The sequence below is a fragment of the Coregonus clupeaformis genome, chromosome 31, assembly GCF_020615455.1.
Source record: "Coregonus clupeaformis isolate EN_2021a chromosome 31, ASM2061545v1, whole genome shotgun sequence".
Taxonomy (NCBI): domain Eukaryota; kingdom Metazoa; phylum Chordata; class Actinopteri; order Salmoniformes; family Salmonidae; genus Coregonus; species Coregonus clupeaformis.
In genome coordinates, this window is record NC_059222.1 from 28,240,574 (window position 1) to 28,384,752 (window position 144,179).

Below are 144,179 nucleotides of genomic sequence, written 5' to 3' on the forward strand. Positions count from 1 at the left end.
ACCATCAAAAGCCGTGCTATAAATTCTTGGACAACCCAAAGATTCCTAGAGGCCATTCCAGACTCCCTTCACTTACTCAAGGACATCGGAGTACAAAAATCAGTTAACGACCTAACTGAGGATCTAAATGTAACCTTGCGTAATACCCTAGATGCAGTCGCACCCCTAAAAACTAAAAACATTTGTCACAAGAAACTAGCTCCCTGGTATACAGAAAATACCCGAGCCCTGAAGCAAGCCTCCAGAAACTTGGAATGGAAATGGCGCTCCACCAAACTGGAAGTCTTCCTACTAGCTTGGAAAGAAAGTACAGAGCAATATCGAAGAGCCCTCACTGCTGCTCGATCATCCTATCTTTCCAACCTAATTGAGGAGAATAAGAACAATCCAACATTTCTATTTGATACTGTCGCAAAGCTAACTAAAAAGCAGCATTCCCCAAGAGAGGATGCCTTTCACTTCAGCAGTGATGAATTCAGGAACTTCTTCGACGAAAATATAATTATCATTAGAAAGCAAATTATGGACTCCTCTTTGAATCTGCGTATTTCTCCAAAGCTCAGCTGTCCTGAGTCTGCACAAAACTGCCAGGACCTAGGATCAATGGAGACACTCAAGTTATTTAATCCTATATCTCTTGACACATTCATAAAAATAGTCATGGCCTCTAAACCTTCAAGCTGTATACTGGACCCTATTCCAACTAAACTACTGAAAGAGCTACTTCCTGTGCTTGGCAATCCTATGTTGAACATAATAAATGGTTCCCTATCCACTGGATGTGTACCAAACTCTCTAAAAGTGGCAGTAACAAAGCCTCTCTTGAAAAAGCCAAACCTTGACCCAGAAAATGTAAAAAACTATCGGCCTACATCGAATCTCCCATTCCTCTCAAACATTTTAGAAAAAGCAGTTGTGCAGCAACTCACTGTCTTCCTGAAGACAAAACATTTATACGAAATGATTCAGTCTGGTTTTATACCCCATCATAGCACTGAGACCGCACTCGTGAAGGTGGTAAATGACCTTTTAATGGCGTCAGACCAAGGCTCTGCATCTGTCCTCGTGTTCCTAGACCTTAGTGCTGCTTTTGACACCATCGATCACCACATTCTTTTGGAGTGATTGGAAACCTTAATTGGTCTACACGGACAAGTTCTTGCCTGGTTTAGAGCTTATCTGTCAGAAAGATATACATTAGTCTCTGTGGATGGTTTGTCCTCTGACAAATCAATTGTACGTTTCGGCGTTCCTCAAGGTTCTGTTTTAGGACCACTATTGTTTTCACTATATATTTTACCTCTTGGTGATGTAATTCGGAAACACAATGTTAACTTTCATTGCTATGCGGACGACACACAGCTCTACATTTCGATGAAACATGGTGAAGCCCCAAAGTTGCCTACCCTGGAAGCATGTGTTTCAGACATAAGGAAGTGGATGGCGGCAAATGTTTAACTTTTAAACTCGGACAAAACAGAGATGCTAGTTCTAGGTCCCAAGAAACAAAGAGATCTTCTGTTGGATCTGACAATTAATCTTGATGGTTGTACAGTCGTCTCAAAAAAAACTGTGAAGGACCTCGGCGTTACTCTGGACCCTGTTCTCTCTTTTGACGAACATATAAAGAATATTTCAAGGACAGCTTTTTTCCATCTTCATAACATTGCGAAACTTTGTCCAAAAATGATGCAGAAAAGCTAATCCATGCTTTTGTCACTTCTAGGTGAGACTACTGCAATGCTCTACTCTCCGGCTACCCGGATAAAGCACTAAATACACTTCAGTTAGTGCTAAACATGGTGCATCACTTGAGTGGGTTGAGTCACTGACGTGATCTTCCTGTCCGGTTTGTCGCTCCCTCGGGCTCGTGCAGTGGAGGAGATCTTTGTGGGTTATACTCAGCCTTATCTCAAGGTAGTAGGTTGGTGGTCTGTAGAATATCCCTCGTACTCCCGAGTGGCGCAGTGGTCTAAGGCACTGCATCGCAGTGCTAGCTGTGCCACAACATTTACATTTTACATTTTAGTCATTTAGCAGACGCTCTTATCCAGAGCGACTTACATGAGCAATTAGGGTTAAGCAATTCCTTCCAGACTAGAGATCCTGGTTCGAATCCAGGCTCTGTCGTAGCCGGCCGCAACCGGGAGACCCATGGGGCGGCGCACAATTGGCCCAGCGTCGTCCATGGTAGGGGAGGGAATGGCCGGCTGGGATGTAGCTCAGTTGGTAGAGTTGTGGGTTCGCTTCCCACGGGGGACTAGTATGAAAAAAGTAAAAATTAATGTATGCACTCACTAACTGTAAGTCGCTCTGGATAAGAGCGTCTGCTAAATGACTAAAATGTAAATGTAAATATCCCTCTGGTGGTGTGGGGGCTGTGCTTTGGCAAAGTGGGTGGAGTTATATCCTGCCTGGTTGGCCCTGTCTGGGGGTATCATCGGACGGGGCCACAGTGTCTCCCGAACCCCCCTGTCTCAGCCTCCAGTATAGTTTAATAATGTATAAGTATAGTTATATGCCAGGGGGCTAGGGTCAGTCTGGTATATCTGGTGTTATTCTCCTGCCTTATCCGGTGTCCTGTGTGAATTTAAATATGCTCCCTCTAATTCTCTCTCTCTCCCTCCCTTCCCGGAGGACCTGAGCCCTAGGACCATGCCTCAGGACTACCTGGCCTGATGACTCCTTGCTGTCCCCAGTCCACCTGGTCGTGCTGCTGCTCCAGTTTCCACTCTTCTGCCTGTGGCTATGGAACCCTGACCGGTTCACCGGACGTGCTACCTTGTCCCAGACCTGCTGTTTTCAACTCAACGCACCAACTCAACGCACCTGCTATTTCAACCTCTAAATGCCCGGCTATGAAAAGCCAAGTGACGTTTACTCCTGATGTACTGACCTGTTGCAACCTCTACAACCACTGTGATTATTATTTGACCCTGCTGGTCATCTATGAACGTTTGAACATCTTGGAGAAAAATCTGGCCTTAATGGCCATGTACTGTTATAATCTCCACCCGGCACAGCCAGAAGGGGACTGGCCACCCCTCAGAGCCTGGTTCCTCTCTAGGTTTCTTCCTAGGTTTCTGCCTTTCTAGGGAGTTTTTCCTAGCCACCGTGCTTCTACATCTGCATTGCTTGCTGTTTGGGGTTTTAGGCTGGGTTTCTGTATAGCATTTTGTGACATCTGCTGATGTAAAAATAGCTTTATAAATAACATTTGTTTGATTTGATTGATTGTGTGTATCTGTTGTCTGTCTAGAAATCTTTTAACTTGTTTTGGACAGTAGGGACACTCGTGGAGTGTTTGGTAGGCCTACTCAGGTGACCAGGAAGTATTAGCACAGATGAGCAGGTGGAGGGTGACTTGCAGTATTGGGCGAGATGACACGAGGCAGGAAGAAGGGCACGAGGTTCAAACCCAAACTGACATCTGCGAAATACAAGACGAATGCTTTCTCCTTTGAGTCAAGTACAGGAGAGATAATGACATGTTACACTCCTAAATACCCTGAACAGTCGACGGATAGTGAACTCTCAGAAATTGAACCTGGCCCAGTGGGAGTACGATTCATGGATAAAGTGGATCCATGCCTTTTGGCCGATCCATTTGTGGTATCAGGCTGGGTAAAGAAGGAGTTGAGTTTTGTCAATTCGGTCAAAGTATCCAGAAGTGGACGTTTCACGACTCGGGACGAGAGCTGTGTTCTGCTTTGCTCTCTGAAACAGAGAGCCGCTGAAAATAGTAATAACTGGGGTGGCGTTGAGTGTTCAGAGATTCGGATTCAGAGTGTTTAGTAATCACATGTACAGGGTTGCAGGTGTGAAAATCTTAGGCTCAGGACTAAGTGAAATAAAGTAATAAAAAACAACAATAGAAATAGCACTATATATACTGAACAAAAATATAAACACAACATGTAAAGTGTTAGTCCCATGTTTCATGAGCTGAAATAAAAGATCCCAGAAATGTTCCATATGCAAAAAAATCGTATCTTTCTAAAATGTTGTGTACAAATTTGTTTACATCCCTGTTAGTGAGCAGTTCTCCTTTGCCAAGATAATCCATCCACCTGACAGGTGTGGCATATCAAGAAGCTGATTAAACAGCATGAGCTTTATACAAGTGCACCTTGTGCTGGGGACAATATAAGGCCACTCTAAAATGTGCAGTTTTGTCACACAACACAATGCCACAGATGCAATTGGCATGCTGACTGCAGGAATGTCCACCAGAGCTGTTGCCAGAGAATTGAATGTTCATTTCTCTACCATAACCGCCTCCAACTTTGTTTTAGAGAATTTGGCAGTACGTCCAACCGGCCTCACAACCGCAGAACACGTGTAACCACGCCAGTCCAGGACCTCCACTTCCGGCTTCTTCACCTGCGGGATAGTCTGAGACCAGCCACCCGGACAGCTGATGAAACTGAGGAGTATTTCTGTCTGCAATAAAGCCATTTTGTGGGGGGAAACTCATTCTGATTGGCTGGGCCTGACTCCCCAGTGGGTTGGCCTATGCCCGCCCAGGCCCACCCATGGCTGTGCCCCTGCCCAGTCATGTGAAATCCATAGATTATGGCCTAATTAATTTAGTCAAATCGACTGATTTCCTTATATAAACTATAACTCAATAAAATATTTGAAATTGTTGCATGTTGTGTTTATATTTTTGTTCAGTATACATCATAACTAGCAGTGATGAATAAATAAATGTCCATTGGGGTGGAGGCAGAGTAAAGACTGTTTAGGGGGTGTGTGGGAATGACCTTAGGGGGAGCAGCATGACCATTGAGGGGGTGTGGACCAAGTCAAATAAAAACAATAACAATTATATTATTAAAAAATCCATAATATACATATTAACAACTGCAATAGGGATGAATGTCGTTGGGGTGGGGGCAGAGCAAATGTCCATAGGGGGAACAGCATGTAAGGTAAGTGACTGTTGAGGGGTTGTGGGGGGGGATGTACATAGGGGGAGGAGCAGGGGAAGGGGGTAACAGGAAGCTGACTAGTGGTGGTTATTCGGCAGCCTGATGGTCTGAGGGTAGAAACTATTGGCCAGTCTTCCAGTTTTTGCCATGATGCTCCTGTACTGCCTGCGTCTGAATGATTGAAGTCAGAAGAACAGGGCATGGCTTGGGTGGCTGGGGTCCCTGATGATCTTCTTGGGCTTCCTGCAACACCTGGTGCGTTCGGCTGCACGTATCACCCTCTGAAGCCCCTTGCAGTCCGCGGCGGTGGAGTTGCCGTACAAGGCTGTGATGCAGCCTGACAATATGCTCTTGATGGTGTTCCTGTAGACACTGTGAGGGCCCTCGGGGACAGGCCGAATTTCTTCAGCGTCCTGAGGTTGAAGAGTTGCTGTCGTGCCTTCTTCACCACGGTGTCCATGTGGTTAGACCATTTCAGCTTCTCTGATGCTGGAGTTGGAACTGTGTGAGTCCATGCAGTCGTGGGTATACAGGGAATACAGGAGGGGACTGAGGACGCACCCTTGTGGGGCCCCCGTGTTGAGAGTCAGTGTCAAGGACATCTTGAGAGTCAAGTGGACATCTTGAAGCAGGTGGGTATAGTGGCCTGAGCTAGGGAGAGATTGAAAATGTCAAAGAACACAACAGCCAGCTGGTCTGCACATGCTCTGAGGGCACAACTAGGGATGCCGTCTTGGCCGGCAGCCTGGCGAGGGTTAATACGTTTGAATGACTTACATACATCCTCAGTGGAGACTGTGAGTGTGGAGCCCACGTTGTCATTGGGGGCTCTCCTCGGCAGCTCAGGGTCATTGTGCTCGAATCGTGAGAAAAAGGTGTTTACCTCCGGTAGGGTGGCGTTGGTGACTGCGATGTGGCTGACTTTCTTTTTGTAATGCGTGATCGTTAGGAGCCACATACACCTTGTGTCCGACCCGCTGAATTGCTCCTCCACTTTTTCCCTATACTTGTGTTTCGCCATCTTGATCGATCTGCGTAGGTTGTATTTGTACTGTTTAATCAAACTATTGTTCCCGGTCACCTTGCCCTGTTTATAAGCAGCATCTCTCTCTTTCAGTTTTCCTACAAGGCTCCTATCAATCCATGGTTTTTGATTCGGGAACGTTTTGAAAGACACTATCAGTATTACGTCATCTATGCATTTTTTTATGAATCCGGTGACTGAGTCGGCGTATTCATTGATATTATCTCCAGAAGCGACATGGAACGTATTCCAGTCCACGTGATCAAAACAGTCTTGGAGTGTAAATTCTGATTGGTCGGACCAACGCTGTACAGACCTGACCACTGGAACATTCATCTTGAGTTTTTGTTTGTAGGTGGGTAGAGGCAAGATAGAGTCATGGTCGTATTTGCCGAAAGGAGGACAGGAGGGGGCCTTATACCTGTTCCGAAAAGGCGTCTAACAGTGGTCAAGAGTAGAATTTCCGTGAGTTAGACAGTCGATGTGTTAGTAATCATTTGGGAGCACGGTTCTCAAATTACTTTTGATAAAGTCCACCACAACAATGAACACTGCCTCCAGGAATGTGGTCTCCAGTTTGTAGAAGGATTACTTTATACTATTCCAGGTATTCCTTAAAGAGGTAGGGTTTCAAGTGTCTCCGGAAGGTGGTCAGTGACTCCGCTGTCCTGGTGTCGTGGGGGAGCTTGTTCCACCATTGGGGTGCCAGAGCAGCAAATAGCTTTGACTGGGCTGAGCGGGAACTGTGCTTCCGTAGAGGTAGGGGAGCTAGCAGGCCAAAGGTGGATGAACGTAGTGCCCTCGTTTGGGTGTAGGGTCTGATCAGAGCCTGAAGGTAAGGAGGTGCCGTTCCCCTCACAGCTCCGTAGGCAAGCACCATGGTCTTGTAGTAGATGCGAGCAAACTAAAGTATACTGTAGTATGAGGCTAGGTAGTCTACATATTGGCCCACTGAAAACTGTTGAGTGAACATGAGATGATAAAAATGTACTCCTGCAGTGACGGCCCCTTTGTCTCTGAATGGTCGAATGTGTGTGTCCACATTTTATGATTCCACACATGCAGGGGCAAGACATGGTGCTAAATGAGTATGCTGGACAGACATCAGTCCCTACACCCAGGCGAGGGCATTGCGTTCATCCACCTCTGGCCTGCTGGCTCCCCTTCCTCTGCGGAAGCATAGTTCCCGCTCAGCCCAGTCAAAGCTGTTCGCTGCTCTGGCACCCCAATGGTGGAACAAGCTCCCTCACGACGCCAGGACAACGGAGTCACTCACCACCTTCCGGAGACATTTGAAACCCCACCTCTTTAAGGAACACCTGGGATAGGATAAAGTAATCCTTCTACCCCCAAAAAAAAAAAAAAGTTAAATTTGTAAAGTGGTTATCCCACTGGCTATAGGGTGAATGCACCAATTTGTAGTCGCTCTGGATAAGAGCGTCTGCTAAATTACGTAAATGTGCCCTTGAGCAAGGCACTTAACCCTAATTGCTCCTGTAAGTCGCTCTGGATAAGAGCGTCTGCTAAATGACTAAAATGTAAATGTAAATCTGCTGAGGACCAAGAGTGATGAGCTCAGCATCACATTAGTGAAAACCAAGACTGTTCTCCAGTGGTGTAAAGTACTTAAGTAAAACTACTTTAAAGTACTACTTAAGTAGTTTTTTTGGGTATCTGTACTTGACTTTAATATTTATATTTTTGACTACTTTTACTTCACTACATTCCTAAAGACAATTATGTACTTTTTACTCCATACATTTCCTGTGGCACCCAAAAGTACTCATTACATTTTGAATGCTTAGCAGGACAGGAAAATTGTCTAATTCACACATCAAGAGAACATCCCTGGTTATCCCTACTGCCTCTGATCTGGCGGACTCACTAAACACGTGCTTCGTTTGTAAATTATGTCTGAGTGTTGGAGCGTGCCCCTGGCTATCCGTAAATAAAATAAAAACAAGAAAATGGTGCTGTCTGGTTTGCGTAAAATAAGGAATTTGAAATTATTTATACTTTTACTTTTGAAACGTAAGTATATTTGAGCAATTATATTTACTTTTGATACTTAAGTATATTTAAAACCAAATACTTTTAGACTTTTACTCAAGTAGGATTTTACTGGGTGACTTTCACTTTTACTTGAGTCATTTTCTATTAAGGTATCTTTACTTTTACTCAAATATGACAATTGGGGACTTTTTCCACCACTGCTGTTCTCAGGGCAGGCCTGGTTGTAGCTAGATATGTTTGAGTCACTTCAGGGACAATTGTTTTGCATTTTAGCTAGCACTAACCCTTTTCCTATCCTTCACCTAATTCTCCTAATGGGGGTGTGGCTGAGAGACAATCCACTCCTTATCTGACCTGCACTGCCCTCTGTCACATTACTAGTGGAACTGCACAGGACAATAACAATACATTAAACACGCAAGTGCCCTTCTTTGACCACAGAGAAAATTGCTGCTCCCCATCTATAGTTGATTAGTCTTTTACCAGTTTTTTACTGTAGAATCAAACATGTGCTCTTATAGCTTGTTTAGATCAAGAATGAGCCTGATGGAGGAAGAAAAGTGCGAGCGGTTTACTGATTTCAGCGTTGTGAACAAAGTGCCATATGGTGGCGGTGGAGTTATGGTAGGGGCAGGCATACAGACAACGAACACAATTGCATTTTATCGATGGCAGTTTGAATGCACAGAGATACCGTGACGAGATCCTGAGGCCCATTGTCGTGCCCTTCATCTGCCGCCATCACCTCATGTTTCAGCATGATAATGCACGGCCCCATGTTGCGAGGATCTGTACACAATTCCTGGAAGCTGAAAATTTCCCAGTTCTTCCATGGCCTGCATACTCACCAGACATGTCACCCATTGGGCATGTTTGGGATGCTCTGGATCAACGTGTACGACAGCGTGTTCCAGTTCCCGTCAATATCCAGCAACTTCGCACAGCCATTGAAGAGGAGTGGGACAACATTCCACAGGTCACAATCAACAGCCTGATCAACTCTATGCGAAAGAGATGTGTGGCGCTGCATGAGGCAAATGGTGGTCACACCAGATACTGACTGGTTTTCTGATCCATGCCCCTACTTTCTTTTTAAGGTATCTGTGACTGTATTCCCAGTCATGTGAAATCCACAGATTAGGGCCTAATTAATTTATTTCAATTGACTGATTTCCTCATATGAACTGTAACATAGTGAAATCGTAGAAATTGTTGCATGTTGCATTTATATTTTTGTTCAGTATACTTTCAATCCGTTTCTCTGCATATTTCAAGACATGGCATATTGGGGAATATTCTCTTCTCATCTTGATAAAAAAAAAAAGAAGAAACGTGGAAATCAATCAATTCGCCATCACTAACACAATGGAAATATCGAATAATTTCTTATTGAAATAGCATGGGTGACCGAGAAAATGACATGATCACAATAATGCCAGAATAAGACCCTCGATATTTATTGGAAAGGAGCATCAAGCTCATCACCTTTCACTTTCACCACCCTGTGAAGTTCATCATAATGTATTTTTCATCTGTAGCCTAATCAGCATGCTTTCCTGACGAGTCGTAGCGCGAGGACCACACAACATGTCATTGTGTCACTCCAAGTTTACTTCGATATGATTGTTATTATATCAATATATGCTTTTTTGTCGACATTAGGAAAGTTTACCGAACATTTTTCTGTTTCCATCAGGCCTGGCGTGTCATGACATTTTTTTATCGACATGCATTTACTCACATAAAAAGTTTGGATGGAAACCTGGTTAATCACATAGCGTTTTACCGCAGGCTTTTAAATCCGAAAAACGTGTAGCCAGCTGTGGCTACGGGTTGCTGACTTGACGGTAATAAATATGATCAGTAGGCTACTCTATTACCAAAGCTGGTATCGCTTTAGACACAAATCTCTGGTGTTATCATAACAGCAGTGTAATATCTCCCCCTAGCAACACTGACCTGCTATGAAAGGCTGGTGTTAGCTCACTTTGTGAATGTGGAATGTGGATCACAATATGTAGGCCTATGTTCTGCTCTTAAAATACCCCTCACCCCTCACCCCCTCCCTAACCTCTCCTCTCCTTTCTAACTTCACTCTCTTCTCTTCACTCAGGGCAGTTGGAGACAAAGCCTTGGACAGGGCTGGTTTGGGGGTCGGGCCGGTATGTGTGAGAGGGTCATGGGGTTATTTTGGGAGGATCTAGCAGCATCCTGCAGAGTGACATGACACGTGTGGTGGATATAAAACACACACACACACAAACACACAAACCCTCTCACCCCCTGTGGCCCCCTGACAGCCAACACAGCATTCCACTGTTAGCAGACGGAAACTAGTTCCTCTCTCTCTCTCTCTCTCTCTCTCTCTCTCTCTCTCTCTCTATCTCTCAGTCTCTCTCTCTCTCTCTCTCTCTCTCTCTCTCTCTCTATCTCTCTCTCTCTCTCTCTCTCTCTCTCTCTCTCTCTCTCTCTCTCTCTCTCTCTATCTCTCAGTCTCTCTCTCTCTCTCTCTCTCTCTATCTCTCAGTCTCTCGTTCCTTCTCTCTACCCTCTTCCCTCTCAACCCCCCTCTCTCTGGGTTGAGTGGGCTGGGTCACAGAGGAAGTATGTCAGACCAGTGAGACAGCACATACACACAGCAGTCGGAAGAACCAGAGAGACATACACTCTGTGTGCAGTGTGATTTAGTGTGTGTGTGTTACTGAGTAGTGATGGTAGCAGAGGAGGTGGTGGTCATTCTCTCAGGAGGGGCTCCATGGGGCTTCAGACTGCAAGGAGGAGTAGAGCATCAAACACCACTACAGGTGTCCAAGGTACGACTTGTGTGCGTGATAGAGTGGGGTAGGTGGAACAACAGGTTGTGTGTCTGTTACGGTGGGGTGTGGGGACAGGTTGGTATGTGTATGTGTGGAAAAGAGTGGCGTACAGGGGCAGATCATGGAGTAAAAGTTGCAGGAGAGGGCTAGGGAACAGCTGTTGTATATAAATGGTGGTCTCAGGCCGTCAGAGTTATGCCCTCTCCATGTTGTGTGCTGCCTGCCTGGTCATTACTGGTACGATAACTGAACCCTCTGGCACAAAATGACTGCCGTGGCATCAGCCAGGTGGGTGCTACACATTGGTAGAAGCCGGCAAGTTACCCCTTCTCCCCATGTAATGTAAAGCACGTTGAGCAGCTGGACAAGTTCTGTAATGCATTATTATTATCATTACTTAGTTGTGGCTGAGTAACACTTCCTCAAATCCAGAGTTCAGTTTGGTTGTCATGGTGATCGGGTTTTAGGGTCTGTGGGTCATGGGCTGACCCTAATGGACACATGATCTATGACCTTTCTTGGTGTTTAAGTGTGTTTCATCTCTATGTATTCATGTGTGTGTGTGTGTGTTTGAGATGGTGTGTGATAGGAACTATTATGTTGTGTCTGTCAGTGTAGTATGCCAGTAAGACACGATAAGACCACTAAGAGCACAGGAATTGAGGGCATGCTCTCTAAGTGGACACACAGAAACACACACACATGATACGTTGGTGTTGACAGGGCAGAATGCATTTAATCTAATCAGAAATTATATAGTGGAAAGCTGGGCTGTGACCTCACTCTGCAAGGATACTGGGTTCTATTTAATTCTATTCTATTCTATCAACCAGGGGTGGCCAACCCTCCTCATGGAGGGATACAGGGAATGCAGGCTTTTGCTCCATCACAACTTTCAGCTAAACAAGGTCCTGATGAGCAGCTAATCAGTAACTGTTCTATTACCATTGCCAGTCAAGGTCACCTCTAGTTTTATCTGTAGTTGTGTGTGTGTGTATGTGTGTGTGTGTGAGACAGGCCTTTTTTTCCATGGCCTGCTCCAGCTCCTCTTAAATGAGCTATTCTGATCCTGCGGACCTCTCTACTCCCAGCTGGGCTTATCTGAGGCATGTATGCCCTCCACATACTCACACACACACTGTCTGGTGTTGTTGACCAGTAGATGTGAAAGGCGGCGAGTAACGTAAATGCTAATGTTAACCAGACTAATTTGGCATTATGGGTCAATATCAATCACCATATAAAGTGTGTAAAAGGCTACATCCCTGGTTAGCTGCTCTGTGGGTCCGTCTAGGAATGTGGCTGGTTCTACTGCTGGGGTTTATTTTGGGGTGTATGGGGAACACATGGTGAATGTGAGGCATGCCCTCTGACCAGGGCCTGCAATGTGTGGATGGAAGGGGGGAGGGGGGGTGCAGCTGTCTAATACCCCCTCTCTCACTGTGTTTTCCCACAGTGGCTGGGCGTGTGTGTGTGTGTCAATGGGGTAGGGGTGTCTTATTGGATGTTCTGTGTAGTACCAGATTCTGTGTGAAGAAACTGCACTCGACAGGTGATCTACATTTGTAGAACAAGCCGTGCTTGTGTGTGGTTGGTTTGAGAGTCTTATCTTTTAGATGTTCGGTTGTTTAGCATGACATGTCTCTGCTATCTGTCATCTGTCACCTGCTCTTTCTTTCTTTCTCTCCCTCTCTCTTTCTTACCCTCCTTCTCTCTTTCTCTCTCCCCCTGTATCTCTCTTAACCGGCTCTCTCTATCCTCCCCATTTCTCTCCACCTCTCTTCCCCTTTCTCTCCCCCTCTCTTCACCCCTTCTCTTTATCCTCCCCCTCACTCTCTCTCTCTTTCTCTCTCTCTTTCGCTCTCTCTCTATGTCTACAGAGCTCTGCTTCCACCCCCCCCAGCCCCTTTCAGTTATGGATAGGTTTATGACATCATTGCCTAAATTGTACCACCTTTCAGCCCCCCCCCCCATATCCCAAAGCGATGATGACCTCATACCCCATAACCTCATAACTGAGTTGTTCAGCCTCTAGTGGTGGAGGGGCTCTATGACCCCCCCTCCCCCTGTGATTCCATGCTGCTGGATTGAGGCTGTGTATGTTGTGTGTCGCAGGTGCGACGGCGTAGTAAGGCATGCAGGGCTGGCCTGAGGGAGGAGGATGAGTTGGTTGCCATCGGCGACCATGTGTGTGCCGAGCTCAGCCACGCTCAGGCCATGACCCTCATCGACTCCCACTGGCACACACTCAACCTCAGGATCAAGAGGTCAGAGCACACACACGGACGCACGCACACACACACGCATACAAACAAATACACACATACACTAGACCGATACAAGTATAGAATAAGCAAAGCAGATGCATACATACACACACAGCCTGACTATCTCTCCCCCTTTCTTTCTGTCTCCAGGTCTAGGTCTGGGGTCCACTCTGTGGTTCTGTCAGGTCGTTCACCTACACACACAGCCACACACACATACACACCCACACACCCCGTTCTCTCCCCCACTGACGGGCCGGCCTGCCTCACCATCACCTCCCCCCCTGACAGTGAGGCCTACTATGGAGAGACGGACAGTGACGCGGACACACACACACACACACACCGCCGTCAGCGACGCACACCTCCGCATGCACGCTCTCCAGGTCGCCAGCAGGAGGAGGAGGAGACCTCGGAGATGAGCGGGTACGAGACAATAATCATCCCCAACCTTGCTTCCTGGTTTGTACTATGACATCTTGACCTGTCAATCCCTCTCTCTCGCTTCCTCCAGGTATGAGAGCGCTCCAGATGGAGGGGTTTCCCTGCAGGGGCCCTGGGAGCAACTACCCACATTGGGCAGCGGGGTGATCCAACAGTGGGAGCAACCAACAGGATTGGGAACAGGGGGGTTTCAACCTGGAGTACCACGCAGGGAGGTGGTCTTCCAACCCCAACCCCCCCAGGCCCAGCCAGAGTGGACCCACCCAGCCCAGGCCGTCCCACACCCTGAGCAGGGCGAGCCGGTAGGGGGAAGAGAGGCGGAGGGAGAGGGAGACAGTGGGTTCCAGGAGGCAGGGGTGTGTGTGGGCCTGGCCTGCTCACCCCTGGTGTCTCCAGAGCGGGCTAAAGGAGCCATGATGCTGGGCTCCAGCCGACAGATGGTTCCCATGGTGGGCGCCCAGCTGACCCCACTCAGTGATGATCTAGCTACTACGTACAAGGACAAGGCCAGGCAAGCCAGTGAGTACACTATACCAGATACCCTACACACTATACAAACTACAGCCTACACATGAACTCTTCAGCTGCTTTGAACGGTCTCTGCGAAGCCTGTGGATTGTCTGAGTGTGTGGGAGTAAAGCTGTCTGAGCTGTGATAGGACTCCCTCTGGTGTTGTTCTGCTGTAAGTTCAGCATCTCACCTTGTGGTCAGCTAGGAGGGGGGGCATTAGAGAGAAAGAGAGAGAGAGGAAGGGGGGGAGGAAGAGAGGAAGATATATTTCTAGTTGCTGTCTATCCTATGAATCAAAGGCATCATCTCCTATTTCTGCTCCCTCCCCTGCCTCTAGTTTCTCCAGTCAGTATTCTAAGCCCTGGTCTCATCCAGAGTATTTATAGTTGGGCAGCAAGCATTCCCCTCTAGCCTTAATGGACACACGGACACAACTGACCTCACATTTAGTGATCCACACAGCTGAATATGCAATGGGGGAGGGGGCAGCATACATTATCAATTATATATACCCTATTTATTTCAATCTGTAAATAAGGTTTCAAGGACACTTTGTCAAAAACAACATTCTTCCCATGATGCTAGACATACATTACCGGTCAAAAGTTTTAGAACACCTACACATTCAAGGGTTTTTCTTTATTTGTACTATTTTCTACATTGTAGAATAATAGTGAAGACATCAAAACTATGAAATAACACATATGGAATCATGTAGTAACCAAAAAAGTGTTAAACAAATCAAAATGTTTTTTATATTTGAGATTCTTCAAATAGCCACCCTTTGCCTTGGCATTCTCTCAACCAGCTTCACCTGGAATGCTTTTCTAACAGTCTTGAAGGAGTTCCCACATATGCTGAGCACTTGTTGGCTGCTTTTCCTTTACTCTGCGGTCCAACTCATCCCAAACCATCTCAATTGGGTTGAGGTCGGGTGATTGTGGAGGCCAGGACATCTGATGCAGCACTCAAATCACTCTCCTTCTTGGTAAAATAGCCCTGGAGGTGTGTTGGGTCATTGTCCTGTTGAAAAACAAATGATAGTCCCACTAAGCCCAAACCAGATTTGATGGCGTATCGCTGCAGAATGCTGTGGTAGACATTCTGGTTAAGTTTGCCTTGAATTCTAAATAAATCCCAGACAGTGTCACCAGCAAAGCACCCCCACACCATAACACCTCCTCCTCCATGCTTCACGGTGGGAAGTACACATGCAGAGATCATCCGTTCACCCACACCGCATCTCACAAAGCCATGGTGGTTGGAACCAAAAATCTCAAATTTTGACTCCAGACCAAAGGACAAATTTCCACCGGTCTAATGTCCATTGCTCGTGTTTCTTGGCCCAAGCAAGTCTCTTCTTCTTATTGGTGTCCCTTAGTAGTGGTTTCTTTGCAGCAATTCGACAATGAAGGCCTGTTTCACAGAGTCTCCTCTGAACAGTTGATGTTGAGATGTGTCTGTTACTTGAACTCTGTGAAGCATTTATTTGGGCTGCAATTTCTGAGGCTGGTAATTCTAATGAATTTATCCTCTGCAGCAGAGGTAACTCTGGGTCTTCCATTACTGTGGGGGTCCTCATGAGAGCCAGTTTCATTATAGCGCTTGATGGTTTTTGCGACTGCACTTGATGATTCCATATGTGTTATTTCATAGTTTTGATGTCTTCACTATTATTCTACAATGTAGAAAATAGTAAAAATAAAGAAAAACCCTTGAATGAGTAGGTGTTCTAAAACCTCTGACCGGTAGTGTATGTACTGTATATCTGACCTGCTTAGATGACTACATGAATCCCTCACGCCTGTCTACCTCACCCTGAACTAAAGCAGCTGGTTGTGACTCATTGATTTTGATCCTGAGCACAGTTTTAGCCTGCTGAGCTAAAGCCTAGGCATTAGTTTGAGGCACTAATGCAAGTCTTCAGGTTTCAGGCAAGGTTACATCTTGGACAGAGACAATAGTGACAGACTGTTGACTGATGGGACAATAGACCTGTCCTTTCTCATATGACACACACACACACACACATACACACAAACACACACACACACATACACACACTGGTGGGGATTGGAGGAAAGGGTTGTGTGTGTTGGGGGGTTGCATGGCGTGAGGTGTCAACAGTAAAGAATGACAGCTAAGAGTAATGAGCAAGTTGTTCTTGACGACCAAGAACAACACACACACACACACCTTTCACAAGGTTGTTGTGTGGACATTCCTTGGTGTATGTAAGGTGGGTGAAGGAAGCGGGAGACCCTGATAGACTGTGTGTGTGTATGCATGCGCATGTGTGTGCCCAGACAGGTGTGCATAGGATGTCCCCTGTAGCTCAGTTGGTAGCGCATGGTGCTTGCAACGCCAGGGTTGTGGGTTCATTTCCCACAGGGGGCCAGTATGAAAATGTATGCACTCACTAACTGTAAGTCGCTCTGGATAAGAGCGTCTGCTAAATGACTAAAATGTAAATGTAAAATGATGTTCCCCCATGATGAAAGGGGGGCATGACTGAGCAAGTTTGGGAAGCACTGATCTAGCTAATGATTAGCACAGATGGGCAACCCCATGCTTCAGCCTATTTATTTATAGGCTCTATGCTGCATCAGTTGGGCTACATATGATAATGCTTATTGCTAAATAACACAGCAGCCTGATAATATAGACCAATATGTTGTTAGGCTCATTTCTAGACATTCATTTTGGAGTAGAAAAGTTACCAAAACGGACTTTCTCACAGTCGCTTTACAAACAAAATGACATGCCAAGCATGGTGAAGGGTACACAAATAAGCATAATATGGCATTTAAAGGGGGATGGTGGTGACTCTCTGAACTGATTCTTATAGTTTTCCCAATTATTAGCAACAATTCAGAATTGGGCAGACTGTGTAAACACAACCTTAGAGTTAGACCAACAGTTTAAAAGTAATACGGAAATTATTGGTGTTTCAGTTGTGATTTGGATATATTGACCAAATTATCAGTAATATTTTGTATTTTCTCTTCAAAATTCACCAGGAACAACCATTTCACAGCAATGTCCCTGGACCCCCCTAGAAAGGTGTTGACCCCAGAACCCATTAACCCTGACCACCAAATATGTAGCACAAAGTTACGCCCTTGCAGACAGGGATGTGGATACTGACAGACAGTCTAACTGGTCGCTGCTGAACTGGGGAGTGGGGGGAATTTAGTGCTTTGAGCCTCCCAGCACACTCTCCTGTCTGTCAGGGTTGAACCACCCCCCAAACGTGTTGATGGTGTCACCTATCATGGTGTCATCATGGATTTGAGTGACATTCCAGATGCTATGATGTCATTCTGACATAATTCTAACCAGACCTTTCTTATTCATTACAGTTACTTATTTAATCAAGGGCATCATTTCAGCTGAACCTTGGGTATGGCAAAGTGACGGGGGGATTTCTTTAAAAAGTGAAGCTCATGTACTGCATATCTACAAAATGTACAAACTCTAAAATGCAATTTGGAGAACAGCAAAAACAAGCAAAATTTACTCCAACCATTATCACCTTGTTGCTGTTTGTTCATTCACCTGTCAATAGGGGATTTAACATTCGACCCACTAGCTCAGCACCGGGATTAAAACTCTAGTTTAGTTTCATGCTAAGTCAAACAGCAGTTACCTAACCAAAGCCATCTTTACCTCTGCAATGTGTTGAGAAAAAGTCCAGCTGTTCCCTGCAGCTGCGTCGATGCGCTCTCCACAGAGAGGAAGAAGCGAAACAAGAGGTTTCACTCTCGACAAAATCTGTCCAAAATAAACCAAATCTGTCTCTATGGGCTTATTTTGACCTAAGCTTGTCGCCTGCCTTCTCGCCTTTGGGACAATGATCTCCCATTGTTAGGGCGGAGACATGAGCATCTCGTCATTAATTATAGATCTCTGCTCTCCATAAAGCCAGACAGCCATACAAACAAATACCACTAAACTGCATTTGCATTTTAATCGGGATTGGAATGATTTTAGTAGCCTATTTTAAATTATTGGTGTTGAGCTATGGTATGGCGACTGCCATATCCAATTGACACCCCTGTATTTAATCCTCTGTTCTCTCTTACTCTCTCTCCCCCTCCTCCCCCTCCTCCCATCCCTGCCCCTGTCTCCCAGAGCTGCAGAGAGGAGAGAGTGTGGTAGAGAAGCAGGTGAAAGAGGCTCGTACTAAATGTCGTTCCATCGCGTCCCTGCTCACCGACGCTCCGAACTCCAACTCTAAAGGAATTCTCATGTTCAAGAAGAGACGCCAGCGTGCCAAGAAGTACACCCTCACCTGTTTCGGCCGCGTGGAGGGGGAGATGGGTCCTGAGACTGGGGGAGAGACAGAGGGAGAGGAGGAGGGGAATTCCTTCCTCTCGGGTTCAGAGGTGGATGAAGAGGGCTTCGCTGGAACCTTTGACCCCACCTGGGACAGCGGATACCTGGACCTGCTGGATAGGAGGAGCTCCGCCTGCCCATCCACCTATAACTCAAGGCCCCAAACACCAACCAATCAAAGCTCAGGGTTGGATTCCTCAGTTTATCAGAGCCCAGAGATTAATGTGTCAATCAATCAGGGCTCTGGGGTGAATGCCCTGGCCTATCAGAGCCCAGGGCTGGACTCCATAGCCTATCAGGGGAAAGAGACGGAGCAGTATGAGCAGCAAAGGAAAATGGCCACCCATGTCGCCTATAACCCTGCCGCTAACCCCTCTCCGGCTGCAGGTTTGTCCAACCGGGGCTCTGTAGGGGTGAGTCGGGCCAGTGTGGTTCTGACCCCTCACTCTCACACCCCTATCCTCCAGCCTGACCTAAACCCTAACCCTAACCCGCCTGGAGGGATCCATAACCGCACGGCACGCCCTTTCACCTCAGGCCTTGCCCCATCTCGCCCTCCAGCCACCCCTATCATCTTCCGACCTGTCCAGCCCATTCCTGCCGTGACAATGGTTTCCAAACCCATTGCTGCGGTATCCATGGTGACCATTACCCCTCCTCGCCCTTCAGTGGGGCCGCAGGCAAGGAGAGCGGTCTCCAGTACCTCTCTCTACATCCCCCCTAGACCTGCTGCAGCCATCCTCTCTCCTCCTCCCTCTGTCCTCTCTCCTCCTCCTGTTCTACCTCCTCCCACCTCTCTGGCCTCAGCTCCCTTCTCTCCTACCTGCACTCCCTCTCAACCTTTCACTCCTCCCTCTGTCCTCTCTCCTCCTCCTGTTCTACCTCCTCCCTCCTCTCTGGCTTCAGCTCCCTTCTCTCAACCTTTCACTCCTCCCTCTGTCCTCTCTCCTCCTCCTGTTCTACCTCCTCCCTCCTCTCTGGCCTCAGCTCCCTTCTCTCCTACCTGCACTCCCTCTCAACCTTTCACTCCTCCCTCTGTCCATACTGCCTCCTCTCTCTCTTCTGCCCCCTATTATCTTCCTCATCATCCTCCTCAACCCACCCAACACTTCTGCTCCTTGACTGCTCCTCAACCTTTCTCCCCTCCTCCTCACTCCCCAGTCTATCCATCCTCTGCTGTGGCTGCCCAGCCCTTCTCTGCTCCTCCTTCTCATAATCAACCCTTCTCTCCTTCTTATGCCACACCTTACTCTCACCCACCCCCCTGCTCAGACTCAACCCCCTCCTCCCCTGACCTTCAACCCCTATGTTGCTATGACAACCCCTGCCATAGCAACTCCCTCCACTGCCCAGCCCCCATCTTCTGATTCGCTGTCCTCCCGTGAGCAGCGTATCGCCGTCCCCGCCTCCAGAACAGGCATCCTTGCGGAGGCGCGTCATCGCAGCAACAAGAAGCCCATGTTCCGTCCGTCCGTGGAGAAAAAGGACGTGTCTCCCAACCCGGCCCTGCTCGAATTGCTCCAAAACCCGGACGCACCAACCAGGATGGGTCCAGGCCGCGGTCCCGGCCCCAGCCCCATGGGGCCTAGTGGAGGAGTTGGAGGTGGGGAGACTGGAGGTGAGTCTGGCCCTGAAGAGGACTGGTTGAGGCTGGGGGCCGAGGCCTGTAACTTCATGCAGGCCCAGAGAGGCCCCAAACCCCCTCCTGTGGCCCCTAAAACGCAGGGCCCTCCACAGATACCCCAGCTAGCGGGGAAGGGGGGTCAGCTGTTCGCCCGTAGGCAGAGCAGGATGGATCGCTATGTGGTGGAGAGCACCCCCTCCTCACCCCAACCCTCTCCCGGCCAACCCCGCCAGCCCTCTCCCACCCCCTCCCTCCCCTCTCAATTCAAATATTCTTCCAGCTGCAGAGCCCCCCCCCCCATCAGCTACAACCCCCTCCTTTCCCCCTCCTGCCCCTTGCAGGCCCAGCGTCAGAGGGCACGGATAGCAGGGCAGGTTGGGGGACCAGCGGGTCATAAAGCCGCCCCTGGGGGTCAGAAGGCTCTAGGTATCAAGGCTCTGGACTTCATGAGTCGCCAGCCCTACCAGTTAAACTCCTCCCTCTTCAGTTACGGGGGCGGGACTCCCCAGCAAGCACAGGCCTATCAGCAGCAGCCGCGCATGATGGGCGGCTCCCGCGGTCCAATCAAGATGCCACGTGTGTATGAGGTCAAGCGCTTCTCCACACCACCTCCCATAGGCCCCTCCCCTACGATCATCGTCCCACGGTCAGCGACCACGCTGGGAGAACCGCTGTGGAGGTCTGATGTCATTTCCCCTCTGCCAACAGCCAATTCCTGCTACCAATCCCCCTCTAACCCCCCTACCAGCCTCAGCCCCAGTGGGGCTCTCCTCCTCCAGCCCCCACCGCCCCCCTCCCTCAGCTCCCTAGCTTCTCCTCTGCCCATGTCCCTAACCCTCACCCCTACCCCTCCCAGCCCCACGCCCTCCAACAGGGTAACAGGCAGTTTAAGAGTGCCCCTGATCTCAGCCCTCTTGCCCACACCCCACCTCGCCCTGCCTCCACCCAGCCCTCCAGAGTGCCTCGCCCGAGATTCAGCACCTCTAACCTGGGTCTGCAACCCAGTGTCTGGCGCCCCGGATCCACCATGCACTGAGATTACAGACCATGGACTGGCACAAAATGACAGGAATATAAATACCCCCACATTTAGTTGTGAATTGCAAAGTTTTGGTCTTTGTCATGTCAAAGAAGATGTTAGTATTGTCCATTGCAGGGGTTTTCTTGATCACATTCATTCACATGCTTTTATTGAGTTCTTGTTTGGACACAATTGCAACTCTTGGATCACACCACACATTTAATCATTTTTCTTCTTATGGTCATTTGACCACCTCCGTTTCTCCTCATAAAAATATTTTTTGATGTATAGTTGATACACGTAGTTGATATAGTTGATATGTATAAATATATTCATGTAAAATAAGTATTTAATGACAATCAAAACGAAAAGAGTGATCTAAAATGAGAGAGACATGGATAGGGAGAGAACATGGGACATGATGTGAAGTTTAATGGAGCTTCTTTAAAGCGATGGGAACGACAGAATAAAGGTGAAAATAAAGAATGAAGTTTAATGATTAACTGATAAATGGAGGATGTGCTAAAGACAAGCCTGTGGAAGGAGAGAGTGAGGAAAGATAGAGAGGAGAGAAAATAAGAGTCCTCCCTAAGAGACAAACGGTTAGGTAATATGCTGATCTGTAAAAGGCTAGGATGGACTATATACCTGCTGTGTGCTGCCATTGTGACTTTAGCTCAGCGGGCTAACACAGTCTCATGGAGCGAAGACGACCCGGGTTCAAAACCCAGTTGGTCACATAAAGGCCTGAATCTAAAATAGAGATCTGACTGCATTATAACTATATTGTACTTATCTTCTTAGTGCTCATATAATATTATTATTGTCATGATTATTGTGATTATATTCTTATTATGAATATTATAAAATATACCTTTTTTTTGGCTTCATATGATTGTGTCAGAGTATTGCACAGTAGTACATCAGGATGTGTTTGTTAGATTTTTCCCCCACTTCATAAAGTGCACCCTTTATTGTTATAAGGAAGGGACGGGAGGGGTGGAAGGGACGGGAGGTAGGAGGTAGTGGTGATGATTTGTCTGATTGTTGATGTGAGAGCTGTTAAGATGTTATTCTGTAGTTCAGAGAAATAAAACTAGATGTGAAACTCTCCAGCTGTCTGTCTGTCTCTACCTATGTCAGCAACATCATGCCACCTCCAATATGCAGGACTGGGTAAGAGAGACTGGGTAGGAGTTATATTATGAGCATCTGGGACAGTCCCTACCTTCATCCACTTGTGGTGATAACTGGTACTGTGCTGAGTCCTGTGGGGCCTTTGGCTCCCTTGACATTAGGCCCTTTTTTATTTTAACACACACACCACACACACACACATCTTCGTACACTAACTATCACTATCACTAACTATCACTATCACTAACTATCACTATCACTAACTATCACTATCACTAACTATCACTATCACTAACTATCACTATCACTAACTATCACTATCACTATCACTAACTATCACCCATCCTATTTTTAGTCATGTTAATCTCCAGTCATCTGGTTGAGGGCCGAGTGCTGGACTCTAAACACTGACTCATTTTTACAATGTTATTAGAGTAAAGACATCAGAAGAATTACGCTCTCTATGTTCCCGTCTCTCTCCCTCCCTCTCTCACGGTGGTCAGTTGTGTAACAGAGATCTGATTGATATGGGGACACAGACACCTGTTTACTCTAAAGGTGTAAATCCTGTCTGAAGGGTGGACCAGAGGTGGGACAAAGTCATTGTTATGCAAGTCACAAGTAAGTCTCAAGTCTTTGCCCTCGAGTCCCGAGTCAAGTCGAGTCAAAGATGAGGCAAGTCCCAAGTCGAGTCAAAAGTCAAAGCCATCAAGTCTCAAGTCGAGTCCAAAGTCCTACATTTTAGTTTCGAGTCATTTCAAGTCCTCTTAGCAAGCCTTTGCAAGTCATTACAAGTCCTCGTAGCAAGTCTTCTCGAGTCATAAGGCGCAAGTCCAAGTCAAGTCACGAGTCATTGATGTTAAAGTCCAAGTCGAGTTGCAAGTCTTTGTACATTTTGTCGAGTCGAGTCTGAAGTCATCAAATTCATGACTCGAGTCTGACTCGAGTCCAAGTCACATGACTCGAGTCCACACCTCTGGGGTGGACTGGACACTTCACCATGGTGAGAAACAAGGAGCAGAGGGAAGAGGGGGAAGTCATTATCTTTCTCTACCCTCTATTCAATTATTCCTCCCTCCCTACCTTTTCACTCACACCCCTTAAAATCTCTCTCTCTCTCTCTCTCTCTCTCTCTCTCTCTCTCTCTCTCTCTCTCTCTCTCTCTCTCTCTCTCTCTCTCTCTCTGCTCTCTCTCTCTCTCTCTCTCTCTCTCTCTCTCTCTCTCTCTCTCTCTCTCTCTCTCTCTCCCTCTCTCAATTTCAATTCAATTCAATTTGCTTTATTGGCATGATGTAACAATGTACATATTGCCAAAGCTTATTTTAGATATTTACACTATTAACATAATTAAAATAATAATCATCAATATTGTCAACGGGACAACAGTAACAACAATAACCAAGGGTCAAAATAACCATTGAACAATAACAATATAGAGGACATGTGCAGGTTGGTTGGTCTGTCAGACACTGTCCCTCATCTTATGGCAGGCAGCAATGTAGTGCGCTGCCAACCCACAGCTCTCTGCGTCCTCCCCCAACTGGACGGGTAGCCTATTCTCATCAGAGAGGTCTTTGAAACCGTCTTTGGTGAAATGACACTCTCTAATTGTTTCATATTTTTGACATTTTGTAAGGAAATGCAGCTCTGTCTCAGGTTCTGCTGTGTTGCAGTGGTTGCACAGCCTTTCCTCTACAGGGAGCCAGGTTTTCCTGTGTCTACCCTTCTCAATGGCAAGGCTGTGCTCACTGAGCCTGTACTTTGTCAAGGTTTTTCTAAGGTTTTGATCAGTAACCATGGTCAAATAGTTAGCCACGGTGTACTGTCGATTTAGGGCCAGATAGCACTGCATTTTACTTTGTGCTTGTGCTTGTGTTTCCCAATAAGCAATATAGTTTTGTTTTGACTGTGTTGTAATTTGGTTTATTCTGATTAATTGGATGTTCTGGTCCTGAGGCTTCAGTGTGTTAGTAGAACAGGTTTGTGAACTCAGCCCCAGGACCAGCTGGATGAGGGGACTATTTTCTTTGCTCAGCTCTTGGCATTGCAGGGCTTGGTAATGATATGAGAGGGGGTCACTGTATTTTAGATGTTTCCAAAACTTAATTGCTCTTTTTTGAGTTTTTATTATTAGTGGATATTGGCCTAATTCTGCCCTGCATGCAGTGTTTGTAGTTTTCCTCTGGACATGTAGGATAATCTTACAGAACTCTGCATGCAGAGTTTCAATTGGGTGTTTGTCCCATTTGGTGAAATCTTGTTTTCCAAGTGGAACCCACCCCTCGCTGCCATAAAGTGCAATTGGTTCAATGACACATTCAATTAGTTTTAGCCAAATTTGAATAGGTATTTCAATTTGAATTTGTTTTTTGATGGCGTAGAATGCCCTGCGTGCTTTCTCTCTCAGTTAATTCACTGCATCATTAAGGTGTCCAGTTGAGCTTATTTTTAAACCAAAGTAATTGTAGTGTGTGCAGTACTCTATATATGTTGTACCAATTGAGAACTTTGGTCTATTTCCCTGAGATCTGGATCTTCTCTGGAAAATCATTATTTTATTATTTTTGGGGTTTACTGCCAGGGCCCAGGTCTGGCAGTACTGCTCTAGCAGGTCCAGGCTCTGCTGTAGTCCTCTGTAGCTCAGCTGGTAGAGCACGGCGCTTGTAACGCCAAGGTAGTGGGTTCGATCACCGGGACCACCCATACACAAAAAAATAAAATAATGTATGCACGCATGACTGTAAGTCGCTTTGGATAAAAGCGTCTGCTAAATGGCATATTATTATTACTGTAGGCCAGGTGCTGTGTGTGTAAGCAGGCATAGGTCATCTGCGAAGAGCAGGCGTTTAACCTCTGAATTGTGGAGACTAACACCAGGGGCTGGGGATTTTTCTAGAATAGTGGCCAATTCGTTGTTGTAAATATTGAAGAGTGCAGGGTTGAGATTGCAACCCTGGCGAGGGCCCCGCCCCTGGTTAAAGAATTCTGTTATTTTCTTGCCAGTTTCAATGCTGCACACATTGCCAGTATACATTGATTTAATTATGTTTTACCACACATACACCACTTTGTAGAACAGTCCTGTATGCCAAATAGAATCAAATGCTTTTTGGAAGTCGATAAAGCAAGCGTACATTTTGGTATTATTTTGGTGGACATGTTTATCTATCAGGGTGTGTAGGGTGTAAAAATGATCGGTTGTGTGATGTTTTGGTATAAATCCAATTTGGCTTTTACTCAAGACATTGTGCTTATTAAGGAAGTTTAGAACTCTTACATTTATAATACTACAGAGAACCTTCCCCAGGTTACTGTTCACACAAATGCCTCTATAATTGTTAGGGTCAAATATGTCTCCGTTCTTAAAGATTGGGGTTATGAGTCCTTCATTCCAGATGTCAGGGAAATAACCTACACTCAGGATCAAATTAAACAGTTTTAATATAGCCAATTGACATTTTGCACTAGTGAATTTGAGCATCTTATTTAGGATGCCATCAGGTCCGCATGCTTTTTTAAATTTGAGGGCCTGATGTTTCTTATAGAGCTCCTGGTCAGTAATTGGGGAGTCCAATGGATTTTGATTGTCCTTTATCGCTTTTTCTAATCCATTCAACTTCTCATGAATTTGGCATTGTTCTGCGCTTGTGTCAATTTGAACGGTGTTGCAGAGTGTTTTAAAATGGGTTGTCCATATGTCACCATTTTGTATCGCTAATTCCTCTTGTTTTGATTTAGTTTATTTTTTTTTCTCAAATTCTGACAGAAGTTGTTTGTGTTTCTGGAGTCCTCAATTAGTGTCAGCTGCTTGCTGTTGTACTGTGCTTTTTTGGTTCTGAGTGTACGTTTATAGAGTTTAAAAGTAATTCACCATTATTTGGGTCTCTGTGCTTTTGGTTTGATAGTGTTCTAAGTTTTTTCCTTATCATTTTACAATCTGCATCAAACCAGTTGTCATCTGTGGTCTTTTTTTTTATTTTTTTTTAAATCAATTTCAATTGTGCTTCTTTTGCCGTTTGCCTGAATATATAGTTGATATTTTTTTACTGCTAGATTGATGCCTGTCATGGTTTCGGCCGAGGCTGCTCCTCCTCCTTGTTCGGGCAGGCTTCGGCGGTCGTCGTCCCCGGAGTACTAGCTGCCACCGTTCGATGTTTCATGTTTGTTTGGTTTTGTCTGTTTGTACACCTGTCCCTTGTTAGTGTTTGATTTTGTTTCCTATTTAGTTATCGTGTGTTGGGGCAGGTGTTATGTGTGATTGTTATGTCAGCTGTTGCTGTTGATGGTTTTTCTCTCTCGTGTTGTTTGTGTCGAGAGTCCGCACTGCGTGCGCCTTTTCTTGTTTTACGCACTGTTGTGTGTGTGCGTAATTTGTTCATGCCTCCCGGTTGGGTTGGCTATTCACCTGCTTGGAGTTACTATTTTGGATTACTAAAGTCTGTTGACGAACACCCTTGTTCCTGCGCTTGATTCCCTGCACCACATCCACACTCAGCGTTCTGACAGAATCACACATCACACCATGGAATCAGCAGGAGCAACCGCGCCAACAGAGATCATGGAGGACCGTCTTCGTGGGCAGGAGGACAGGATCAACCAGATCGGTCACGCCCTGGATCGGGTGATGAACACTCTCCACCGATGGGAAAGCAGCGGGGTACCCACGCCCCCACCTACCGGACCATCCCCATCGGTCAGTCCTCCTGTCCACCTTCCGGAAACCAGTGGGATTCGGCTCTCGCTCCCGAGGGCATACGACGGCTCCGCTGCCGGGTGTCAAGGGTTCCTGCTGCAAGTGGAGCTCTACCTCGCCACCGTACACCCGGCGCCCTCGGGACACGAGAGCGTCTCCGCCCTCATCTCCTGTCTCACCGGCAAGGCGTTGGAGTGGGCCAACGCCGAATGGAGGAGAATGGACGCCGCTACCATTACCTATGCAGAGTTCTCCCGCCGCTTCCGTGCCGTGTTTGACCATCCACCAGAAGGGAAGGCGGCGGGGGAGCGTCTGTTCTACCTCCGACAGGGGATGAGGAGCGCCCAGGATTTTGCTCTGGAGTTCCGGACTCTAGCGGCAGATGCAGGGTGGAATGAGCGGGCCCTCATAGACCACTTCCGCTGCAGCCTCCGGGAGGACGTCCAGAGAGAGTTGGCGTGCAGGGATACCACGTTGTCGTTTGACCAACTGGTCGACATGGCCTTTCGGCTGGACACCCTGCTCGCCACCCGTGGACGTCCCGGGTGGGGGTCGCCCATTTCACCCTCCAGCACCTCCGAGCCGAGCCCTATGGAGCTCGGGGGTGCTGGCGCTAGAGAACGGAGGAGTAGGAACCCGAGGGGGGCCGTTCCCTGCACTAACTGTGGCCGTGGAGGGCACACCGCGGCTAGGTGTTGGGGAAGGTCCCCGGTGGAGGTGAAGGCAGGCCACGCATTGGGGAGTCCCCCAGGTGAGTAGGCGCCCTACTTACCCAGAGCTTTCTGTCGTTCACATAACCTTGCCTGTTTGTTTTCCACAGGTTGCACCTCGTTCCCAGCATAAGGCGCTAGTAGATTAAGGCGCAGCTGGGAATTTTGTAGATCGCCAGTTCTGTGTAGAGTTAGGGATTCCTCTCCTTCCCGTTGATAAGCCTTTCCCTGTACATGCCCTAGATAGCCGTCCGTTAGGATCTGGGTTGATTAGGGAGGTCACAGCGCCCCTTAAGATGGTGGCGCAGGGGGGTCATGAGGAGACGATTCAGCTCTATCTGATTGACTCTCCTGCGTATCCGGTGGTGCTGGGGCTTCCCTGGTTGATTACCCATGACCCTACTATTTCGTGGCGAGAGAAAGCTCTTAAAGGGTGGTCTGCTCAGTGTGAGGGGCTGTGTCTGGGTGTTTCCATAGGGGCGACCTCGGTGGAAAGTCCGAATCTAATGCCAGCACTGCATATTCCCCCAGTATGAGGATTTGAAACTGGTGTTTAGTAAGACTAGGGCGGCGCAGCTGCCGCCTCATAGACAGGGGGATTGTGCGATAGATCTCCAGTCAGGAGCAGCCCTCCCGCTGAGCCATGTGTATCCCTAGTCTCAAGAGGAGAGGAAGGCAATGGAAACTTACATCGCCGAGTCTCTGAGACAGGGATACATACGGGCCTCCACTTCACCCGCTTCCTCGAGCTTCTTTTTGTGAAGAAAAAGATGGAGGTCTGCGCCCGTGTATTGATTACCGCGGTCTCAATCAGATTACGGTGAAGTACAGCTATCCACTCCCTCTGATTGCGACTATGACGGAGTCATTACACGGTGCTCAGTTCTTCACAAAATTGGATCTCAGGAGCGCATATAACTTGGTGCGCATTAGAGAGGGCGATGAATGGAAGACAGCGTTTAGCACGACCTCCGGACATTACGAGTATCTCGTCATGCCATATGGGTTAATGAATGCTCCCTCAGTCTTCCAATCCTTCGTCGATGAGATTTTCCGGGACATGCAGGGACAGGGAGTAGTCGTGTACATAGACGATATTCTGGTGTACAGTTCTACCCGAGCAGAGCATGTAGCCCTCGTGCGCCCGAGTGTTGAGGAGGCTGTTGGAGCATGACCTATATGTCAAGGCAGAGAAATGTCTGTTCTTTCAGAAGTCGGTCTCCTTTTGGGTTATCAGTTGTCTGCGTCAGGGGTGAAGATGGAGGTTGACCGGGTGTCAGCTGTGCGTAATTGGCAAACCCCAACCACTGTGAAAGAGGTGCAACAGTTCTTGGGTTTTGCGAATTATTACCGGAGGTTTATCCTGGGTTTTGGACAGGTGGCAGCTCCCATAACGTCTCTGTTGAAGGGGGGTCCGGTGCGCTTGCGGTGGTCAGCTGAGGCGGACAGGGCTTTTGGGAAACTGAAGGACCTGTTTACCTCAGCGCCGGTGTTGGCGCATCCGGATCCCGCTTTACCGTTCCAGGTAGAGGTAGACGCGTCCGAGGCCGGTATTGGGGCCGTTCTCTCACAACGGTCTGGCACACCACCTAAACTCCGCCCCTGTGCTTTATATTCTAAGAAGCTCAGTCCGGCGGAGCGGAATTATGACGTAGGGGACAGGGAGCTGTTAGCCGTGGTACAGGCCCTAAAGGTGTGGAGGCATTGGCTTGAGGGGGCTCAACACCCTTTCCTCATTCTAACTGACCACCGTAACCTGGAATACATCCGGGCAGCTAGGAGACTGAATCCTCGCCAGGCCCGCTGGACTATGTTTCTAGCCCGGTTTGTGTTTAAAATCACTTACATCCCTGGGTCACAGAACGGGAAGGCAGATGCCCTGTTTCGGCGGTATGACACGGAGGAGAGGTCCGTTGAGCCCACTCCCATACTACCAAAGTCTTGTCTGGTTGCACCGGTGGTATGGGAGGTCGATGCCGAGATCGAGCGGGCGTTACGCACCGACCCAAGTCCTCCACAGTGTCCAGTGGGTCGGACGTACGTTCCGCTCGAGGTACGCGATCGCCTCATTTATTGGGCTCATACGTCCCCCTCCTCTGGACATCCAGGTATCGGCCGGACAGTTCACTGCCTTAGCACTAAGTACTGGTGGCCAACGTTAGCCAGGGATGTGAGGATTTATGTCTCCTCCTGTTCGGTGTGTGCCCAGTGTAAGGCGCCCAGACATTTGCCCAGGGGTAAGCTACAACCCCTGCCCGTTCCATAACGACCCTGGTCCCACCTCTCGGTGGATTTTGTTACAGACCTTCCCCCTCACAGGGGAATACTACCATCCTGGTCGTTGTGGATCGGTTCTCGAAGGCCTGTCGTCTCCTTCCCATGCCGGGTCTACCTACTGCCCTACAGACCGCTGAGGCTCTGTTTACCCATGTCTTCCGGCATTACGGGGTACCCGAGGATATAGTGTCTGATCGAGGCCCCCAGTTCACCTCCAGAGTGTGGAGAGCGTTTATGGAACGGTTGGGGGTTTCGGTGAGCCTTACCTCGGGTTACCACCCGGAGAGTAATGGGCAGGTTGAACGTGTTAACCAGGATGTGGGTAGGTTTCTGAGGTCTTATTGCCAGGGCCGGCCGGAGGAGTGGGCGAGATACGTTCCTTGGGCCGAGATGGCACAGAACTCTCTCCGCCACTCCTCCACCCAACTAACCCCTTTCCAGTGTGTGTTAGGGTACCAGCCGGTTCTGGCACCTTGGCACGAGAGCCAGATCGAGGCCCCTGCGGGAGTGGCGTCGGAGGAGACATGGAACGCTGCCCACGTTCATCTGCAGCGGGCCATCCGTCGGCATAAGACGAGCGCCGATCTCCACCGCAGTGAGGGGCCTGTGTACGCACCTGGAGATCGAGTCTGGCTCTCGACCAGAAACCTGCCCCTCCGCCTGCCCTGCCGGAAGCTGGGTCGGCGGTTTGTGGGGCCATTCAAAGTCCTGAGGAGGTTGAACGAGGTGTGTTACAGGTTAGAACTGCCTATTGATTACAGGAATATTAACCCCTCGTTCCATCTGTCTCTCCTCAGGCCGGTGGTAGCTGGTCCACTCCAGGACTATGAGATAGAAGAGACTCCTCCGCCCCCGTTGGACATCGAGGGGCTCCGGCGCACACTGTGAGGTCCATCCTTGATTCGAGACGCCGGATGGGGGGGTCTCCAATATCTCGTGGAGTGGGAGGGGTACGGCCCGGAGGAGTGGTGCTGGGTGCCGAGGAGGGACATATTAGACCAGTCCCTGCTGACCGAGTTCCATCGGGGTCATCCTACGCGCCCTGCTCCGCGTCGTCCTGGTCGTCCCCGAGGCCGGGATCGGCGCACGGCTGGAGCCGCGCGTCAAGGGGGGGGTACTGTCACGGTTTCGGCCGAGGCTGCTCCTCCTCCTTGTTCAGGCAGGCTTCGGCGGTCGTCGTCCCCGGAGTACTAGCTGCCACCGTTCGATGTTTCATGTTTGTTTGGTTTTGTCTGTTTGTACACCTGTCCCTTGTTAGTGTTTGATTTTGTTTCCTATTTAGTTATCGTGTGTTGGGGCAGGTGTTATGTGTGATTGTTATGTCAGCTGTTGCTGTTGATGGTTTTTCTCTCTCGTGTTGTTTGTGTCGAGAGTCCGCACTGCGTGCACCTTTTCTTGTTTTACGCACTGTTGTGTGTGTGCGTAATTTGTTCATGCCTCCCGGTTGGGTTGGCTATTCACCTGTTTGGAGTTACTATTTTGGATTACTAAAGTCTGTTGACGAACACCCTTGTTCCTGCGCTTGATTCCCTGCACCACATCCACACTCAGCGTTCTGACAGATGCCTTCTTTACTGTGAGTGAATGTGGTATCCAGAAAGTTATCTAAGAGTGTTTGGATATTTTGGTTACTGGTTGCTTTCTGGTATTTTTCTGTGCTGTTTTGGGCCCATCTGTATGAATTTATCATGTTGTACAGCTTACTGGGCTGTGAATGTGTGGTTGTTTCCATGTCTGTTCTTTTGACGAACAACATCATTTGGCTGTGATCAGACATATGTGTTAGTGGCTTGACAGTGAATGAGCTGAGAGAGAAAGGGTCAATGTCTGTAATCATATAGTCTACTGTGCTGTGGCCAAGAGGTGAGCAATAGGTGAATCTCCCTAAAGTCCCCCCGTAACCTACCATTGACAAAGTACAAATCCAGGCTTCGACAGAGCTGCAACAGATCCCTTCCGTTTTGGTTGATGGTGCTGTCACTGTTGTTTCTATGGGGGAGATTAACACAGTTGGAAACAGTATGGCCTGTAATAAAGCTGTCCCCTCATGTGGTCGTTAGATCAGATAGTGTTCCTGTGCGCGCATTTGTGTCCCCACAGATGAGCACATTTCCTTGGGCCTGGAAATGGCACGTCTCTTCCTCAAGGCTGGGGAATATCTCCTCTGAGTTATATGGGGGATTCTGAGGGGGGGATATATATTGAGCAAAGGAACACATATTCTGCTGTTAGTACAAGTAATTTTTTCCGTTTTAACCAAGTGTGATATTTACCAATTTTGAGGGGATCAATTAGATTTTGTAGATTGGATTTGTACCAAATGATCAATCCTCCAGAGTCTCTGCCTCTATTGACAGAGCGTTTCTCTCTCTCTCTCTCTCTCTCTCTCTCTCTCTCTCTCTCTCTCTCTCTCTCAATTCAATTCAATTCAATTCAATTCAATTCAATTTCAATTTAAGGGCTTTATTGGCATGGGAAACGTGTGTTAACATTGCCAAAGCAAGTGAAGTAGATAGTAAACAAAAGTGAAATAAACAATAAATATTAACAGTAAACATTACACTCAGAAGTTTCAAAAGAATAAAGACATTTCAAATGTCATATTATGTATATATACTCTCTCCTGGTCTATACATAGACCTCAGGAGCATCTGAGAGATAGTATCAGTCTCCTCGTAGACCCTTAAGAAGCTCCTAGCCCCCCCACCCACCCACCCATAGCCCAGCTCCTTACTGGGATAGGGTTTCACTCCCTCTTGGGTGTAGAGGAGGGCAGGCACTTGGACACTCTCTTGAATACTTTCAACTCTTCTCCTTCTTTTCTTCTTCTCTAATTCCTGAGGATTCTACTGAGGTAAGTCTGAGTTTGTGACATCACTGCCCACACAATCCCACACGCACACAGTCTTTCACACACACAAGCAGTACATGTCTGTGGGTTATCTTGTTGTGATAATAGTGAAATGATGCAGGACTGATGTAGGTCTAAATGTCACCAAGGTAGGGACAAGCTACCAGATAGGGAGTGACTTGAGCTATATACCAGTTATAGAGTTGATTCAACATGGGTTTATGCCTTGCAGAGCCTGCACTGTGCTAGGCTGTGCTGTGCCAGGCGGAGAAGTCCCTGTCAGTGTGAATCATGTGTCATCCCCCCTATGACAGCATATCATATGTATCACAGCATGAATAAATGTATCAATGGCATCATATCAACTCACATTGGCTAGTAGCTGTATGGATTATGCAATGCTGGCAGACTGATAAACTCTTCAACACTTACTCAATACACCTTTGACAGCCCGTGTCAAATCATCGGGTACTAATTTGAATTGACTACATGGTCAGCGAATGCAAACTATGTTCTTGGCCTTCTTGTTCTGAAACCATTCCCATAACATGTCCATCAAGCTGGAGTGGGTTAGGAATATAGGTGTTACGGGCAGCAGGTAGCCTTGCGGTTAAGAGCATTGGACCAGTAACCGAAAGGTTGCTGGTTCGAATCCCCAGCTGACTAGGTGAAAAATCTGTCTATGTAACCATAATTGCTCCTGTAAATAGCTCTGAATAAAAGTGTCTATAAAAATAAACATTATCTGGACAGTTCTAGAGGAGGAGCGGAGTGTTTCGAGAATTGGGATGAGTGTGTATGGGAATGTGCTGACTGATTATGTTTGCTGTCCTCCGGGGAGATTTATCTGCAGCTGAAACAGGAATAGTGAGGGGGCAGGAGCCATTCTGCTTGGGGTAACCAGACCTTCAGCCTCATGTTCTCCTGAAGTTGGTGGTCCTTTCCCAACGCTAACCCAGCAGAAGCTCCATAAGCCTGACATTCTCCCACCTTAGTGGGAGCAATATTTAGATATTGATTGTCTTTATTGTGTACAATACAGACAATCAATTATATATATATATATACACATATTTATTTATTTATATTAGAAAATATTACAGAGGTCCAGACCTCGGTGTCCTCATACGTAGTTACGGCCATGCTTTCCCTGTCTCTGCCCAGCGGACCGTGAAGGGATCAGGGTGTGTATGTATGTGGTGTGTATGTGGTGTGTGTGTGTGTCTGTGTATATGCTTATGGGTTTGGCAATTCTACGGTAACAAAGTGTTGCTGAGACTTTTCATTTTAAAATGTATGTCAAACAATAAACAATGATTGCAAAGTTAAACAAACCATACAACTCTATGCGCAAGGACTACTTTTAACAATTTCCACAGAAATTTGTACAAAAACACATTTACTTGTTGGACAGTGCAGATGCAAAATTTGGTAACAGAATGACGGCACCAACAGCACAAACCGTCGTTGTGTTAGCAAACGTTGCATCTGCACTGTTCTTCAAATAAATTAGTTTTTGTCAAATGATTCTGTGGACATTTTTAATAGTGCATAAGGTTGTATGGTTTGTTTAACTTTGCAATCATTGGTTTTAGGTTGACATTTATTTTAAAGTGAAAAATCTTAGTCTCAGCATCACTCTGTCCCAATGGAAATGCCCTGTGTGTGCGTGTGTGTGTGTATGTGTATGTGTGTGTGTATGTGTGTGTATGTGTGTAGGTGTAAGTGTGTGTGTATGTGTGTGTGTATGTGTGTGTGTGTGTGTGTGTGTGTGTGTGTGTGTGTGTGTGTGTGTGTGTGTGTGTGTGTGTGTGTGTGTGTGTGTGTGTGTGTGTGTGTGTGTGTGTGTGTGTGTGTGTGTGTGTGTGTGTGTGTGTGTGTGTGTGTGTGTGAGTGGTGACAGTGACACTCAGCAGAGCTGCTGTGGAACATGTAGTAATAATAGCTGCAGGGTGTTGGATTCCAGCAGGAGCTTCAATTACTGCAGATTAAACCAATTACACCAACTACAGTATGGAATATAGACCCACAGGCCCAGGGGCTCAAAGGCCCAGAGCCTCAGAGTAATGGCTCCCTAGAAACCCCACCTAAAACCTTTCCTTATGGTGTTGTGGTCCAGCAATTAGATGGACAGAAGTGACAAACCATCCAGCCATTAATTGTGACACAGGAGGGGAAATGACCCACCATAAACCAGCTGAGCTGAAGGCTAGGCATTAACACAAGTCTTCAGGTCTCAGGCAAAACATTCAGTGAACACTAGTCACTTATGTAGTGTGTAGCTAGCTTTATGTGTGGCAGAGCTGGTTCGGGTATTGACTAGGCTTTAGATCTGTTGGCTAAAGCGGTCCAGTTAAAGCAACCATGGCTTGATATCGGGTCAGTCATGTATCATCATCATCATCATCATCAGTCTGATTGGGATTGGTGGATGTCACCGATCGCGCTGTGATTGGCTGGTGATTTTAACTGTGTATTTCTGATTGGTGCAGGCTCTAGGTATGCCTCTCTCAACTCCCGCCCCGCCTAACAAGATGAAGAAGGCCAACAAGATCATTACTGATCTGACCAACATCACCCAGGATGGTATGACGCATGCACGGGCACACACACCCACATACACAAACACACAGACCACACACACACAGTCCTGACTTACGAGGTACTACAAGCTACAGCTCTCAGCACAGGATTGCTTTGCCAGCTCCCAGCTTTGTGTGTGTGTGTGTGTGTATGTGTGTGTGACTTTGGGTGACTGTGTGTGTGTGTGTGTGTGTGTGTGTGTGTGTGTGCGTGTGTGTGTGTGTGTGTGTGTGTGTGTGTGTGTGTGTGTGTGTGTGTGTGTGTGTGTGTGTGTGTGTGTGTGTGTGTGTGTGTGTGTGTGTGTGTGTGTGTGTGTGTGTGTGTGTGTGTGTGTGTGTGTGTGTGTGTGTGTGTGTGTGTATTGTGTGGCTGGGCTCCAGGTGTTATGAGTGAAATCAGAGTGTGTGTAGCTGATGATGAGAATGTTTTATGGGGATGAGAGCAGAGCAGCCAGCCATCTGTAAAACACATTTGACACTTTTATCAGAGAGAGAGAAAGAGATAAAGAGAGAGAGGGAGAGAGAGACAGAAAGAGAGAGAGAGAGAGAGAGAGAGAGAGAGAGAGAGAGAGAGAGAGAGAGAGAGAGAGAGAGAGAGAGAGAGAGAGAGAGAGAGAGAGAGAGAGAGAGAGAGAGAGAGAGAGAGAGAGAGAGAGAGAGAGAGAGAGAGAGAGAGAGAGAGAGAGAGAGAGAGAGAGAGAGAGAGAGAGAGAGAGGGAATAGGGAGAGAGATACACTAGAAGGATAATGTAAAATGGTAATATTTCCACCTTGCTCTGAGATAGGTTAGTTGGAATTTTCGCCATGTTCTTCGCAACTATCTGCATTTTCAGATCTACAGTGCCTAGGAGTTGGGAGTTTAGACTAGAGGATGTGGGGTGAAAGGGGTGATATGGGGCTGGGAAGATAATATTGATTGATAATTGATTGGATTAATATAGCCCGTTTCCAGTGCTCAAATCACTTTACATAGGAAAGGGGGAACTGCGATGCTGTGTAAACTTAACATTGGAATCAATGCAATCAGGGATATGTAAATTAGAGTACATGTCATCTCATTCAATGCCTGACATTGTGTTTCCCCCTTCTACAGATGAAGAGTCGGACCCTGAGGCATCAGAGTTTGATCTGGGCACTAAGATCAAGACTCCTAAAGATACCATGCTGGAGGAATTGTCTCTTATGACCAACAAGGGATCCAAGATGTTCAGGATGAGACAACAGAGGGTGGAACGCTTCATCGTCACCAACGAGAATATGGTGGGGGAGTGGGGGTGGGGTGGGGTGGGTGGGTTGGGGGGGGTGTAAGTGTATGTGAGTGTGCTGATCTGGCTGTGTGTGTGTGTGTCCTGCCTCCTCTAGCAGAATCTCCAGAACCTGATTCCGTCCTTGGGGTGTGAAATGACGGCCCCAGCACCCGAGCCTGAACCTGAGCACAGTAGGACTATGCACTTTTAGGACTTCTCCATTAGTTCCATTGTACCAAGCTATACTGAACAAAAATATAAACGCAACATTCAACAATTTCAAAGATTTTACAGTTCATTGAAGGAAATCAGTCAATTGAAATAAATTCATTAGGCCCTAATCTATGGATTTCACATGACTGGGCGACCCTCTGCACACATTGATAACAGTCACCCTCAAAGCACCGTTACCCGTCGCTCCTCAAAAGCCGCGGCAAGGGAAACAACTACTTCAAGGTCTCAGAGCGAGTGACGTCACCGACTGAAACACTACTAGCGCGCACCGCTAACTAGCTAGCCATTTCACACCGGTTACATAAACAAATTTGTGCCCAAAATTGGAGAGAAATAAGCTTTTTGTGCATGTGGAAAATTTTTGGGATCTTTTATTTCAGCTCATGAAAAATGGGACCAACCCTTTACATGTTGCGTTTATATTTTTGTTCAGTATAAATCAAGCACACCTAAAGTATGTAAAACTATTTGACATTCATATGTACTGAACCGTGGTCTGATATCAACACCAGGGAAACATATACACAAACGAAAACAGTAAGATGATGTCATGTTTATCTCCCCCACAGTAGAGGAGGAGGTGTTGGATAAGGAGGCGGAGAAAGAAAAGAGGAGGCAGCAGTATGTGCGTACTTATGTGTCTCCATGGGAACGGGCCATGAGGGGAGACGAGTCTCTGACCGCCACCATGCACCACTGCATGGCTGGACCACACACTCCCCACGACATGCCCAAGTTCAAGAGCTTCAACAGGTAACACACGCATTCACACCAACACACATATGCACACACTCGTGCACGCACGCACGCACACACACAAACACATATACAACTGTCGAAATAAACAAATTCAAGACCTTCAGCAGGTTACTGCTGATGTATTTATTGCTATGTAGACATGTATTTTGTACATTATGATATTAATATTTGATTGACAGGTCGGCCCTGCCCTATGGCGGCTCTGAGAAGGCGGGAGGCCACATGACCTTCGAGCCTCCCGAGATCGTATTCGCCCCAGTGGAGCCGGAGCCTCTTCCCTCCCTGCAGATGGACATTAGGTCCCGCCCCTCGTTCAACCGCACCCCCATCGGTTGGGTGTGCAACCCGGAGGACAACTCACACATCCACATGCAGTTGGACAACATGCTGCCCTTCGACGGAGAGACGGACGATCTATAGACACACACACACACACACTCACACTGAGGTACTGTAGACACACACTGATGTAGACACTAGATACACACACACTGGAGTAGACACACACACATATGTTGATATTGTATTCGCCGCATGTGACAAATACATTTTGATTTGATTTATATGCATGAAACATAAATGGCTGAAGAGAAAAGAGACAGAAGACAATGGTGATGATCAAATCAAATCAATTCAACGTTTATTGGTCGCGTACACAGATTTGCAGGTGTTATGGCCGATGCAGGGAAATCCTTCTGTTGCTAGCTCCAGCAGTAAAGTAGAACGTCTCGCAAATACTGTATAATGCAAATACACAAATAATCCCAAAGATCTAAACAAGAAATCAAGAAATAACAATCCAAGTAGATAAAATGATGTGATGATGAAGATGAAGAAGAAAGTGATGAAGCTGATAAGACAATAACCTGGACAGTTGAACAGGTAGCCTAGATACTGTAGACATTATAGACACACCTGATGTTTCTATTAAATTCTATATTTATCCAATAAACCTTTCCCTGTACAGAAATCCTGTCTGATGAGCTCTGCTTATTTTCAATTGATCATATCCCCTCAACACATTAGAATTAAGGTCCGCTCTGCTACAGTAGGTATTGCCATGACGTAATTGGTACATTATCAACGAGGCAGTTCAGCTCATTGACCAGGAGAGGGCGGGAAGGAGCTGTTCAGTCCCACAGTCTGACGTCACTGACTGTGAGTGGGCTCGGGAAAACGGGCCAGCTATCGCGAGAGCAGCGTACCGCGGCCGCAGCACTTGATGGAAGGTTGGATTGAGCGCCTCTCCTCTCCTCCCTCTCCTCTCCCTCTTCTTTTTACCGGGACAGCACGAGACTGGAACGGGACACTAACGGGACCCGAGGTGAGCACGCACACTTTAAACTCCATCTACGAGAGATAAAGGCAGGGACAACGGGGTACTCATTCACCAGTAAAGAACGCACGCGGAAAAGTCAGTTCGAAAGGATGTGCGTGGTTCCGCGCGGCCAGATGTGACCTAACGGCTTTCATCTACTGTGCGTAGGTTTTGCTCTCTCTCTCTCTCTCTCTCTCTCTCTCTCTCTCTCTCTCTCTCTCTCTCTCTCTCTCTCTCTATCTCTCTCTCTATCTATCTATCTCTCCAGTGTTTATTACGCAGCGCTGCATGGTTCAGATGGTTGTAATGGATGTAATGGATGTCCCTTACGCAGGTAGCTCAGAGGCACACACACACACACTGGCAGCATCAGCATCTCCACGAGTGCCGCTTTGTGCATCATTACCATCATTTTATAACGGAGATTCTGAGGACCAGATTGACACTTTCAGAGTTGGTAGATATTGTATAGATACCTAATGCTTTAAACGGATTATTGGACCTAGCCTATAAACCTTTCCGTTAGGCTATTATATTTTATTACAGCTGGTTTGTGTTAGCCGTTAACGGCCCCGGTGACTTGTTGATAGAAAGCCAACCGCAGCCCGGGTAGCAGGCTTACGCGGCGTCATCAGTCCCAGTATTGATTTACCGCTGCGGTTTGGTCTCTATGATAGATGAGATTGGCTGTTACTGTTCATACCAGCACCGAGGACACCCCTGCTGCGAGCACACACACACACACACACACACACACACACACACACACACACACACACACACACACACACACACACACACACACCACACACACACACACAGCACACACATACAACACACACATACACACACACACACACAGGCACACACACACACAGCACTTTACAATGCACGTTCTGACACATTGCTGCGGTCTGGACCAAGCATGGCTCTCTCTGACATTCTCTCTCTCTCTCTCTCTCTCTCTCTCTCTCTCTCTCTCTCTCTCTCTCTCTCTCTCTCTCTCTCTCTCTCTCTCTCTCTCTCTCTCTCTCTCTCTCTCTCTCTCTCTCTCTCTCCACTCAGCAGAACAGAGTGGTAGCAGTTAGCAGACAGACAGTGGGTTGAAGAGAAAGATGTGGTCAGATAGAGCTGATGGAATTTCACTTTGGTTTGGAGACTGTAGTTAAATAGGCTGGTTTTGGCTTATTGTTGTGACAGTTGTTTATTGCTGGAGGAGAGGAGAGGGGGAGATGGGGAGAGGAGGGGAGAGGACAGGAGAAGAGGTGTCTACTTTTTCATTCACTCTCTTTCCCTTTTTCCCTCCCCCTCTCTCTCTCTCTCTCTCTCTCTCTCTGTCCCTCTTTATCCCTCTCCCTCTCTCCCCCCTAATCTGTGAATAGTAGAACGTGTGAGGGTTAGTGTGCGTTTGAATTACATTATGTAAGACAATATATTAACATATTGTCATATTCATAGCCTTTTTATCATCCTCATAGAAGGTCTGTGTGCATGTGCACGTGCCTGGTAATATTGATAAATTGCATTTACACTGTAAGTGTGTGTGAGTCAGGTGTGATGCGTGTGTGTGTTTTTATATGATAGAGTAATGTACACAGTGGATAAACTGGGGGAATGACCTTGAGGGTGTGTTTTAGTCTTAGATTACTCTTCTACTCACACATGCACATGCATATGTATATACACACACACGAGTCACGACACACATGCACGCACACACCATGTTTGTGACTCCTGCATAGGCTATTTTGACCAATAACAGTTCAATGCATTTCCAGAGTCAATAGAATTACTACTCATAGTGAGAGTATGGGATGTCCTGAGAGGCAGTTTAATGTTGGCCTAACTCTCTTTGTGAGCAAGTCTGAATCCCTAGGAATTGTCCTAATTGTGATTCCACTCTGAAGCTGTGTGTGCGTGGATATGAATTAAAATATAATTATAGAAAATAATGGTATTTAGCCTTACCTGGCTTATAGAGGGGGAATGATATTGATCTATAAATGAAATGTCCTAAAATGTAGTGTTCCATATGTTATGTCTGAATAGAACTTCTGAGAGGGGCTGGCTGCTGACTGGTTCTAGTGAATTACTGAGAGAGAGAAAGAGAGAGAACGTATCCTAGCCAGCAAACCTCAGAGAATTACTGAAGAAAGAGAGAACGAGAGGGTGAGGGAAAAAGAGAGAGAAAGAGCGAGAGAAAGAGCGAGAGAGTGGGGAGAATTAACTCTGGTTTCTCCCCATTGTCAACCAGTGCTATTTGAAGCTATAACCCAGTTACAGCGCATGCGTGTGTGTGTGTCAGTGCGGAGAGACTTGAGATAGGGAGACTTAAGGAAAGGGAGAGAGAGAGACAAAGATGGATGAAGGAATTGATGAGAATGGAGAATAGAGGTCAGAATGTGTGAGAGAAAAAGTATGTGAATGAGAGAGAATAAAGGATTTCAGCGGAGCGGAGTGTAAGAAAGAGACCTAGGAGTCAGGGCACCGGGAATCCAATTTTAGTTATTTTATTTTCTTGTAGGGCTCCAAAGAGCAAAATGCTAAAATCTTGAAAATAAATAAATAAAGTAGTTTCACCAAAAGCAAACACTGGCCTGTGGCCTAGACCAGGGATTGTCAAACGTTTTGGGGTTAGGGACCCCTTTTGTGATAGCAAATTCATCAGGGACCCCCTCATAATTAGAACACAACTCAAGTGCAATAGAAATAGCCTAACATTTGTTTTACTATGACGTCTGCAGTGCATGGCTGGACAAACCATGGTCACGTTCCCCTGTTTAGACGTTACGTGCATAAACCAATGGTTGCGTGCCACATCATCGACTGTGTCATCGACTGACATATTGCTATAACATATGATGTTGTTAGCTGATACTTAAAATACCTTTGTTGTAAGATCTGGCAGGTATCAGCAACGCCTGGGCAGAGGAACATGCCTCAAGTCTCTTGGCATTGGAGAGAAAATGTTGCAGTTTTCAAGCCAATTTCCTGCAATTCTACACATTTTTTCATGGGGCAGAGAGATGTTTTGTTGTTGTTGCAACTTTAAAGATACACTATATATACAAAAGTATGTGGACACCCGTTCAAATTAGTGGATTCGGCTATTTCAGCCACACCCGTTGCTGACAGGTGTATTAAATCGAATACACAGCCATGCAATCTCCATAGACAAACATTGGCAGTAGAATGGCCTGTACTGAAGAGCTCAGTGACTTTCAACGTGGCACCGTCATAGAATGGCACCTTTCCAACAAGTCAGTTCGTCAAATTTCTGCCCTGCTAGAGTTGCCCCGGTCAACTGTAAGTGCTGTTATTGTGAAGTGGAAACATCTACTAGCAACAACGGCTCAGCCGCGAAGTGGTAGGCCACACAAGCTCACAGAACGGGACCGTTGAGTGCTGAAGTACGCGTAAAAATCGCCTGTCCTCGGTTGCAACACTCACTACCGAGTTCCAAACTGCCTCTGGTAGCAACGTCAGCACAATAACTGTTTGTCGAGAGCTTCATGAAATGGGTTTCCATGGCCGAGCAGCCGCACACAAGTCTAAGATCACCATGCACAATGCCAAGCGTCGGAGTGGTGTAAAGCTCGCCGCCATTGGACTCTGGAGCAGTGGAAACGCGTTCTCTGGGGTGATGAATCACGCTTCACCATCTGGCAATCTGACGGATGCATCTGGGTTTGGCAGATGCCAGGAGAACTCTACCTGCCTGTAAAGTTTGGTGGAGGAGGAATAATGGTCTGGGGCTATTTTTCATGGTTCAGGCCCCTTAGTTCCAGTGAAGGGAAATCTTAACGCTACAGCATACAATGACATTCAAGACGATTCTATGCTTCCAACTTTGTGGCAACAGTTTGGGGAAGGCCCTTTGCTTTTTCAGCATGACAATGCCCCCGTGCACAAAGTGAGGTGCATGCAGAAATGGTTTGTCGAGATCGGTGTGGAAGAACTTGACTGGCCTGCACAGAGCCCTGACCTCATCCCCATGGGATGAATTGGAACGCTGACTGCGAGCCAGGCCTAATCGCCCAACATCAATGCCCGACCTCAGTAATGCTCTTGTGGCTGAATAAAAGCAAGTCCCCGCAGTAATTTTCCAACATCTAGTGGAAAGCCTTCCTAGAAGAGTGGAGGCTGTTATAGCAGCAAATGGGGGGACCAACTCCATATTAACTTTTGGCCATGTAGTGTAATATCCTGCAATTCTACACATTTTACCATAAGGCAGAGAGAACACTTTGCAGTTTTAAATACATTTTGGGGAATAGTGTTGAGTTGAAAAATGTATAATTGGTGTAGTACTGTGTATACCAATATCCCTGTAAGCTTCCCAGGCCCATGTTGCCCAGGGTTAAGAATTGTAGATGTTTATATTAAATTGTATTGTATTGTATTACTCACTTTAAACTTATTCCACGGATCCCTTGGCCAAAAGTCGTTTAATCTGTTGTTAGTAATATTAATAATATTATTATTTATGTTTTTAATTTTATATATATATATATATACACTACTGGTCAAAAGTTTTAGAACACCTACTCATTCAAGGGTTTTTCTTTATTTGTACTATTTTGTACATTGTAGAATAATAGTGAAGACATCAAAACTGTGAAATAACACATATGGAATCATGTAGTAACCAAAAAAGTGTTAAACAAATCAACATATATTTTATATTTGAGATTCTTCAAATAGCCACCCTTTGCCTTGATGACAGCTTTGCAAACTCTTGGCATTCTCTCAACCAGCTTCACCTGGAATGCTTTTCCAACAGTCTTGAAGGAGTTCCCACATACAGTGGGGAAAAAAAGTATTTAGTCAGCCACCAATTCTGCAAGTTCTCCCACTTAAAAAGATGAGAGAGGCCTGTAATTTTCATCATAGGTACACGTCAACTATGACAGACAAAATGAGGGAAAAAAATCCAGAAAATCACATTGTAGGATTTTTTATGAATTTATTTGCAAATTATGGTGGAAAATAAGTATTTGGTCAATAACGAAAGTTTCTCAATACTTTGTTATATACCCTTTGTTGGCAATGACACAGGTCAAACGTTTTCTGTAAGTCTTCACAAGGTTTTCACACACTGTTGCTGGTATTATGGCCCATTCCTCCATGCAGATCTCCTCTAGAGCAGTGATGTTTTGGGGCTGTCGCTGGGCAACACGGACTTTCAACTCCCTCCAATGATTTTCTATGGGGTTGAGATCTGGAGACTGGCTAAGCCACTCCAGGACCTTGAAATGCTTCTTACGAAGCCACTCCTTCAGTTGCCCGGGCGGTGTGTTTGGGATCATTGTCATGCTGAAAGACCCAGCCACATTTCATCTTCAATGCCCTTGCTGATGGAAGGAGGTTTTCACTCAAAATCTCACGATACATGGCCCCATTCATTCTTTCCTTTACACGGATCAGTCGTCCTGGTCCCTTTGCAGAAAAACAGTCCCAAAGCATGATGTTTCCACCCCCATGCTTCACAGTAGGTATGGTGTTCTTTGGATGCAACTCAGCATTCTTTGCCCTCCAAACACGACGAGTTGGGTTTTTACCAAAAAGTTATATTTTGGTTTCATCTGACCATATGACATTCTCCCAATCCTCTTTTGGATCATCCAAATGCACTCTAGCAAACTTCAGACGGGCCTGGACATGTACTGGCTTAAGCAGGGGAACACGTCTGGCACTGCATGATTTGAGTCCCTGGCGGCGTAGTGTGTTACTGATGGTAGGCTTTGTTACTTTGGTCCCAGCTCTCTGCAGGTCATTCACTAGGTCCCCCCGTGTGGTTCTGGGATTTTTGCTCACCGTTCTTGTGATCATTTTGACCCCACGGGGTGAGATCTTGCGTGGAGCCCCAGATCGAGGGAGATTGTCAGTGGTCTTGTATGTCTTCCATTTCCTAATAATTGCTCCCACAGTTGATTTATTCAAACCAAGCTGCTTACCTATTGCAGATTCAGTCTTCCCAGCCTGGTGCAGGTCTACAATTTAGTTTCTGGTGTCCTTTGACAGCTCTTTCGTCTTGGCCATAGTGGAGTTTGGAGTGTGACTGTTTGAGGTTGTGGACAGGTGTCTTTTATACTGATAACAAGTTCAAACAAGTGCCATTAATACAGGTAACGATTGGAGGACAGAGAAGCCTCTTAAAAAAGAAGTTACAGGTCTGTGAGAGCCAGAAATCTTGCTTGTTTGTAGGTGACCAAATACTTATTTTCCACCATCATTTGCAAATAAAATCATTAAAAATCCTACAATGTGATTTTCTGGATTTTTTTTCCTCAATTTGTCTGTCATAGTTGACATGTACCTATGATGAAAATTGCAGGCCTCTCTCATCTTTTTAAGTGGGAGAACTTGCACAATTGGTGGCTGACTAAATACTTTTTTTCCCCACTGTATGCTGAGCACTTGTTGGCTGCTTTTCCTTCACTCTGCGGTCCAACTCAACCCAGACCATCTCAATTTGGTTGAGGTCGGGGGATTGTGGAGGCCAGGTCATCTAATGCAGCACTCCATCACTCTCCATCTTGGTAAAATTGCCCTTACACAGCCTGGAGGTGTGTTGGGTCATTGTCCTGTTGAAAAACAAATGACAGTCCCACTAAGCCCAAACCAGATGGGATGGGGTATCGCTGCAGAATGCTGTGGTTGCCATGCTGGTTAAGTGTGCCTTGAATTCTAAATAAATCACAGACAGTGTCACCAGCAAAGCACCCCCACACCCCCACACCATAACACCTCCTCCTCCATGCTTTACGGTGGGAACTACACATGCGGAGATAATCCGTTCACCCACACCGCGTCTCACAAAGACACAGCGGTTGGAACCAAAAATCTCACATTTGGACTCCAGACCAAAGGACACATTTCCACCTGTCTAATGTCCATTGTTCGTGTTTCTTGGCCCAAGCAAGTCTCTTCTTCTTATTGGTGTCCTTTAGTAGTGGTTTCTTTGCAGCAATTCGACCATGAAGGCCTGATTCACACAGTCTCCTCTGAACAGTTGATGTTGAGATGTATCTGTTACTTGAACTCTGTGAAGCATTTATTTGGGCTGCAATTTCTGAGGCTGGTAACTCTAATGAACTTAACCTCTGCAGCAGAGGTAACTCTGGGTCTTCCATTCCTGTGGCGGTCCTCAAGATAGCCAGTTTCATCATGGCGATTGATGGTTTTTGAGACTGCACTTGAAGAAACTTTCAAAGTTCTTGAAATGTTCAGTATTGACTGACCTTCATGTCTTAAAGTAATGATGGACTGTTGTTTCTCTTAGCTTATTTGAGCTGTTCTTGCCATAATATGGGCTTGGTCTTTTACCAAACAGGGCTATATTCTACCTACCTTGTAACAACACAAGTGATTGGCTCAAACGCATTAAGAAGGAAAGAAATTCCACAAATGAACTTTTAAGAAGGCACACCTGTTAATTGAAATGCATTCCAAGTGACTACCTCATGAAGCTGGTTGAGAGAATGCCAAGAGTGTGCAAAGCTGTCATCAAGGCAAAGGGTGGCTATTTGAAGAATGTCAAATTTAAAATATATTTTAATTTGTTTAACACTTTTTGGTTACTACATGATTCCATATGTGTTATTTCATAGTTTTGATGTCTTCACTATTATTCTACAAGGTTGCTAGTTTGAATCCCTGAGCTGGCAAGGAGGAAAAAGCTGCTGTTCTGCTATTGAGCAAGGCAGTTAACCCCCAAAAACTACTCCTGGGCGCTGTGGACCTCGCTTAAGACAGTCCCCCGCATCGCTCTGATTCAGAGGGTTTGGGTTAAATGCATAAGACACATTTTGGTTGAATACATTCTTCCTGAGAGAAACTCAGAAATTAAGGTAATGGTAATGTTAGAAAATGTAAACAAATGTAAATTATTATTTTAAACAGGAAGACATTTAGACTTGGATCAGGCTCCGTGCATTTTGTTTGATATGTTTAGCACTTGACTATGCACCTTTTAAAGCCAATGTTCCGCGTTCGCGGAGACCGCATTCACGCTAAACACTTCATATGTCGGCTCAATCAGAAATTACCTTTAAATGTCAAGGGAGCTGTAACAGGGATCTAGCGCTGATTGGATTGAATCCCGGCCTGAAAGCAGTATGGGAGGAGAGCCAGAGAGAGAGGGAGGGCAGGAAAGGGGGATATAAAAGAGACAGGCTTTAAGACTTTACAATACAATGCGACTCTCAGTAGCTAATTAGTGTTATGTGTTACTCTAGTGATCCGCCTGAGTGACCATCGGTTGTTGTTGTTGTCTTGGTTGTTGTTGTTGTTGGTGGTTGTGTGTGTGTGTGTGTGGTGCAGCCAGCTATAAGGGAGGCCATTGTGTGTGTGGACAGTAGATTGTCTTTCACTGTGCTGGGCTGTGGTGTCACCAGCCTCTATCAACTACTACAGTGAGAGGGAGGGAAAAAGAGGGAGAGGGGGAGAACTGGAACACATCAATGGTGTAGTGACCGATATGGGTGGAGTAGAGTAGGGCATTGCGTGTTGATGGTGTTGGACCACAGGGTCTTAGAGTTTGATTGAATATTAGTACTACTCTAACTCACCCTGGCTGCCAGGAACTCTCAACCGTCAATACACATCACCACCATCACCGCTAGGTTCAGGCTCTGGCCATGTGTGTGTGTGTGTGTGTGTGTGTGTGTGTGTGTGTGTGTGTGTGTGTGTGTGCATTGGACCAGTGCAGACTACAGTGTGCTAAAGCACATGGTTCGGCTTTTCCCCCACGTGCCTGCAGCTTGGCCTATTTCCATGGTAACTAGCCGAGAAAATTACCACACACACACTCACACACACAGACATACGCACACACACAAGATCACATCAGTTCAGTACTGGATGTTGTTGTTCTTTTGAGGAAAATGTCAATGGGGACATGAACGTCACACAAATCCAGTATGAATCCATCTCTAGTTTGTCTCTCTCTCTCTCTCTCTTTTTCTTTCTCTCTCTCGCTCTCTCTGTGTGTGTGTGTGTGTGTGTGTGTGTGTGTGTGTGTGTGTGTGTGTGTTTTAGGCCGCCCAGTGCTGTGGGATCAGGACGTCGTGAGCAGGCTGTTGATTGGAGGGTTGTTTACAGCAGGCCGTGCTTCCCATGGTGACCAGGGGGGAGGGGTTATGTAAGAGAGGATTTCTCTCTCCCCCCTCCCTCTGTTTGTCTCTACATTTCCCTATTTTGACCCCCCCCCCATGTTCCTCTCTCATTCTCACCTAAAATAATACAGTATAATTAGAGTAGCATAGTCATATGCTACTTGCTCCAATCAACATAGACAAACATTGGTTAGGTGTTTATGTCCTGTCGATGATGTAGTGATGTTATTAACCGTATACTAAGTACAGCAAAGTGACTGTCCAGAGGGTACACACTGTGTCTCTTTTAATGCCCATGACTGTGTCCTGCTGTAGCCATCGCTATAGAAACAGCCCACGCCATCTTACACACACACACACACACACACACCACCACCCGTACACCGCAGCATCGCTGTGCCCTCTGGCCCGTCGCCAAGGGGTCGCTATGGCAGCACGGCAACGAGGGGAGGGAGGGCACTGCGGCTCCACTACTGCCCAGTCTGTTACGCAACACACACACACGCGTTTGTTTTACTATCCTTGTGGGGTACAAACAATTGATTTCCTTTCAAAATCCTATTTTTCCTAACCCCTAACCCATAACCCTAAACCTAACCCTATCCTTAACCTTAACCCCAAACCCCTAACCCTAAACCTAACCCTAAACCTAAACCTAACCCTAACCCCTAACCCCTAACCCCTAACTCTGGTTATAACCCTAACCGTAAAACTAACCCCTAAGCCTAAAATAGCATTTTTTCCTTGTGGGGACTGGCAAAATGTCCCCACTTGTCCGAATTTTCCTTGTTTTACTATCCTTGTGAGGACTTCTGGTCCCCACAAGGATAGTAAAACCAAAAACACACACACACACAGTGGCAGCAACAACGCACAGACACAGACAGTGACAGTGACAGTACCCACACAAACGATTCAGGCATGTGCGCTGACATTCACACACACACAGACACTGAGTAATACTGCTCCAAAATAAGGCTCAGATAAAACTGACCTAATATTTACATAACAGACAGCTTATCACTACTCTACTGTCTGACACAAAACTGTCTACAGTACAATACAGTACTATACTCAGTGCTATGCTCGAACTTTCAGGAACATTTTCAGGCTACAATATTGTGAGTATTATGGTATTCCTTGGAGACTTCAGTGCAGTTTTGTGGAGGTAAAATGTTGCGATGATGTAATAGGCCTATACGCTGTGAGTGTGTTTCATTAGAGATCTAGCTACCTCTGTGTTGATTGTGTTGTGTGGTTTGTCTCTTGCAGGCAGAGTGAGAGAAGAGAAGAATCAGGAGACAGAATATCGGCAGAAGTAAAGGACTGCAGACACCTGCCAGTCAAGACTTACCTGAAAGAGACCACAGCACTCTCTCCCTCTTTTTACCTCTTCTCTTTATTTCTCTCTCAATCCCGCTCTCTCTCTAATGGGAGTAACTTAGAACATGTTGTTCCATCTCATGCCCCGCCCCCTCCCTGTGTTTCCGTGGTGATGGAAGCGCCCAGCAGGAAGTGATGTCGTGGAAGAGGAACTACTTTGCGTCGGGCGGTGGCAGCGGAAGTCCCGGTGGAGGTCTACAGGGCCTGATCACGACCCCGCGGACTATGGCCTCCTTTGCCCCGAGTAAAGGACTCAGCAACGAACCTGGACAGAACAGCTGCTTTCTAAACAGTGCCCTGCAGGTACACACACACACACACACACACACACACACACACACACACACACACACACACACACACACACACACACATAGTACCAGTAAAAAGTTTGGACACACCTACTCATTCAAGGGTTTTTCTTAATTTTTTACTATTTTCTACATTGTAGAATAATAGTGAAGACATCAACACTATGAAATAACACATATGGAATCATGTAGTAACCAAAAGAGTGTTAAACTAATCAAAATATATTTTTATATTTGAGATTCTTCAAATAGCCACCCTTTGCCTTGATGACAGCTTTGCACACTCTTGGCATTCTCTCAACCAGCTTCATGAGGTAGTCACCTGGAATGCATTTCAATTAACAGGTGTGCCTTCTTAAAAGTTAATTTGTGGAATTTCTTTCCTTCTTAATGCATTTGAGCCAATCACTTGTATTGTGACAAGGTGGGGGGTATACAGAAGATAGCCCTGTTTGGTAAAATACCAAATCCATATTATGGCAAGAACAGCTCAAATAAGCAAAGAGAAACGACAGTCCATCATTACTTTAAGACATGAAGGTCAGTCAAAACGGAACATTTCAAGAACTTTTAACGTTTCTTCAAGTGCAGTCACAGAAACCATCAAGCGCTATGATGAAACTGGCTCTCATGAGGACCACCACAGGAATGGAAGAACCAGAGTTACCTCTGCTGCAGAGGATAAGTTCATTAGAGTTACCAGCCTCAGAAATTGCAGCCCAAAGAAATGCTTCACAGAGTTCAAGTAACAGACACATCTCAACATCAACTGTTCAGAGGGGACTGTGTGAATCAGGCCTTCATGGTCGAATTGCTGCAAAGAAACCACTACTAAAGGACACCAATAATAAGAAGAGACCTGCTTGGGCCAAGAAACACTGGTGGAAATGTGTCCTTTGGTCTGGAGTCTGAATTGGAGATTTTTGGTTCCAACCGCCGTGTCTTTGTGAGACGCGGTGTGGGTGAACGGATGATATCCGCATGTGTAGTTCCCACCGTAAAGCATGGTGGACGAGGTGTTATGGTGTGGGGGTGCTTTGCTGGTGACACTGTCTGTGATTAATTTAGAATTCTGCATGGCTACAACAGCATTCTGCAGCGATACGCCATCCCATCTGGTTTGGGCTTAGTGGGACTATCATTTGTTTTTCAACAGGACAATGATCCAACACCCCTCCAGGCTGTGTAAGGGCTATTTGACCAAGAAGGAGAGTGATGGAGTGGTGCATCAAATGACCTGGCCTCCACAATCCCCCGACCTCAACCCAATTGAGATGGTTTGGGATGAGTCGGACGGCAGAGTGAAGGAAAAGCAGCCAACAAGTGCTCAACATGTGTGGGAACTCCTTCAAGACTGTTGGAAAAGCATTCCAGGTGAAGCTGGTTGAGAGAATGCCAAAAATAAAGAAAAACCCTTGAATGAGTAGGTGTGTCCAAACTTTTGACTGGTAGTGTACATATGTACAAAACATTAGGAACACCTTCCTAATATTGAGTTGCACCCCCTTTTGTCCTCAGAACAGTGTCAATTCATCGGGGCATGGACTACAAGTTGTCAAAAGCGTTCCACAGGGATGCTGGCCAATGTTGACTCCAATGCTTCCCACAGTTGTGTCAAGTTGGCTGGATGTTGTTTGGGTGGTGGACCATTCTTGATACACACGGGAAACTGTTGAGTGTGAAAAACCCAGCAGCATTGCAGTTCTTGAGACACTCAAACTGGTGCGTCTGGCACCTCCTACCATACCCTGTTCAAAAACACTTAAATATTGTGTCTTGCCCATTCACCCTCTGAATGGCACACATACACAATCCATGTCTCAATTGTCTCAAGGCTTAAAAATCATTGTTAACCTGTCTCCTCCCCTTGATCTACACTGATTGACATCAATAAGGGATCATAGCGTTCACCTGGATTCACCTGGTCAGTGTATAGCTGTGCTAGACTGTCATTCTCAGTGAAATCTCACTCTGTGTCCCTGGGGAGCAATGATTGGGTGATGAGATAGTGAGAGGGAGAGAGAGAGAGATACAGGGACATAAAAAAAGAAAGAAAGGAAGAGAAAGATATAGACAGAAAGAGAGAGAGAGAGACAGAGAGAATTAGACAGTGAGTGAGTGAGGGAGGAGAGAGAGAAGGAGAGGGTAAATAGAGAGAGGGAGGGATGGAGGTAGAGTATGTCCTCTCTCTGTCCGCTGTAGTGATGTTTCACAGCTGGAAGCCGATTAATCATAAATAAATAAACGAAGGAGGGATGGAGGAGGGAAGAGGGAGGAGGAGGGCATACACTAGCGTCAGCATGCACTGTCACCTTCCTCCTTCTTTCCCCTACACTTTTTGAATAAGGTTGAATGTCTTAATTTGAAGACTTTTTATGATTCTCTTTTTGCTGTCACAATACCCGACTCGCATCCCACCAAATGTTTACCAACAGACCTGGGATTCAAACTGTCAACCCTTCGGTTGCTGGTCCGACCTCTTGGTTACATGCCTCCTCTTAAAAATGTAAATATATTCAATATATAAAATGTAAATATATAAAGCATTTGTTTTCTCCTTAGGTTCTGTGGCATCTGGATATCTTCCGTAGAAGTTTCCGGCAGCTGACCACTCACAAGTGTATGGAAGACTCTTGCATCTTCTGTGCCCTCAAGGTAGGTACAGCTCTGTGAAGTAATAATAATAATAATAATAATATGCCATTTAGCAGACGCTTTTATCCAAAGCGACTTACAGTCATGCGTGCATACATTTTTTTGTTTTTTGTGTATGGGTGGTCCCGGGGATCGAACCCACTACCTTGGCGTTACAAGCGCCGTAGAAGTCTCTATGTAGCTAGCAACGCGCCTGCCCCGCCCACCTGAGGATCTGTCTTTTTCAGCCATATATTTCCTGTGTTTTAGGGGTACAAAATCCACTTGTCAGTCATTTAGATCTCGCTGGATTGATTGCTTTCATTTAACTCCTGCGACTCTTTCATACTCTTGCTTTTGCCTGTCATTTTTTCCCGTTAACGTTACAACCACGGAAATGTTTGTAATGACCTGTCAGACACACCCCGGTAATGGCTGAAATGGGCTCAATGGAATACATTGTCTTTCCGTTGCATCTATAAGAACGCTAAATCTTCGTCTGGGATTTAACTCATCATCTCGACACTTACATCACAAGAAAGAGAAGAAAGATAACATTATTTTGATGTGTGTTCATTTTTGGTGGAATTGAAAAAAGTAATAATTTGATACAGTTAAAGTGTTTACAAATTAGACACGCTTAAATGAAAGCAACTTCCAAAAATGAATTATAGTGGACTATAGGGATATTATGTCTGATCTTGCAAACAATGTACAGTATAGTATGCATAGATAGGTGTGATCTAGAGCCAAGCGTATTGATTTTTAGTCCGAGGGTATACTGCTATTGACACACTTGTTGAATTATGCAACAGAACGTGACAACAACAGTAATTAATGAGGCAGTTTAGACAGCTCAGGTGAGTGCCAGTAGGCCTAGACAGAGGACCTTTTTTTTTATTGCAGCCCTATTCCACCCCTTTATGTTAATCAAATACATATATTTTTATTTAAAATAAATAAATTAAAGAAATACCTGATTCCGTTAGAACATTTATATGTGAGTGCATTCTAAGAAAAAAACAGGGACATTTTACAATAAATGTAATACCTGCAATCCCACCAAAATCATTAGATTCCATTCATTATTTGTCCGTGCCAGTAAAATGTTTTATGTGCTATAATTCATTCAATACCTGATGGATAAAAAAAAGTAGTTTCTTAGAATTGTTTTAAAAACGTTTTAACAATTTTGATGACCGTTGCTAATGTAGCTCCTACTGTATGTAGCTCAGAGCATGCGCTGACCAGCTGGCAAGTGTCTTAACTGACATTTTCAACCTCTCCCTGACCCAGTCTGTAATATCTACATGTTTCAAGCAGACCACCATAGTCCCTGTGCCCATAAAAGCCAAGTTTAAATGACTGTCGCCCTGTAGCACTCACATCTGTAGCCATGAAATGCTTTGAAAGGCTGGTCATGGCTCACATCACCACCATCATCCCAGACACACTGGACCCATTCCAACTCGCATACCGCCCCAACAGATCCACAGATGACGTAATCTCTATTGCGCTCCACACTGCACTTTCCCATCTGGACAAAAGGAACACCTACGTGAGAATGCTGTTCATTAACTACAGCTCAGCATTCAACACCATAGTGCCCTCCAAGCTCATCACTAATCCAAGGACCCTGGAATTAAACTAACTCTTTTGACTCATCACATACGCTGCTGTTACTGTTTATTATCTATCATGTTGCCTAGTCACTTTATCCCTACCTATATGTACATATCTACCTCAATTACCTCGTACCTCTGCATATCGACTCGGTATTGGTACCCCGTGTATATAGCCAAGTTATTGTTACTCATCGTGTATTTATTCCTCATGTTATTATTTTCCTCTCTTTTTTTCTCTCTGCGTTGTTGGGAAGGGCCCGTAAGCATTTCACTGTTAGTCTACATCTGTTGTTTACGAAGCATGTGACAAATAACATTTGATTTGATTTGTCGGTTATATCTACTGTGTGTTTAGTCCCTAAGCTCTTATGTAGCATTTAGCGCGTATAAGTGTGTGTGTTCTACAGTATACTGTGGGTGTATTATTGATGCTGGGTATCAGAACACATAACAGTGTGTGTTTCGTATGGTGTGTATAGCAATGCATTCTAATGATGGTGTGTGTAGGGAAATGTATTAGGTTGTGTGTCAGTCTGAGTACATTGTGTAGTGTAGCAGTGTTAGTGTGTGCATAGTATAATGTAGTATTGTCGGTGTGTACTATGTTTGTCTATAAGTGTGTGTCGGGCAGGGTGTGTGTGTGTGTGTGTGTATAGTGGTGTATTTGTTAGTGTCTCCTGAGCCTCTGTAATTAATTGGCTGACTGAAAGAGCTGAGACAGCAGAACACACACACACACACACACACACACACACACACACACACACACACACACACACACACACACACACATACACACACTTGCACGCAGGCACACTGGCTTGTAGGTGAAGAAGTATGGTTGGTGTATATGTGAGGCTATAGAAAAGCTAGAGTTGAACAGATTCTGTCTGCTGATTAGACATCAGGTTTTTTATCATCCCTAACTTGGAACACAATGTTCACCACCCCTTGGCCCTCCGTCCGCACCGGTAGGAGAGTGTGGGAGTGAGAAGGAGAGAGAGAGAAAGGGAGAGGCTGTGTTTACACAGGCAGCCCAACTCTGATCTTTTTTCCACTAACTGGTCTTTTGACCAATCACAACAGACCTTTTTCAGATCTGGTTGGTCAAAATACCAATTAGTGAAAAAAAATCAGAATTGGGTCTAAATTCAGCCATAGAGAGGAAGATAGCGGGGGAGTGACCGCGGGAGGGAGAGATGAATGTGGTAGTGGTGTCGATTGCTCCTGTCCTCTCTTGCTGTAGTAGAGTGATGCTTAGGAATTTTCCCCTCAGCTCAATCACACACACCTCCCTCCTCCCCCTTTCCCCTCAGTTCAATCACACACACCTCCCTCCTCCCCCTCTCTATATCTCCCCTCCTTCCTTTCTCGCTCCTTCCCTCCCTCCCTCTCTGTAGTGTATAGTCCCCCTCTACTCTCCTTGGCGCATTGCTGCAGTCAGCAGAGCCACCGTGACACACACACACACACACACACACACACACACACACACACACACACACACACACACACACACACACACACACACACATACACACACACCTCTCTAGCCTTAAAGGGGCATCCCAGTTTGGCTATAGTGAAACAATGAGCGAACAGGTAATAGTTGTAGTACTGTTGTAATACTCCTGCTCTATCCTCACACCATGGTAGACGTCCAACCAAGATGCAACCACTTGGACGGAGTTGTATTATGGTATGTTTTCCTCTGTTAAAGCTGCAATTTGTTCAGTTTTAGTGTGTGTGTGTGTGTGTGTGTATAGAGTATCTTTGCCCAATTCCAGTTCAGCAGTGAGCGTGTGTTACCGTCGGACGTGTTGCGGAGTGCGCTGGCCAAGACCTTCCAGGACGAACAGCGTTTCCAGCTGGGGATCATGGACGACGCAGCAGAATGCTTCGTAAGTCTAACACACACGCACGCCTGCACACACATACGCACGCCTGCAGACACACACGCCAACCCTCCTCATGGAGAGCTACTGGGTGTGCATGCTTTCACTCCAGCCCTAACACATCTAATTTTACTTGATTAGCTAAATAAGGTGTGTTTGAGCAGGGCTGGAACAAAATCCTGCAGGAGGAGGGTTGTCCATCTAACTCCTGTCTGTTTTGTGTCATTCTGCCTCTATTAAGACTCACAGCCCAGCTCTGCTAGCATTAGCCATTTAGCTAAGCACACTGTCCCTCTCTATAGGATTATACAAGAGTCGTGTGTGTTTATCCTAGTGTGTAAACATTGATACAGATAATTGCTTTTAAGCTAATAAGAGATGGAGAGATCAGTCAACGGACAGAGGAGGGGAGAAGAGGAAGAGAGTGGGAGGAGGAGGGGAGGGGGGGACAGAGACAGAGCTAAAGGGATAGGTGCTATTTTTCAGTGTCCCTCTCCTACACAGCGGAGTTAGATCCTCTCCTCGCCTCCACGCCTTGTGTGTGTCTGTGTGTATGTTTGTGCCTGCATACGTGTGTGTCAGACAGGTACTATTTGATCGATTGGTAGTAAATGTGTTCAGTCAGAACATCCAGCAGGTCTTATAAAATATAGATGCTGCTACCACAATCACATTAACTAGAGCACACACACACACACATACACACACACACACACAAACACACACACATACAATCTGTGTAACTCTGTGTGTGTGTTTTTGTGTTTCAGGAGAACCTGCTGATGCGTATCCATTTCCACATCAGCGCCGAGACCAGAGAGGACATCTGTACAGCTGAACACTGTATACCACACCAGAAGTTCGCCATGACGCTGTTCGAACAGGTGGGACATTCATATATTAAACCACTTCCATAACACATTCATAGGGATATTCTATTTACAAAAGTGACATAAATGGTTCAAAAAGTGTCGGAACAGAAGACCAGCAGACACTCAGGCCCCTGAGAACTGGGGATGCACATCAGTTGTGTTCCTGCACCCATACCGGCCCTTTGTGGATAAGAGGACAGAATGTCTCTGTATGTCTTTATAATATATATATTTGTATTTTTTTCAGTGTGTCTGTAATAGTTGTGGAGCCACGTCGGACCCCCTTCCCTTCATTCAGATGGTTCACTATATCTCTACCACGTCCCTCTGGTAAGACAGACATACAGTGGCTTGCGAAAGTATTCACCCCCCTTGGCATTTTTCCGATTTTGTTGCCTTACAGCCTGGAATTAAAATTGATTTTTGGGGGGTTTGTATAATTTGATTTACACAACATGCCTACCACTTTGAAGATGCAAAATATTTGTTATTGTGAAACAAACAAGAAATAAGACAAAAAAACAGAAAACTTGAGTGTGCATAACTTTTCACCCTGCCCAAAGTTAATACTTTGTAGAGCCACCTTTTGCAGCAATTACAGCTGCAAGTCTCTTGGGGTATGTCTCTATAAGCTTGGCACATCTAGCCACTGGGATTTTTGCCCATTCTTCAAGGCAAAACTGCTAAAGCTCCTTCAAGTTGGATGGGTTCCGCTGGTGTACAGCAATCTTTAAGTCATACCACAGATTCTCAATTGGATTGAGGTCTGGGCTTTGACTAGGCCATTCCAAGACATTTCAATGTTTCCCCTTAAACCACTTCAGTGTTGCTTTAGCAGTATGCTTAGGGTCATTGTCCTGCTGGAAGGTGAACCTCGGTCCCAGTCTCAAATCTCTGTAAGACTGAAACAGGTTTCCCTCAAGAATTTCCCTGTATTTAGCGCCATAGATCATTCCTTCAATTCCGACCAGTTTCCCAGTCCCTGCCGATTAAAACATCCCCACAGCATAACGCTGCCACCACCATGCTTCACTGTGGGGATGGTGTTCTCTGGGTGATGAGAGGTGTTGGGTTTTCGCCAGACATAGCGTTTTCCTTGATGGCCAAAAAGCTCAGTTTTAGTCTCATCTGACCAGAGTACCTTCTTCCATATGTTTGGGGAGTCTCCCACATGCCTTTTGACGAACACCAAACGTGTTTGCTTATTTTTGTCTTTAAGCAATGGTTTCTTTCTGGCCACTCTTCCGTAAAGCCCAGCTCTGTGGAGTGTACGGCTTAAAGTGGTCCTATAGACAGATAGTCCAATCTCCACTGTGGAGCTTTGCAGCTCCTTCAGGGTTATCTTTGGTCTCTTTGTTGCCTCTCTGATTAATGCCCTCCTTGCCTGGTCCGTGAGTTTTGGTAGGCGGCCCTCTCTTGGCAGGTTTGTTGTGGTGCCATATTCTTTCCATTTTTTATTAATGGATTTAATGGTGCTCCGTGGGATGTTCAAAGTTTCGGAAATGTGTTTATAACCCAACCCTGATCTGTACTTCTCCACAACTTTGTCCCTGACCTGTTTGGAGAGCTCCGTGGTCTTCATGGTGCCGCTTGCTTGGTGGTGCCCCTTGCTTAGTTGTGTTGCAGACTCTGGGGCCTTTCAGAACAGGTGTATATATACTGAGATCATGTGACACTTAGATTGCACACAGATGGACTTTATTTAACTAATTATGTGACTTCTGAAGGTAATTGGTTGCACCAGATCTTATTTAGGGGCTTCATAGCAAAGGGGGTGAATACATATGCACGCACCACTTTTCCGGTATTAATTTTTTATAATTTCTTGAAACAAATACTTTTTTTCATTTCACTTCACCAATATGGACTATTTTGTGTATGTACATTACATGAAATCCAAATAAAAATCCATTTAAATTACAGGTTGTAATGCAACAAAATAGAAAAAACGCCAAGGGGGATGAATACTTTTGCAAGGCACTGTATCTGTCTAGTATCAGTGCGAATGTATGTGTGTGTGCGTGTGAATATATATGTGTGTGTGTGTGCGCACGTGCACTTGTGTGTGCTTGTGTGTGTATAGTACAGTGTTTGTATAGTACAGTGTGTGTTCTTGAGGATGTGTGTGTATAGTGCAGTGTGTGTTCTTGAGGATGTGTGTGTATAGTACAGTATGTGTTCTTGAGGATGTGTGTGTATAGTGCAGTGTGTGTTCTTGAGGATGTGTGTGTATAGTGCAGTGTGTGTTCTTGAGGATGTGTGTGTATAGTGCAGTGTGTGTTCTTGAGGATGTGTGTGTATAGTACAGTATGTGTTCTTGAGGATGTGTGTGTATAGTGCAGTGTGTGTTCTTGAGGATGTGTGTGTATAGTGCAGTGTGTGTTCTTGAGGATGTGTGTGTATAGTGCAGTGTGTGTTCTTGAGGATGTGTGTGTATAGTGCAGTGTGTGTTCTTGAGGATGTGTGTGTATAGTGCAGTGTGTGTTCTTGAGGATGTGTGTGTATAGTACAGTGTGTGTTCTTGAGGATGTGTGTGAATAGTGCAGTGTGTGTTCTTGAGGATGTGTGTGTATAGTGCAGTGTGTGTTCTTGAGGATGTGTGTGTATAGTACAGTGTGTGTTCTTGAGGATGTGTGTGAATAGTGCAGTGTGTGTTCTTGAGGATGTGTGTGAATAGTACAGTGTGTGTTCTTGAGGATGTGTGTGTATAGTACACTGTGTGTTCTTGAGGATGTGTGTGAATAGTACACTGTGTGTTCTTGAGGATGTGTGTGAATAGTACACTGTGTTCTGTTCATGATGATATACAGGTAACTGCCAAAATAATGGAAACGCTTGAGTAAATTAGGGATATAAAGTATATTGAAAGCAGGCGCTTCCACACAGGTGTGGTTCCTGAGTTAATTAAGCAATTAACATCCCATCATGCTTAGGGTCATGTATAAAAATGCCCAGTTGCCCATTATTTTGGCTGCCATGGCTCGAAGAAGAGATCTCAGTGACTTTGAAAGAGGGGTCTCAAAGGGGCATAGGGGGTGTCAGTCACCAGATTTCCACCCAGTTGAACAGTTATGGGAGATTCTGGCGCAGCGCCTGAGACAGCGTTTTCCACCACCATCAACAAAACCCCAAATTATGTAATTTCTCGTGAAAGAATAGTGTCGCATCCCTCCAATAGAGTTCCAGACACTTGTAGAATCTACTGTATGCCAAGGTGCATTGAAACTGTTCTAGTGGCTCATGGTGGGCCAACGCCCTATTAAGACACTTTGATGGTGTTTCCTTTATTTTGACAGTTACCTGTATGTGTTTGTATAGTTTATTCCAGTGTGTGTTCTTGAGGACACGTGTGTATGTTTGTGTCCTTGCTGCAGTAACCAGGCTGTGAGGATGTTAGAGTGCAGAGAGAAGCCCACGCCCGACATGTTTGGAGAGCTGCTCCGCAACGCCAGCAACATGGGAGACCTACGCAACTGCCCGGTGAGTGTACACACACACACACACACACACACACACACACACACACACGTGTGCATGCATGCAAACAAAAACACTCACGCATTGATGAACACACATTGACAGCTCTTTGTACTGGCTTGCATGCAGGTGTGTGTGTGTGAGCTTTGTGCTGCTGCCTCATGGTAAAGAGCTGTTGGTGTGAGGCTGTGAATAGATCCAGTGCTGCTCCACACACCCTGCCCCTCTCTGCCAGAGAATCCACACAAAGGGCCTCTTCTCCGGGCAGAGCCTGGCAGCTGGCCCCTTCTACAACCCCCCAGCTCTCCAGTCCCCAGTCTCCCTGCTAGTCACACCACCATTATCTTGTTATTGTGAGGCTGAGAGGATCCCTTCACTGCCTGTGATAGTTTTGGCCCTATGCTATGTCCCTTGGGCTAACTGACCGTTTATCCCATAGCCCCATGCACTTCTCCCGGTCCCATTGTGTGTTGTTCAGATGAGTGGTGTGTGTTGCTATGAGAGTGTGTGTGTCCCTTTCTCAGGACCAGGTCATCCTGGCATAATCCCTTCCTGTCAGTACCGGTGCCAGCCCAGTCCAACCCGTTGCCCATGAAGGGTGTGTGTGTGTGTTTTTCTTTGTGTGTGTGTTCTGGCACTCTCTCTGGTTGCCAGGGTGTTCTCAGGCTGTTTTCGAGCCGGCATTGCCAGCCCTGGTGTGTGTTTGCTTGTGTGTCTGTGCGTTTGTGTGTGTGTATGTGTGTGCGTTTGTGTGTTCGTTTCTGTGTGTGTGTTCTGCCAGCTCTGTGGTGGGTTGTGAGTCAGAGGAAGGGTCTAGAACACACGGTTCTGAACTCAACAGAACAGAAGGCTACTGGACAAACACTACTCAGCAAACTATCCCCCCTCCCTCTCTCTCTCTCTCTCTCTCTGTCTCTGTCTCTCTCTCAACAATATAGAGTCCTCTTCTCTCTCGCTCTCTCTCTCTCTCTTTTTACTCCCAGATTCCAAATAAGATTCCTCAGATTCCTTACAATAATCATTTGAAACCATTCTTCTTCTCTTTGAATAATTTTATTATTTTCTGTTTTCTTCTGCCTCACTTCCAACCCTGTAGAGTAACTGTGGGGAGGTGTTGCGTATCCGCCGTGTGTTGATGAACTCTCCAGAGATAGTGTCCATCGGCCTGGTCTGGGATTCAGACCACTCGGACCTGGCTGAGGACGTCATTCACAGCCTGGGCACCTGTCTACGCCTGGGGGATGTAAGAGACGCACACACGCAAACACACACAAACACTTACACACAATGATTAACCTTAGCAGGATTTTAGCTCAGTGGGCTAATGTGGTCTTGATTTCTTTAGATTGCCCAGACAACATACCTCATACCTATTCTTCTCTATTTTATCCTCTAGTACATCTGATTTCTCACCTCTCTCTTTCTCTCTTTCTTTCTTTCTCTCTCCTCCTCTCCCTCTCCCCTAGTTGTTCTACCGTGTGACAGAGGAGAGGGCTCGTCAGGCTGAGCTGTACCTGGTTGGTATGGTGTGCTACTATGGTAAACACTACTCCACATTCTTCTTCCAGACTAAGATACGCAAGTGGATGTACTTCGACGACGCTCATGTCAAAGAGGTGAGTCAGTGACTGAGTGAATTAGTTAGTTAGATAGTTGATATGTGTGTTATCTAGAATTTACCTGTATAAAGGATATCATTAATGTATAGAGTGAATAGATACTTTATTGTCCACTTGGTTAGAACGGAAATTCATCGTCCCTGGATCTTTGGGGGTTAAGTGCCTTGCTCAAGGGCACAACAGTAGATATGTTAGTTAGTAGTGTGTGTCTGTGTGTGTTATCTCGATAGATCGGTCCTAAGTGGAAGGATGTGGTGGCGCGGTGTATAAAGGGTCACTACCAGCCTCTATTGCTGCTCTATGCTGACCCCCGAGGGACGCCGGTGGTATCGCAAGACAACCCCTCCTCTAACCCCCAGCTGGACCTGCACTGCAGCAAGGCTGGCTATGACAGCGAGGACTCTGGTAACCTTTAACCCCTGACCTCTGACCTCTAAACCCTAACCCTGACCCTCACCCCAAAACTCCTTAAGCTTGACACTTACCCTAAAACTCTCTCTCTTCTCCTTTTCTGTCTGTCTCTCTCCCCCTCTCTCTGCCTTCCTCCCTCTCTCTCTCTCTCTTTCTCTCTCTCTCAGGGCGGGAGCCCTCCATATCCAGTGATACCCGTACAGATTCCTCAGACAGCTCCAGCCACCGAGCATCTCGAAATCGCTCTCTCCACCAGTCAACAGGCAGCCACCTGTCCAATGATTCGCAGACCACCGTGGTCGGTAACCATGACAGCGGCACTCCTGTACACAGTGCAGACGCAACAGGTGAATTACATAATGTTACAATACCACTTCAGTAACATATCTGATTCAGCGAATGATTAGTTGATCAATTGAATCAGGTGTGTTAGTGCTGGGCTAAAACAAAAGCCTGCACACTCTATAGTCCTCCAGGATCAGAGTTGGAGAACCGTAAACACAAAAACAATCTAACCACCCTCTCTATCTATCTATCAGACTCAGTAGCAGAGGCTCCCCCCCGTCCACCCTCCCCGACCCTGCAGCAGGGGGACTATAAAGAGACAGCTGTGTTCCTCCTCTCCTCTCGTCGTCCCATGTCGTCGTGCTCTTCCTCCCATGCCGCCTCCTTTACCTGTTCCTCCTATCCCGTCTCCTCCTCCTCTTCCTCCCGTCCCATGTCCTCTTCCTCTTCCTCGGGTATAGGGGGGTCTGTGCTGGGATCTGAGGCAGGGGCCGTGGGGCCTCACTGGGAGGATGAGAGCACTAGCAGCGAGTCCAAGTCTAGGTGGGTGCTACTGAACATAAACACACATTTATACTGACATATACAGTGCCTTCGGGAAGTATTCAGACCCCTAGACTTTTTCCACATTTTGTTACGTTACAGCTTTATTCTAAAATGGATTAAATAAATACAAATTCTCAGCAACCTACACACAATACTCCATAATGACAAAGCGAAAATAGGTTTTTAGAAATGTTTGCAAATGTATTAAAAATAAAACACTGAAATACCTTATTTACATAAGTATTCAGAACCTTTGCTATGAGACTCGAAATTGAGCTCAGGTACATCCTGTTTCCATTGATCATCCTTGAGATGTTTTTACAACTTGATTGGAGTCCACCTGTTGTAAATTCAATTGATTGTACATGATTTGGAAAGGCACACACCTGTCTATATAAGGTCCCACAGTTGACAGGGCATGTCAGAGCAAAACCCAAGCCATGAGGTTGAAGGAATTGTCCGTAGAGCTCTGAGACAGGATTGTGTCGAGGCACAGATCTGGGGAAGGGTACCAAAACATTTCTGCACCATTGAAGGTCCCCAAGAACACAGTGGCCTCCATCATTCTTAAATGGAAGAATTTTGGAACCACCAAGACCCTTCCTAGATCTGGCCGCCCGGCTAAACTGAGAAATCGGGGGAGAAGGGCCTTGGTCAGGGAGGTGACCAAGAACCCGATGGTCACTCTGACAGAGCTCTAGAGCTCTAGAGCCTGAATGCCAAGCGTCACGTCTGGAGGAAACCTGGCACCATCCCGACGGTGAAGCATGGTGGTGGCAGCATCATGCTGTGGGGATGTTTTTCAGTGGCAGGGACTGGGAGACTAGTCAGGATCGAGGCAAAGATGAACGGAGCAAAGTACAGAGAGATCCTTGATGAAAACCTGCTCCAGAGAGCTCAGGACCTCAGATTGGGGCGAAGGTTCACCTTTCAACAGGACAACGACCCTAAGCACACAGCCTAGACAACGCAGGAGTGGCTTCGCGACAAGTCTCTAAATGTCCTTGAGTGGCTCAGCCAGAGCCCGCACTTGAACCTGATCGAACATCTCTGGAGCGACCTGAAAATAGCTGTGCAGCAACGCTCCCTATCCAACCTGACAGAGCTTGAGAGGATCTGCAGAGAACAATGGGAGTATCTCCCCAAATACAGGTGTGCCAAGCTTGTAGCGTCATACCCAAGAAGACTCAAGGCTGTAATCGCTGCCAAAGGTGCTTCAACAAAGTACTGAGTAAAGGGTCTGAAAACTAATGTAAATGTGATATTTCAGTTTTGTCTAAAACTGTTTTTGCTTTGTCATTATGGGGTATTGTATGTAGATTGATGAGGGAATAAACAGTTTAATCAATTTTAGAATAACGTAACAAAATGTGGAAAAAATCAAGGGGTCTGAATACTTTCCGAAGGCACTGTACTTCCATATAGTCCAAGTCCATGTGAGTGTTACACAGTAGAAGGCTTATATAACAAGTGTTGTGGTAAAGTTTGTTCTCCTTGCTTGTTACAGTAAGTTAACCTTTTACAGTGTTACCTGCTATATGTTTGACTCTCCAGTTCTTCTGGTGGTCGATGTTATCGGCCGGCCTGGAGGCCACGGAGGGAGGCCCTGAACATCGACAGCATCTTTACCCGCCAGAGAGGCTCTCCGCTGGGCTACAGCACCCTGCCCGGGCCCGGTCTACCTCCAAAGCTCCATCAACACTGTCCAACTAACATGCCTGATCTGCAAGGGGCAGGAGAGGTGGCCTGGGGTGTAGGGGGCTTGGGGGGAGACACTGAGGGGGTGGCTGGGGTGGCAGGGAAGCCTGGGTTGCTAGGCAACGGTACGGACTGCCCCCCTCCTCCTCCCCTGTTGAGAGGGGCGGAGCTTCAGCCTTGTCTGATCCAGAGAATGGAGAGTGGCTACGAGAGCAGCGAGAGGAACAGCAGCAGCCCTGACAGGTACACACACACACACACATCATGGCAGCGCAATGTGTTTTGTCCTTGTTGTAGTCTCACAGAGTTTCTCTCTCTCTCTCTCTCTCTCTCTCTCTCTCTCTCTCAGGGAGGTAGGTCAGAAGCGTGTGTTGATGTCTGGTCCATCGTGGCGCTCGGTGCCCAAGTCTAAGAGCACCAGTGCCATCCTGCAGGAGCTGCCAGCACCTAGCTGGGGCAGGAACAACAACCTGGGTGTGTGTATATATGTGTGTGTGATATGTAATGGTGTCAGAGTGGTAGAGTGTATGTGTGTGTGTGTTTGTACAGTAATTATACTCAAAAGTTTGTTTCTCCCACGTTCCTGTGCGTGTGTTTGCATACGGTGTGTGTGTGTGTGTGTGTGTGTGTGTGTGTGTTTGCATACGGTGTGTGTGTGTGTGTGTGTGTGTTTGCATACGGTGTGTGTGTGTGCATGCGTGTGTTTGCATACGGTGTGTGTGTAGGCGCTGGCCGTAGCGAGCTGGATGAGCTTCAGGAGGAGGTGGCGAGGAGAGCGAGGCAGCAGGAGCAGCAGAGGAGGAAAGAGGCAGAGAGAGAAGCTGCCCTGGGCTTCAACCCCAGACCCTCTAAATACATGGACTTAGACCAGCTGCAACACCAGGGTGAGGGCGGGAGGGTGTGTATGTGTGAGAGGGAAAGTGTGTCACCATGACTTGACTGTCTGTTCCTTACACGTCCTCCTTTGGTGGCTGTCTGTCCCGTCCTTTTGTCTTGTCAGGACGCTAGAGAAGATACTTTTGTATTGCCTCATTTTGGGTGTGTTTATGGATACCTACTGTGTGTGTATGTGTGTGATGCTATAACAGTGTATAGACAAGTTTTCTCGACTCCCTGGTCTTGGAGATCTACAGTGTGTGCAGGCTTTTGTTTTGGCCCAGCACTGACACACCATCACTGGGTGGTTAATTTATTAATTTAATCAGTAGGGGCGTGTGTCCCTGTGTGTCTGGTTGTCTGTCGTTCAACTTCTTCAACACACACACACATCCGCACGCACGCATGCACGCACACACACATAACCTGCGGGTAAATCGGTGGCATTATTTATATGCGATTCAATGGTTTTAGCGTTGCATACCAATGTTAATGCTTTAAGCTAATTATAACCACCTCAATCTGCCTAGCCTGGTTCCATGTAACACATCACATCTAACAACAGGAGAGGAACCTCACTGCACTTCTTGCACAGTGCAAGTCAACATTGATACAACTCATTGGGAACCTGCTTGTCGTCTCTGAACGTACCCCAGATTTGATGGTTGCTCTCCTGCTGTGTGTCTCTGCATCTTCTCCTAACCCACTAACACCTCAGACAGCACTAGGGTTAAATGCTGCACAAGCTGATACTAGATCTGTTCTGAAGGTCAGCGTCTTCCCCTGACCTCACGACCCCAGCTCTGCTCTCTTTCTTGAAAACCTCATCTCTCTGTCATTGACTAACCGACGCACGCACACACACACACACACACACACACACACACACACACACACACACACAGACGCACACGCATAAAGGAGCTGTTTGCATGCTGGCCCCCTCATAACCACTCCTCTACTCTGCTTCTCTTTTTTCTGCCTCTCTTTCCTCCATCCCTCTTCCCCCTCTCTTTATATTTTATTCCTCTCTTTATTTATTTCCAACTCTCTTTCTCATTTCCATTTCCAACTTTTGCACTATCATCACGCTGCTGTTCTCTCTCTCTCTCTCTCTCTCTCTCTCTCTCTCTCTCTCTCTCTCTCTCTCTCTCTCTCTCTCTCTCTCTCTCTCTCTCTCTCTCTCTCTCTCTCTCTCTCTCTCTCTCTCTCTCTCTCTCTCTCTCTCTCTTCACTATCGCTCTCTCTCTCTCTCTCTCTCTCTCTTTCCATCTCTCGTTAACATTCCCAGCTGTGCTCAGCCCCTTGCATGAGGCTAATGCTCATAGTGGATTGGCTGTAGCTGCGTGCATGAGGAGCACTTGGGAACCAATCACACAGGATTTGGAGCAGGAGACAAGAAGCGCCCGTCCACAGGGGCATCTCAGGTACCATAACTGTCCCCTGTGTGTCCCCAAAACCCACCCCAGGACCCTTCTGTGTGTGTCCCAGCTCTGCCTGTCCAAAACAAAAACTAACTCCTCTGTGTGTCGTGGAGTGGAAAGTGTTTCTGCTCTGAGATAGGTGGTCTGTACTGGTCTGTATTTGTCTGTGTTGGTCAATGCTGGTCTTTACTGGTTTGTACTGGTACTTGTTGTGTTGATGGTGAGATATCTGGTCCAGACCTGTCTAGGAGTGGGCTGCAGGTCTGTCTGCCTTTCTGCCTGTCTGTCTGTTCGTGAGGGGCTGATGCTGTGTTGGATGGGAGGTGTACTGTATATGTAGTCAGCAGGGGAAGATGAGGAGAGGAGACTAGTGCTTTCCCCTCATTCTTTACTCCTCTCTTCCATCTCGTTATTTATTCCCCTCTTCCTCTCCTACTATGTCTTGTTCTTAACACCTCTATCTCATTTATTCTTTATTCCCTTATTATTCTTTTTTCCTCTCCTCTATCTGGTTCTTTATTTTTCTCTTCCTCTCCTCTTCTATTGATCAACGTTGAGCTGTGATTAATGGGTGACTGCTGCAAAGGCTGCTGGGTAATTACTGAGCCAGCGGAGATGTAGAGAGTTAATGTGGGGGGTGGTGGATTGTGTTTGTGTGTTTGTGTGCTTGCTTGCTGACTGGTGTCTTGATGATTAAGTGTCTTATAGCTTTATAAATCCTACATTACACAGTCATGAGCCTGACATAAGATGCTTTTATTTCAACATATTTCATTTTAAGTGTTTAAAAAAAATCCTTTATTTATTCTGATTGTGAATGGCTGCTGAGCGTCTCTGATCTGCCCCTTTTCTCCTGTCGCCCAATCAGTGAACAGCCTGGCCCGCTCCAAGTACTGCTGACGCCCAATCAGGAGGGGGAAGAGGTCCGGCCAGCCTACCAGGATGCAGCCCTGGGCCCTGGCCAGCCCTCTCTCTCCTATAGACCCTCCCCCAACCTTATCCCTTTCCACTCATCCCTCCAACCCCCTCCCACCAACAACCCCCCAGCACAGGTTGAGGAGGGGAGAGAACAGGTCAGGAGGGAGGAGGATGGGGGGATGAGTGAGGTCAGGGGACAGGGACTGAGGAAAGTTGAGGAGGGGGAGCGGGTGAGGAGGGGTGAGGAAAGACAGGGGATGAGGCTGGAAGAGTTGTTACAGGTTGGGGGTGTGTGTGTGAGACCTCTAGGCAGACACCTGGCCATCTCTCTTCCCTCTCTACCTCTCAGACTCTGGGATATATCAGACACACACACTACCCCCTCACACACATATTCACACTCTGACTCCCAACACACACAACCTCCACCCCCACATTCAAACCCTGACTCCTCACACATATATACAAACCCTGAGCCCCCACACAAACAGTCTGACCCTACACCCACCCCCCCCTCATCCCGCAGTCAGCCCCACCCCTCTCCCCCCACCGTCTCTTCTGATTGGCCCAATCAAGGTTCTGCCTCCAACACCATCACAAGTCATTGGTCCTCCTGGAGCTTGGACCGCCCAGATGCCGTGGTTACGCCATATGACACACCTCCAGACTGCTGCCTCCCCATTAAGGCACACCTCTCCCACCGAAAATACAACTCCCAGCCTGCCCCTGGGCAGCATGACACCTGTGACCCTGAGGAGGCGGAGTTATCAGAGCTGGACTTCCTGTACCGGGCCAGCCTCCAGGCAGGAAGTAGAGGTACGTACTGTAGATATTGTAGTTGTGTGTATGTGTGTTTATGTTTGAAGTGTGTATGTACAGTAGCTGTGTGTCTAGTGTGTGTATGAAGCTATGTGTGTATATAGTGTGTATGATCCCTGACCTCCAGCTTTTACCCTGCGTGTGTCTAGGTGGCAGCCCGGCCGGGAGGCTGCAGTGTGGGGTAAGAGGGCCAGCCCGCTCCCTCACTCCCAACACCAACATGGAGAGGAGTGTGTACCGGACTGACAGCAACAGCACAATTGTCCGCAGTCTGAGCGGCACAGTCATCAACCCGCGTCGCCATCGTCTCACTGCAGCACGCAGCTTTGTGAGTTTATCATACACAAACACCACAGGAGGTTGGTGGTAACTTAATTGGAGAGAACGGGCTCGTGGTAATGGCTGGAGTGGAATCAGTGGAATGGTATCAAAAACATGGTTTCCATGTGTTTGATGCCATTCCATTGGCTCCGTTCCAGCCATTATTATGAGGCGTCTTCCCCTAAGCAGCCTCAACTGACACACACACACGCACTGCTGCACTCCAGTGGTCATGTTGTAGAGCTGCATCTCTGTTTTTACCTCCAATTCTCATCTGCACTATCATCACACTGTTCTCTTTCACTCACTCACTCACTCACTCACTCACTCACTCACTCACTCACTCACTCACTCACTCACTCACTCACTCACTCACTCACACACCTCAACTTCATTATCTTCGTCTTCATAATCATCATTATCATCACCCAGTCCTTTCATGACCCCTTACCCTTCACCTCTGGGGCCTGTCCGTCACTGTGTTGTCCCTCCCCCTGCAGGAGATGCCCAATGGCGTGGGGAGTTTCTGGTGTCTGATGGGGGTGAAGCTGACTTCAGACCACTTAAGACAGTGGTCTTCAGACCACTGACCTGCCTCCATATGCATCTACGCTACAGGAACCTCCTAGGGCAGCTCTCTGGGCTCCTAACCCTCCACACTGCTACAGGCACCTCCCAGGGCAGCTTGATGGGGTCCTTACCCTCCACACCATTACAGGAAACTCGTAGGGCAGCTCTCTGGGGTCCTAACCCTCCACACCGCTACAAGCACATCCCAGGTTGGACCTCTAGGGTCCTAACCCTCCACACTGCTACAGGCACATCCCAGGGCAGCCTTCTAGGGTCCTAACCCTCCACAGTGCTACAGGCACCTCCCAGGGCAGCTCTCTGGGATCCTAACCCTCCACACCGCTAAAGGCACCTCCCAGGACAGCTCTTTGCGGTCCTTACCCTCCACACCGCTACAGGCAGCTCCTAGGGCAGACATCCGGAGTCCTAACCCTCCACACCGCTTCCAAGGCAGCCCTGCACCTCACCCACCGCCACAATAGGGGGTTGGTCTAGGACCCCCCAACCTCAAACACACACCTCTCCCCACGTCCGTCCCTCAGTGGTCTACTAACCTCCCTCTATCCCCATCTCGCGCCCTCCGCCCTTCTTCAACTATTCAGTCTATGCAGTCATTCTCAGTCCCCCTTAGCAGGAATTACTCTGAAACCCAAAACAACAAACTCACCTAATTACTCTTCTAGCTAGCTAGCTTGTGACTTGCTAGCCTGTTAGCCTCCTAATATAGTCAGACTCTGAACGTTATCCTGCTAGCCTGCCCCTCTTTGGGTCTATAAAGGAGGGAGTAGATTAGCTAGCCTGGTTTAGCCTCTGATCTCCCTGCTTTATCTGCCTCAATCAGAGGTTGCTCTGGAACCTTTAGGTGACTGAAAGATCCACAGGGGGTTACTGATAAGCCACGGCTTCTTCCTTTTTCTTCATGGGCATTTCCTGTCTGATGACAGCACAGCACACCTGGATATGTTGTTTCCACAGGAACCCCAGGACTAGTGCGTACGTGCCTACATAGCTACGTATAGACTGAACTCTAATAATAACTAAAGTCATGTACAGAAAAACGATATATGAAACCTGTATGTTATTAAGACCTTATGGAATGTTCATATTAATAATGATAATAATGAAGATATTGATAACTTTAGTGGTGACTCCTGGTCCTGAATTGAGTGACCTTCACAAGTGTCCAGCTGGAGGTCACCTGACTGACCGTTGTAATGGCTAACGCTGCTCTCCCATTTCTATCGGGAGAAACTACCTTTTATTTTTTTTGCACACCTGATGTAACGTGAGAGAGAGCTATGATAGAGGTAGGGTAATGGAACTAAATTGTAATTTGGGAAGGGTATTTGTTGAAGGGTACTTAGGAAAGTGTACTAGCTTAATGGTACTTGCTGAAGTGTACTTGATGAAGGGTAAATGTAATCTAATTTATTTGAGGCCTCAGGTTAACATGATTGGTTCTTAGTTACTGAGATTCTTTATCTTCTGGACCTTTCAGTTCAGCTCTGACCCTGATGTTACTCAGATATGAATGGTGAAACACTATATTATAAATATACTTTATATGTACTGTATGTATTAGAGATATATTTTAAGGCCATGACATGATATACTTTTATCATGGAAATGTCTCTCATCCTCCAGTTATAACAGGGTTAGTAAGTAACACATTTTATTTATCTGACTTACCCCTAACTGAATAACACTGACATGTCTTGAAAATGTTACGATATGATTTAACCTACTGAACATGTTATGACATAATATGTACATATAATATGTATGTACAGTACATACATAATAAGTACATACATTTAATACATTATAACTAATCCCTATTTGGAGACCAATGGCCCAGTGCAGAATGAGATCTAGACAGAACTGATACATGATTGTTGTATTTAAACCAAAGGTTGGCACTTAGACAAAGACACAGATCTGTCTTTAACATTGTGATTTAAAAAAAAATGTATTTATTAATTTGTTTATTTTGTTGCTGTTTGTGTTGTGGATGTTGGAGAATGTAGCCAACTGTAGCGCATGAGTCTGCTATGCAAATCAACCTTCCCTCCTGACCCTTGACCTCTGACCTGACAGGCAGGAAGTGGACACGCCCACGAACGGACGCTTTATTTACGAAATTAAGTAAAGAAGATACGTGATTAAATGCTGCTGTTGAACTCTGTAGTAAGTCATAGGCTCGATCTCAAATGGCACCCAACTCCCTATGTAGTACACACCAATTTTGGCTAGAGCCCTACATAGGGAATAGGGTGTGATTTCCGATTTGTGCCATATACATACATAGTACTGAAGTGGTTCACTATGTAGTAAGAAGGCATACTGTGTATACTATGCTTGGAACAGCCAATGGAAATTCAATGCAAAGAGAGAGAGGAAGAAAGAGCGACGATGAATGAAAGAAAGGATGAAGTAGAGAGGAGATAAAAGTATGTCCTGTGTGTGAAATAGAGATGAAGTGAGGATGAAAGAGGGCTAGGAGTCGTTTTTAGAGAGAGAGATGTGTTTGTTTGTGTGTGTGTGTGTGTGTTGGTACTGGGTATCATTGCTTGGCGAACGAGGGAAAGAGGGATCCTGTATTTTTGCAATAAAGTTATTACCACTGCTCTCTTACTGGGGCGTAATCACTCATCTGGCTCTGTCTTCTCATTGGCTGCTTTCTCTTTGAAGGGAGGAGCCTGGGTATCATGGCATTTAAGCCTTATTTATACTGTACCTGAGCAATTAGCTATACAAAATGGCTTCCCTGCACAGTTTCGCCCATAGCCGCGCGAAGTAGGGGTGCTGGAGGTGCTGCAGCACCACCTTCTGATAAATTCAAATACATTTTCCAAAATGTTATTACTCCTGTCTGAACAGACATCAATAAAATCTTTCAAAATACTACACCAGAGAGCCACAATTTGGGCAGCACACTCACCAAATATCAAACAGCTTGTTGAGTTGCCGCCATAGAAATATAATCTTAACACAATTGAGATCCCTACCTATATGTACATATCTACCTCAATTACCTCATACCCCTGCACATTGACTCGGTACTGGTACCCTGTGTACAGTGAGGGAAAAAAGTATTTGATCCCCTGCTGATTTTGTACGTTTGCCCACTGACAAAGACATGATCAGTCTATAATTTTAATGGTAGGTTTATTTGAACAGTGAGAGACAGATTAACAACAACAAAAAATCCAGAAAAACGCATGTCAAAAATGTTATAAATTGATTTGCATTTTAATGAGGGAAATAAGTATTTGACCCCTCTGCAAATTATGACTTAGTACTTGGTGGCAAAACCCTTGTTGGCAATCACAGAGGTCAGACGTTTCTTGTAGTTGGCCACCAGATTTGCACACATCTCAGGAGGGATTTTGTCCCACTCCTCTTTGCAGATCTTCTCCAAGTCATTAAGGTTTCGAGGCTGACATTTGGCAACTCGAACCTTCAGCTCCCTCCACAGATTTTCTATGGGATTAAGGTCTGGAGACTGGCTAGGCCACTCCAGGACCTTAATGTGCTTCTTCTTGAGCCACTCCTTTGTTGCCTTGGCTGTGTGTTTTGGGTCATTGTCATGCTGGAATACCCATCCACGACCCATTTTCAATGCCCTGGCTGAGGGAAGGATTTGACGGTACATGGCCCTGTCCGTCATCCCTTTGATGCGGTGAAGTTGTCCTGTCCCCTTAGCAGAAAAACACCCCTAAAGCATAATGTTTCCACCTCCATGTTTGACGGTGGGGATGGTGTTCTTGGGGTCATAAGCAGCGTTCCTCCTCCTCCAAACACGGCGAGTTGAGTTGATGCCAAAGAGCTCCATTTTGGTCTAATCTGACTACAACACTTTCACCCAGTTCTCCTCTGAATCATTCAGATGTTCATTGGCAAACTTCAGACGGCCCTGTATATGTGCTTTCTTGAGCATGGGGACCTTGCGGGCGCTGCAGGATTTCAGTCCTTCACGGCGTAGTGTGTTACCAATAGTTTTCTTGGTGACTATGGTCCCAGCTGCCTTGAGATCATTGACAAGATCCTCCCGTGTAGTTCTGGGCTGATTCCTCACTGTTCTCATGATCATTGCAACTCCACGAGGTGAGATCTTGCATGGAGCCCCAGGCCGAGGGAGATTGACAGTTATTTTGTGTTTCTTCCATTTGCGAATAATCGCACCAACTGTTGTCACCTTCTCACCAAGCTGCTTGGCGATGGTCTTGTAGCCCATTCCAGCCTTGTGTCGGTCTACAATCTTGTCCCTGACATCCTTGGAGAGCTCTTTGGTCTTGGCCATGGTGGAGAGTTTGGAATCTGATTGATTGATTGCTTCTGTGGACCTGTGTCTTTTATACAGGTAACAAGCTGAGATTAGGAGCACTCCCTTTAAGAGTGTGCTCCTAATCTCAGCTCGTTACCTGTATAAAAGACACCTGGGAGCCAGAAATCTTTCTGATTGAGAGGGGGTCAAATACTTATTTCCCTCATTAAAATGCTAATCAATTTATAAAATTTTTGACATCTCACTGTTCAAATAAACCTATCATTAAAATTATAGACTGATAATTTCTTTGTCAGTGGGCAAATGTACAAAATCAACAGGGGATCAAATACTTTTTTCCCTCACTGTATGTAGCCAAGTTATCGTTACTCATTGTGTATTTATTCCTTGTGTTATTGTTTTTCTATTGTTTTCCTTTTTTTCTCACTGCATTGTTGGGAAGGGCCCGTAAGTAAGAATTTCACTGTTAGTCTACATCTGTTGTTTACGAAGGATGTGACAAAATTTTATTCAATTTAAATTGAACACTTATGGGAGATTCTGGAGTGACGCCTGAGACAGCGTTTTCCACCACCATCATTTCATTTACACAACATGCCTACCACTTTGAAGATGCAAAATATTTTTTCTTGTGAAACAAACAAGAAATAAGACAAAAAAAGAAAGAAAACTGGAGCGTGCATAACTATTCACCCCCCAAAAGTCAATACTTTGTAGAGCCACCTTTTGCAGCAATTACAGCTGCAAGTCTCTTGGGGTATGTCTCTATAAGCTTGGCACATCTAACCACTGGGAGTTTTGCCCATTCTTCAAGGCAAAACTGCTAAAGCTCCTTCAAGTTGGATGGGTTCCGCTGGTGTACAGCAATCTTTAAGTCATACCACAGATTCTCAATTGGATTGAGGTCTGGGCTTTGACTAGGCCATTCCAAGACATTTCAATGTTTCCCCTTAAACCACTCGAGTGTTGCTTTAGAAGTATGCTTAGGGTCATTGTCCTGCTGGAAGGTGAACCTCGGTCCCAGTCTCAAATCTCTGGAAGACTGAAACAGGTTTCCCTCAAGAATTTCCCTGTATTTAGCGCCATCCATCATTCCTTCAATTCTGACCAGTTTTCCAGTCCCTGCCAATGAAAAACATCCCCACAGCATGATGCTGCCACCACCATGCTTCACTGTGGGGATGGTGTTCTCGGGGTGATGAGAGGTGTTGGGTTTGCGCCAGACATAGCGTTTTCCTTGATGGCCAAAAAGCTCAATTTTAGTCTCATCTGACCAGAGTACCTTCTTCCATATGTTTGGGGAGTCTCCCACTTGCCTTTTGGCAAACACCAAACGTGTTTGCTTATTTTTGTCTTTAAGCAATGGCTTTTTTTCTGGCCACTCTCCGTAAAGCCCAGCTCTGTGGAGTGTACGGCTTAAAGTGGTCCTATGGACAGATACTCCAAGGATTACTTTATACTATTCCAGGTATTCCTTAAAGAGGTAGGGTTTCAAGTGTCTCCGGAAGGTGGTCAGTGACTCCGCTGTCCTGGCGTCGTGGGGGAGCTTTTTCCACCATTGGGGTGCCAGAGCAGCAAATAGCTTTGACTGGGCTGAGTGGGAACTGTGCTTTCGTAGAGGTAGGGGAGCTAGCAGGCCAGAGGTGGATGAACGTAGTGCCCTCGTTTGGGTGTAGGGTCTGATCAGAGCCCGAAGGTAAGGAGGTGCCGTTCCCCTCACAGCTCCGTAGGCAAGCACCATGGTCTTGTAGTAGATGCGAGCCTCAACTGGAAGCGAGTGTGCGGAGGAGCGGGGTGAATTTAATGGAATTTAGTGGATTTATTGGTGCTCCGTGGGATGTTCAAAGTTTCAGATCTTTTTTTATAACCCAACTCTGATCTGTACTTCTCCACAACTTTGTCCCTGACCTGTTTGGAGAGCTCCTTGGTCTTCATGGTGCCGCTTGCTTGGTGGTGCCCCTTGCTTAGTTGTGTTGCAGACTCTGGGGCCTTTCAGAACAGGTGTATATATACTGAGATCATGTGACACTTAGATTGCACACAGATGGACTTTATTTAACTAATTATGTGACTTCTGAAGGTAATTGGTTGCACCAGATCTTATTTAGGGGCTTCATAGCAAAGGGGGTGAATACATATGCACGCACCACTTTTCCGTTATTTATTTTTTATAATTTCTTGAAACAAATACTTTTTTTTCATTTCAATTCACCAATTTGGACTATTTTGTGTATGCCCATTACATGAAATCCAAATAAAAATCAATTTAAATTACAGGTTGTAATGCAACAAAATAGGAAAAAACGCCAAGGGGGATGAATACTTTTGCAAGGCACTGTATGCCAAAGCGTATTGAAGCTGTTTTTGCGGTTCTGCCAGCTCAGTATTTCCTTTATTTTAGCAGTTACCTGTAACTGTACATTGCATTTTTGTTACACTGTTTATACACACTGCATAGTTATATATGGGATTCTTGACATAGCTCACTCTAATAAACTGAGTGTACAAAACAAGCTCTTCCATAATATGGACTGACTAGGTGAATCCAGGTGAAAGCTATGATTCCAGGTGAATCCAGGTGAAAGCTATGATCCCTTATCGATGTCACTTGTTAAATCCACTTCGATCAGTGTAGATGAAGGGGAGGAGACCGGTTAAAGAAGGATCTTTAAGTCTTGAGATAATTGAGACATGGATTGTGCATGTGTGCCATTCAGAGGGTGAATGGGCAAGACAAAATATTTAAGTGCCTTTGAATGGGGTATGGTAGTAGGTGCCAGGCGTACCTGTTTGAGTGTGTCAAGAACTGCAATGCTGCTGGGGTTTTCACGCTCAACAGTTTCCCTGGTGTATCAAGAATGGACATCCAAAGGACATCTAGCCAACTTTACACAACTGTGGGAAGAATTGGAGTCAACATGGGCCAGCATCCCTGTGGAATGCTTTCGACACCTTGTAGAGTCCATGCCCCGACGAATTGAGGCTGTTCTGAGTGCTAAAGGGGGTGTAACTCAATAGTAGGAAGTTGTTGCTAATGTTTTGTACATTCAGTGTATATCTACTGCTGTACATATAATTCTTAGTATATATTTTCGGTGTATACACACATAGATTGCATTTGGATTACTGATACTAAGTGGCGAGTGGCGCAGTGGTCTAAGGCACTTTATCGCAGTGCTAGCTGTGCCACTAGAGATCCTGGTTCGAATGCAGGCTCTATCGTAGCTGGCCGTGACCGGGAGACCCATGGGGCGGCGCACAATTGGCCCAGGGTAGGGGAGGGAATGGCCAGCAGGGAAGTAGCTCAGCTGGTAGAGCATGGCGTTTGCAACGCCAGGGTTGTAGGTTCGATTCCCACGGGGGGCCAGTATGAAAAAGTAAAAAAATAATGTATGCACTCACTAACTGTAAGTTGCTCTGGATAAGAGCGTCTGCTAAATGACAAAAATATGATATTTGGGTAGTTCATTGTATTTGTTCTGATTATTTTCGTACTTGTTTGACATTTTACTGCACTGTTAGGAGCTAGCAACATAAGCGTTTTGCTGCACCCGCTATAACATCTACTAAAGTGTGTACACGACCAATAAACTCTTATTTGATTTGACTGGTAAACTCATGGGTACACTTGCTATGGCTACCAGTCCTGACTTAAATGTGAATGTCCGTTCTATGGATTGTATTTCTATGGTTCTATTTTCTATTTTTGTTCACTGCTTCTGTGAGTGAACAGCAGCTACAATAGGCCTTTTGCAAATGTCTAAATACAATGGGGGAACAACTTACTTTGGAAAGCAAATGTTGCCTACTGTTGAAAGAATAAGACTAATATTTATGTAGAAGCTACCAGATATTTTCTCAACAACTTCAATATTGAGCCAACAGCTCTGTTTTTCAAAGTAGCCTATATTGACATTTGGAATCTTGGCTATTGGAATGAGCACATCCGATTCGGCCATCATTGGGTGAGTGAGTGAACTGGAAAGTTTATTTAGTAGCCTATAGCCTACTGTAGCCTTTAATATCTACATTTCCTCCTAATATTGTACAATCTATGTGTCTCCCCTCTTTCATTGGCCTGGGCTATTGGTTGCATTTGTCAGTGTCAGAGTAGACACTCATTTCTGTCATTTGTGTATGTCACGAATTCAGCTGAGGCTGCCCCTCCTCCTTGCTCGGGCAGGTTTTGGCGTTCATCGTCACCGGCTTACTAGCCACTACCGCTCCATTTATCATCACTCCATTTGTCTTGTCTTGTCTTGTCAATCACACACACCTGGTACTCATTCCCTCATTAGTCTGTGTATAAGTGTTCCCTCTGCCCCCTTGTCCTTTGTGAGTGATTGTTCATTGTGAGAGTGAATAGATCGGTTGAGCTACTCTTTCCTTGTATGTAGCCAAGGTGGATTTTTCCCTTGTGCTAAGTTTCATTTTGACGCTTGCTGCGCTTTATTCATGTACACTGTATAAACTCTGGATTTCGGTGTTTTACCTCCTGTGCCTGACTCCGTTATTCACACCTCATCACAGAATCACTCACCTCTATGGAGTCAGCAGGAGAGGAGCGCATGCCTGGAATAGTGGTAAGGGTCCAGGAACATTCCACGATGCTGGCCAGCTTGGGGGAAGCGATGGATCGGGTTCTTCAGGTCGTCCAACGCCTGGAGAGAAGAGGAACCGATCCGTCGAGACCAGCTGGCCAACCGGATCCAGGCACCTACTTCACAGCACCCGGAGGGATCCAGATATCTCGACCACGGGCGTTCGATGGGACGCTGGCTCTATGTCAGGGATTCCTTCTCCAACTGGAGCTGTCCTGCTCCAGTGTCAGACCGGCGCCATCAGATCGAGAGCAGGTGTCCGTCCTCATTTCCTGCCTCTCGGGGAAAGCCCTGGAGTGGGCCAACGCGGTTTGGAGAGAAGGAGGAGCCGCGTTGGAGGACTACAGGGAGTTCGCCTGCCTATTTCGGGCGGTTTTCGATCACCCACCTGAGAGTCGAGAGGCGGGTGAGCAGCTGGTCCACTTGAGGCAGGGGACGAGGACAGTACAGGAGTTCACGCTGGAGTTCTGGAATTTGGCAGCAGGATCCGGGTGGAACGAGCGGGCCCTAATCAACCAGTTCCAGTGCCATCTACGGGAGGACGTCCGACGGGAGCTAGCCTGCCATGACACCAGTTTGTCTTTTACCGAACTGGTGGACATGGCCATTCGTCTGGATAACCTGCTGGCAACCAGAGGACGTCCTGGAGGAGGTCTGCCCGTTCCCGCCCCGACCAACGCGGATCCAGAGCTCATGGAGCTGGGTGGTACCGCGCACCAAGAGAGCAGAGGACGACAGCGCCAGTGCCGATCGGATGGCACGAAGGGACATTCCACCACACGTTGTCGTCAGCGCTCTTTTGGGTCAGGAGGCGGCCGGCAGGGCACTCTCGCATCACCCCAGGTATTGAGCACCCACACTTGTTCAGAGCCCTCTGCTGTGCACTGTACCATACCATATACTTCCCTGATTGCATGAGAGTTCCCAAGTGTAAGGCGCTAGTAGATTCAGGCGCAGCTGTGAACTTTATGGATAAAACTTTTGCACGCCGCCAGGGTATTTAATTAGTTCCCCTATCCATTCCACGCCCCATCAGAGCACTTGATAGTCGACCATTAGGGTCCGGGTTGATAAATGAAGTCACAGTACCAGTCACCATGATCACACAGGAGACGCATTGTGAGCAGGTCACTTTTTCCATCATTGAGTCTCCTGCTTTCCCTGTGGTGTTAGGTATTCCGTGGCTAGCACTCCACAACCCCACTTCTCATGGCCGCAGAGGGTTCTCACGGGGTGGTCGCGAGAGTGTCAGGCAAACGCACTGTCCCGGCTGTATGATACAGAGGAGAGGCCCAGAGACAATAACCCCATACTGCCAGACTTATGCATTTTGGCGCTGGTAGTATGGGCAATGGACACAGATATAGCGCAGGCATTACGCACAGATCCATCTCCACAGCAGTGTCCAGCTGGGCTGCAGTATGTGCCTGCACTTATCTGTGATCGTCTGATCTACTGGGCACACACGTCACCCTCCTCTGGTCACCCAGGTATCGGTCGTAGAGTGCGCTGCCTGACCGAGAAGTACTGGTGGCCTACCTTGGCTAAGGACGTGAGGGTGTATGTTTCCTCCTGCTCAGTGTGCGCCTAGAGTAAGGCACCTAGGCACCTCCCAGCAGGTAAGTTAAAACCTTTACCAGTTCCACAAAGACCATGGTCTCATTTAAGTTTTTTTTTAACTGATCTGCCTCTTTCTCAAGGGAACACCACCATCCTGGTCGTTGTGGACCGCTTTTCGAAGGCCTGCCGCCTCCTTCCTCTGCCCGGTCTCCCCACGGCTCTGCAAACTGCGGAGGCCCTGTTTACACACGTCTTCCGGCACTACGGGGTACCAGAGGATATAGTGTCTGACCGAGGTCCCCAGTTCACGTCAAAAGTCTGGAAGGAGTTCATGGAACGTCTTGGAGTCTCGGTCAGCCTGACCTCTGGGTTCCGCCCTGAGAGTAATGGGTAGGTGGAACGGGTAAATCAGGATGTGGGTAGGTTCCTGAGGTCCTATTGCCAGGACCGGCTGGGGGAGTGGACAGTGTTCCTGCAGAATATGCCCAGAACTCTCTCCGGCACTCCTCTACGAACCTAACGCCATTTCAGTGTGTTTCAGGTTATCAACCGGTTCTGGCACCGTGGCACCAGAGCCAGACCGAAGCTCCTGCGGTGGATGACTGGTTTCGGCGCGCGGAGGTTCACCTCCAACGCGCCGTGCGTCGTCAGAAGGCCAACGCTGACCGTCACCGCAGTGAGGCCCCTGTCTTTATACCGGGGGCTCGGGTATGGCTCTCGACCCGGAATCTGCGCCTCCGCCTTCCCTGCCGGAAGCTGAGCCTGCGGTTTGTGGGGCCACTCACAGTCCTGAGGAGAATCAACGAGGTCACATATAGGTTATTACTCCCCCCTGATTACCGTATTAATCCCTCGTTTCATGTGTCTCTCCTCAGGCCGGATGGTGGCTGGTCCGCTCCAGGAGTCTGAGGTGCGGGAGGTCCCTCCACCTCCTTTGGACATCGAGGGGGCGCCGGCGTACTCTGTCCGTTCCATAGTGGATTCGATGCGCCGGGTGTGGGGCCTTCAGTACCTCGTGGAGTGGGAAGGGTATGGTCCGGAGGAACTGTGCTGGGTCCCGGTGAGGGCTATCCTCGATCCCTCTCTGTTGAGGGACTTCCATCGTCGCCATCCAACTCGCCCTGCTCCGTGTCCTCCTGGGGGGACTGTCACGAATTCAGCCGAGGCTGCCCCTCTTCCTTGCTCGGGCAGGTTTCGGCGTTCGTCGTCACCGGCTTACTAGCCACTACCGCTCTATTTATCATCACTCCATTTGTCTTGTCTTGTCAATCACACACACCTGGTACTCATTCCCTCATTAGTCTGTGTATAAGTGTTCCCTCTGCCTCCTTGTCCTTTGTGAGTGATTGTTCATTGTGAGAGTGAGTAGCTTGGTTGAGCTACTCTTTCCTTGTATGTAGCCAAGGTGGATTTTTCCCTTGTGCTAAGTTTTTTTACGCTTGCTGCGCTTTATTCATGTACACTGTATAAACTCTGGATTTCGGTGTTTTACCTCCTGCGCCTGACTCCGTCATTCACACCTCATCACAGTGTAGTATAAAAAAATATTCTGCTGAAGTCTCCAGTCATGTAAATGAAGTAGAGTCGTATGAAATGCGTTTTATAAAATGCAACCCAAAACAATCGGACCTGTGCAAATTCTAAAAATACCTCTGCTCAACTGTATGCCACTACGCAAATGCGATGATACTGTAGAAGCATGCAATGCTTTATTATAAAGAGCACCCCAAACTCAAAACATCTTCCAGCAGCTATGGTTGCATCGCAATACTATGCTAAAGTATGCAACACTAAATGTCAGCCAAATGCTCTTGCATTGCATACTTACATGCGGTATGAATGAGGCTTCATGGAGTACAGCACTACATAGTGAAACTGATAGTGGTCTGACTGACTGCTCCCCAGGTCCTGACCAGCTCTGGCCAATGAGAATGAAGCTGCAGTCTGCCAATCAACCAGAAGAGGTCAGTATAGACATTTTAAGCAACAATATAGACACCTCTTCTCTGTCTCTCTCTCTCTCACTCTCTCGCTCTCTCTCTCTCTCTCATACACACACACACAAGCAAGCATGCACACACCGTCACGACTATTAACTTAAAGTTTGGTATAGTTAAGTTGGGATTGACAGTTAGCTGTAGTGGTTCCTGGAAAGGAAACAATGAATACCTCCATAGAGCTGAACAGAGAGACAGCAGGGGAGGGGAGTAAAGTGCAGCAGAGTAGAGGGTCAATCGTTATTACAACTCCCTCTTTCAATAAAGTATTAGTGTGTGTGTGTTATTTATTTAACCTTTATTTAACTAAGCAAGTCAGTTAAGAACAAATTCTTATTTACAATGGCAGCCTACCCCGGCCAAAACCGGACGACGCTGGGCCAATTGTGCGCCGCCCTATGGGACTCCCAATCATGGCCAGATTGTGCTACAGCCTGGAATCTAACCAGGGTCTGAGATGCAGTGCCTTAGACCTCTGCGCCACTGGGGAGCCCATCAGTGTGTGCCACCTGAATGTAACTGCATTCCCATGTGTCTCCTCTCCTCCAAGGAATATTAATCTGTTTGATTAACCAGCTGCAGCAATTCAATCTCACTCTCTCCATCCCTTTGTCTCTATTCATCTTGTTCTTCTTTTATGCTTCTCTCTGAGTGATGTCGTTTCAATGAGTCACCTCTCTTCCTTTCTCTCATCCTCTCCTCTTTCTCCCTCCACCTCTTTCCCTCTCTTCATCCCTTGCTCCCCCTCCTCTGTCTCTGCTCCCTCTCCATCTCTGTCCCTCCATCCCTCCCTCTCTAGTCGTGCCTGCATCATTGAGCACTGTGAGTGTTAGTGCACGTGCCGGAGCCTGCACGTGTGCTCCTATGGCAGACTGGTACACACTGCTCTCTGAATGAGAAATGTCTTGAGCTAAAAACAGGAGGAGGAAGGGAGGAGGAGAGAAATATAGAAACTGCAGTTTATTTTTACCTCCAGATTCCCCTGCCTGAACCTAAAGCATGACATCCTCATGTTATGGTTATTTATTTATCTATTTCTGTCACTTTACTTCTTTCTCTCTCTGTATCTCTGTATCTTTCCACTTGTTATCTCTCTCCCCATTAGAACATTTATTTTAAGAAGCAGGTTTTTAACAGGAAAAGGTGTTTCCTAAATGTAGATTTCCTCCTAAATAGACATACCCAAAAGTAACTGCTATTCATGTGTAATTACATGATTCTGACATGCAAAAACTTGGTATATTTGGAAAGAAGACATCTGGGAGATTATGAGGAAATGATCAGAAGATAGATAGGAATTACATCGTTCAGAATGCACAAGATCACACAAAATAACAGTTTTTGTGTTTTCTTATTTTGAAAGTAAACTTTCATTGACAAGCTATAAGTGAATTATTGATGACTAGAGCTGGAAACACATCAGATAGCTTCCACAACATGTGAACAATATCTCACCCCAAAATGGGATTGATAGACCTAACAACTAGAAATGGGCAGATGTTTTAGTAAGTGGTGTCAGGTGTGGTCATGGGACGTTTCCAAGTGTCCCTAAACCTCTCCAAAGTGGCATATGTCTGTAAATTAGATAATTCCAGTGCTATTACATATTTGCAATCCCTAAATGCTATTTGTTCAGTATAAAAACACAATTTCCACCATATCAACCTCACTCAAACATTGTGGTGGTATTATGGGGTATCCAGGGTACATTCTAGTGTCCTATCAACCTCTCTAAAGTGTCTGAATGTGGTAATTGCACTGTTTTTGCACACTGGATGTGCCTAAAAGTTCTTGTTCACTATAAAAACTAAATTTCTACAACACCAACCTCTCTCAAACATTGTGGTGGTGTCGGGGGACATACAGGGGCTATGGATGCCTACAGTGCGTAAGCAGGCAACATCATATTTTTGATGCGCAAAGATATAGTCACTCTGTGGAAATTCAATGTTGCCATTAAGTCATACATCATCAGATAACATAGGCTAGATTTGTTCCTACCAACCTAAGGATGAATTTGATACCCCCCATGTAGCTATAGCTCAAACACAGACCAAATTGAGGCTTATCTTGTAAGATGTTTGCTGTTTGTTGAAAACGTTGTGTAATTGACTCTCGGGGCTGGTGATCAATAACGGTAGGTCACAGGCAGACAAATAAGATATCCTCATGATCTGTGGAGTCCCGGCTTTCGGTGTGTATCAACGCATTCCGTGTTTATTTTGTTTATGCTTCATAACACTAACCGGAATGTAGGTAGCAGCCATCTTGAAATGAGGTCATCGGCTTGGCCTGCCCTTATAAAGATAGGGGCTACCGTTCTCATACCAGACTGAATTGAATTTTAACAAATCAAATAGGGTCCCCAAATATGGGGACTTTACATTTAAGAGGTTTTAAAACACACTGTTTTGCAATGAAGGTCTACAGTAGCCTCAACTGGACTCTCTGGGGTAGCACCATGGCGTAGCCGGAAGACAGGTATTTTCCGTCTGCCTCTGGGTACATTGAATACAACACAAAACCTAGGAGGCCCATGGTTCTCACCCCCCTTCCATAGAGTTACAAAGTAATTATGACGACTTCAGGAGGACGTCCTCCAACCTATCAGAGCTCTTGCAGCATGAACTGACATGTTGTCCACCCAATCAAAGGATCAGAGAATTAATCTAATACTAAAAGCATAAACTACAGATAGCTAGCACTGCAGTGCAGAAAATGTGGTGAGTAGTTGACTCAAAGAGAGAGAAAGACAATACTTGAACAGTTTTGAACAAATTAATTTATTCTAAAATTAAGGAGAAGCAGCAGAGAGAGAGAGGGAGAGATACAGTGGGGGAAAAAAGTATTTAGTCAGCCACCAATTGTGCAAGTTCTCCCACTTAAAAAGATGAGAGAGGCCTGTACTTTTCATCATAGGTACACGTCAACTATGACAGACAAATTGAGAAAAAAAAATCCAGAAAATCACATTGTAGGATTTTTAATGAATTTATTTGCAAATTATGGTGGAAAATAAGTATTTGGTCAATAACAAAAGTTTCTCAATACTTTGTTATATACCCTTTGTTGGCAATGACACAGGTCAAACGTTTTCTGTAAGTCTTCACAAGGTTTTCACACACTGTTGCTGGTATTATGGCCCATTCCTCCATGCAGATCTCCTCTAGAGCAGTGATGTTTTGGGGCTGTCGCTGGGCAACACGGACTTTCAACTCCCTCCAAAGATTTTCTATGGGGTTGAGATCTGGAGACTGGCTAGGCCACTCCAGGACCTTGAAATGCTTCTTGCGAAGCCACTCCTTCGTTGCCCGGGCGGTGTGTTTGGGATCATTGTCATGCTGAAAGACCCAGCCACGTTTCATCTTCAATGGCCTTGCTGATGGAAGGAGGTTTTCACTCAAAATCTCACGATACATGGCCCCATTCATTCTTTCCTTTACACGTATCAGTCGTCCTGGTCCATTTGCAGAAAAACAGCCTCAAAGCATGATGTTTCCACCCCCATGCTTCACAGTCGGTATGGTGTTCTTTGGATGTAACTCAGCATTCTTTGTCCTCCAAACACGACGAGTTGAGTTTTTACCAAAAAGTTATATTTTAGTTTCATCTGACCATATGACATTCTCCCAATCCTCTTCTGGATCATCCAAATGCACTCTAGCAAACTTCAAACGGGCCTGGACATGTACTGGCTTAAGCAGGGGGACACGTCTTGCACTGCAGGATTTGAGTCCCTGGCGGCGTAGTGTGTTACTGATGGTAGGCTTTGTTACTTTGGTCCCAGCTCTCTGCAGGTCATTCACTAGGTCCCCCCGTGTGGTTCTGGGATTTTTGCTCACCGTTCTTGTGATCATTTTGACCCCACGGGGTGAGATCTTGCGTGGAGCCCCAGATCGAAGGAGATTATCAGTGGTCTTGTATGTCTTCCATTTCCTAATAATTGCTCCCACAGTTGATTTCTTCAAACCAAGCTGCTTACCTATTGCAGATTCAGTCTTCCCAGCCTGGTGCAGGTCTACAATTTTGTTTCTGGTGTCCTTTGTCAGCTCTTTGGTCTTGGCCATAGTGGAGTTTAGAGTGTGACTGTTTGAGGTTGTGGACAGGTGTCTTTTATACTGATAACAAGTTCAAACAGGTGCCATTAATACAGATAACGAGTGGAGGACAGAGGAGCCTCTTAAAGAAGAAGTTACAGGTCTGTGAGAGCCAGAAATCTTGCTTGTTTGTAGGTGACCAAATACTTATTTTCCACCATAATTTGCAAAAAAATTCATTAAAAATCCTACAATGTGATTTTCTGGATTTTCTTTTCTAAATGTGTCTGTCATTGTTGACGTGTACCTATGATGAAAATTACAGGCCTCTCTCATCTTTTTAAGTGGGAGAACTTGCACAATTGGTGGCTGACTAAATACTTTTTTTCCCCACTTTAGCTATATTGCATTGTATTTGTTTCACTTTCACTTTCACGTCCTTAGCTAGCTAATGTAGCTAGCTAATTTAGCCTACTAATTTAGCCTACTTAGTTCTAGTAGCTATGTTGACTATGACGTTAGCTAATATGGTGACAACGATGTAGCGGTTAGCGGTTATGGTATGAAGGTTTGGCTTGGAAAGGTTTTTTCGACTGGTCATAGACAGCTGTTGTGTTGTGCACTGAAGCCCACAAGCGAAGGGAAAAGGTGAGCGGATGAGAGCGCATAGATGTGAGAAGGAATTATAGAATGAGCAAAGTGATGATACTGTCTGTCTGTGGCTGCTATGAAAGTGAACTGTGTGTGCGGGTGATCAGGGGTGTATTCATTCCGCCGATTCTGTTGAAAAACGTTTCTTAAATGGAAGCAAACGGAATGAAACTGTCACGGTCGTCGTAAATAGAGGAAGCGGACCAAGGCGCAGCGTGTCCAAGAAACATGACTTTATTAAATAACGTATCCAAAACAAAAGACGACTCAAATGAAGTCCAACAGCAACACTGACTGAAAGGAACAAAAACCCACAAAATACAAGGTGAAACCACACAGTTTAAATATGGCTCCCAATCAGAGATAACGAGCCGACAGCTGTCACTCGTTACCTCCGATTGGGAGTCACATGAATACAAACAAGGAAGACAACCACCTAGACACCCCAACCAAACAGCACACAACAAAACGAACACACCCTATACCCAACCTAACCCACACAACACCCAACAATACAAACACACCCTGGTTCTATAACAACGTCCCGGAACCAGAGCGTGACAGTACCCCCTAAAGGTGCGAACCCGGGCGCACCAACATAAAGACTAGGGGAGGGTCTGGGTGGGCGTCTGTCCACGGTGGCGGCTCTGGCCCCGGTCGTGATCCCCACCCCACCACAGTCACAAACTGCTTAAGTAGCCTCCTCCCACTGACCACCCTCCAAACTAACCCACCTGGATAAAGGGGCAGCTCCGGACTAAGGGGCAGCACCGGGCTAAGGGGCAGCACCGGGCTAAGGGGCAGCACCGGGCTAAGGGGCAGTACCTGACTGAGGGGCAGCACCGGACTGAGGGGCAGCACCGGACTGAATGGCGGATCCTGGCTGGCTGGCTCTGGCGGATCCTGGCTGGACGGCTCTGGCGGATCCTGGCTGGCGGAAGGCTCTGGCTGATCCTGTCTGGCAGAAGGCTCTGGCTGATCCTGTCTGGCGGAAGGCTCTGGCTGATCCTGTCTGGCGGAAGGCTCTGGCTGATCCTGTCTGGCGGAAGGCTCTGGCTGATCCTGTCTGGCGGAAGGCTCTGGCTGATCCTGTCTGGCGGAGAGCTCTAGCGGCTCCGGTCTGGCGGACGGCTCTGAAGGCTCATGGCAGACGGGCGGCTTTGCAGGCTCAGTACAGACGGGCAGTTCAGACGGCGTTGGGCAGACGGACAGTTCAGACGGCGTTGGGCAGACGGGCAGTTCAGGCGCCGTTGGGCAGACGGGGCAGTTCAGACGGGCGTTGGGCAGACGGACAGTTCAGGCGCCGTTGGGCAGACGGGCAGTTCAGACGGCGTTGGGCAGACGGACAGTTCAGGCGCCGTTGGGCAGACGGGCAGTTCAGACGGCGTTGGGCAGACGGACAGTTCAGGCCCCGTTGGGCAGACGGCAGACTCTGGCCGTCTGAGGCGCACCGTAGGCCTGGTGCGTGGTGCCGGAACTGGAGGTACCGGGCTGAGGACACGCATCTTAGGGCTAGTGCGGGGAGAAGCAACAGGGCATGCTTGGCCCTGGGGACGCACCGTAGGCCTGATGCGTGGTGCCGGAACTGGAGGTACCGGGCTGAGGACACGCATCTCAGGGCTAGTGCGGGGAGAAGCAACAGGGCATGCTTGGCCCTGGGGGACGCACCGTAGGCCTGATGCGTGGTGCCGGAACTGGAGGTACCGGGCTGAGGACACGCATCTCAGGGCTAGTGCGGGAAGCAGCAACAGGGCATACTGGACCCTGGGAACACACAGGAGGCTTAGTGCGTGGTGTAGGCACTGGTGGTACTGGACTGGAGACAGGAGGTGGTGCCGGAAATACCGGACCGTGCAGGCGTACTGGCTCCCTTGAGCACTGAGCCTGACCAACCTTACCTGGTTGTATGCTCCCGTCGCCTGACCAGTACAGGGAGGTGGAATAACCCGCACCGGGCTATGTAGGCGAACCGGGGACACCATGCGTAAGGCTGGTGCCATGTAAGCCGGCCCGAGGAGACGCACTGGTGACCGGATGCGTGGGGCCGGCCTCATGACATCTGGCTCAATGCTCAGTCTAGCCCGGCCGATACGTGGAGCCGGAATGTACCGAACCGGGCTATGCCTGCGTACAGGAGACACCATGCGCTCTACTGCGTAACACGGTGTCTGCCCGTACTCTCGCTCTCCACGGTCAGTCCAGGGAGTAGGCGCAGGTCTCCTACCTGACTTCGCCACACTCCCTTCTAGCCCCCCCCCAAGAAATTTTTGGGTAGTACTCTCGGGCTTCCAGCCTTGCCTCCGTGCTGCCTCCTCATATCGCCGCCTCTCGGCTTTAGCTGCCTCCCGCTCTTCACGAGGACGGCGATATTCTCCCGGTTGATCCCAAGGCCCCTCACCATCCAGAATCTCCTCCCATGTCCATGAATCCTTTATGGGAGTCCATAAATCCTGTGTAGGTAGGTCCTGTTGCCGCTTGACACGCTGCTTGGTCTTTTGTGGTGGGTTTTTCTGTCACGGTCGTCGTAATAGAGGAAGCGGACCAAGGCGCAGCGTGTCCAAGAAACATGACTTTATTAAATAACGTATCCAAAACAAAAGACGACTCAAATGAAGTCCAACAGCAACACTGACTGAAAGGAACAAAAACCCACAAAATACAAGGTGAAACCACACAGTTTAAATATGGCTCCCAATCAGAGATAACGAGCCGACAGCTGTCATTCGTTACCTCCGATTGGGAGTCACATGAATACAAACAAGGAAGACAACCACCTAGACACCCCAACCAAACAGCACACAACAAAACGAACACACCCTATACCCAACCTAACCCACACAACACCCAACAATACAAACACACCCTGGTTCTATAACAACGTCCCGGAACCAGAGCGTGACAGAAACGGGGATAAACCTACCTGAATTTGTCCAATAGAAACTCTCGTTAGCAACTGTTTGGACTAATGATTACACCGTAGATCAGCTAGATGCAGGTCTCTATACATTTATATGTTCTGAGCGCACCTGCAAGCCATTTACTTGTTAAATACCTTATTTCCTTTGTTTTTGAGTTCAGTGCCAAACAATCCAGGCAGTTGTAAAGAACTTCTCCAGCCTTCTCCATTTTATTTCTAATATCTGTGCCTCCAATACCCAGACGTAAGTAACCCGCAATATTGTCCACATTGTACTTTATTTGTCATGTTTTAATTTATGCGCATTTAGGCACTTGTTTGGTAGAATGGTTTGCTGTTGCTGCCAGTTTAGGCTGCTGAGGGGAGGATGGCTCATAATAATGGTTGGAATGGAAAATATGGAATGGCATCAAACACATGGAAACGATGTGTTTGATACCATTGAACTTACTCCGTTCCAGACATTACCACGAGCTCGTCCTCCCCAATTAAGGTGCCACCAACCTCCTGTGGTTGCTGCGTATAGATATTGTTGGATATGCCTTGAAATTAATATATTTTGTAAATGCTTTGGAGGGATTTATGGTTATACAGTGAACAAAAGTATAAATGCAACATTCAACAATTTCAACGATTTTACTAAATTACAGCTCATATAAGGAAATACGTCAATTGAAATAAATAAATTAGGCCATAATCTATGGAATTCATATGACTGGGAATACAGATATGCATGTTGGCCACAGATACCTTTAAAAAAAGGTAGGGGTGTGGATCAGAAAACCAGTCAGTGTCTGATGTGACCACCATTTATTTGCCTCATGTAGCGCGACACATCTCCTTTGCATTGAGTTGATCAGGCTGTTGATTGTAGCCTGTGGAATGTTGTTCCACTCTTCAATGGCTGTGCAAAGTTGCTGGATATTGGCGGGAACTAAAATATGCTGACGTACACGTCGATTCTAGCATCCCAAACATGCTCAATGGGTGACATGTCTGGTGAGTATGCAGGCCATGGAAGAACTGGGACATTTTCAGCTTCCAGGAATTGTGTACAGATCCTTGAGACATGGGGCCGTGCATTATCATGCTTAAACATGAGGTGATGGTGGTGGATGAATGGCACAACAATGGGCCTCAGGATCTCATCATGGTATCTCTTGCATTGAAATTGCCATTGATAAAATGCAATTGTGTTCGTTGTCCGTAGCTTATGCCTGCCCATACCATAACCCCACTGCCACTAGTGGAGGCTGCTGAGGGGAGCCTCATAATAATGGAGTGTAATGGCTGGAATGGAATGGTATCAAACACATGAAAACCATGTGTTTGATACAATTCCATTCCGGGCCATTATTATGAGCCGTCCTCCCCTCAACAGCCTCCACTGACTGCCACCATGGGGCACTCTGTTAACAATGTTGACATCAGCAAACCGCTCACCCACATGACGCCATACACTCTGTCTGCCATCTACCCGGTACAGTTGAAACTGGGATTCATCTGTGAAGAAACAGTTCTCCAGCGTGCCAGTGGCCATCAAAGGTGAGCATATGCCTACTGAAGTCGGTTACAACGCCGAAATGCAGTCCGGTCAAGACCCTGGTGAGGACGACGAGCACGCAGATGAGCTTACCTGAGACTGTTTGTGCAGAAATTCTACGGTTGCGCAAACCCACAGTTTCATCAGCTGTCCGGGTGGCTGGTCTCAGACGATTCTACAGGTGAAGAAGCCAGATGTGGAGATCCTGGGCTGGCGTGGTTGCATACGGTTGGACGTAATGACAAATTCTTTAAAACGATGTTGGATGTGGCTTGTGGTAAAGAAATGAATATTCAATTATCTGGTAACAGCTCTGGTGGACATTCCTGCAGTCAGCATGCCAATTGCACACTCCCTCAACTTGAGACATCTGTGGCATTGTAATGTGACAAAACTGCACATTTTAGTTTCCTTTTATTGTCCCCAGCACAAGGTGCACCTGTGTAATGATCATGCTGTTTAATCAGCTTCTTGATATGCCACACATGTCAGGTGGATTATCTTGGCAAAGGAGAAATGCTCACTAACAGGGATGTGCCCAACATTTGAGAGAAGCTTTTTGTGTGAATGGAACATTTCTGGGATATTTTATTTCAGCTCATGTTGCGTTTATATATAGAACCTCTACTGTCTCACAGGAAAGTGCAGCAAGTGCACATCCAGCAGGAGCTAGGCATAAAGAGGAGCCTGTTTTGGGTGGAAAGTGCCGGAGGGAGAAACAGCCCCCGGCCCATTTGAGAGATAGAGGTTTACCCCCACATAACCCGATCTCAGAAGAGATTACCCACACAACCACAATAGCTATCTGTGGCAGCCTACCTAGCTCAACACTCTCCATCCAAGCCTTTTCCCTCAGAGCCTATGGAGGCCCCAACACAAGAAGGCCTGCCATTTCACCAGTCTCTGGAAGACGCCTCACGGAGGCGGCACACTGGGGGATCAGAGCGACCGTCTGTTAAATCTCTCAGATCCACTAAATCATCACATTCAATGAGAACAGAGGGCCACTCTTCATACTGGTAATCTCTGAGTCGTGGGAGTGGATGGAGTAGTGTCCCATCAGAGGCCCTGAGTGACTCATTAGCTGCTGCTGTCAGGAAGCGTATGAAGCTTTTCAAACTAGAGGTCAAATGCTAAATCATAGAGGACACCCAAGCTGACGAGGAGTGTAGGCACTTGGACACACAAACACGACAAGCCTTAGAAGCAGGTGGAAACCATAGCCAAACAACTAGAAAGACAGCAACATCTACGGCAAGCTGAAAGGGATCTGGAGGAGGCTCTGATGATAGCAGCCTTAGAAAGGAACCAACAGAAAATCAGTGAATCTGACCCAGAGCGACAACAATAAAGGGTTGAGCCTGACCCCCACCAAAGAGTGGAGCTCATGGCCCTCAACAGTGGGAGGTGGGGCTTACAGGAGCAGGCATGGCACCACAACCTGTCATGTTGTCATTCTCCTATGCCAGTGAGGAGTCAGAGGGTGAGTCACAGGTTCAAAATCCGTATCAGGATGAGTCGGAGATTCAAGATCCGGATGGATCACAGGATCAGTCACCATCACCTTATCGGCCTCTTCCTACAGCCAGCCCAAAACCACCTAGTCCACAGACTAGTGGGGTTCAAACCCAAACCCCACCCTCTCCTACACCACACCTGGCTCCAAAACCTTCTCAGCCTCCGCAGACGATTGGGATCCAAGCCCCACCTCTGCCTTCACCTCCGAGCAAGTTTCTGAACCAGCCCCTGCGTTTGCCGACTAGACGTGGGGTCCAAACTGGGCCACACCCCCCAGTCTGGCCCTGGCTCTCCACCATCTCAGCTATCCTCCCGGCCTTCCACTCAGCAACTGACTGGAATGGAGCACCCTAACCTCTTTCTCTCTTTATCGCTACCACAGCCAGACAATGGGTTCATCATGATGGAGCTCCTGGTCGCCTCCGCTTATGGTATACCCAGACCTAAGCTGCCTTACTTTAAAACTGGGAAAGAGGGATTTCATCTTCTTGAAGATGGCCCTAGACAGCCTCCTAGGTAACAATGGTCACCTCTGAGCAGTGCAATTTTCAAGTGCTCCTGGATCGTCTGAAACTGCCAAGTGCACAGAAACTGGCAAAGTCATACATGTAGGACACCAGGCCATACACCTCAGCTCTCTGCCCTGAATGTCAAGTATGGCCAGCCCCGTCAGCTCATGCAGAGTGAAATTGGCAACATACTCAATGCGCCACGTGAGGTTAGGAGATGACACAGCCTTCCAAGAATTCGCTCTCTCCATCTAATCCTTGATAGGCAATGCTGCAGACATTGGAAGGTGACCAGGCGCTGAGCTCAAGTGTGGTGGACAGGTTGCTGGGTAAACTGCCACCTGCATACTGTGATGGGTTTTTGAGAACTACTTGACTCCTGGTATCTTAGGAGATGGAGTAGGCCAAACCTATACCCTTGTCGTGACGTGCCTTTCATTATTGTGATGACTATTATTTATTGAAAAATTACCTACTATGTTTAATTGTTACTAGATTAAATTAATCATGTAACAATTAACTCATTAGGAATTTGGGGCACCACGGGAAAAGTTGCTTAACGAGTTACCGTTTCCCGAATTAACTCTAAAGATATCTCTTATCATTTAACAGTTATTTATTAATCATTTACCTCATATCAGTCTCATTCTGAAAGTCGTAGGCTCTTTAAGTCTGCACGAACCCGGGTCTTACTGATCATTCTGTACCACACAAATTGATTTAATTATTTATTTACTAACTAATTAAAAATGATAACACAAGATACAAACACATACACGGTATAGGTAGGGATTAGAAACTTAATTCAATGAAAACGGGTCCCTAGCGGACTAACACAATATGACACTTGTTACAAAAGATGGCGAGTTAAAGAGAGAGAGAGAGAGAGAAACACATGGATCTAAGCTCACAGTAATCCTAATACTTTGCCAGAACTGCCGCCCGTTTGGTAAGAAGTAATGCATGTATTTACGTGTTTGTCTTCGTCGTCTCTGTTGGACCCAGGCCTTTGTGGGAAGGGTCGATTGGGCCTTCTCTTTTCGGATGGCCTTTTAGATGTAAGGCTCAGATGTAAGGCTGAGTCGTCTGTTTACTTTCACTCGTTCTGGAAGTGGTCTTCTGAGGACGGCTAATCAGCCCTGTAGATGATCCCCTGTGGGGTGATGAGAGCAGTGTAGTAGACGATGGTTTGAAGAGAGTAACAGGATGGTCCCACTTAAATTCACCTTCTTAGATACAGTACTTAGAACAGCTACTCAGCCGTGACATTGATTGTTAGTGGAGGCAAATTTGTCGTCTTCACCTCGTGTTGATTTTCAGGGTCGGGACCAATATGGACAAAAGCTGCAGCTTGAGGTCCGTCTAGTCTGATCTGATCATTCTTATCTCAGTCTTTTATGCACTCTGGTAAAGAGGGCCGTTTCCGTCATACTGACACGCTCTCTGAGCTCCCTCAGGCGTGGCTAGTTACGAGCCAAAAGTATTATTATCAGTATGATTTTGTTAGAAAGCTAAAATCACATTCCTATCTTCATGGAAACATTGTCTTCCTCCTTGATATTTTCTACACAACATAAATGTAGATGTAAACCTGATATACACAGTGTAAAAGCTCTTCAAGTCACAATGTTTTCATTATAACACCTTTATAAAAAAATTTATGACATCACAAAATAGACATTAATTTTCCATATTCCATTTCTCATCATTCCCAACATTTAGATGTTGAAATATATTGTCCCAATGTTCATTGTTGGATGTTGAAGTTTTGGGCGGCAAAAGTCTCTGAAACAAAGGACATTCCTTTCACCATACTAGCGGGCCAGAGATAGATTCTCCTATCTCTAATTTATGGCAGTATTGAGGTGTCAAGACTGGCCCAGCCCGCCTGTGGGTAGGAGGGTCTGGTTGTTGTCGTCCATTTGCCAAGCTGATATGAGGCCTTTGATCCTCACCCAGGGAGAGTCATGACACCCTCCAGAACTTGTCTGACTGGTTGCAGGTGAAGTCAAGGGCCAAAACACTCTCCCATACAGCCTCTGTTCTCTACCAGGACAAGAGGGAATTAACCAGAAAGATCCATGTCGCCTGGGTACCACCAACATGTTCCTGGCCATTGAACGTGAAGATAAACAAGCCAGTTACAGCTCTCCTCGTAGTAAGCAGCAACAATCAAACCAGAGCAAGCCCAAGTTTAAATTATATTGTCCTTACTGTGAAGGGGAAGAACACTTCCTAGGCTCATGTTCTGAGTTCAAGCAGCTCTCAAGAAAGAAGGTCAGGGATTGGATCTCAGTTAAAGGCCGATGCTGGAGGTGTGGATGAAAACACTCCCCAAAGGAATGCACCCTAAAAAAGCCATGCAACACCTGCAAGGAGTTACACCTCACCGTGCTACATGACCACAGGAGCATCCTAATGGTCAGCACTAACAAAGACAGAGGTTATCTACCTTAATCGTGGTCAGTCATCCTACGTCATGGTGAGGATGGTCTGAACATTCCATCATACTCCCAACTGCCTTGGGTTAGAGGGTGAACCAGAGGTACTGAGCCTTCAGACTATACATCAAGATGTACTCTGAGTAAATCACCATATCCCCTGAAGGAGACAGCGGCACCCGGTATCAAGTCCACAATGCTTTCACAGCAGAAAGTCTCAGCCTACCGGAGCACACCTCCCCCTCTGACATGCTTCAGAGGAGGGACTCACACCTGAAAGACTTGGCACAGATCCACAGGGCACAGCCTCTATTGCTCATAGGGTCTGACCATCCACACCTGCTGGTCCCCATCACGCCAGTCCGTATTGGTCCTCTGGGAGGCCCTGTCACTGTCCACACCTTGCTAGGTAAGGCTGTGCAGGTTCCGGCAAGCCTAATGCCACACACAGACGTCCAACAATGCCTATTCACCACCACTACCCAGCTACTGAACTCCTGAGGAATGTAGAGAAGCTATGGCAAGTGGACACATTCCTCCATCGAGATGAAAAGGAAGTCACACATTCCAAATGAGATCAGCGTGCCTTGAATCTTCCGGAGAAGACCACAAGGATCGTGGTGGAGGGGTCCAGAGAAATGCAACGCCTCTACTCCGGGCGTCCAAGAGCCCACAGCTGCATTCTACGAAACAAGCAGTGATGCCTCTCCTTCGTAGCACTGCGCGGCGGTTGTTGAAGAACCCAAGGCTGGCCGAAGTGCACCATCAGGAGATCCAGATGCTGGTAACCTCGGGCTATGTTACCAAACTCACTCCTGATGCTGACAAAGAATCCCTGGAATCCTGGTACCTGCCCCACCACCTCCCTGACCAACACAGTGGCAAATGCAGACTGGTGTTCAACTGCTCCTATAAGCACAACAGTCAGATCCTGAACGAATGCCTACTACCAGGAGCAACCCTTGGCCCTTCCCTGCTCGGACTGCTCCTCAGGTTTTGGCAACACACAATGGCTATAAGTACCAAAATCAAAGTCATGTTTCACTTGGTGTGCCTCCGACAAGTCACTCCTCAGGTTCAATTGCAGGGATTTGGAACAGGAAGCAGAGTCCAGCACCTATGAATGGCAGGACCTACCCTTCGGAATGACGTGCAGTCCCTGCTATGCCATCTATGCCCTCCAGAGAAATGCTGGGCCCACCATGATGGCAACACGGCTGTTCAGGAGTCAGTCGAGCATGCCTTCTACAGTGGGGAGAACAAGTATTTGATACACTGCCGATTTTGCAGGTTTTCCTACTTACAAAGCATGTAGAGGTCTGTAATTTTTATCATAGTTACACTTCAACTGAGAGAGACGGAATCTAAAACAAAAATCCAGAAAATCACATTGTATGATTTTTAAGTAATTAATTTGCATTTTATTGCATGACATAAGTATTTGATCACCTACCAACCAGTAAGAATTCCGGCTCTCACAGACCTGTTAGTTTTTCTTTAAGAAGCCCTCCTGTTCTCCACTCATTACCTGTATTAACTGCACCTGTTTGAACTCGTTACCTGTATAAAAGACACCTGTCCACACACTCAATCAAACAGACTCCAACCTCTCCACAATGGCCAAGACCAGAGAGCTGTGTAAGGACATCAGGGATAAAATTGTAGACCTGCACAAGGCTGGGATGGGCTACAGGACAATAGGCAAGCAGCTTGGTGAGAAGGCAACAACTGTTGGCGCAATTATTAGAAAATGGAAGAAGTTCAAGATGAAGGTCAATCACCCTCGGTCTGGGGCTCCATTCAAGATCTCACCTCGTGGGGCATCAATGATCATGAGGAAGGTGAGGGATCAGCCTAGAACTACACGGCAGGACCTGGTCAATGACCTGAAGAGAGCTGGGACCACAGTCTCAAAGAAAACCATTAGTAACACACTACGCCGTCATGGATTAAAATCCTGCAGCGCACGAAAGGTCCCCCTGCTCAAGCCAGCGCATGTCCAGGCCCGTCTGAAGTTTGCCAATGACCATCTGGATGATCCAGAGGAGGAATGGGAGAAGGTCATGTGGTCTGATGAGACAAAAATATAGCTTTTTGGTCTAAACTCCACTCGCCGTGTTTGGAGGAAGAAGAAGGATGAGTACAACCCCAAGAACACCATCCCAACCGTGAAGCATGGAGGTGGAAACATCATTCTTTGGGGATGCTTTTCTGCAAAGGGGACAGGACGACTGCACCGTATTGAGGGGAGGATGGATGGGGCCATGTATCGTGAGATCTTGGCCAACAACCTCCTTCCCTCAGTAAGAGCATTGAAGATGGGTCGTGGCTGGGTCTTCCAGCATGAACATGACCCGAAACACACAGCCAGGGCAACTAAGGTGTGGCTCCGTAAGAAGCATCTCAAGGTCCTGGAGTGGCATAGCCAGTCTCCAGACCTGAACCCAATAGAAAATCTTTGGAGGGAGCTGAAAGTCTGTATTGCCCAGCGACAGCCCCGAAACCTGAAGGATCTGGTCTGTATGGAGGAGTGGGCCAAAATCCCTGCTGCAGTGTGTGCAAACCTGGTCAAGACCTATAGGAAACATATGATCTCTGTAATTGCAAACAAAGGTTTCTGTACCAAATATTAAGTTCTGCTTTTCTGATGTATCAAATACTTATGTCATGCAATAAAATGCAAATTATTACTTAAAAATCATACAATGTGATTTTCTGAGATTCCGTCTCTCACAGTTGAAGTGTACCTATGATAAAAATTACAGACCTCTACATGCTTTGTAAGTAGGAAAACCTGCAAAATCGGCAGTGTATCAAATACTTGTCTCCCCACTGTATGTTGACAACTGTCGCCAAAAATCTACCCATGGAGATGGAAGCAAGATCGTTGGTGGACAGGCTGTGCTGGTGCCTTTTAGCTGAGTGTGCAAAGCTGTCATCAAGGCAAAGGGTGGCTAGTTTGAAGAATCTCAAATATAATGAGAAATGAAGGCTATTCCATGCGAGAAATTGCCAAGAAACTGAAGATCTCCTAGAACGCTGTGTACTACTCCCTTCACAAAACAGCGCAAACTGGCTCTAACCAGAATAGAAAGAGGAGTGGGAGGCCCCAGTGCACAACTGAGCAAGAGGACAAATACATTAGTGTCTAGTTTGAGAAACAGATGCCTCACAGATCCTCAACTGGCAGCTTCATTAAATAGTACCCGCAAAACACCAGTCTCAAAGTCAACAGTGAAGAGGCGACTCCGGAATGCTGACCTTCTAGGTCTAGTTGCAAAGAAAAACCCAATCTCAGACTGGCCAATAAAAAGAAAAGATTAAGATGGGCAAAAGAACACAGACACTTGACAGAGGAAGATTGGAAAAAAGTGTTATGGACAGACGAATCGAAGTTTGAGGTGTTCGGATCACAAAGAAGAACATTTGTGAGACGCAGACCAAATGAAAAGATGCTGGAGGAGTGCTTGAAGCCATCTGTCAAGCATGGTGGAGGCAATGTGATGGTCTGGGGGTGCTTTGGTGGTGGTAAAGTGGGAGATTTGTACAGGGTAAAAGGGATCTTGAAGAAGGAAGGCTATCACTCCATTTTGCAATGCTATGCCATACCCTGTGGACGGCGCTTGATTGGAGCCAATTTCCTCCTACAACAGGACAATGACCCAAAGCACAGCTCCAAACTATGCATGAACTATTTAGGGAAGAAGCAGTCAGTTGGTATTCTGTCTATAATGGAGTGGCCAGCACAGTCACCGGATCTCAACCCTATTGAGCTGTTGTGGGAGCAGCTTGACCGTATGGTACGTAAGAAGTGCCCATCAAGCCAATCCAACTTGTGGGAGGTGCTTCAGGAAGCATGGGGTGAAATCTCTTCAGATTACCTCAACAAATTGACAACTAGAATGCCAAAGGTCTGCAAGGCTGTAATTGCTGCAAATGGAGGATTCTTTGACGAAAGCAAAGATTGAAGGACACAATTATTTTTTCAATAAAGACTCATTATTTCTAACCTTGTCATTGACTGCATTTCCTATTCATTTTGGTATATTTCCTATTCAAACTCATTTCATGTATGTTTTCATGGAAAACAAGGACATTTCTAAGTGACCCAAACTTTTGAATGGTAGTGTATATATATGCATTGTTCTGTTGAAAAACAAAGTATTGTCCCACTAAGCCCAAACCAGATGGGATGGCGTATCGCTGCAGAATGCTGTGGTAGCCATGCTGGTTAAGTGTGCCTTGACTTCTAAATAAATCACAGACAGTGGCACCAGCAAAGCATCCCCACGCCATAACACCACCTCCTCCATGCTTTACGGTGGGAACTACACATGCGGAGATCATCCGTTCACCCACACCGCGTCTCGCGGTGCCAAACAATCCAGGCAGTTGGAAAGAACCTTAATTTCTGTTATCTGTGCATCCAATAACCAAACGTAAGTAACCCGCAATATTGTCTACATTGTACTTTTTTCATGTTTAATTTATGCGCATTTAGACACTGTTTATTTGTGGTAGAATGGTTTGATGTTGCTACGTGTCGATAGTAATGTTGGATATGCCTTGAAAGCAATATTTTATAAATGCTTTGGAGGGATTTGATTATAATTATGTGTATGATGAGTGAATATGCTTATTATCTAAGATATAATCATCTAGATTCTTTATATGTTTTGTTTTTAGCACACATACACAAGTCAATGGAAATTAGGATGGAATATGTTTGACTGGAGAAAATAAATGGTAGCATTGACTCTCTAAACGGAACCTCAAGTCTCTCTCCCTATGCACCTGCATCACCTCCTACCTCTCCCAGTACATTCAAAACAGGCATCCTGCCATGACAGTATGTGTAGCCCATCTATCTGATGCTGTCTGGTCGAAAAGTGCATGATATTGTTGCCGCCTTTGGCTTCCCTTGATTAAAAAAAAGTACACAATAATAGCCCATCAGCGTTGAGCTGAACTGTGAATGGTCTTTGCGCACCAAAAAACAAAAGTGTCAAGGGAAGCCAGTTTGGATTTGGCTTCACACCAATCACATCAAAAGTGGTTGACAGAAAAAAAACATTAATTGTTGCATGTTGTTGTGTTGTCCTCCGGTAGCTAGCTAGCTAAAATTGGCCCTTTCCTAAATTAGCCATGGGTGGAGAAAGGGATTTGGACTTGTGGTTTTACTTAATTCTCTGTATTGGCCAATGATTAGAACGGCGATTCTGATCCAACCATAAATTAATACGTTGTGCCTCTGGCCTGAGGATGGAAGTTCAATATGTAGCTCGATGTAGTAGGGTAATGTTAACGAGCTGGCTAATTATTGCCCATGAAAGGAAGTTAGGCTAGCGAGCAAGCATTTTAGCCACGTAGCCTAGGACAACAAAAACTAAAAGAGTGTACTGTATGACAGAGTCATAGACTGTTTCGGCAACATGAAAGAGAGGAGGATGGCATTGACGTTTCTCTACAAGTAGAGTGAGTCAACATGTTTATTTCTACATATATACACAGAAATCAGTACCATTGACAACCACATGATATTTAGCTTGTGTTGATTGGACTAAATAGTTTTTGGAACATTTTAGTTGTCACTGTATTAGACTAAGCATAAGTGATTTGATGATGTTGAAATGGTGCTAGAACAGCTCCTGTTTTCTTTGCGACTTGCGGTAACTTTCCGGTGTTCTAAATCAATAGTTGTTTAGTAGTCCGAAAATGTCGGAAACATTATCTTGATTGGCCATGCTGTAGGTCATGTAACTGTTTGTTACATGCAATATGCTTTGTGGAGTCCACCGGACAGATGTTGCTTTCCGGCTTTGTGTTGAAGCAAAGGTGTGGTTGAATTTATTCTGCCACTGTCTTCTTATTGTCTCGACCTTAGGCCTATATATCGCGGTGGCAAGGCATATAAACTAACCGGTTATAGAGCAAACAACACAATTATCATAACACACAGGTTGTAATATGGCTTTTTTTTACTGACTTGGCTTCTCCAGTGATTTTACCCATGCACCTCTACTGCCAGGGTGCAAAACTGGTTCAGATTATGTAATTCCACCCAGTTTTGGGCTGTTTTGCACGCTGGGTGAGAGTAATAAATTACTACTGTATCTGGGGTGATCGTAATCTGGCTCCTATCTTGTCCGGTCATCATGTACAACAACTCTGTTCTCAATTAACCTGAATGCTGTTAAACCATGGTCACATGATGACAGATGGCAGGAGTGCCCTCTGTCTAACTCTATGGTCAGGTATTTAAACTGGCAGGTTGTCGGGCACCTAGTGATGGAAAAATGAGGCTTTCACCAAATTGTGCCGAAAAATGGTTCATTAATCAGAGCTTTTAACACAGTGCACTTTAGTGATATCTTCTGGTCAGGAATAAATATATTCACTATATGTCAAAAGTTTTAGAACACCTTGTCGTATCGAGTGAGTGGTGGCAATTATTGCTGATGAACAAAGGAGTCCGCTCATACTGAACGTTGATCATATGGTTTATTCAGATCACAAGCTTCAGCATAAGTGACAGGTGACATGACACCCGGAGAACGGCGCCTCAGATTGGAATGGCCGTTCTGCCCTTTCTGTAGTCTAGCCCCTATTTATAAACAATGCAAAAAGATGGGTGGCTCCCTCTTCTGGCCAATCACCAGTCTCCCCTGGGACGTCACCCTCCAAACGGCTACATTTGACCTAACATAAACAACATTCAATTTCTTCAAGAAAAACATTTAACAAAGGCATAATCCCAATACACGACAACCTCAAGGGTTTTTCTTTTTTTTTACTATTTTCTACATTGTAGAATAATAGTGAAAACTTCAAAACTATGAAATAACACATATGGAATCATGTAGTAACCAAAAAGTTGTTAAACAATATATTTTATTTGTGATTCTTCAAATAGCCACCCTTTGCCTTGATGACAGCTTTGCACACTTTTGGCATTCTAAAATGGCTTAAATTCTTTTTTTCCTCATCAATCTACACACAATATCCCATAATGACAAAGCAAAAACAGGTGTTTAGAAATATTTGCAAATTAAAGAAAAATACAAACATGAAATCACATTTACATAAGTATTCAGACCCTTTACTCAGTACTTTGTTGAAGCACGTTTGGCAGCAATTACAACCTTGTCTTCTTGGGTATGACGTGACAAGCTTGGAACACCTGTATTTGGGAAGTTTCTCCCATTCCTTTCTGCAGATCCTCTCAAGCTCTATCAGGTTGGATGGGGAGTGTCGCTGCACAGCTATTTTCAGGTCTCTCCATAGATGTTCGATTGGATTCAAGTCCGGGCTCTGGCTGGGAAACTCAAGGACATTAAGAGACTTGTCACAAAGCCACTCCTACGTTGTCTTGGCTGTGTGCTTATGGTCGTTGTCCTGTTGGAAGGTGAACCTTCACCCCAGTCTGAGGTCCTGCGCGCTCTGGAGCAGGTTTTCATCAAGAATCTCTCTGTACTTTGCTCCGTTCATCTTTCCCTCAATCCTGACTAGTCTCCAATTCCCTGCCGCTGAAAAACATCCCCACAGCATGATGCTGCCACCACCATGCTTCACCGTAGGGATGGTGCCAGGTTTCCTCCAGACGTGACACTTGGCATTCAGGCCAAAGAGCTCAATCTTGGTTTAATCAGACCAGAGAATCTTGTTTCTCAGGATGATCAATTGAAACAGGATGCACCTGAGCTCAATTTCGAGTCTCACAGCAAATGGTCTGAATACTTATGTAAATAAGGTATTTCTGCTTCTTATGTTTAATAAATGTGCAACATTTTCTAATAACCTGTTTTCGCTTTGTCATTATGGGGTATTGTGTGTAGATCAATGAGGAAAAATAGTTATTTAATCGCTTTTATAATAAGGCTGTAACGTAACAAAATGTGGAAAAGGTCAAGGGGTCTGAATACTTTCTGAGTGCACTGTATATATTTTTTTCTTAACTGTCAGGGCCCAGGTCTGACAGAACCTCTGCAGATTATCTATCTATCGCGCTCACTCTCTCACTTACGCTGTCACTCTCACTCGCTCGAGCTCTCTCTAGCTCTCACACTTTCTCACTCTCTCACATTCTCTCGCTCTCTCTCTCTCACTCACCTTCACTCACTCTCTCTCACTCTCTCTCACTCTCCCACTCTCTCACTCACTTTCAAATTCAACATGCTTTAATGGCACGAATAAAAAGGTCAATGTTGCCAAAGCAAAGTGATACACACAGTTATGAAAACAACAGTGACAACAATAAAAATAGTAGGTGTTATACAAGCTGTCATCAAGGCAAAGGGTGGCTATTTGAAGAATCTCAAATAGAAAATATATTTTGATTTGTTTAACACTTTTTTGGTTACTACATGATTCCATATGTGTTATTTCATAGTTTTGATGTCTTCACTATTATTCTACAATGTAGAAAATAGTTAAAAATAAAGAAAAACCCTTGAATGAGTACGTGTGTCCAAACTTTTGACTGGTACTGTACATTTATATTGTGATACTTCTGACAGAAAACTTTCTAACTACGCCCATAACTTTTGGACTTTATAGCATTCGCAGAAGGAATGGATTATTGATTCTTTGTTCGTTTTATACTTAAGACATGACTATGCCGTTGTGCTGTAGAATTTGTGATTTTTGCTAACTGTAATTTCTTTAGTGATGTTTCAACATTCTCTCCATCTTGTGCCAATATCAGTTATTTTTTAATCTTGGATGACCTAAAACGTTCCTTTTTATTCCGAGTTTTATTTGCCCATATGATAAAGAAATGTGTGAGTAAGATATGACTAAAATGTCACACCCTCAGTTAAACTAATAATGTATGACTAATTAGTAGACTAGAGCTTAGAGAATTAATCAAATGTGTTTATATCCCAGCAATAGAGTATAGACTGGTTCCCAAAACACACAGGGAAAGGGGAGTGAAAGGCTTGCAGGATATTGTGAGGAGGCGATATCTAAGGAATGCAGCCTGCCCTAGCAGGAAGTAGATAAGAACAGTGTGTGTGTGTGTGTGTGTGTGTGTGTGTGTATGTGTATGTGTGTGTATGTGTGTGTGTGTGTGTGAGTGTGTGTGTGTGACCTGATGGTTAGGAGAGCAGAGGAAAACATGAGCTAAACCCATGTATAGTGGAAATATACAGCCGCCTACAGAGGGGTGGGATTTTTCCTCTGACGTGTGCGTATAAAAATATTGTACGACCATTTTGTTGCAGAGCGCTCTCATGAATAAATATGCTGACCATTGCAGGATTGAGTCTTTGTTGAATTTATTTAAACTAAGAGATTTACAACCTTTTGGGAATTATTCAAAGAGTTAAGAAGTAGTTGACTTCAACCATTGAGATAACAAAATTCTCGTAACAGCTTGGTCCTTTGGAGCCGGATATCAATACCTGTCCTCTGTCCTTCCGGGGGACACCAAAAACCGTGCACAGGCGGATGATACATCCGTATAGACAAAGACCTGCCCTCCGAAGTTGGGGGTTCAAATACAGGCCGGTGACAACCTGGAAACGACAGAAACGGTGACGATATCCAACCAAAATTGAGCTGCAAAAATAAGGTCAGTAATCTTTATTCATTGGATTTTGGGGGAATTGAATCTGTAACCTGCAGTAAGGATTTATGGAGTTTAAATTTGCTGTAGTGAGGTTCCATCAATAATCCACAATGGGATCGACATCCCGGTAGCCCGTTTTTAGATGTTTATCTAGAGAAAACCCAATGCGCCAGTATTCTAGATAATTATGAGATGGGGGGGGACCCGGTGTAAGATCAAAAATGGGATGGGGGTCCGAGCATGACTCCAGGTAGTTGAGGCCATTACCAAAAACAAACTGACCTTGTGTTGAGTTCAATCTGGGATTGTCAAGAGTACACAAGAAGGAGGTAAACATCTGCGTTTTTTTAGACGTTTATCTAGAGAAAACCACGCGTGAGTATTCTAGATAAATTGAAGAACGGGGGTGAAACTTCAGGGGAGGAGAGTGTGATAGTGAGACGGTCTGGGATCATCAATAAATTTCAAGGAGGGAAATAACTATTATCGTGTGAGATAGATACATTAAACAAGTCAAAAGTCATAAACAACTGTAAGGTTGTATACGTGTGAGACCTAATGATCTATCGAAAGTCGCGATAATTAATTGTTTCAAGGAAAGGACTGAAATAGGTCTCGTGAGAAATAAGGTTAATATAATTGAGGACATTTGGACGGTTAAGATCACTAGAAAAGAGGGAGAACCCATTTCTGTTGTATGAGACATAAATTCCTCTGTAACGGTATGAGATAATTCTGGGGGACTAGTCAAGACTACATAAACAGAAAGGGGTGATCCCAGGTGTTGTGTGAATCACTTTTTAATTACTTGTTATATAGAAAAGGAGTCAAGGGATAGGAGAAACCTCCATTATGTGACCAGGTGGAGGGAGAGGTATGGTTTTGAGGGAAGTCTGGACGCAGACAAACTCAAATCCATGGTAAAACAGATGCACAAGGTGTGTAAAGGCAGAGTAGAGAGAGAGCGAGTGGAAGGGCTAGATACAGCCAAGGTGTGGCTCTCCGGAGTCTCGAAAGAGAGAGGAGGGTGAGAGACAGAAAAAGAAAGTCAGAAAGGAAGGTCTAAGACAGAACCCACAGCTCCCCCTGTATAAAGGTCTAGATCAAGACTATACACCTCCCTGGCACATCAGGCCTGGAGGAAAAATCCAGACGATGATGTGGTGGTGGTGAGGGGAAGGGTGCCACAGCAGGCTGCCGTTTTGGAGTTTCCACCCCCTTACCAGAACCAAGGGGAAGCTGAGGGAGCACAGAGGGGGGTTGAGGATAAGGCAAAGGAAGATAGTACAGTTGAGGTTCTAAGGAAATGTTTGGAACAACAGCAGCAACCCAATTGGTCATTGCAGAAATTAGAAAAAGAGAGAGCGAGACGGAAAGAGAAGGCTAAGAGAGTAACTAGAGTACTAGGATAGAATATGGGGGTCAAGGGACTGAAGAGTGGAAGACCCAGGTCCCTGAGGAGACTTGAACCCCACAACAAAAGTCCAGTTAGGAGCTAAGCTCAGGAGGGAGTCAGTATGAGTCAGGAGATGAGAGAGTAGGAGGGGGCCAGTACCCAATGATAGCCTTACCTAATCTATTGGCAGGGAATGAAGGGGCCCCAGCAACCTTAGATGTATACAGGCCATGAACACAGAGGGACGTGGCCCGAGCGGTAGAATGAATGACCCACCCCAAAACAGGAATAGTAAGGTTTGGGCTGCCGTTAGAGGGCAGTGGGTTTCAGGGGATGCCCAGAGGGCACTTTTGCCATGGGCCGATCACAGAGAGTATGTTGGGAAAATAACTGAATTGTGTAATAGCCTCAGAGAACATTACCATCGTCATGCAGACTTCTCTAAAGTACATGAGTGTAAACAAGAGGATAGTGAGACTGTCAGCCAGTACTTAGAGAGGCTTAAAGATGTGTTTAACGCAAACAATGGCATTCCCGAGCCAGACCAGAGACAGGGGAATGATACGCCCTACCATCAGCAATTAAAAATATAGCGTTCCTCAGTGGAATGAGACCAGAGATAAGCAGGACCATTAAAAATACTTTGATAGAGTGGAGAACGGCACCGCTAGTTGAGGTTAAAGGGTATACAGTTTACCAAGAGCAGATTGGGAGAGAAAAGAGGAGTAAGAGAGACCTTAAGGGAGTTCCAACTCTCGGAGAGATAGTGAGGCCAGAACAAAGGAGCAGTGTCCTGGAAATCACAGTCTGTTTTGTTTTTTTGTCAGTTCTGCTGGGAGTAGATTCTAGAGACTGAGGAGACCATTGATCCAAGTTGTGAGGTGTTTGAATTGGCTACTATTGACCTAGCACTTCAACAGGAACAGAAACCTAATTTGACATTGACAGTAATGGGTAAGAAAATTAAATTCCTATGCGATACAGGGGCTTGCAGGACAGCAATCTGTTCAGCAGACAATCCAGAGGGAGTGAGGATTGATGGGGAGAAAATCATAGTGCGATCTGCCTCTGGTCATCAATTTATTGAATTATCAGCCCCAATAACCCTAAAACATGACCAATCAGGAGGAGAGGCAACCATACCCGTCCTGATATCTAAGCTGTGTCCGGTGAATTTACTAGGACGTGATGTAATGACTAAATTGAATGTGGCCGTCATTTCCACTGAGAGGGGAATGAAAGCACACAGTCAGAGACAATATGGTGGTCTGTGGGGAAGGGGATCCATGTTATTGGTATAGTCAAGACTTGTTATGGGGGGGAATAACTGATATTCCCCGAACCTTAATGGAACTTGCTGATGATGTGGTACAAGGCCCCACTAAAATGTCCCCCGATGACCTACACTGTACTCTCTGGTATAACCAACACCCAGGTCCAGATTCAATCTATGAAGAAGCATTATTTAAAACCACAGAAAGAACTGTAGCACTAAAATGGTTTCACCATGACAACACCCACGCAGCAGTGGAGGTGGAACTAGGGCCCCAAAGTAAACAATAGGTTTATATTTTAATAAATTAATGCAACAGGTTTAAATCAGTAGATTACCGGAAGGTGGTTATGGGCTTGTTATTTATAGGTTTAGTGAATTTAATGAAACATGGAGTTATCCGATGTGTTCTGAGTGGGGAGTTTTTAGTTTTTTCTTTATTTCCCAGGACTGAGGAAAATCCCCTACAGTATATGTTAAGGGACAGTAGGAGACAACGTATCAAACATTTTTAAAAATAGATACCTGGAATAAAATATCACTGCTTACTTATATAAAGTAAGGGATTAGATTGACAAATGAGTGAAATATGACATTAAGAAGGGTGACAGGAACAATATACGGGGAAACTATGTTCTTGATTACATTTTGCATTTTGGCCATTTGGCAGACGCTCTTATCTGGAGCGACTTACAGTTAGTGAGTGCATACATTTTCATAATGTAAAGAAAGGGGCAATCCTACGAGATAATGTCTGGCGTAAGGATAAATTATAAAATGTATTAAAGTCACTGTTTTGATATGCGGAAATATTGACACATGGGTAAAGCAATGTGTCAATAGGGGGAATGGTAGAGCAGGTTAGATGGTAGAGCAGGTTAGATGGTAGAGCAGGTTAGGAAACACTTTGTGGCCTATGGTATAACGAATTACTACAAAATATACATAAATATTTTTGGGTTCCAGATGTGTCATCTGTGCGCAGAATAATCACCAAGATAGACAGAGAGCACCCCAGGGGGAATATCCCCCTGGCAAAATATCCAGTCCAGCAATTGGAAATTGATTTTATAGAGTTATCACGGCGTGAAAGGAAGAAATTGGGTACAATGTCTACCGATAGTATTAATGACGATTAGGGTAACACCAGATAAATTGGGTTGTCCCCCTTTGAGAAAGTGTTTGAAAGACCTTACAGAATGCGACAGTTGACAGGACCAGAACAGGCAGACATAGAACTAGAGAATACACTAGCAGAACACATGAGAAAATTGTTCGTTAACCATACCCGTATGTCTAAGAATTTGTGTCCTACAGGAGAATTAAAGGAGAAGGTGACTCATAGTATACAACCTGGAGACTGGGTGTGGATCCAATCGTTGAGGAAAAAGGATTGAAAGCAGACACGCTGGGAGGGACCATACCAAGTCCTATTGGTAACTGCCTTCCCTAAAAGACTAGCTGAGAGAGCCACTTGGGTCCACGTTACCCTCTGCAAAAAGGTAGGCCCACATACCAGCACCGCTGAACACACACAGAGTTAAAGAGAAGAACTGACCCACTAGGGTTCGGGGGTAAACTCTTAACGAAGAAACCCTACCCCAACCTTTCATCACTGTGGGGTGTTCCTAGAGGCGTGGATATGGGGAAGTACCAGGCAGGTGGGTCAGGGACAGGATTGGGATGGCGGTTTTGGGGATTTTGGGGGACTCTGAGCTGCAATATTGTTAACCATATTATGGATTAATCCAGGTCAACCTAAACAGGGAAATGATGAACAAAATAATACCAAGGCACTGATTCGATCTCGTAGAAATACTGAAACCAAGAAAGACTATTGGGGGAATGATTATTTTATAGTTAAAGTCAGTTTAGGACAAGATGGGGGGATTCAAGATACCATTCGACTTCTCCCATGAAGAGATAGGAGGTTTTGGGGCTTTGGTAAGAAGGGGGCGTGTACAAGAAAGTTAGGTCCTAGAAGGTATGGTAAATACATTTGCACTGGGGAACGCTCATGTCCTTGGGGAACATACTATGAGAATGGAATGGACGCAGCACACCGATGGGGAATTAAACAAACCCATGATAAATGTAAAACGCAACTGGTGATAACGGTAAAGTCAATTATGCAAGATAACATAGCAAGGACCTATTGGGTCTGTGTTGATGATGTTGGGGCAAATACATGTGTGAGGCTCATTTTTCAGGAGAGAAATGAATCTTCCACCCCCGAGACAGAACAGCAGGTAGATCTAATGTTATCACTAAAGGTATCAAAAAATAGTCTAATACCCCTTGGAAGGCCCTCAGAAGGAATCCTAAATAGCACTAAACCACCAAGGGTAGAATATTTCCTCTTGCAGGAAATGAACCAAGGAGAAGTAGAAGGAATTTCAAATGAGAACTTCTGGGTAAGGTGGATGAACTACACAGCTAGGGCGTTGGGTCAAACTAATTGTTATGCCTGTTCAACAGGTAGGCCAACCCTTCTAACTGCACCTATGCCTCAGACCATGTTCTCTTGGGTGATAGATTTGGGATCAAACCAAACCTCACCTAATTGTTCAGATATTAAATTAACCACTCTTAAAAAGGATAATACTAAGGCACCCCAATTCACCATGACCCCCGGAGATTAAGGGTTTACAACAACGTTTTTCTGGTGGGTTACAATTGATAATTGATGTTGACTGAATTAATTACATCTACAAAGGTTCCTTAATTAGACAAGGGATGCAGTGAAGAGAATCTCAGACCAACTATTTGCCATCTCACTCATGACCTGCAGAATAGGTTGGCTCTCGATATGCTTTTAGCCGAGAAGGGCGGATTTGTAAGAGGGAGGTCATTGTTGTATGTTTATCCCCAACAATACAGCCCCAGAGGGTACAATAACTAGAGCACTGGCCGGTCTCACGGCATTAAGTGAAGAATGGGCTGAGAACTCGGGGGTGAATACATCAATGACTGGTTGGTTTGATAATATGTTTGGAAAATGGAAACAGATTGTGGCAACAGTGGTGGGGGCAGTTCTGGTGGGAATGTTCAGTTTGGTGTTATGTGGATTCTGTTTAATCCCGTGTGTGCGAGGTCTTGTGTTAAGGTCTTTGGAAAAGGCAGCGTCACTGCAGATGGTGAGGTATGGGCCCATTCCCTACTCAGACCGATGGAACTACGACCTATATCCTCCCGCTCTAGTGGACGATGCAGAAAATTTATATCCTGATGAACCTGTATTAAATGAGAAAATTTTTGATGTTTAGTATACTATAATTTAAATGAAAATTGTAGTGAAAATCCTAACAAGGAGAGTGAGTTATGGTTGGAAGTAAAATTTGGTAGCAATACAAGACAAATTGTATTTTATAGTGTGTTTTGTACTAGTGATTCATTTAATATGCAAAACAAGTTGTATGCCTTGTTGTGTGTTTCATTTTATAAGAATGTATTTTAAATGTGTGTGTGAAATTTAGTCAAAGGGTGGATTGATAAAGAAATGTGTGAGTAAGATATGACTAAAATGTCACACCCTCAGTTAAACTAATTAGTAGACTAGAGCTTAGAGAATTAATCAAATGTGTTTATATCCCAGCAGCAGAGTATAGACTGGTTCCCAAAACACACAGGGAAAGGGGAGTGAAAGGCTTGCAGGATATTGTGAGGAGGCGATATCTAAGGAATGCAGCCTGCCCTAGCAGGAAGTAGATAAGAACAGTGTGTGTGTGTGTGTATGTGTGTATGTGTGTGTATGTGTGTGTATGTGTTTGTGTGTGTGTGTGTGTGTGTGTGTGTGTGTGTGTGTGTGTGTGTGTGTGTGTGTGTGTGTGTGTGACCTGATGGTTAGGAGAGCAGAGGAAAACATGAGCTAAACCCATGTATAGTGGAAATATACAGCCCGCCTACAGAGGGGTGAGATCTTTCCTCTGACGTGTGCGTATAAAAATATTGTACGACCATTTTGTTGCAGAGTGCTCTCATGAATAAATATGCTGACCATTGCAGGATTGAGTCTTTGTTTAATTTATTTAAACTAAGAGATCTACAACCTTTTGGGAATTATTCAAAGATTCAAGAAGTAGTTGACTTCAACCATCAAGATTAATTGTGCCCGCCTGTGTGTGTGTGTGCCAATCATATTGCAGATTTCACAGAACCCGTTTTATAAAACAAATTGATAACTGAAATTATAATTGTGTTAAGTGTTCATATTTAATTGTGTAATCCTGTGTGTGTGTATGTTCCCAACTCTGTAACCTTCAGAGAAGGTTCCCAGAACGTTCCCCGCTACCTTCATACAACCAAAAGAGAACATTCAAAGAACATTAAGAAAACCATCCGTTTGAACCTTGGTAACCGTCAGAGTACATTCCCAAAAACTTCAGAGAACATTCCCAGAACGTTCCTAACTTTATAACCTTCAGAGAACGTTCGCAAAATGTTCCCAACTTTGTAACCTTCAGAGAATGTTCCCAGAACATTCCCTGCTAACGTTAAGAAAACCATCTGTTTGAACCTTTAGGGAACATTGGTGCAACGTGGGAACGTACAGTGCATTCAGAAAGTATTCAGACCTCTTCCCTTTTTCCACATTGTGTTACGTTATAGCATTATTCAAAAAAATAATTAAATGCAGTTTTTTCCTCAATCTACACACTATACTCCATGATGACTGGGTGGAGTCCTCTGTAGCTCAGCTGGTAGAGCACGGTGCTTGTAACGCCAAGGTAGTGGGTTCGATCCCCGGGACCACCCATACACAAAAATGTATGCACGCATGACTGTAAGTCGCTTTGGATAAAAGCGTCTGCTAAATGGCATATTATTATATTATTATGACAAAGCGAAAACAGGTTTAGACATTTTTGAATATTTCTTTTTTTTAAACTGAAAAACGTTATCTACATAAGTATTCAGACCCTTTGATATGAGACTCGAAATTGAGCTCAGTTGAATTCTATTTCCATTAATCATCCTTGAGATATTTCTAAAACTTGATTGGAGACCACCATTGGTAAATTCAATTGATTGGACATAATTTGGAAAGGCACATGCCTGTCTATATAAGGTCCCACAGTTGACAGTGCATGTCAGAGCAAAAACCAAGCCACGAGGTCGAAGGAATTGTCCATAGAGCTCCGAGACAGGATTGTGTCGAGGCACAGATCTGGGGAAGGGTACCAAAACATTTCTGCAGCATTGAAGGTCCCCAAGAACACAGTGGCCTCCATCATTCTTAAATGGAAGAAGTTTGGAACCACCAAGACTCTTCCTAGATCTGGCCGCTTAGCAAAACTGAGCAATTGGGGGAGAAGGGCCTTGGTCAGGGAGGTGACCAAGAACCCGATGGTCACTCTGACAGAGCTCCAGAGTTCCTCTGTGGAGATGGGAGAACCTTAAAGTACAGAGAGATCCTTGATGAAAACCTGCGTCAGAGCACTCAGGACCTCAGTCTGGGGCAAAGGTTTGCCTTCCAACAGGACAACGAGCCTATGCACACAGCCAAGACAACGCAGGAGTGGCTTCTGGACAAGTCTCTGAACGTCCTTGAGTGGCCCAGCCAGAGCCCGGACTTGAACATCTCTGGAGAGACCTGAAAATAGCTGTGCAGCAACACTGCCCATCCAACCTGACAGAGTTTGAGAGGATCTGCAGAGAATAATGGGTGAAACTCCACAAATACAGGTGTGCCAAGCTTGTAGCTTCATACCCAAGAAGACTTGAGGCTGTAATCGCTGCCAAAGGTGCTTCAAAGTACTGAGTAAAGGGTCTGAATACTTATGTAAATGTGATATTTCTGTTTTTTTTCTTCTTCTAAATTTGCAATAATTTCACAAAAACTGTTTTTGCTTTGTCAATATGGGGTATTGTGTGTAGATTGACGAGGAAAAAAAACATATTTCATCCATTTTAGAATAAGGCTGTAACATAACAAATGTGGAAAAGGTTAAGGGGTCTAAATACTGTAGGTGCGCTCAGGAGGACAATGGCGAATGTCCACCTCTACGTCCCAGAGCACGTGGGCAACGACTCGAGAATGCGGAATTATTGCTGCACAAGACAGGAACCTCTCCCGTATCGTAGAGATGGGACAGGTCATCGGCTTTGATGTTTTTTAACCTGTGCGATATGTCAGCGTGAAATCGAATCTGGTGAAGACAAGGGCCCACCTGGCTTGGCGCGGGTTCAGTCGCCTCGCTGTCCATATGTACTCCAGGTTCCAATGGTCAGTGAGGATGAGAAATGGATCCTGGGTGCCCTCCAGCCAGTGTCTACTCTCCTCTAATGCTAACTTCAATGCCAGGGGCTCCCGATCGCCAACATCATAGTTCCTCTCTGCAGGAGACAACTTTTTAGAGCAATATGCACATGGATACATTTTCTGTGGATTACCTTGACGTTGGGACAGGACAGCACCCACACCTACAGTCATGGTAAAACTTTTTGAGAATGACACAAATATTAATTTTCACAAAGTCTGCTGCCTCAGTTTTTATGATGGCAATTTGCATATACTCCATAATGTTATGAAGAGTGATCAGATGAATTGCATTTAATTGCAAAGTCCCTCTTTGCCATGAAAATGAACTTAATCCCCAAAAAACATTTCCACTGCATTTCAGCCCTGCCACAAAAGGACCAGCTGACATCATGTCAGTGATTCTCTCATTAACACAGGTGAGAGTGTTGACGAGGACAAGGCCAGAGATCACTCTGTCATGCTGATTGAGTTAGAATAACAGACTGGGAGCTTTAAAAGGAGGGTGGTGCTTGAAATCATTGTTCTTCCTCTGTTAACCATGGTTACCTGCAAGGAAACATGTGCCGTCATCATTGCTTTGCACAAAAAGGGCATCACAGGCAAGGATATTGCTGCTAGTAAGATTGTACCTAAATCAACCATTTATCGGATCATCAAGAACTTCAAGGAGAGAGGTTCAATTTGTTGTGAAGAACGTGTCAGGGCGCCCAAGAAAGTCCAGCAAGCACCAGGACCGTCTCCTAAAGTTGATTCAGCTGCGGGATCGAGACACCACCAGTGCAGAGCTTGCTCAGGAATTGCAGCAGGCAGGTGTGAGTGCATCTGCACGCACAGTGAGGCAAATACTTTTGGAGGATGGCCTGGTGTCAAGAAGGGCAGCGAGGAAGACACTTCTCTCCAGGAAAAACATCAGGGACAGACTGATATTCTGCAAAAGGTACAGGGATTGGACAGCTGAGGATTGGGGTAAAGTCATTTTCTCTGATGAATCCCCTTTCCGATTGTTTGGGGCATCCGGAAAAAAGCTTGTCCGGAGAAGACAAGGTGAGCGCTACCATCAGTCCTGTGTCATGCCAACAGTAAAGCATCCTGAGACCATTCATGTGTGGGGTTGCTTCTCAGCCAAGGGAGTGGGCTTACTCACAATTTTGCCTAAGAACACAGCCATGAAGAAAGAATGGTACCAACACATCCTCCGAGAGCAACTTCTCCCAACCATCCAAGAACAGTTTGGTGACGAACAATGCCTTTTCCAGCAAAAGTGATAACTAAGTGGCTCGGGGAACAAAACATCGACATTTTGGGTCCATGGCCAGGAAACTCCCCAGACGTTATACCCCATTGAGAACTTGTGGTCAATCCTCAAGAGGTGGGTGGACAAACAAAACCCCACAAATTCTGACAAACTCCAAGCATTGATTATGCAAGAATGGGCTGCCATCAGTCAGGATGTGGCCCAGAAGTTAATTGACAAAGGTCTTGAAAAAGAAGGGTCAACACTGCAAATATTGACTCTTTGCATAAACTGAATGTAATTCTCAATAAAAGCCTTTGACACTTATGGACTGCTTGTAATTATACTTCAGGATACCATGAAACACTGAAGCAGCAAACTTTGTGAAGACCAATACTTGTGTCATTCTCAAAACTTTTCACCACGACTCAGGAGTGACTTGCAAAAGTGTTCATCCCCCTTGGCGTTTTTCCTATTTTGTTGCATTAAAACCTGTAATCTAAATTGATTTTTATTTGGATTTCACGTAATGGACATACACAAAATAGTCCAAATTGGTGAAGTGAAATGAAAAGAATAACTTATTTACAAAAAAATGTTTTACAAAAATAACGGAAAAGTGATGCGTGCATACAGTTGAAGTCAGATGTTTACATACACCTCAGTCAAGTACATTTAAACTCAGTTTTTCATAATTCTTTGTCATGAGCACTCTCTCTCCCTGGTAGCAACATTAATTGCATTCAATTATCTTCCACTCTGCTCACCTCCCTCTCTCTACTCAGCCTAACTAGCTCCACCTGCCCTGCTCTGCTCTTGTTACCTGGCCAGCTGCACTGCATTTCCCACTCACCATCCTCACCTTGCCTCACTCTGTTCTAATTACTCTGCCAGCTGAACTGCATTTCCCCACTACCTCTCCCAGTATATCAAGCCCTGGTTTTCAGCCAAGCCCTGTCAGATCGTCTTCAAACCCGGACCAGTAACCTGCCTGTCTGCGCTCTGACTCCTGTTTGTGATACCGATCCTTTCTTGACTGCCTCCTTGTTCTACTGCCCCGTCTATCCCAACCTGCCTTCTGGACCTCGACTACTCTCCGATCTTCAGCCCCTCCGGTAACTCGTTTCTGCCTTCTGTCTCTCACCACGATATTTGCCCAGCCCTGATCTGTACTTCTGCCTGCCATTCATATTGCTGTTGTGTGTGTGTGTTCCCCCAGGTCTCCGACCACCAGATGAGCGTGCCCAGACGTTTCACCACCCTCAGCCCGATACGCCGCCTCCATCACTGGGGAACACACACACTAAGCACTTGGACTGGACACCCCGGACATTTGGTGACCCCGGAGCACAGGTACCCACAGGAGGACCCTGAAAGACCCCTGACACCCCTGGGACTCCTCTTCCCGCCTGTAACCTTGAATAAAGAACTCTGAATTTGAACTTGCGCTCTTGGGTCCTCTTCTGTTCGTGACAGAACGATCTGACCACGATGGACCCAGCGCACTCCCTGACCACGATGGAGGAAGAGCCAGAGAGGACTGCCCTACAGCGACTGGAACGCTCTGAGGGAGACATAAATCGGATGGCTGGCGACATCGCTTCCCTTCTCCAGCTATTCAACCAGCAGCAACAACAGTTCCAACTGCAGCAACAACAGCTAGCCCAAGCCCTGCAACTACTCTCAAGCCCGGCTACTCCACCTGCACCCCCCTGGTCCTTTTGTTCCTGTACCACCGATACTCCTTCATCCCTCCGCTGGAGGTCCCAATGCTGCAGGCCCGGCAGTGCTGCCACCAGATCCCCACGCTCCTGAACCAAGGATTGGGAACCCGGAACGTTTTGATGGCAACCAGAAGCAAGTAAGACCATTCTTGAGCAGCTGCCGAATCCAGTTTGCACTACAGCCCAGGACTTTCTCAACAGAGGGAGCCAAGGTGGGGTATGTTATCACACATCTCACCGGTCGAGCTCGGTTGTGGGGGAACGGCGGGAATTCGACCGGCAAACCCCAGCCTGTGCCTCCTTCAGTGCCTTTGAGGAGGAGATGTTAAAGGTCTTTGACCTAGGCTCGCCAACAGCCGAAGCGTCACAAGCTCTGCTCACCATCCGTCAGGGCAATCGGACAGTGGCAGACTTCTCCATTGACTTTCGTACCCTGGCCAGTCAAAGCTCGTTTAACCCAGAGGCACTGGTGCAAGCCTTCCTCCATAGCCTGGCGGACTATATCAAGGACGAGCTTGTTTCCCATGACCCGCCCTCAACGCTTGATGCCGCCATTGACCTTGCCGTTCGCATTGACCGCCGTATACAGACCCGGAGGAGGGAGAAGGGCCGTCTCAGTCAACCTGCCATCCGTACTCGGGTCGATACCGCTTCTGTCCAGCCCCTGCCTGTCAAGTCCCATAGCCAACTCAATCAGCCTGAGCCCATGGAGATTGGCCGTGCCTCTCTGACTCCCGAGGAGCGTCGGCGCCGTCTAAGCTCCAACCTTTGCCTCTACTGTGGTGGCGAGAATCACCGTGTCGCTACTTGTCCGGCAAAAGCCGCAGCTCACCAGGTGTAGGGGAGATCCGGGTGAGCTCAACAAGCCTTCAGTCTCCCTCCATCCGAAAGACCCTGCTTCATCTCCGCCTTCAGCTTTCTGACAAGACTCATACATTGGCCGCCCTTGTGGATTCCGGAGCCGAAGCAAACATCATGGACCCTGAGCTTGCACAGCAACTGGGCGTGAACCATCATCAACTGACACAACCCATTCCTGCACGAGCCCTGGATGGGCATCATCTTGGCACTGTCACTCATATCTCCGCCCCTGTGACAATCCTGCTGTCAGGAAACCACCAGGAGTCCATCCAGTTTCACCTCCTACACTCACCTGGCCAACCACTCATTCTTGGATACCCGTGGCTCCGTCAGCACAACCCCCCACATCGACTGGGAGACAGGAACAGTCCGTGAGTGGGGAAGGAGTTGTCACCAGACCTGTTTAAGGGGGGCCACCCTGCCCGTTCACCGGGAAGGATCTAGCGCTACCTCCGACATATCCAATGTTCCGGCCTGTTACCACAGCCTGAAAGAGGTGTTCAACAAATCCAAGGCGACATCTCTACCCCCACACAGACCCTATGACTGCGCGATTGATCTCCTGCCTGGCACAGCACCTCCCAAGGGTCGTCTGTATTCACTGTCAGCCCCGGAAAGAAAGGCCATGGAGGACTACATTAATGACTCTCTTGCCTCCGGGATAATTAGGACCGTCGTCTTCCCCGCAGGAGCGGGATTCTTCTTTGTCGGCAAGAAGGACGGTTCTCTTCGTCCATGCATAGATTACCGGGGTCTGAACGACATCACGGTTAAGAATCGCTACCCACTGCCCTTACTTTCGTCTGCCTTCGAACTGCTGCAGGGAGCCACTGTATTCACTAAGCTGGACCTTCGCAATGCCTACCATCTGGTGCGGATGAGGGAGGGAGACGAATGGAAGACAGCGTTCAACACACCAACCCGGCCACTATGAATATCTCGTCATGCCCTTCGGCCTCACCAATGCCCCAGCAGTTTTTCAAGCCCTAGTGAATGATATCCTCAGGGACATGCTAAATACGTTCGTATTTGTGTACCTTGGACGATATTTTAATATTCTCAAAGACTCTGTCAGAACACACGCACCACGTCCGGTTGGTCCTGCGCCGCCTGCTGGAGAACTCTCTTTTCGTGAAGGCAGAGAAGTGTGAGTTCCATGCCAAGACCGTTTCATTCCTGGGGTATGTGGTGACCGAGGGCAGCATTCAGATGGATCTCACGAAGGTGTCGGCTGTCACTTCCTGGCCAGTTCCTGAGTCTCGGAAGAAGTTGCAACAGTTCCTGGGCTTTGCCAACTTTTATAGGAGATTCATCAGAAACTATAGCACAGTGGCTGCACCCCTCACGGCGCTAACCAGCACTAAACAACCGTACCAATGGACATCAGCTGCTGATAAGGCCTTCAATATCCTCAAGACATGTTTCACTTCTGCTCCCATCCTCCAGATGCCAGATGCAGCAAGGCAGTTTGTGGTGGAGGTAGATGCTTCGGACGTGGGAGTGGGTGCAGTGCTTTCTCAAAGAGCAGCTGAGGATGGCAAGATGCACCCCTGTGCCTTCTACTCCCGTCGGCTAACCCCCTGCCGAATGCAACTACGACATTGGGAACCGCGAGCTGTTGGCTGTCAAGCTCGCCCTTGAAGAATGGCGGCACTGGTTAGAGGGGTCAAAGGAACCATTCGTAGTGTGGACAGACCACAAGAACCTGGAGTATATCCAAACAGCCAGGAGGCTGAACTCCCGTCAACAGCGGTGGTCTCTGTTCTTTACGCGCTTCAATTTCACGCTCTCCCTACCGCCCGGGATCTCGCAACATCAAACCTGATGCTCTTTCCCGGATGTTTCAGAAGGACGAGACCACCGCCATGACAGCTCCCATTCTTCCCAGCCACTTGGTCGTAGCGGCCCCCTCACCTGGGAGATCGAGAAGCAGGTCATGGAGGCTCTTCGGGACCAGCCAGGTCCAAGCACCAGCGCCCCCAACCGTCTGTTTGTTCCAGCAAATCTCAGGTCACCTGTGATTCAGTGGGGGCACGAATCCCGTCTGGCCTGTCATCCCGGCATCACTCGCACCCTTCATCTGGTCCGCCAGCGGTTCTGGTGGCGGGGGATGAGACGGGATGTCCGAGAATTCATCCGAGCTTGTCCCACTTGTAACCGAAACAAGACTCCCAACCAGCCTCCTGCTGGGTTGCTGCAACCCCTACTCATACCCAAGAGGCCCTGGTCCCACGTTTCACTGGACTTTGTTACGGGCCTTCCGCCCTCTGACGGACACACAGTCATCCTTACCATTGTTGACCGCTTTAGTAAGATGACCCACTTCGTGCCCCTTCCCAAACTACCCTCTGCTAAAGAGACCTCCCAGGTGGTCCTGGAACATGTGTTTCGTATCCATGGCCTACCCCAGGATATAGTGTCAGACCGGGGGCCCGCAATTCTCAGCAACCTTTTGGAAGGAGTTCTGTCATCTCCTTGGGGCCACCGCCAGCCTATCGTCTGGATTCCACCCGCAGTCAAACGGCCAGACTGAACGCATGAACCAGGAGCTGGAGAAGGCACTGAGGTGTGTGGCTTCCCAAAATCCCCGGGCCTGGGCTCAACACCTGCTCTGGGTGGAATATGCCCATAATTCACTCACCAGTTCCTCCACCGGGCTCTCCCCCTTTCAGTGTGTCTACGGGTATCAACCTCCACTGTTTGCCAGCCAGGAGGCGGATGCCACCTGTCCGTCTGCTCTTGCGTATGCCCGCGCTGCCGCCGCACTTGGGCCCAGGCTCGCACTGTGCTCCTGAAGTCTGGAACCAGCTACGCCGTCGGTGCCAACCGACGGAGGACCCCAGCACCTACTTACCGGGTTGGTCAGAAGGTCTGGCTGTCTGCCGGGATCTGCCGCTGCGGGTTGTATCACGAAAGCTGGCCCCTCGCTTCATTGGTCCTTTTCCTGTGCAGAAAGTCATCAGTCCAACGGCGGTCCGACTTCAGTTGCCCGCTTCCATGCGGGTCCACCCCACCTTCCACGTCTCCAAGGTCAAGCCGGTCCATGAAAGTCCCCTGGTCCCTGCAGCTCCGGCGCCACCTCCTCCGCGCCTCGTAGATGGCGGTCCTGTCTTCACCGTCCGGCGGCTGCTCCGCTCTAGGCGAAGGGGGTAGGGGTCTCAGTACCTCGTTGATTGGGAGGGATATGGTCCAGAGGGGAGAGGACCTGGATCCCGGCCAGGAGGATAGTGGACCGGACCCTTATCACTGACTTCCACCGACTACATCCTGATCAGCCTGCAATCCGTAGGGGCCGTCCAAGAGGGGTTCCTAGCCGTCCGGCCCGCCCTGCTCCTGTCTCAGTGCCTGTCCTGTCTCCCGACCGTGACCCTCCAGCTCCTTCTGAGGATGAGGAGATTCACTCGGACCGCTCGGAGGAGTTCTGACCCGCCGCCTGCTCCCCTCCACCCTCCCGGCATGATGTTGTTCTTGGGACTTCTGGGGCCGTCCCTTGGAGGGGGGTCCTGTCATGAGCACTCTCTCTCCCTGGTAGCAACATTAATTGCATTCAATTATCTTCCACTCTGCTCACCTCCCTCTCTCTACTCAGCCTAACTAGCTCCACCTGCCCTGCTCTGCTCTTGTTACCTGGCCAGCTGCACTGCATTTCCCACTCACCATCCTCACCTTGCCTCACTCTGTTCTAATTACTCTGCCAGCTGAACTGCATTTCCCCACTACCTCTCCCAGTATATCAAGCCCTGGTTTTCAGCCAAGCCCTGTCAGATCGTCTTCAAACCCGGACCAGTAACCTGCCTGTCTGCGCTCTGACTCCTGTTTGTGATACCGATCCTTTCTTGACTGCCTCCTTGTTCTACTGCCCCGTCTATCCCAACCTGCCTTCTGGACCTCGACTACTCTCCGATCTTCAGCCCCTCCGGTAACTCGTTTCTGCCTTCTGTCTCTCACCACGATATTTGCCCAGCCCTGATCTGTACTTCTGCCTGCCATTCATATTGCTGTTGTGTGTGTGTGTTCCCCCAGGTCTCCGACCACCAGATGAGCGTGCCCAGACGTTTCACCACCCTCAGCCCGATACGCCGCTCCATCACTGGGGGAAACACACACTAAGCACTTGGACTGGACACCCCCGGACATTTGGTGACCCCCCGGAGCACAGGTACCCACAGGAGGACCCTGAAAGACCCCTGACACCCCTGGGACTCCTCTTCCCGCCTGTAACCTTGAATAAAGAACTCTGAATTTGAACTTGCGCTCTTGGGTCCTCTTCTGTTCGTGACAATTCTTGACATTTAATCCTAGTAAAAATTCACTGTCTTAGGTCAGTTAGGATCACCACTTTATTTTAAGAATGTGAAATGTCAGAATAATAGTAGAGAGAATGATTTATTGCAGCTTTTATTTCTTTCATCACATTCACAGTGGGTCAGAAGTTTACATACACTCAATTAGTATTTGGTAGCATTGCCTTTAAATTGTTTAACTTAGGTCAAACGTTTCGGGTAGCCTTCCACAAGCTTTCCACAATAAGTTGGGTGAATTTTGGCCAATTCCTCCTGACAGAGCTGGTGTAACTGAGTCAGGTTTGTAGGCCTTGCTCGCACACGCCTTTTCAGTTCTGCCCACAAATGTACTATTGGATTGAGGTCAGGGCTTCATGATGGCCACTCCAATACCTTGACTTTGTTGTCCTTAAGCCATTTTGCCACAACTTTGGAAGTATGCTTTGGGTCAATGTCCATTTGGAAGACCCATTTGCGACCAAGCTTTAACTTCCTGACTGATGTTTTGAGATGTTGCTTCAATATATACACATAATTTTCCTTCCTCATGATGCCATCTATTTTGTGAAGTGCACCAGTCCCTCCTGCAGCAAAGCACCCCCACAGCATGATGCTGCCCCCCACGTGCTTCACGGTTGGGATGGTGTTCTTCAGCTTGCAAGCATTCCCCTTTTTCCTCCAAACATAACGATGGTCATTATGGCCAAACAGTTCTATTTTTGTTTCATCAGACCAGAGGACATTTCTCCAAAAAGTACGATCTTTGTCACCATGTGCAGTTTCAAACCGTAGTCTGAATTTTTTATGGCGGTTTTGGAGCAGTGGCTTCTTCCTTCTGAGCGGCCTTTCAGGTTATGTCGATATAGGACTCGTTTTACTGTGGATATAGATATGTTTGTACCTGTTTCCTCCAGCATCTTCACAAGGTCCTTTGCTATTGTTCTGGGATTGATTTGCACTTTTCGCACCAAAGTACATTCATCTCTAGGAGACAGAACGCGTCTCCTTCCTGAGCGGTATGATGGCTGCGTGGTCCCATGGTGTTTATACTTGCGTACTATTAAAGCAGACTTGTGGAGGTCTACACATTTTTTTCTGAGGTCTTCTCTGGTCGGGGACAAAGTTGTGGAGAAGTACAGATCAGGGTTGGGTTATAAACAAATATCCGAAGCTTTGAACATCCCATGGAGCACCATTGAATCCATTATTCAAAAATGGAAAGAATATGGCACCACAACAAACCTGCCAAGAGAGGGCCGCCCACCAAAACTCACAGACCAGGCAAGGAGGGCATTAATCAGAGAGGCAACAAAGAGACCACAGATAACCCTGAAGGAGCTGCAAAGCTCCACAGCGGAGATTGGAGTATCTGTCCATAGGACCACTTTAAGCTGTACACTACACAGAGCTGGGCTTTACGGAAGAGTGGCCAGAAAAAAACCATTGCTTAAAGAAAAGAATAAGCATACATGTTTGGTGTTCGCCAAAAGGCATGTGGGAGACTCCCCAAACATATGGAAGAAGGTACTCTGGTCAGATGAGACTAAAATTAAGCTTTTTGGCCATCAAGGAAAACACTATGTCTGGCGCAAACCCAACACCTCTCATCACCCCGAGAACACCATCCCCAGAGTGAAGCATGGTGGTGGCAGCATCATGCTGTGGGGATGTTTTTCATCGGCAGGGACTGGGAAAATGGTCAGAATTTATGGAATGATCTATGGCGCTAAATACAGGGAAATTCTTGAGGGGAAACCTGTTTCAGTCTTCCAGAGATTTGAGACTGGGACGGAGGTTCACCTTCCAGCCGGACAATGACCCTAAGCATACTGCTAAAGCAACACTCGAGTGGTTTAAGGGGAAACATTTGTTTCCCCTTAAATGTCTTGGAATGGCCTAGTCTTGGAATGGCCTAGTCAAAGCCCAGACTTGAGAATCTGTGGTATGACTTAAAGATTGCTGTACACCAGCGGAACCCATCCAACTTGAAGGAGCTGGAGCAGTTTTGCCTTGAAGAATGGGCAAAGGGGGGAGGAGGGGGGGGGGGAGAATAGTTATGCACGCTCAAGTTTTCTGTTTTTTTTGTCTTATTTCTTGTTTGTTTCACACAAAAAAAATATTTTGCATCTTCGAAGTGGTAGGCATGTTGTGTAAATTCAATTATACAAACCCCCCAAAAATCCATTTTAATTCCAGGTTGTAAGGCAACAAAATAGGAAAAATGCCAAGCGGGGTGAATACTTTCGCAAGCAACTGTGCTTCTGAAGCGTCGACCTCCACCACGACAGGCAGCGTAGGATATGGATGTTTGAGCAACGGGGCGGAGTTGAAACTTCCCTTCAGTAGGCGGAAGGCTTCGTCAGCTGCAGGATTCCACCCTAACTTCCGGGGACCAACCTTGAGGAGAGTAGTGAGAGAAGAGGCGATCAATCTAAAGTTCTTAATGAATCGGCGGTAGAAGTTGGCAAACCCCAAAAAACTTTGTAACCCCTTATGGTGGTTGAGACTGGCCATGACCTGACAGCATCCACCTTCTTCTCATCCATCACGACTCCTTGTGGGCTGATCTGGTAATCCAAAAAGGAGACATCCTCCTGATGGAATTTACATTTCTCCGCTTTGATGTACAGTTGGTTGGCCAGGAGGCGTTCCAGGACTACTTGGTTGTGAGCGATGTGATCCTCCAAGGTAGGCTGGGTCGTCGATATACACGACTACCTGGTGTCCAAGCATGTCCCGGAACCCCTCATTGATAAATGCCTGGAACACCAACGGAATATTGGCTAATCCAAAAGGCATCACCAAGTACTCGTAGTGACCAGACATCGTGCTGAAGGCCGTCTTCCATTCATCCCCCTCCCGGATGCGGATCAAATTGCAGGCACTCCAAAGGCCCAACTTGGTAAATAAAACGGGCCCCGCGGAGTTGTTCGATCGCGGCCGGCACCAACGGGAGAGGTTAGTGGTACTTCGTGGTGATGGTATTCAGATTTCTGTAAACGATGCACGGGTGCAACTCTCAGTCCTACTTGACTGTTAGGGCCCTTTAAAATCTGGATAAATGTTTGACTACATTATTGTTACGTCTACTCCTGCTCTCCCGTTCCAGCGCTCAACGTCACCGGTCTACTAACCACCGGTCCTGGCAACCCAAATGCACTCTAGCAAACTTCAGACGGGCCTGGACATGTACTGGCTTAAGCAGGGGGACACGTCTGGCACTGCAGGATTTGAGTCCCTGCCGGCGTAGTGTGTTACTGATGGTAGGCTTTGTTACTTTGGTCCTAGCTCTCTGCAGGTCATTCACTAGGTAATTTTTATCTTAACTCTGCATTGTTGGAAAAGGACCTGTATGTAAGCATTTCACTGTTAATCTACACTTGTTGTTTACGAAGCATGTGACAATAAACATTTGATTTGATTTGAAAGACAAAGAACTCACAATGAAAAGAGACAAATGGTTGTTGACGTTCATAAATCAGGCAATGGGTAAAAAAAAAAAGAATGAAAAAACAAGTATACAACTTAAACTATTAGGGCAACATTAACCACTGGAACACTGGTAAACTTGTCTGATAGAGGACACATGTATCTTGTCCCCACGCACAGTGAGGAAGATGGTTTGGGAGGCAAAGAAATGTCCAACAGCCACAGTTGGAAAATTACAGGACTTGGTTGCATTTTGGGCTCACCAAGTCTCCAAATCTACAATTAGACGCCATCTCCATGCCAATAGCCTATTTGGAAGGGTTGCCATAAAAAAGCCTTTATTGAGAGCAACCAACAAATGTAAATGCCTGGAGTTTGCTAAACGCCATTGGCACTTGGATTGGAACCGGGTGCTATGGTCAGATGAGACAAAAATAGAGCTCTTTGGCCACACACACCAGGTGGGTTTGGCCTCAAAGAAGGATGGATATGCAGAAAAGAACCTCATACCTACTACAATATGGTGATGGATCTTTTATGTTTTGGTGCTGTTTTGCTTCCGCTGGCCCTGGGGCCCTTGTTAAGGTCAACGACATCATAAACCAGGACATTTCAGCCATAAACCTGGTTGCCTCTGCCAGGAGGCTGAAGCTTGGCCGCAAGTGGATTTTCCAGCAAGACAATGACACCAAGCACACAACAAAATCTACAAAAAAAGGTCATTGGTAAATAAACAAGTCTCCGGACTTGAACAACATTGAAAACCTGTGGTTTGAATTGAAGAGGGAAGTCCGTAAGTGCAGACCAAAGGATATCAAGGATCTGGAAATATTCTGTATGGAGGAATAGTCTAAGAGCTCCAATCTCATAAAACATTATAAAGAAAGGCTGTGCTGTTATCCTTTCAAGGGGAGGGTGCACATAATATTGAAAACAGGGGTAGCAATAATTTTGACACCTATTCTTATTTTCTTATTACTTGTTTGCATACAATATAGCTCAGTATTTGTACTGAACAAAAATATAAATGCAACATGTAAAGTGTTGGTCCCATTTTTCATGAGCTGAAATAAAAGATCCCAGAAATGTTCCATACTCACAAAAAGCTTATTTCTTTCAAATTTTGTGCACAAATTTGTTTACATCCCTGTTAGTGAGCATTTCTCCTTTGTCAAAATAATCCATCCACCTGACAGGTGTGGCATATCAAGTGGCTGATTAAACAGCATGATCATTACACAGGTGCCCCTTGTACTGGGGACAATAAACGGCCACTCTAAAATGTGCAGGTTTGTCACACAACACAATGCCACAGAAGTCTCAAGTTTTGAGGGAGCGTGCAGTTGGCATGCTGACTGCAGGAATGTCCACCAGAGCTGTTGCCAGATAATTTAATCTTAATTTCTCTACCATAAACCACTTCCAATGTCATTTTAGAGAATTTGGCAATACGTCCAACTGGCCTCACAACCGCAGACCACGTGTAACCACGCCAGCCCAGTACCTCCACATCCGGCTCCTTCACTTGCAGGATTGTCTAAGACCAGCCACCTGGACAGCTGATGAAACTGTGAGTTTTCACAACCGAAGAATTTCTGCACAAACTGTCAGAAACCATCTCAGGGAAGCTCATCTGCATGCTCGTTGTCCTCACTAGGGTCTTGACTTGACTGCAGTTTGGCGTCGTAACCGACTTCAGTAGGCAAATGCTCACCTTCGATGGCCACTGGCACCCTGGAGAAGTGTGCTCTTCACGGATGAATCCCGGTTTCAACTCTACCGTTGTGTGGGCGAGCGGTTTGCTGATGTCAACGTTGTGAACAGTGCCCTGTCGTGGCGGTGGGGTTATGATGTGGGCTGGCATAAGCTACGGACAACGAACACAATTGCATTATATATGGCAATTTGAATGCACAGAGATACCGTGATGAGATCCTGAGGCCCATTGTCGTTCCATTAATCCGCTGCCATCACCTCATGTTTTAGCATGATAATGCACGTCACCATGTTACAAGGATCTCTACACAATTCCTGGAAGCTGAAAATGTCCCAGGTCTTCCATGGCCTGCATACTCACCAGACATGTCACTCATTGAGCATGTTTGGGATGCCCTGGATGGACGTGTACGACAGCATGTTCCAGTTCCCACCAATATCCAGCAACTTCGCACAGCCATTGAAGAGGAGAGGAACAACATTCCACAGGCCACAATCAACAGCTTGATCAACTGTATGCGAAGGAGATGTTGCGCTGCATGAGGCAAATGGTGGTCACACCAGATACTGACTTGTTTTCTGATCCACGGCCCATTTTTTTTTAAAGGTGTCTGTGACCAACAGATGCATATCTGTATTCCCAGTCATGTGAAATCCAAAAAAAGGACTTCACGTGTCGTTATCGTTTGTTGTTTTGTTCGTGTTATCTCTATAGATAATAAAGTATGTTCGCTCATCACGCTGCGCCTTGGTCCACTCACTCTAACGATCGTGACAGAAGATCTCACCATACCAGGACCAAGCAGCGTGTCCAGGAGCAGGCAGCCTGGACATGGGAGGAAGCGCCGGGTAAGGAGCTGGAGAGGTTGGCGATGGCCCAGGTGGGCCAATTGTGGTCCTGGGAGGACATGCTCGGGGGAAAAGGGCCATGGGCTAAGGTTAAGGCCCTGGCGAGAGAGGAGCAGCGGCGTCAACAGTGTCGTCGTCGGACGGACGAGAGGCAACCCCAAACATTTCTTAGGGGGGGGCACACGGCATGGGCGACTGGGCAGCAGGAGGCTGCCACAGGGCGAATTGGGAGATTAGGAGAGGAGGCCACCGGGTTTGAGGGGCCAGAAGGCAGGTTGGCAGAGCCTGGATGGAGAGAATTTGGCAATACGTCCAACTGGCCTCACAACCGCAGACCACGTGTAACCACGCCAGCCCAGTACCTCCACATCCGGCTCCTTCACTTGCAGGATTGTCTAAGACCAGCCACCTGGACAGCTGATGAAACTGTGAGTTTTCACAACCGAAGAATTTCTGCACAAACTGTCAGAAACCATCTCAGGGAAGCTCATCTGCATGCTCGTTGTCCTCACTAGGGTCTTGACTTGACTGCAGTTTGGCGTCGTAACCGACTTCAGTAGGCAAATGCTCACCTTCGATGGCCACTGGCACCCTGGAGAAGTGTGCTCTTCACGGATGAATCCCGGTTTCAACTCTACCGTTGTGTGGGCGAGCGGTTTGCTGATGTCAACGTTGTGAACAGTGCCCTGTCGTGGCGGTGGGGTTATGATGTGGGCTGGCATAAGCTACGGACAACGAACACAATTGCATTATATATGGCAATTTGAATGCACAGAGATACCGTGATGAGATCCTGAGGCCCATTGTCGTTCCATTAATCCGCTGCCATCACCTCATGTTTTAGCATGATAATGCACGTCACCATGTTACAAGGATCTCTACACAATTCCTGGAAGCTGAAAATGTCCCAGGTCTTCCATGGCCTGCATACTCACCAGACATGTCACTCATTGAGCATGTTTGGGATGCCCTGGATGGACGTGTACGACAGCATGTTCCAGTTCCCCCCAATATCCAGCAACTTCGCACAGCCATTGAAGAGGAGAGGAACAACATTCCACAGGCCACAATCAACAGCTTGATCAACTGTATGCGAAGGAGATGTTGCGCTGCATGAGGCAAATGGTGGTCACACCAGATACTGACTTGTTTTCTGATCCACGGCCCATTTTTTTTAAAGGTGTCTGTGACCAACAGATGCATATCTGTATTCCCAGTCATGTGAAATCCAAAAAAAGGACTTCACGTGTCGTTATCGTTTGTTGTTTTGTTCGTGTTATCTCTATAGATAATAAAGTATGTTCGCTCATCACGCTGCGCCTTGGTCCACTCACTCTAACGATCGTGACAGAAGATCTCACCATACCAGGACCAAGCAGCGTGTCCAGGAGCAGGCAGCCTGGACATGGGAGGAAGCGCCGGGTAAGGAGCTGGAGAGGTTGGCGGGTGGCCCAGGTGGGCCAATTGTGGTCCTGGGAGGACATGCTCGGGGAAAAGGGCCATGGGCTAAGGTTAAGGCCCTGGCGAGAGAGGAGCAGCGGCGTCAACAGTGTCATCGTCGGACGGACGAGAGGCAACCCCAAACATTTCTTAGGGGGGGGCACACGGCATGGGCGACTGGGCAGCAGGAGGCTGCCACAGGGCGAATTGGGAGATTAGGAGAGGAGGCCACCGGGTTTGGGGGGCCAGAAGGCAGGTTGGCAGAGCCTGGATGGAGAGCAGAGCCAACTCCCCGTACTCAGGCATGGCAGCATGAGACTGGGCAGGTTCCGGGGTATGCGGAGCTGCGTACTGTGCCACGAGTGGTCCGGCATAGTCCGGTACGTCCTGTGCGAGCACCCCTGCACGTGTCGTGCGAAGGTGGGCATGCAGCCAGGACGGAGTGTGCCGGCTCAGCGCTCATGGCCTCCAGTGCCTCTCCTCGGTCCCGGATATCCTGCGCCAGTGTCACGTGCTGTTATGCCAGTACGGGTACACAGCCCTGTACGTCCTGTGCTGATGCCTCGCTACAGAGTGTGTGAAGGTAGGCATTCAGCCAGGACGGGTTGTGGCAGCTCTTCACTCCAGGCCTCCTATCCGTCTCCACAGCCCGGCCCGGCCTGTTCCTGCTCCTCGCACCAAGCCTCCGGTGCGCGGCCGCCAGCCCAGCCCGGCCTGTTCCTGCCACTCGCACCAAGCCTAGGGTGTGCGTCGCCAGCCCGCCCGGCCTGTTCCTGCCACTCGCACCAAGCCTACGGTGTGCGTCGCCAGCCCGGCCCGGCCTGTTCCTGCCACTCGCACCAAGCCTACGGTGCGCGTCGCCAGCCCGGCCCGGCCTGTTCCTGCCCCTCGCACCAAGCCCACGGTGCGCGTCGCCAGCCCGGCCCGGCCTGTTCCTGCTCCCGCACCAGCTAATGGTGCGCGTGCCGCCAGCCCGGCCCGGCCTGTTCCTGCTCCCGCACCAAGCTAAGAGTGCGCGTCGCCAGCCCGGCCCGGCCTGTTCCTGCTCCCCGCACCAAGCTAAGGGGTGCGCGTCGCCAGCCCGGCCCGGCCTGTTCCTGCTCCCCGCACCAGGCCTACGGTGCGCGCCGCCAGCCCGGTCCGCCTGTTCCTGCTCCCCGCACCAAGCTAATGGTGCGCGTCGCCAGTCCGGCCCGGCCTGTTCCTGCTCCCGCACCAAGCCCCTGGTGCGCGTCGCCAGCCCGGCCCGGCCTGTTCCTGCCACTCGCACCAAGCCTACGGTGCGCGTCGCCAGCCCGGCCTGGCCTGTTCCTGCTCCTCGCACCAAGCTAATGGTGTGCGTCGCCAGCCCGGTCCGGCCCATTCCTGCCCCTCGCACCAAGCCTACGGTGCGGCGTCGTCAGCCCGGTCCGGCCTGTTCCTGCTCCACGCACCAAGCCAGAGGTGCGCATCGTCAGCCCGGTCGGCCCGTTCCTGCTCCACGCACAAGCCAGGGGTGCGCATCGTCACCCGGCCCGGCCTGTTCCTGCCACTCGCACAAGCCAGGGGGTGCGAGTCGCCAGTCCGGTCACGGCCCGTTGCTGCTCCACGCACCAAGCCAGGGGTGTGCATCGTCCAGCCGGTCCGCCCGTTCCTGCTCCACGCACCCAAGCCAGGGGTGCGCGTCGTCAGCCCGGTCCGGCCCGTTTCTGCTCCACGCACCAAGCCAGGGGGTGCGGCGTCGTCAGCCCGGTCCGGCCGTTCCTGCTCCACGCACCAAGCCAGGGGGTGCGCGTCGTCAGTCCGGCACAACCCGTGCCTGGGTCACCGGTGCCTGTTCAGGTACCGGTCACCGGCTCCACACCGGAGCCTAAGCTATCCGCTCCTACGATGTCCAGTCCAGCTCCAGCCAGCGGGGGCCAGACCGGACCAGGGGCGCTCGGGGATGGTTGAAGGGGTGGGGGGTCAAGCCCGGAGTCGGAACCGCCTCCGAGGAGGAATGCCCACCCAGCCCTCCCCTGTTTGGTTTATGTTGAGGCGCGGTCGCAGTCCGCGCCTTTGGGGGGGGGGGTACTGTCACACCCTGGCTCTGGGGACTCTATATGTTGAGCCAGTGTGTGTAAATTCTATGTGTTCTATTTCTATGTTGGCCAGTGTGGTTCTCAATCAGAGGCAACGAGTGTCAGCTGTGGCTGGTTGTCTCTGATTGGGAACCACATTTAAACAGGCTGTTGTCCCACAGTAGTTGTGGGATCTTGTTCCGTGTTCCGTGTTGGTTGTATTTTGTAGCCAAGGACTTCACGTGTCGTTATCGTTTGTTGTTTTGTTCGTGTTATCTCTATAGATAATAAAGTATGTTCGCTCATCACGCTGCGCCTTGGTCCACTCACTCTAACGATCGTGACAGAAACACAGAATATATTCCCCCCCCCCCTATGTAGCCTATGTAGCGCATCTGTGATTTATGCTATAATAATAGCGTACATATAGCACACTGTGGATTTGCCATCTTTTTAACCGTCATTCAAGTGATTGAATAAACTTTATTTAGTCCCATGTGTAGGCTATGTATGGGCTTACAAAGTACAAACAACTTGCTACTATGTTTATGAAGTGAGTAGCCTACACTGTAAAGGGGTTGACAGTATCTTACAGACTTCTCAGTGGCAAGTAAAATTCTGAATTTCATTTTACAGTACACCTACTGTAATATAAATATGGTATCAAATCAAGTACTGTGTAATGACACAGTACAATACCGTAACATTGACTGTATTATAGTGTAAAAAAGTAAACGCTACCATAATCGGAATGAATGAATTAATTAATAAACGAAATTCATTGAGGTGATGGTTTGTATTTCACAGTATTTTACTGTAATTAAAAAGGATTGGGGCAAGCAGGTTGACTGTTAGGTAAAGTGTTTACACATTACAGCATATTAATGATTATTTGGTGTTTTATATTTGCACTTCTAGAGGCCTTGAAAGGATTCCAAACTGCTCACCCCTTTAAGGTTTAAGACTTGCTGCCACTCCAATCTGTCCCCTATACATTTAACATTTCATGGGGCACTATAACCACATATGAGTTAAATTGGTACAGCATTCTCACTCACGGGTGCACCAAATAGGGGTGCAACAAATATAGCCTCTTACAAGGCACAACTCAAAGTATGATAATGAGCCAGAAACAACAATACCATGCACCCACTAGTGGTCAAAAGGTTTTTGGCACTCCAAAGATATGGTATGGTACTGTATTCTGTGGGGTGGAATTACAGCACCATTCCAAATACAGCAATGCACCATTATTTACAGTATGCTGCAGTAACACATCACTGTTTTTTACTGTTAATAATACCTGAAATTAGTTTTCCGTTACACTGTATGTGTTGTGTTGACTCGAGCCTGACTCGCACATCAGGTGCTGCTCATTCAGCTGCGCAAATGAGTGAATGAACATTGGAGAGAGAGAGAGAGAGAGAGAGAGAGAGAGAGAGAGAGAGAGAGAGAGAGAGAGAGAGAGAGAGAGAGAGAGAGAGAGAGAGAGAGAGAGAGAGAGAGAGGCAGTGGTGGCGGGAATCAGAGCCTCGGAATCATCCACGAGCACAAACCCGTGTTTCCCAAATGATGAACAAAATCAATAAATAATTAACCAAATCAATCATATTATGTCCTAATCAATGTAGAGGGCTGGGGCTTTCCCAGAACAATCTGTTAATTAGGCAACAGAGAGCCTTGCACCCACTGTGCTCCACTATTGACAGTGTGTGTGTGTGTGTGCTTCTGCGTGCCTGCGAAAGCTGAGTCCTTTATTGATGTACAACAACTCATTTATCCACTAGTTGTTATGGACATGGCCTATAAAGACAATACAGCTACAGGATCAAGTGACTCTCTTCAGACACGAACAATGGACCAAAGAGATATATCTTCTTTAGATGTGGTTAGGGTCTGGGTCATGGGTTAAATTCAGTTAATGCAATCTTGGTCAGTGGGCCCGGCAACACAAAGGGGCAAATGGGGGTGTTGCCACCTAAGTTGAAACTTATGCTCCCTCAGTTTTAGTTTTATCTCCCTATAGGCCTATAACAACTTTTTATATTTAAATAGATTTGCTGCTATTATCCGAAACGTCTTATCCATCCTCCAAACCACACTCTCTCTCCATGCTTCGGGTAAACTGTTGCTGTTGCATTACGGCCATAGAAATATAATCCATAGAAGGGATTTCCACTTCTAACCCTGTCAATTTGACTGGTAAACCCATGGGTACGCTCACAATGGCTGCCAGACCTGACTTGAATGGGCATGTCCGTTGTATGGATTCTATGGATTCTATGTCTATTGTTGTATCAGCCTTTCCCAAATTTCTAAATACAATCATGGGAAAAAGTAGTTTGGAAAGCAAATGCCTACTGCTGAAAAGAGAAGACTAATCTGTCTGTAGAAGCTACCAACATTTTTTCTCAACAACTCAAACATTTTAGTGTATAGTACTGTTTTTCAACGTAGCCAGGGATGGGCTAAAATTAGAAAATATAATTAGAAAATACAATGTAGATCAATGTATGATCAGTGTATCAAAATAACCTACTAAATAGTTGTATTTTTAAATGTATTTAAGTAAAATGCATGTATTTTGTATTTTAAATACAGAAATACATTTGCACGAAGCTGGCTGGAACAGCAACAACATTTTATGTAACGGTTACAGAAACGATTAACTTTCTATAACTGTGATACACTATACAATGCATTCGGAAAGTATTCAGACCCCTTGACTTTCTCCACATTTTGTTACGTTACAGCCTTATTCTAAAATGGATTAAATCGTTTTTTTCCCTCATCAATCTACACACAATACCCCATAATGAGAACGCAAAAACAGGTTTTAAGAAATGTTTGCCAATGTATTCAAAATAAAAAACTGAACTATCACATTTACATAAGTATTCAGACCCTTACTCAGTACTTTATTGAAGCACCTTTGGCAGAGATTACACCCTTGAGTCTTCTTGGGTATGACGCTACAAGCTTGGCACACCTGAATTTGTGGAGTTTCTCCCATTCTTCTCTGCAGATCCTCTCAAGCTCTGTCAGGTTGGCTGGGGAGCATCGCTGCACAGCTATTTTCAGGCTCTGGCTGGGCCACTCAAGGACATTCAGAGACTTGTCCTTGGCTGTGTGCTTAGGGTCGTTGTCCTGTTGGAAGGTGAACCTTCACTCCATTCTGAGGACCTGAGTGCCCTGGAGCAGGTTTTCATCAAGGATCTCTCTGTACTCTGTGCTCCGTTAATCTTTCCCTCGATCCTGACTAGTCTCCCAGTCCCTGCCACTGAAAAACATCCCCACAGCATGATGCTGCCACCACCATGCTTCACCATGCTACTCATGTGGGCATCATTACAAATCTCTTCTGCACGCCTGAACCACTTGTCCACCGCAGGAGCGTTGGTCTGGCTCCAGGTCCACGGAGCCAGGGCTGGTTGATAACCCAGAACACACTGGAAGGGAGTCAGCCCGGTGGAGGAGTGACGCAATGAATTCTGGGCGTACTCCGCCCAGGGAAGGAATCGGGCCCACTACCCCTGCCGGCCCTGGCAGTGACTCCTCAGGAACCTCCACAGCTCCTGATTCATCCTCTCCACCTGCCCGTTAGACTAAGGCCAGTACCCAGAAGTGAGGCTGACCGTGACCCCCAGCTTCTCTATGAAGGCTTTCCATACCCGTAAGAGGAAAGGCGATAGAGCTAAAGTTCTTGATGAAACGGCGGTAGAAGTTGGCAAACCCCAAAAAAACGTTGTAACCCCTTTATGGTGGTTGGGACTGGCCATGACCTGACAGCATCTACTTTCTTACCATCCATCATCACTCATGCGGGCCGATCTGGTAACCCAGAAAGGAGACAGCTTCCTGATGGAATTGGCACCTCTCTGTATTGACATATACAGTGCTATGAAAGTATTTGCCCCCTTTCTAATTTTCTCTCTACTTTTGCATATTTGTGATACTGAATGTTATCAGATCTTCAACCAAAACCGAATATTAGATAAAGGGAACATAAGTGAACAAATAACACAACAATTAAATATTTATTTCATTTATTTCATAAACAAAGTTATGCAACACCCAATTCCCCTGTGTGAAAAAAGTAATGGCCCCTTACACTCAATAACTGGTTGTGCCACCTTTAGCTGCAATGACTCCAACCAAATGCTTCCTGTAGTTGTTGATCAGTCTCTCACGTCGCTGTGGAGAAATTTTGTCTCACTCTTCCATGCAGAACTGCTTTAACTCAGTGACGTGTGGGTTTTCAAGCATGAACTGCTCGTTTCAAGTCCTGCCACAACATCTCAATTGGGATTAGGTCTGGACTTTGACTAGGCCATTCCAAAACATCCAATTTGTTGCTTTTTAGCAATTTTCATGTAGACTTGATTGTGTGTTTTGGATTATTGTCTTGTCTGCATGACCCAGCTGCGCTTCAGCTTCCAGCTCACAGACGGATGGTCTGACATTCTCCTGTATAATTCTCTGATACAGAGCAGAATTCATGGTTCCTTCTATTAAGGCAAGTTGTCCAGGTCCTGAGGCAGCAAAGCATCCCCAAACCATCACACCACCACCACCATGCTTGACCTTTGGTATGATGTTCTTACTGTGGAATGCAGAGTTTGGTTTTTGCCAGGCATAATGGGACCCATCTTGTCCAAAAAGTTTAGCAGTATGCTTAGGGTCATTGTCCGGCTGGAAGGTGAACCTCCGTCCCAGTCTCAAATATCTGGAAGACTGAAACAGGTTTCCCTCAAGAATTTCCCTGTATTTAGCGCCATCCATCATTCCTTCAATTCTGACCAGTTTCCCAGTCCCTGCAGATGAAAAACATCCCCACAGCATGATGCTGCCGCAACCATGTTTCACTGTGGGGATGGTGTTCTCGGGGTGATGAGAGGTGTTGGGTTTGCGCCAGACATAGCGTTTTCCTTGATGGCCAAAAAGCTCAATTTTAGTCTCATCTGACCAGAGTACCTTCTTCCATATGTTTGGGGAGTCTCCCACATGCCTTTTGGCGAACACCAAACGTGTTTGCTTATTCTTTTCTTTAAGCAATGGCTTTTTTCTGGCCACTCTTCCGTAAAGCCCATCTCTGTGGAGTGTACGGCTTAAAGGGGTCCTATGGACAGATACTCCAATCTCCGCTGTAGAGATTTGCAGCTCCTTCAGGGTTATCTTTGGTCTCTTTGTTGCCTCTCTGATTAATGCCCTCCTTGCCTGGTCCATGAGTTTTGGTGGGCGGCCCTCTCTTGGCAGGTTTGTTGTGGTGCCATATTCTTTCTATTTTTTAATAATGGATTAAATGGTGCTCCGTGGGATGTTCAAAGTTTCAGATATTTTTTTATAACCCAACCCTGATCTGTACTTCTCCACAACTTTGTCCCTGACCTGTTTGGAGAGCTCCCTGGTCTTCATGGTGCAGCTTGCTTTGTGGTGCCCCTTGATTAGTGGTGTTGCAGACTCTGGGGCCTTTCAAAACAGGTGTATATATACTGAGATTATGTGACACTTAGATTGCACACATGTGGACTTTATTTAACTAATTATGTGACTTCTGAAGGTAATTGGTTGCACCAGATCTTATTTAGGGGCTTCATAGCAAAGGGGGTGAATACATATGCACGCACCACTTTTCCGTTATTTATTGTTTCGAATTTTTTGAAACAAGTTATGTTTTTAATTTCACTTCACCAATTTGGACTATTTTGTGTATGTCAATTACATGAAATCCAAATAAAAATCCATTTAAATTACAGGTTGTAATGCAAAAAAATAGGAAAAACACCAAGGGGGATGAATACTTTTGCAAGGCACTGTATGTCCATTATAAAGTGCTGCTCTGCCTTCTTAACAACACTATCGCATCTGGACTACTGTCCAGTCGTGTGGTCAGGTGCCACAAAGAGGGACTTAGGAAAATTACAATTGGCTCAGAACAGGGCAGCATGGCTGGCCCTTAACTGTACACGGAGAGCTAACATTAATATGCATGTCAATCTCTCATGACTCAAAGTAGAGGAGAGATTGACTTCATCACTGCTTGTTTTTGTAAGAAGTGTTGACATGCTGAATGCACCAAGCTGTCTGTTTAAACTACTAGCACACAGCTCGGACACCCATGCATACCCCAAAAGACATGCCACCAGAGGTTCCTCTTGTCCAGGTGGGAAAGGGAAGTGTGGATTGCAATAGAGATTGCATCATCTGTGGATCTGTTGGGGCGGTATGCAAATTGGAGTGGGTCTAGGGTTTCTGGGATAATGGTGTTGATGTGAGCCATGACCAGCCTTTCAAAGCACTTCATGGCTACAGATGTGAGTGCTACAGGTCGGTAGTCATTTAGGCAGGTTATCTTAGTGCCCTTGGGCACAGGGACTATGGTGGTCTGCTTGAAACATGTTGGTATTACAGAGTCAGTCAGCGACATGTTGAAAATGTCAGTGAAGACACTTGCCAGTTGGTCAGCACATGCTCGGAGTACACGTCCTGGTAATCCGTCTGGCCCTGCGGCCTTGTGAATGTTGACCTGCTTAAAAGTTTTACTCACATCGGCTACGGAGAGCGTGATCACATAGTCATCCGGGAACAGCTTGTGCTCTCATGCATGCTTCATTGTTGCTTGCCTCAAGCGAGCATAGTAATTTAGCTCATCTGGTAGGCTTGTGTCACTGGGCAGCTCGCGGCTGTGCTTCCCTTTGTAGTCTGTAATAGGTTTCAAGCCCTGCCACATCCGACGAGCGTCAGAGCCTGTGTAGTACGATTCAATCTTAGTCCTGTATTGACTCTTTGCCTGTTTGATGGTTCGTCGGAGGGCATAGCGGGATTTCTTATAAGCATCCGGGTTAGAGTCCCGGCTCCTTGAAAGCGGCAGCTCTACCCTTTAGCTCAGTGCGGATGTTGCCTGTAATCTATGGCTTCTGGCATGTACGTACGGACACTGTGGGGATGACGTCATCGATGCACTTATTGATGAAGCCAGTGGCTGATGTGGCGTACTCCCCTCAATGCTATCTGAAGAATCCCGGAACATATTCCAGTCTGTGCTAGCAAAACAGTCCTGTGGCTTAGCATTTTGCGTCATCTGACCACTTTTTATTAACGAAAGTCACTGGTGCTTCCTGCTTTTGCTTATAAGCAGGAATCAGGAGGATAGAGTTATGGTCAGATTTGCCAAATGGAGGGCGAGGGAGAGCTTTGTATGCGTCTCTGTGTGTGGAGTAAAGGTGGTCTAGAGATTTTTTCCCTCTGGATGCACATTTAACATGCTGGTAGAAATTAGGTAGAACGGATTTAAGTTTCCCTGCATTAAAGTCCCCAGCAACTAGGGAGCGCTCGCCTCTGGATGAGCGTTTTCCTGTTTACTTATGGCCTTATACAGCTCATTGAGTGCAGTCTTAGTGCCAGCATTGGTTTGTGGTGGTATATAGACAGCTATGGAAAATATAGAAGATAACTCTCATGGTAAAAAGTGTAGTCTACAGCTTATCATGAGATACTCTACCTCAGGCGAGCAAAACCTTGAGACTTCCTTAGTATTCGATTTTTGAACCAGCTGTTGTTTACAAATATACACAGACCGCCACCCCTTGTCTTACCGGGAGTCAGCCATTCTATCCTGGCGATGTAGCGTATATCCCGCCAGCTGTATGTTATCAATGTCAGTCGTTCAGCCACGACTCGGTGAAACATAAGATATTACAGTTTTTAATGTCCCGTTGCTAGGATAACCGTAATCTTAGGTCGTCTACCTTATTTTTCAAATGATTGAACATTGGCTAATGATTGATGGAAGAGGCAGTTTGCTCGCTCGCCGTCGGATCTTACAAGGCACCCCCGACCTACGCCCACGATATCTCCGTCTCTTTCTCTGCGAATGACAGGGATTTGGGCCTTGTCGGGTGTCTGTAGGATATCCTTCGCGTCCGACTCGTTGAAGAAAAGATCTTCGTCAATACGAGGTGAGTATTCGCTGTCCTGATATCCAGAAGCTCTTTTTGGTCATAACAGACAGTGGCAGAAACATTATGTACAGAATAAATTACAAATAACGCCAAAAAACACACATAATAGCAGAATTGGTTAGAGGGCTGTAAAACGCAGCCATCTACTCTACCCTCGAGTGCCCTCCATGCCACAGCTCTCCCTCGGCTCGTTCTTTTTCAGCCAAGGGAGGGAGACAAATTGCCAGTCGCCACCAAGTGCGGTCACCAATTTCCAGTGTCACTACACTGTCTCTTTAAATAAAACACCTCTGTAGCAACCAGGCGTCTTGCCAAGGGCACAGAGCAAAATACTATGAAAGAGCAACTCGTTCTGCCACCACTAGTGGGAGCCCATGCACCACTGATGAGCAAGAGTCAGCCTCCACCGTGGGCTGCTCGCCAAGAGAGTAGACAACTGGTGCGCATGTGCAATCTCGCCTGGGGTCCTATCCATAGTTACCAAGGGCTACAGACTGCAGTTTGCTCTGAGACCTCCTGCCTTCAACGGCATTCTGGAATCAGCTGCGACCGGCAACTCAGCACACATACAAGAGCAGGAAATCTCCTCTCTTTTAAGCTAAAGGGCTATCAGAGTGATACCAGAGGAAGAAAGCCATCTCAGCTTCTAATCCTGGTACTTTCTGGTTCCCAAAGGGTGGTGGGGGGGGGATGCGCCCCATTCTGGACCTTCGGGTCTATCTGAGGAAGTTAATGTTTTGCGTGCTTATACCGAACGTACTGTCCCGTTCCATTCGTCCAGTCGACTGGTTCAAGTTATTTATCAGAAATCTCTCTCTCTCTCTCTCTCTCTCTCTCTCTCTCTCTCTCTCTCTTGACAGTGTACTGATGCTAAATAATAGGCCTTTCTACTCTTCCTCCTGAATTAAATCAATAATAAGCTGTATTGTGTTCCTTTGATGAACTTCATGCTTAAAGCTGACTAGAAGAGGATTGTTTTTCCCTTGGAAGTCATTGCACATCATTGGATGCATGATAGAACATAAGAGTATGTACTGCAATTTTTCACGATGCTGGATGCTCCTTGTCTGAAGACTCCTAGGGAATTTAATTTGGCTGCTTTGTCTATCGCTACATACATGCAGTCTGAGCCTACCAGCGCAGAAGTTGTAAAAACAAGTAATCGGCGATTGGATCGTCTCTAATCATCACTAAGCTCGGGGCCCTGGGTCTGAACCCCACCCTATGCAACTGGGTTCTGGACTTCCTGACAGGCCGACCCCAGGTGGTGAAGGTAGGCAACAACACCTCCGCCACGCTGATCCTCAACACGGGGGCCCCACAGGGGTGCGTGCTCAGCCCCCTCCTGTACTCCCTGTTCACCCATGCATGTCTCCAACTCAATCATCACGTTTGCTGATGACAACAGTGGTAGGCCTGATTACCAATAACGACAAGACAGCCTACAGGGAGGAGGTGAGATCCCTGGTGGAGTGGTGCCAGGGAAAATACTTCTCCCTCAACGTCAACAAAATGAAGGAGCTGATCGTGGACTTCAAGAGACCGCAGAGAGAGCACGCCCCCATCCACATCGGGGTGGCTGATGACCCGAATGGTCCATTCACACAGACAGTGTGGTGAAGAAGGCGCAACTGTGCCTCTTCAACCTCAGGATGCTGATGAAATTCGGCTTGGCCCCTAAGACCCTCATGAACTTCTACAGATTAAGAGCATCCTGTCGGGCAGTATCACCGCCTGGTATGGCAATTGCACCATCTGCAACCGCAGGGCTCTCTAGAGGGTGGTGCGGTCAGCCCAACGCATCACCGGAGTCACACTGTATGTCTTCCAGGACATCTACAGCACCTGGTGTCACAGGAAGGCCAAGAAGTTCATCAAGGACCGGGATTCAGCCGATAACATTGAGGAGTTTACCACAACATCCACGGGCTTCATCAACAAGTGCATAGACGATGTTGTCCTCACAGTGACTATAAGAATGTATCCCAACCAAAAACCATGGATCACAGGCAACAACCATGCTGGGCTAAAGGCTAGAGCTACCGCTTACAATGAATGGGACATGGACATGGACGCATACAAGAAATCCCGCTATGACCTCCGACGAGACATCAAACATGCAAAAGGACAATAAAGGAGGACGGTAGAATCCTATTACACCAGCTACAATACTGTCGTATGTGGCAGGACTTGCAGACGATAACGGATTACAAAGGGAAACCCAGCCATGAGCTGCCCAGAGATGCAGAACTCCCAAACGACTATCTTGCACTGACTACCAGCACTCACTAGACTTTATATACACACCATATACACACTCACTACACACACTACACTGTCACTCCAACACAAATCCCTCACACATTCAAACACTACGTACGTACGCACACACACACATAACACACACGCATACCAACACAACACAAACATACATACACACACGCACACTCACACAAACACACACTTGTACACTCATCATTTTGCTGATGCTACTCTGTTCTTTATTTTACTCTCATTATCTATCCTGATGCCTAGTCACTTTACCCTGCCTTCATGCACATATCTACCTCACGTACCTTGTACTGCTGCACATTGATCTTTTATTTGTCTTGTGTTAGTTACTATTTTTTTCCGTAAGCAAGCATTTCACTGTAAAGTCTACACCAGTTGTATTTGGCACGTGATAAATACAATTTGATTCTGATTTGATTTGTGTTAGTACCTCTAGGGCAATTCAGACTGGTGATTGAGGAAATGTTTACTGAAAAACGTGTTTGTTTTCTTTTATCGTGTTTCATAATTCTTTTGCATTTCATATTTGTATTTATTGTGTGTATTTTTGTAATTACAGGGCTCCTTTGTAAAAGATACCTTTGTCTCATCATGACTTCCTGTCAAAATAAAAAAGTTTAATAAATAACCCAGCTCTCATTTAGGATTGCACATTCAACAAATCACCAGCAGAGGGAGTTCCCTTTGCATCCATTCACTGTGTTGGTGGTGCTCATAACATTTACCATAACTTCAAAAGCGGCAGAGAGCCCAATCTGGATATTTGATGTGTTTGTAGAGTATAGTATATGTTTTTGAGATATTTACACACACACACACACACACACACATTCCCATGATGCTGGGTGCTGTGCTGACAGATTGTTGTTAATACAAGGGGGTGAGATGTAGATGGTTATAACACACTCAGGCAATAATGAGTGTGTATGTCATTCATCCTCGCTTCGCCCTGTTACAGCTCTGTGTGCGTGCATTCGTGCGGGTGTGCATGCGTGTATGTGTGTGTGTTTCTGTGAGTGTGCTGTTCTCATGCATTATGACTATGATAGAGTGATGTTTCTGGGGTAGGCAACAGGTCACCTTGATAACTGTTACTGTACTGATCACTGTTATTCTCCAGTCCGAGACGGCTACAAGGCCCTCCCCCGCCGTTCCCTTCGGCAAATCAGATCACGCCTCCATTGTGCTCCTCCCCGCCTCTTGGCAGAAATTAAAGCAGGAAGCACTGATAGTAAGGTCTCATCGCAACATCGGTCGGAACATTCGGAATCCACTGGGATATGTTCCGAGTCGCCTCTGGGAATAACATCAACGACTACACTGACTCTGTCACTGGTTTCATCAGGAAGGGCCCTCTAAAGCCTTGTTCACACTGCAGGCCTTAATGCTCAAATCAGTTTTGGTTTTCTAATCCGTTTTGGAATACTGTCTTTCCAAACAGCAAGTTAAAAGTGGCCAAATTGGATTTGTGTGTTGAGACAGCAGTCATTTGCTGACATGGCTACCTTATTTGTCATAGTAACGACGGCTGTGTGCACAGTGGTTTAGGCTGATTGGTGATGGTGTTCGTGGTTCCTATCACTCCAGAAGTTATGTAGCAAGGTAAGGTGACAACAATGCCTGCCATGAACGTTTCCCAGTTGCTTTTAAAGCCTCAAAGGATAAGATTATCCAACTTTCAAAATGAGTCCTTTTTGTCTAGCCACAGCAGTCAACTAGCTAGCTAGGTAGCTGTTTAGATTTCTAGCACATTCACTAATTTGTTTGTGAACAATTAACAAGCTAGTTAGCTACCACATGTTCTTGTCAAACTGTCAACAGAGTAGCCAGCAAGTAACAAGATATGCCAAATAACAGCCTAAAAAAACTTCAGGGCAAAGAAATTACATTTTACCATTCAGACACAAGTTGCATGGCCAGGAATCAGATTTGTATCTGACTTCAAATAACCTACGAAGGTGGTTTGAAATGTGGCTTGAAATATCCGATTCCATGTACTTTATGGCTGTTCAGACTGCAGGAAAAAGAATACATTGAATCTGATATTATTTTGGAGGGGGATTTGAGTCATATCAAATTGCCAATGTGAACAAGGCTAAACTCAACTCTGGACCATGAAGCCAGTTCTACTGCATTTGTTCATTGCTCCCCTCTAATCAGGGATTTATTTAGACCTAGGACACCA

General features: G+C 46.6%; 3 protein-coding genes across 5 annotated transcripts; all 3 read left to right on the forward strand.

Annotated features, from left to right (window-relative positions):
* The first annotated feature begins 10,497 nt into the window (after window positions 1-10,497).
* LOC121547013 (synaptopodin 2-like protein) lies at window positions 10,498-22,104 on the forward strand. Its single transcript, XM_045209935.1, has 6 exons — window positions 10,498-10,784; window positions 12,903-13,054; window positions 13,205-13,480; window positions 13,569-14,017; window positions 18,143-19,171; window positions 19,473-22,104. Exons 1-6 carry the CDS (start codon window positions 10,683-10,685, stop codon window positions 21,212-21,214), a joined length of 3,750 nt encoding a protein of 1,249 aa, XP_045065870.1. The 5' UTR covers window positions 10,498-10,682; the 3' UTR covers window positions 21,215-22,104.
* A 10,425-nt stretch (window positions 22,105-32,529) lies between these two features.
* Window positions 32,530-37,939, forward strand: LOC121547369 (myozenin-1). 3 transcript variants are annotated; one of them, XM_041858622.2, is made up of 6 exons: window positions 32,530-32,662; window positions 35,152-35,245; window positions 36,335-36,501; window positions 36,607-36,679; window positions 37,292-37,475; window positions 37,661-37,939. In XM_041858622.2, exons 2-6 carry the CDS (start codon window positions 35,161-35,163, stop codon window positions 37,899-37,901), a joined length of 750 nt encoding a protein of 249 aa, XP_041714556.1. In that variant the 5' UTR covers window positions 32,530-32,662; window positions 35,152-35,160; the 3' UTR covers window positions 37,902-37,939. The 3 variants fall into 3 exon arrangements, with proteins under 3 accessions (XP_041714556.1, XP_041714555.1, XP_041714554.1); XM_041858621.2 differs by having other exon boundaries at window positions 32,531-32,662; window positions 36,604-36,679; window positions 37,295-37,475; XM_041858620.2 differs by having other exon boundaries at window positions 32,532-32,662; window positions 36,604-36,679.
* Window positions 37,940-38,698: 759 nt separating this feature from the next.
* LOC121547014 (inactive ubiquitin carboxyl-terminal hydrolase 54) lies at window positions 38,699-72,254 on the forward strand. The gene is made up of 19 exons (XM_045209936.1): window positions 38,699-38,805; window positions 49,191-49,604; window positions 52,175-52,267; window positions 55,638-55,772; window positions 56,537-56,650; window positions 56,886-56,968; window positions 60,013-60,118; window positions 61,212-61,358; window positions 61,582-61,731; window positions 61,965-62,139; window positions 62,313-62,492; window positions 62,685-62,973; window positions 64,531-64,917; window positions 65,024-65,148; window positions 65,400-65,558; window positions 66,842-66,977; window positions 67,843-68,708; window positions 68,861-69,039; window positions 69,533-72,254. The coding sequence occupies exons 2-19, from the start codon at window positions 49,437-49,439 to the stop codon at window positions 69,620-69,622; spliced, it is 3,582 nt and encodes a 1,193-aa protein (XP_045065871.1). The 5' UTR covers window positions 38,699-38,805; window positions 49,191-49,436; the 3' UTR covers window positions 69,623-72,254.
* Window positions 72,255-144,179: the final 71,925 nt, after the last annotated feature.

Coding starts and splice junctions, on each gene's coding strand:
- LOC121547014 (XM_045209936.1), top strand. CDS start 49,437: ATGTCGTGGAAGAGGAACTACTTTGCGTCGGGCGGTGGCAGCGGAAGT. Junction 62,493..62,684: donor ACACAGTGCAGACGCAACAG/GTGAATTACATA, acceptor TCTATCTATCAG/ACTCAGTAGCAGAGGCTCCC. Junction 69,040..69,532: donor TCACTGCAGCACGCAGCTTT/GTGAGTTTATCA, acceptor CTCCCCCTGCAG/GAGATGCCCAATGGCGTGGG.
- LOC121547013 (XM_045209935.1), top strand. CDS start 10,683: ATGGTAGCAGAGGAGGTGGTGGTCATTCTCTCAGGAGGGGCTCCATGG. Junction 13,055..13,204: donor CTCAACCTCAGGATCAAGAG/GTCAGAGCACAC, acceptor TTCTGTCTCCAG/GTCTAGGTCTGGGGTCCACT. Junction 13,481..13,568: donor GAGACCTCGGAGATGAGCGG/GTACGAGACAAT, acceptor CGCTTCCTCCAG/GTATGAGAGCGCTCCAGATG.
- LOC121547369 (XM_041858620.2), top strand. CDS start 35,161: ATGCCTCTCTCAACTCCCGCCCCGCCTAACAAGATGAAGAAGGCCAAC. Junction 36,502..36,603: donor TCGTCACCAACGAGAATATG/GTGGGGGAGTGG, acceptor TGCCTCCTCTAG/CAGAATCTCCAGAACCTGAT. Junction 37,476..37,660: donor AAGTTCAAGAGCTTCAACAG/GTAACACACGCA, acceptor TTTGATTGACAG/GTCGGCCCTGCCCTATGGCG.